Source organism: Microtus pennsylvanicus, chromosome 12 (genome assembly GCF_037038515.1).
Source record: "Microtus pennsylvanicus isolate mMicPen1 chromosome 12, mMicPen1.hap1, whole genome shotgun sequence".
In the NCBI taxonomy this organism is placed as follows: domain Eukaryota; kingdom Metazoa; phylum Chordata; class Mammalia; order Rodentia; family Cricetidae; genus Microtus; species Microtus pennsylvanicus.
In genome coordinates this window covers 45,915,083-46,027,500 of record NC_134590.1, presented here as the reverse complement: position 1 = coordinate 46,027,500, position 112,418 = coordinate 45,915,083, and the positions used below count along the sequence as shown (strand labels likewise).

At 45.1% G+C, this 112,418-nt stretch overlaps 1 protein-coding gene across 1 annotated transcript; it reads right to left on the bottom strand.

Annotated features, from left to right (window-relative positions):
• Window positions 1–59,379: 59,379 nt before the first annotated feature.
• On the bottom strand, window positions 59,380–89,302 carry Sepsecs (Sep (O-phosphoserine) tRNA:Sec (selenocysteine) tRNA synthase). The gene is made up of 11 exons (XM_075943547.1): window positions 89,139–89,302; window positions 88,313–88,467; window positions 85,742–85,860; window positions 85,265–85,423; window positions 83,975–84,128; window positions 79,867–79,969; window positions 75,385–75,514; window positions 75,158–75,249; window positions 68,839–68,932; window positions 67,030–67,120; window positions 59,380–63,719 (listed from the first exon to the last, which is right to left on the bottom strand). The coding sequence occupies exons 1-11, from the start codon at window positions 89,250–89,252 to the stop codon at window positions 63,416–63,418; spliced, it is 1,515 nt and encodes a 504-aa protein (XP_075799662.1). The 5' UTR covers window positions 89,253–89,302; the 3' UTR covers window positions 59,380–63,415.
• Window positions 89,303–112,418: the final 23,116 nt, after the last annotated feature.

The window sequence follows — 112,418 nt, the reverse complement described above, 5'->3', positions numbered from 1 at the left end:
CAATCAATATATGCTAATATTCCTTAAATTTAACTTACAAAAAAGAAATGTGTACCCTCAGCGGTGCCTTCTCTCCTCTCTTGAACAGCATTGCTGGAGCTTTATCTGTCCTGTTGGTTTCCTCTGGGAGCCTTCGTCGATTGATTCCTCTCTGCCCTGGTTTCCCATGCTTTGACTCTACATTAACTCTCTATTCTGTCGGGGATTGCTGTGTTCTTTACGCTTACCTGTTTTCTTTTCCTTATTTTGGAATTCTGCACTTTAAAAAAAAACCATTCCACCAGTTAGAGTCACTTTATCACACAGGTCACCTTACGTGGGACCGACTTCATATTTACCAGCCAGATGTCCGTGATTATGTTTCTAGTTATGCTAACTCCAGTTTGGCTAAAGGGGTTAGAAGCACACCTGTGAGGATATATGCCGAGGGTCTATGGTCACCTAAAACAAGCGCAGTGTTCCGCGTGTAAAGTGTTCGGTCTCAGAGTCACATGACAGCATTATAAGATATCTGCTCTTCTTAGTGAACGTTCTCAGAAGAAATTTTACTTTATTAGAATAAATTATGAAGCAGAGATTTAACTTAGATTTATAATAATGGGCCTTCAAATAGTCTCTAAACTGTTGTCTTATCCTAAATCAAAATGAATCCCGTGCTTTGCATTCTGGTCTTTTATCTTCTCAAGATTCATATTTTTGGAGTGGCCTTTGGTCCCTACTTATTTCTAACCTATGCTAAATCAAATCTGGAACTTAATGACGTTTCTGTTCCACAGCATCTGAGTTATTCTGTGATCACATGCATTTGATCAACTGGCCCGGCCCCCCAACAAAACATGTTTCAAGGGAATCATCTGAAAGGTTCCCACATGAACCCAAAGACTGCCTGCTTATTGGCCTCCCTCATACCATCATTCAAATCTTAGATGTCCCCTAAAGGCTCCTGTTAGGATAACTTGGTCTCCAGTTCGTGGAACTCTTTTGAAAGTCATAGAGCCTTTAGGAGGTGGCGGAAGCAGGTCACTAGGGAACGCACCTTGAAAGGTTGCAAACTGTCCCGCTTCTAGACTACGTCTCTGCTTTCCTGGCCTGCCAAGAGTGAGGAAGCCAGCCACATACGCTATACCATGCCGTAGACGCCATAGATGCAGCTCCTCCGATCTCCACCACAGACGCAGCTGACCCAGCCCCCACCATAGACTGGTCTGCTCCACGGTCAGTCCTTTCCCGCTCGGTGGACTGAGATCCCCTCTGAAGCCAGGGGCCAGAATGAAAGTTTCCTCCTTGGAGATGCTCCTAGCGGGTATTTTGTCACAGAGGCAAGAAAAGTAGCTAATACAGAAAAGGTACCAGGAGTGGGGCCACTGATGTGGTGAATATGACTAGGGGGTGGTAGCCTTTATAAATGGTGTGCAGGACTGTGAAAGTGTTTGGGGATGGAGGCTAGAGAAGCCCTAGAATGTTATGGCAGAGCTCAAGAGGAAAACTGTAAATGTTGAAAATGGTACGTGTTCAAAAGACTAGAATCGCTTGGCAGGAAGAAACGGAGCTCTTCAGTCAAGAGCCGTGGTGAGGATGGCAGAAAGAACACTCCTGAAATCGGAAAAATGGACCCAGTTTTCCACTGATCCCTGTATGCCTAACTGTGTGTGATTTCTCTTGACTTCGCTTATGTGTTATAGGAAGAATTCCTCAAAAGAGATAAGCAAAACTTATTTCTGGTACCCGCCCCCACATCTTCCTTTTCTGAGCATCTCAGAATGTAGTACTATAATTGTAGGAATCAAGGAACACAGAATATGGCTTCAGAGTTCATAATTTGAACCCAGGTTCCACTGTCTCTCTCCAAGACCTTGACTTTCTGTTCTTGGTACTAGGAGGATAAGTAAACTCCTTACGTGTATTACAAGGTAACTAAGCAGCTAGTGAGTTGATCTCTACACGTTTATTAAGACCCATAAATAATCACAGATACAGATACTAAGATGCGAGTTTTATGTCAACTAGATATTAGTTAGAGTCATCTCAGAGGAGGGAACAAATTGCTTCCATAAAATCAGGCTGAAGGTAAGTGCATTGGGCATCCTTTTCTTTATTCAGGGTTGATGTAGAAGAACCTAGTCCATTGTGGGTGGCTATTCCTGGGCTGGTGGTCCTAGGTTCTATAAAAAAGCAGGCTGAGCAAGCCATGAGGAGTAAGTCAATAAATAGCGTTATAGTGTTCCTCCATGGCCTCTGCATCAGCTCCTGCCTCCAGGTTTCTGCACTGCTTGAGGAACTTCCTTCAATAATGAACAGTGATGTGTAAAGTTAAGGCAAATCAACCCTTTCCTCTCCAAGTTGCTTTTGGTCATGGTGCTCATCATGACAACTGTAACCCTAAGACAGTGGTGAATATGTATAGGTTGATATAAATCTAGATACAGATCATTTCCTCCAGTAGCTTCAAATATCCCCAAGAAAGGAAGATGCCTTTGTGTCAGAAAGGCCCTCTGGGATCTGAGAGGTATTTTAGTTCTTCCTCACCTCTTTTTTTCTCCAGCTTCAAGACGGGGAACCTGTGTGTCCAGCTGAAGTACAAGCTTCCTCAGCTCCTTTCTGAGTGGCTCCTACGGGCATGGCCCTTCGCTGGACTCTGAAATCTGCCATAGATGAGGTGACGTCTGCTGCCCTAGGTGTCAATGAATCTAGTGGACGCCTTGAACTTTTCAGTTAACCGCCACCCCACTCTCAGGCAACGGGACTCAAGGAGTTCAGTCAGAGAGGAGGATGGTAGGGGTGCTGATCACCGCTCATCCCACCACTGCCCTCACGCCAGGGCAAAACCAGACTTGCCACTGAACAGAGGTCCATTCCACCTTAAAGGGGCCTGAGCGTCTTTGTTCCCTGTCTTTCAATGACCTTGGAGCTTAGAATTTATGAGGTTACTAAAGACATATAATATGGCAGGAGAGCCAATGACCCCTTCATTTATGGAAGGGCAAGGGTTGTTTCCACTGAGCCCGTACCTGGCATGTAAGAGCAGTCACTTTGAGGAGCAGGTGGTTCTAAATCTCACATTTGTCCTCAGCAGGTCATCTTAGCTCATGTCACGTTGAGGCTCGCTTCTGTTACACAGGAAGTTTTGAGAGTGTCTGTTCAAAGCGCACAGCATTGTTGAGCTATTTCCCTTCTCTACTCACTGTGAAGAAGAGAAATGGCCCTGAAGGGCACGGTGACAGTATCTGACAGTCGCACAGAGTGTTCACAGTATACAGCACCATTTACTCCTCTTATCTCAACGCGGCTTATGATAACCCTGGGAGAGAGAGAGTAACCTAGACGCGGCAAGGAGCCTGTCCAGGAGCAGACAACTAGCGTCCCTGTGTCAAACACTGCTCTGGATGGCGCTCCCCTCCACCAAGAGTGCTGTCGAGGGATGTCTAGGTGAGGGAGAAATGTTCTAACGTGCTCCACACTTCAGAGAAGGCCGAAACCTGCCCATTTCTTCCTCCTCAACCAACTATTTTGAGGGCATCTTTAATGTTAAAATTTGTCCAAGAGTAAGTTGAAATATGATCATTCTTTATGCCCCTCAGAGAGTAAATCTTGACAACTCAGACACATGGGAACTACCAGATGACCATGCCCAAATGTCCCAGGAGGTCCCAGCTGACTGTTGAGGAAATGACAGAGCAAATGTTCTTGATAAATTCTATCCATGTAACTAAGATGAGATCTGGCTCAAAGAAAAAAACACACACACACACAAACCCCAAACAAACAAACAAAAACCAGGAAGCAAGAGGGGGTTGCTGATGATTTGAAGGTTGAAAAGAGCAGAAAGGAGGAGACGTGGTCACTCTTGGAGATCATTCTTGATGGCTCTAGACCAGAAAAAGGCCAGCTGGAATGTTCCCTCAGCTGCCCTCCACAGCCCCCATAATTCTGGTGCAGGTCTCAGCAGCTCCCAAGGGGTGCCATCTCAGACAGCACTATTTATTTTTATTTTTCATCCTTTGAAAGAAATAATAGGATTCATCAATAATGTCTTGGTTTTAGGCTCATTTGGGAAATCCAAAAATGTGTCATGAAAATAGCATACTCTGATCGATTTTACTATAATATTTTGGACAGTGTAATTACAGCTGGATTCCCCAGAAAGATTCTTAGTGTCCTTTCTGGGCTATGGACAGGCCCACTGGGAAAAGCAGCTGACAGCCTTTAGATGGCCAAAAATTGATAACAAAGCTGGATCTGTGGGGGCACTCTTGGTTAGTCTTTCTTTTTTAAAAAATATAATTGTGTATGTGTGTGTGTTGATGTTTTATATTGTATATATGTATGGGGACACTTGTGCCACTGTGTGTGTGTGTGTGTGTGTGTGTGTGTGCGCGCGCGTGTAACTCAGAGGTCAACTTCTTGCAGGAATCAGTTCTTCCACCATGTGGGTTCCAGGGATCAAATTCAGGTCATTCAGCTTGGCAGCAAGCGTCCTTAGCCGCTGAGCCATCTCGCCAGCCCACAGCATGATACCCTGTGTCTTTATCTGCTACATTGTGCAATGGCACAGGAGTTCCATCTGCCCTTGGGTTCGCTGTAGGCTCTCTTGGACCTCTGGCATGCAGCAGGAGATGTCTGACGTTACTTGGAAGGCACAGCCTGATCTGTGATAAGGAAAGGTCCACCGGGGAGGAGAAGATACAGAAGGAGAGGCAGAAGCAATCTGGAACAGGGGAGTCATCTCTGCCAGGCAGGCGTGAGGACAAAGTCTCTGGCAGTCCATCAGAGAGCCGGAGATAGAGCTGTCACTGGGATGGTTCCTACACAGGTCAGGTGGAAGCGGATGGGCCTTGTACCACCACCTTGCTCAGCCAGTCTGGGGTTCCCTGGATGAAGAAGGACCTCAACTAGCGTGCTGAGGAGAATCCCATGAAGCAAGCAGCGGGAGGCTGTCGGCTAAGCCCACGGCTAGTCCCTCTGTGAGGCACCATCTGAAGCACCATTCTCTGTTTCTACTGCAAAGGGCAAGAGACATCTGGGTCGGGCTGGGGGACACACAGAGAGGACCTCAGTGGACATAGTTGCATCTCTAGGCCTTTCTAAGTGACAGAGACATTAGCCACGACTCTTCACAGAACCAGCACACTCTACAGGACTCAGCGATGCTCACTCTTACAGGCTGTTTGTAGACATTTCTGTTAGCTGTTCCATAGGAACTGATAACACAATAAAGATGGAGAAGAAGGCCTGGGATGTCGCTCAGTGTAGACTGCTTTCCAGGCAGAAGGGCAATGGAGACCCACGTTTGCGCAGTTGGAGAAAACATAGGTACCAGGCCCTGGCTGATCACTCACGGAGGCCAGAGACTCACAGTTACTCTACTGTCTTTATCATGTGACAGAGATAAACTGAGGACAGACCTGGTAAAGGCCACCAGTGAAGAAGCTACAGAGGACAGCATCGCCAGTGAAGGAGGCTACGCTGGGTCAAGGAGGCCACGCCCAGTCAAGGAGGCCACGCCCAGTCAGGAAGACCACGCCCCCGTGAGCCTTACCAGAGGAGGAGTCTAAGCCAGTTGCTGGACTTTTGGTAAATGCGCTAAAAGCCAGAGTCTTGGGTCCGCATGGTGGATGACCAGCCCCAGGGAGCCACAGCTGTTAGCCATGCCTGTGGACTCTGGAGGAGGAGGAGGGACAGCAGAACTGGCAGGCCTGTCTGCAGAAGGAGTGTGACAGAGAGCAGCTCCCAGGGCCGCTGGGAGTTGAGTCCAAGAAGGTTGGGACCGTGGAGCCACAAGCTGGCTGGCGCAAGGGCAAGGTGCCTGTTGGGAAGAGTCAGCGCAAGCCCAGACCTGCTTCTCCTGGCCTTAAGTCCCTGCCCTATCCTTCCTTTCCAGTCAAGCGCTGAAAACAGGTGTGCACGGTTCTGGGCACAAACATTTCTGTACCCCACCCGAGTCAAGTGGGCCACACTGGGGTACATGTTTGGCCTGGCTTCTTGTTTCTCCAGGACAGCACATTCTGTCCTGCCTGCTGACACGCTTCCCAGAGCCAGGTGACAGGAACCCTGTGGCCCCGGGAGATAATTAGTTCGTGATCCAGCAGTTTTAGGAAATGAGTCACCCCTCCCCTGACACGTGAAGGACTCTCAGAGACAGGAGGAGTGTGTGTGTGCGTGTGTGTGTGTGTTGGGCTTCCTTTCTGTCACTCAGTGACTATCCCCAGCATGTTCCTATAGTCTCCAAATACAGAGGACATTGAGGGTTCGGAGGTGACTTCATCAGTGGGTGGATGCAGATGCAGGTATGATCCCACCACACTGACAAAGCTCGTGCCCACTCAGTTGTCAGGGACCACGGCTCCTCATGACTCCAGTTCCGCACTCATGGCCTGCCTCTCGCCTTCACTGAGACAGGGCCCCACCCCTTACCTTACTCACTTCATCTCTCAGAAAATTCTCCTGTGTTTAAAGGGGCCTAGTCTGTCCCTGCTGCCTCCTGAAATGTTTATGCCCTCACTTCCATCCACGCACACAGCTTTTTGTTCCTAAGCAGTTTCCGTACTTGGCGTATTTGTTTGCACATTGTTTGCATGTTGTTTGTTTTCTCATAAGAACATGACCTTCCTGGAAGCGGAGTCCTCGCTGTCTTGTTCTCTGCTCAGTCCTGAAGGTCCAGGCTAGCCCATACGTGAGTGAGAGGATGTGTGAACAGCATTGAGGCTGCTCCTGCAGGGGTCCAAGGCAGAGCCCAGTGCAGCCCGAGGTGTATCACTGCCTCAAATATCTATGGAACGAATAAACGAAAGAACAAGGTCAGGACTCACGCTCAGCACAGCAATCCCCAGTGTGACCAAGGAAGGCTTCATGAACAGCTTTGGGACTGCGGACCTTTAAAGAAATGCCAAAGAGGAAGGGCCACACAGCAAGAAGCCAAGGAGAACCATGGCTCTATAGACCTCTGGAGTCATTCAGAAATCTGGTCTAAGAAAGGAAGGAGGAAGGAAGGGATGGGAAGAAAAGGGGAGGGAGGGAGGGAGGGAGGGAGGAAGGGAGGGAGGGAGGGAGGGAGGGAGAAGAAAGGAGAAACTGTACAGCTATCCCTAAGCAGTCCTGAACTACCTACGTCTACGAATCATAAGTTAGACTTACTGTGAACTTACTGTTCTACCTATTCCCCATACGCTGATGGTTTTCTCTGGGTTCTTCTGTACAGTGCTGTAATCATGGTTCTTTACTACAGCGCTCCCCATCAGCCAGGGCTGGGACTGCAGGGAGTCATTCACCCCTTGGATTCCAGATCTCATCCATCAAGCTGACAATTGAGATTAGCCGCCACAGTTGTTATAACTTTGGACAATCTGTGCAGGTGCAGGCTGTACATCCCACGGTCTTAAGAGTATGTACACTTCACCATGGATACATATGAGCTCGTAAATATGTTTTCTTTTTCTGACAGGTCACTTCAAGGCCAGGCATTCTTCCCAGCAGTCCCAGGGCACTCGAAACCCTCTATCCTGCAGATCAGCATCATCTTAATGAGTTACATCGCTGATGCCTCTGTTTCCCTCGCAGCCATACCCCAGGGCTGTGCATTAGACCTCGGACATGTCCATTCTGAGGGGACGCAAGTCAATGCAGGTATTTACAAGATGGTTTTCATCTCATCTTCTGGTCGATATAAAAATATTGAGCCATTTTTTCCATATTAAGTCTTTGAAACATATTGAGCAGTTTTTTTATTCATATTAAGTCTTTGAAACGCAGAGCTGAATTTTGTACCAAGGCGTCATCTTCACTGGTGTGTTTTGCAGCTAACGACAGTTTACTCTCAGAGCACTAAATTTTCTTCAGCTACATTTTATCTGTGCTTGCTATTTAACACATTTCTAGCTGAAAAAGAAGCATATGCCCAAAGTTTTCAAAACATATTTTAAAGTTGTCCAATAACTGAACCGTGTACCTAATGAACCCTCTTCATTTGCTATTCTACATGAGCGCGCACGGTGTTCTTTACCCACACGGACTGCTACCATTAGCCCTTGAGCTTCCCCCAGAACCACAGGCTAGCTCAGCTGCTGGTTTTGGCTACATACCTGGTCTTGGGGATCCTGTTATAACGGCTAATGGTCTAAAGCAGACTTGGAGGGGAGAAAAACTGTTATTTCAGTGCACGGCCCAACAAGCCGGGAGACACTGGCACCTTCCCAGCAGAACCTGGATGGTCTTCCTCATAGATGATCTCACTAGTCCTTACTGCCTTCTCTGTGATAAGGAAGCTGGGGCTCAGAGAGGTTCAACAGCTTACCCAGGTCACACAGCACTCTGGCCTGCTTTAGGAATGCTGGTGGCGGCTCTGCTCTTTACGGTGACATCCTATTTTTTTTTCTATCTCCCCTTGAGCTTCGTTTCATTGTTCTGCTTCCCCTAGGCCTCATATCCCATAGGGAACATAAATGCTGTGGATACAGGCTCTGAGGTGGGTTCGCAGATGGGCGCTGGACCCTAGTATTGCAATGGCTCTCTGGTGTGGAAGGATACTAGCTTCCGGTTTAGTTTTGTTTAGCTCACAGGGTGTCCAGCTGTGCTGGGGGAACTTAAGCACCTTATAGGATCCTGAGAAATCCTTTGTTCTGAACAAGCCTGAGGCTTTGGGGTGTCTAACTTCTGCTCCCCCCTTTAGAGTTGGGTGAACCTGCGTGGATCATTTACCCCGAGGGGGGTCATATTAGCAGTGAGTTTTTTGGTGCCTTTTGCTCTAACGGTTGGAGTTCAACCATGTACAATTTTCAATTAGGAAGTGATAATGGTGTCAAACGGGAAAGTATACTTCTTCAAACTCCAGTCTGGAGAAAGCACCGTGGTGGGGATTCATTCGTTCAACAGGCTTTATTTATTTATTCCAGGCTCCTGATTTATTTATTCCAGGCTCTGTACCAGGCCCTTGGGGTGTAGCAGGGGTGATTAATTTGTTGGTGGTGGAAATCCCCCTCCAGTTTTGGAAACTGACTGGTATAGCCGTGGTGAGAAGTGTCCCGAAGGGCATGTGAGGAGACGGATGACATTTAGGGAGCTGAGTAAGTGCAGGGAAGATTGGAGAACTCATTTCAAATGGAAGGGACAGAAGGCAAAAAAGGCCTTGGGGCAGACAAGGACTTGGTGTGCGCAAGGACAGACAGAAGGCTGGGGCAGCCAGCCCTGACTGTGGACATCAGCAGGTTGACGTCAGAGCAGTCAGAGGGAGCTTGCAGGGCACAGGGAACAGTTTGGAGTGCAGCAGGAGGACCTGAGGGAAGGCAAAAAGATGACAAGGACATGTGACCACCCAAGGGCTTACTGTGCAGGAAACAGACCAAGAGCGAGCGAGGGGAAACAGGTAGGTCGGGTTCTAGAAGGGTCCTGAGGAAAATGTCACACAGGCTTGGGGTAGTCACGGTTGTAAAAGCGTGCAGACTCCCATCTGTACTTCCAAGAGTTTCGCACGACACTTCGCCCCATCATTTAGTAGGCACCAATACTGGAGGTACCTAGCCTGTGGAGAAGGAGAGACTGACATTAGGCTAAGCACTCATAGCAGACGGATAGAAGCATGGGAGCAACTGTAGAGTGGGGTTGAGGGTTCACCGAGTTCATATCAAGGACTGATCCTGCGCTAACTATGTCGTTCCGTTCCATTTGAACGCCAGCTCATCTTTCTCAGGTGTGTGTACTAATGTCCCCATCTCAGCATATGTAGAATGAGATCTTTCTAGGAAGTAATGGATCAGGATGTGGACCCAGACCTATGTGGCTCTCACCTAACATCAGAGAGATGCCCTCCAAAGCTCCCTTTGGGGCTCAGCTTTGTGAGTCTAGGGTGTTTCCCTGTGTTATCCGCACAAGCTGGGTTTCAGGATCTGTGGGAAAGACAGCAAACGCCTCCAAGAGAATGAAGCCTTTTCCTCCCCTGTGACTCCCACGGGAGGCCAGCATCCACTCATGGTGAACTTTAGTAACATCTGTCTAGTGAAGGACAACAGAAAGGAAGGAAGGGAAGAAGGGAGGAAGAAGAAGCCCAAGCCATTCAGTCTTTTCCCACCCAGAAGCTGCTTTGTCTCTTTGCCCACAACACACTGCTCAGGAGCAAAACAAGTGAGTAACTGGCCTGAGAGTATGGGACCTCATAAGCTCATAATGAAATAAATAAACAGCAGTCCACGGCATGCCATGAATAAATTATCATGTGAGATGACAATGGGTCAAACTGTGTTTATTAAAACAACAAAAATAACACTTCAAATACTTAGTTTAAGAGTTTGGCTCAAACCATACCACCTGAGCGAATTTGACCTGCAAAGATGTGGCTTCTTCAGCTTCGAATCTGGCTAACCAGGCTTCTTCAGCAGGGTTTGAGAACCAACTGAAAAGGCCATGTGAACCATGTAAAGCCCCTCTCCCAAGAGAAGTTCCGTGCAGCTAAGTTCATTGCTGTATCCTGATTGTCACAGTAACTAGACAGTTAGCCCTGGATATTAAGGAGTCTAGCTCTCTCTGATTTTCTTCCTTCTTTTGATTTCCTTTTCTCCAGAGTGGAGAAAGAAGGCAGGAATGGGACGTTGGAGCCATGGGACTCTGCCATTAATTGGGCTGTAGAAACTCTTGCACAAACATGAGTTATTATGACAGGAAGTGTCCTTTCCCTTCCCACTTCATTTATCTGAATCAAGTTGGCCGCCTTTCACGAGGACACTCAAGTAATCCGGTAAGACATTTCTCATCCCTACCAAAGGCCACCCCAGTGATGCCAAAGCCATTCGACAGCAAAGTGAGTGCCTACAGGTTCGAAAAAGCTTTTGTCAGAGTGCGGCATGATTACCTGCTGGAGACAGGGGAAATGCTGTTGGGGAGTTAACAGCAAGCTATAACCTCATTAAGGCCAGCTGCTCCCGCAGTTCCATGCTGGAGAACAAGCCACCCAGGGCCCATGTGTGCTAGGCTAGCACCCTACACTGAGACCTGACCCTGGCTCACATCATGGACTAGGGATGGGTGAGAAGCGAAAAAGAAGCCAGGTCGGCTGGGAAAAGTAATGCTGCTGTTTGGCCCTTGTGTTTGAAGTAGGAGAGGTGTTTCCGTGTTTTCTCGCTGCTATGGCACTCCCCACCTCAGAGCGCTAGCTCAGCTTCCCTGTGCTATCTCGCGTCATCCTCCTCTTCTCCCTCCCCTGAAGGCATCTATAGACTCGGTAGGAGAACCTGTGTCTCCTCTGCATATTGAATAGTCTTCCACATCCCTTGGCTGGGAGCCTTTTCTCCTTCTTCAAAGCCCATCATTGTCGTCACTACCTCCTTGGTTTAGATTGGACCTTTCCTTCATAAACTGTGCTCTTCCTGGATCCTGTTTCCAAGAGCTCAGTGACCCACTGAGTCTTCCAAGTGATCCAGATTCATCTGTCCAACTCAGAAGACTTCATTTGCTCTCGCATAGTGTGGTAACATTCTGTTCGTGATCTAACAAATTTTATCTGAAGATCAGAGTGCAGAGCTAAGCCGCCAGTTAGCAGTAGGGGCCAGGCAGTGGTGGTGCACACCTTTAATCCCAACACTCCAGAGGCAGAGGCAAATGGATCTCTGTGAGTTCAAGGCCACCCTGGGCTATATGAAGTTGATTCAGTCTAAAAGAGAAACAGAGCAAAGATGGCGCACACCTTTAATCCCACTACTTGGGAGTCACATGCCTTTAATCCCAGCACTGAGAAGGTGGAAACAGGAAGGGATACGGCTGGGCAGAGAGAGGAATACAAGGTGGGGAGCGGGCAGACTCAGCGCATTCGGTCTAAGAACTCCTAGAGACAGGATGGCCATTCGGTTTGAGAATTCAGTAGAGGTAGAGGGAAGGGGTAGTGACTGGTTGCTCTGCTTCTCTGATTCTTTCCGTATTTACCCCTATATCTGACTAGAGATTTTTATTATTAACATCAATTAGAATTTGTACTACAATATAGAAAGTGCCATGCACCACGTAAGGTAACCTATTCCCAGTTCTAGGGTTTAGGGTACGGGCATGTTGGCCTGTCTGCTTCAGAAAGGGAAAGAGAAGGAGGTTAGTGGGGAAAGGTACCGGAACAATGCCCGGAATGTCTCCCTCCTCTACAATAGCTTTTCCTGAAATGTATCTTAGTGAAGGCTCCAGGTCCTGGTGACTTTGTCCTTAGACCATCCCTTGCCTGCTTCATTATTATTACTTTATTTTGTTTTGCTCTGTTCAAAGTAGTTCAAAGTAGCAGTCTCTGGAACTGCGCTATCAAGTAGCTGTGATAGTGGTTAGCCGGGAAGAGGGACTGGGAGGACAAAGATGATAGAGAACTGGTATTTCCATTCTCCTCCCACCACAGGCTGTGGCCCACTGTTCCCTGAACTCCAGCACACCACCAAATCACACCTACCATGGCCCCAATGTCCTGGAGGGAGCTCTGACCCCTGGACCCTGTAATACCACCTCTGCTCCTGGGGACTGTCATGGATTCTTGCTGCTGCTAACTTCTGGACTTCTCTGTGACCTTTGACTTCTCAGCCCCCAGCACCGGTATGACCATTTGCTTCGTTAAATTTCCTCTCTAAACAAACCTAAAGTGGTTTGTTTTTCTAGCTGGATTCTGATTGATTAAGTTGGTAAGAAATTAAATAAGCTTCAGATAAAAATAGACACTTAATTCACGATACTCTCAGCACTCGAATTAAGTTCTGAAATTCTTCTCTCTCTGAGATTTGTCTCAGCACCAGGCTTTCAAGCCAGACAAAAAGGTTCCCAAGCAGTCAGCAAGCTTTCTAGACTTGTCACAAGTGACCACAATACGGACACTTAAAATCACAGAAACGTATTCTGAGCTCTGAGCTAGATGTCTGGAAAAAAGGCTGCGTGTTTATTGGACCCTAACCCTAACTCTAGCCAATGCCAATCAGGAGAAAAGGGACTGGGGCCTCTCTGTGGAGAGGTGTCATGGTTTTATTTTACCCTTCTTGCCCCATCTCATCAATGACTTCCTCTTCTCAATCTAAATGTATGTTTTCTAGTTTATTCTTAGTAAACGTTAGTCTGCCAAGCCGGAGGTTAGCCATCGGTGCAAACTCCCTCACAGAGTCCTCTGAAGGCTCACACACACTGGTGCCTCTCTGGTTGACAAAAGAGCAAATGGTGACGCAAATGAAGACTTCAGATGGCTTCTCCGAGATTAGACTCCCAGCTACAGGTTCAGAGCAAACAAAAGTTTAGACCGAAATATCGTTACACTGACTAATGCTCACCAAGAATAAACTGGAGAAATCATTCAGAGCAGAAATAGAACAAGTAATTGCCCTAAGTTTTAAAAAGGGGGAAATAATGTGCTTCAAGGATGAGTCAAATTCTACATCATTTTTTACGTAGGATATAAGCAAGTTCCCACATAGAACATCTGTATAAACTCTGGAAGTGGAAGAGAGAAAACCGTGTGCTTTCTCAGCACAGCCTAAGCCAGAAGATCAGGAGTTCAAAGCCAACCTCAGCTACATAGTGGATTCAAGGCTGGCCTGGGCAACCTGAGATACTGAGAAAATTAAAACAAAACAGAGTGCCCTGTGGGCATGTATGAATGGGCCTCTCTTTCACTGTGGCTAGAACTTTTTGGACAGTATCGTACACAGTGTTATGCATACATGTGTTGTGATCTTAAGGAAACAGGTAGACAGGGAAGCTCAACAAGACAGTAATGTCATTGAATACAGGCTCCAAAAAGAACACTCTGCTGTGGTGGTTTGAATGAGTGTGACCCCCATGGGTTCATATGCTTGATTACTTGGTCCCCACTTGGTGGAACTGTTCGGGGTGGATTAGGAGGTGTGGCCTTGTTGGAGGAGGTGTGTCACTGGGCTGAGCTTTGAGGTTTCAAAAGCCCATGCTATTTCCAGTTAGCTCTCTCTGCCACCAGGTACCTGTGAATCAGATGTGAGCTACTGCTCCAATGCCATGCCTACCTGCCTGCTGCCACGCTCCTCACTGTGATGTCAAAGGATTCACCCTCTGAAACCATAGCCCCACCCCCATAAACTCTTTCTTCTATAAGTTGCCTTAATCATGGGGTCTTCATAGCAATAGGAAATTAACTAAGATAGCCTACCTCCATGCAGAAAACAGATTGTCAAAATCCAGGCTTGGTGGCATACACCTGCAATCCCAGTGCTTGGGAGGCTGAGACAGGAAGATGGGACTACATAGTAAGCTCAAGTCTGGGTGACATACAGAAACTTGATCTAAAAAAAGAAAAAGAAAACAATTGGAAAAGAACAATAATAAGGAAAAGAAGGAAGGGTCGGTCATGGGAAGGAAAGCAGCTACGAGTTGGCCAACTCGAACTGTTGCTGTAATGGGGTGATAGGCGAGTATGGGTGCCGGGGTGGAGATGGAGATAGGGGCAGGAGGAAGGGACAGTCAAGAATGCGGAGAGGAGGGGGAGTCCCCTCCAGTCAGTATCACCATCCTCCCCCCCCCCCCCCCCCCCGTTAAAGCTCAGGAGCTGAGGTTTGCAGAAGGAAGAACTTGGGCCAAACAAAACAAAAACACCAAGAGGGCTATTTGCAAAAACATGCAAGGAAGTTAGGAAAAAAAAATAACAGGTACTGGAAAAAACCAGCACCTGCTAAGCCAGCCAGCAAGGCACATCTCCATCAGCAGGAATGTGCACCACCCAAGCCAGGAAAAGTGGTGTTATACTGGGTCATCAGCACATGCTAGGACAGGCTCCAGGGTGTGTGTGTGTGCGTGCACGCTCGTGCATGCGTGCGTGCGTGTGTGCGTGTGTGTGTGCATGTGTGTGTTCTAGAACCAGACTGGGGTCCAGCTCCTTTGTCTGTGGTTCTATTTCTTTCCACTCGTGGGCTGGGACAGCTCCACTCATTGATTCAAGGTGGAGATGGCTCTCATCCTTCCTTGTCTCCCCCGCCCGACTCTGCCTCTGGAGCTCCGCACAGACGTCCCGAGTTCTCCTACCACTCCACACTGCTCCCCAATGATCAGCCTCCTACCTGCAAGGGATTTGGGGGTGACAGACCTTTGGGGCCCTAGGCAGATGTGACGGTGGCTGAGAAGCTGCTGGGCTCACTTCCAAGTCTTGGTAAGGGAAAGTAGAGGTGAATGGTGGCCCTAGGTTCACGTCCACCTATAGTGAGACTGTGTTTATGACTTCACACATGGCCAGTACAATGTGCTTGGCAAAAGCAACTTAAGTAAGAATGACTTATTTGGGAGTCTCGGTATGGGGTTGTAGCTCATCATAATGGGACATCGTGGCCACGGGAGTGTGAGGCAGCTGGTCTCATTTCATCCACGGTCAGGAAGCAGCAAGAAATGAGTGCAGTTCTCAGCGTGATTTATCCGGTTTACTCTTTTCAGGACCTCATTCCACCACTGGGGCCTCCCGCAATTCGAGTGGGTTTTCCCAACCAATGAACCAAATCCAGATAATCCTTCACAGGCATGCCCAGAGATTTGTTTTCCTGGTGATCCTAAATCCCATCAAACTGACAATCAAGTAACCGGCACAGGTGACTTTGTTTAAAAAGGTCTTAAAAGTTTGATGATTAGTTAAGAATCTAGAGATGAAGGCATCCTGAGTCCGGGGTGGGGGTGGGGGGGTCAGAAATTGCATGAAGAAGAGGACACGGGACACAGAAAAGACAAAGACGTGGAGCTCAGGCAAAGGCTGGAGTGTGGCTCTGTAAGCCACAGAAGCCAGAAAAGACAAGGAGGGCGTGTCCTGGGGCTGCAGAGGGAGTTTAATGCTGCCCTTGATTTTGATGGTGGCTCCAGAACCATAGGAAGGTAAACTTGTGCTGCTTTTAGCCACACTTGTGACCTTACAGCAGCTCTGGGAAACCTGTCAGATGGACAGGGCCAGTGTAGACTGGATGTGAAGAATGAAGGGGAGGGAGAATGGGCCCAAACAGAAGGCCCATCCTCTGCTGAAACAGACAGGCAAACGAAACAAGAAAAGCTATACTTGCAATTTGCTGGCTCACTTGGGGTTCTGACATTAAACAATAGCCCCAATCAAAATGTGGGGGGGGCAGTAAAATATCTCATTAAAACTTGCAAATGCTAGCTGGGCAGTTGTGGCACACTGCTTTAATCCCAGCACTTCTGAGGCAAAGGCAAGTGAATCTCTGAGTTCGAGGCCAGCCTGGTCTACAGAGAAAGTTTCAGACAACCAGGGCTACACAGAGAAACTCTGTCTCTAAAACAGAACTTTCAAATGTTGACTGTAAGATTTTAAATATATTGAATAAATATATTAAAAGCAATTACATTATACTTTTTAAAAAACGTTCTTAGATCAGTTTTTTAAATTCATGCTTAATTTATGTGTGTTTTGCCTACGTGTATGTATGTGTACCATGTATGTGCCTGGTACCTTCAGGGGCCAGAAGAGGGCATTGGATCCCTTGGACTGGAGTTGTAGGCAGTTCTAAGCCTCTATATGGGTGCTGGGTATTGAACCTGCCCCTCTAGAAGAGCAGCCATTTCTCTTCACCATTAACCCATCTCTCCAGCTCCTTATTATAGTTCTTTTGGTGACCAAACACTTAAAAAAAATTATAAATGTGTTTCATATGATCTTTCCATTGGACAGTTTCCAAAGGTCGGCAAAAATGGCCTCAGGTCAAATCCAGCTAATTGCCTATATTCTTGAATAAGGTTTTATTGCCACATCGCTATGTCCATTTCTTTACATATCATTTCTGACTCTTTTAATTCTAGATGTGTACAAATGAGGTAGACTCAGTGCAGGTCACATGGCTCACAAAATTTCAAATGCCTGTTACCTGATCCTTTGTATAAAATGTTAGAGGGAGACTCCTTCCAGCATGGACCAAGTCTCTAAACAGCTCTCAGCGGAGGAGAGCTACAAACACAGCCTGGTCCATCCTCCCGTGCCCACAGCATCTTCTGAGTAAGACGTTTATCTTCTAGTCTCATTACAATTGTTTAGTGCTGACTCTAAAGCCTATAAAACATCAATGAGTGGTCCCCAAGAAGGAGTATTTCTGGTGGGAGAGTGGATGGTAACAGTCAAGAAGAGACATGTTGAAACTTTGCTGAGGGCTGTGGCCCAGAGGCTAAGAGGTGGCATAAAACCTCTCTAGGGAAGCCGGGCGGTGGTGGCGCACACCTTTAATTCCAGCACTTGGGAGGCAGAGGCAGGCAGATCTCTGTGAGCTCTGTGAGTTCGAGACCAGCCTGGTCTACAAGAGCTAGTTCCAGGACAGGCTCCAAAGCCACAGAGAAACCCTGTCTCGAAAAACCAAAAAAAAAAAAAAAAAAACAAAAACAAAAAAACAAACAAACAAACAAAAAAAAAAACCTCTCTTAGGTTCCTAAATGCTCACGCACAAAGCATTGTAACCCCTGTGCTAACTGTTTTTGGTTGTCAGCTTGACTATCCATCTATAATGAACTGAAGTCCAAGCCGCTGGGTATACCTGTGAGGGAATTTTTTTTAGCCACACCTTCTGCTGGCAGCCTACATAAAGGACATGGAAAAAAAAGAAAAGAAAGCTTTTCTCTTTGCCTGCTTGCTCTTGCTAGTAAGTCTATTCCTTCACTAGAGTCTGCTTCTTCGGGATTCTGGCGTATACTAAAGACTAGCTAAGACATCTCGCCTTGTGCAAGAAACAACTACTGGATTCTTGGATCTTCCATTGCTAGACATCACTCTTGGACTAGCTGGACCACAGTCTATAAGCCATTCTAATAAATGCCCTTTAGATAGGAGATAGATAGATAGATAGATAGATAGATAGATAGATAGATAGATAGATAGATAGATAGATGCATGCAGGCATGCAGGCAGGCAGACAGACAGACAGACAGATCCATTCTATCAATTCTGTTCCTCCAGAGAACACTGACTAATACAACCCCCCAATCATCACTGGGATGGGTTACTCAAAGCTTCTTAGGAATAACGGCTCTCTTTGGAAACAGACCCCTAAGTGTGTGCCCAGCACTTTCTGCCAGGCATATAACCACAGCTAAGGAGGTAAGCCCTCGGGTGAATGTGACAAATGGGAAGTGTGCAAACACATAAGCCAGATGCTCTCTCCTCGCCCCATCTCCTAGGCCTCGAGCTCCCCTTTGCAGCCTTCTCCCTGTCGAGTTGGACCAGAAGCCTTTCCCCTTCACACCACATTTGCCCGGCCGCTATTTACCTGCATTCTTGGCGACAGCAGGGCTCTAGCCATCAATCATTCTTTCTCCGACATGCCTGAGAAGGCTTGTCTTCAGCCTGTGGGGGAATTCACCCTGATGTGGAGGGCCTTATTACCAGACACAGCGTGCAGCCCACGGGCCAATCCCAGGCCGCTCCTGCTCTCTATGTATGTAAATGATAGTGCCATCAACATATGCAACTGCTTCCTTGAGACAGAGGAGTGTGTGTGTGTGTGTGTGTGTGTGTGTGTGTGTGTCCAAGCAATTCCATTGTCCACCATGATCCAACTGTTTAGGGAAGAGGATAATAGAAACATTAACAGAAAATCTATACTTTGAGCTTGGCCACCCACTGCCCTGTGTCATCTGCACAAGTTCCAAGGTGACATTTCAGAGCCAGGCTAGTAGCAGTGAATGCCAGGTGGTGCCACTGCCCCCTGGGGTGGTCACAATGGATCAGCTTCCGTTCCTAGTGGGTTTATTTTTATGCCAGGAGACTGATAGCAGCTGGGAAGGAATTCTTCTGGACTGGTGCCTTGAATATACCACTTTAATATTGCTTATGGGGTGTGATGTCTGCAACCACTTTGTTCCAAGCTTTTAGGAAGTCCTTCTCTATTCCTTGGCTCAATAAACTTTACCTTCTGGATTTCATGGGTTTGGGGGGCAAGGAGAAAAGAATTAACTTCTCAATTATTTGGGGGGAAAGTGAAGTAAACTGGCATTTATGTTCTCTCCCAACATAATTATCCAGTCATCTTTTCTTTCCTTTCTTATTACATTTCTCCAGGAAAAAAAATCCTCTCCTGAGGTCTTTATTCACTAAGCAGCCTGGGTTGACTAGAGAGGCCAGCCTTTTGGTGTTCTTCTCTGGAGAACCCTGGAGCTGCTCATTATCCCCCCACGCTGTGCCTATAGGATCACCCTCACTACCCAGAAGCCTTTGTGTTTGCACGCTGCTCCCTAAAAGTTCTCCTGAACACTCTGCGCACAGGTTCTGCTGAGAGACCCTCTTCTCGGGGTCACCCTCCATACACTTCATGGGGTCACCCTCCATACCCTTCATTTAGATCTTCTATGAGAACCACTTCACTCTTCAGTGTTCCTGACCATTACTGGACGGCCAGCTCCTTGCCAGGAGTGTCTCTGTATTTTCTATCTCTGTAACGGAGGGTGCTCAGTAGCCTCTGCTCATCTGAATTGAACTAAATATGAATGAAACAGAATCGTGTTGGGTAGTGTACTGGATGGTTTTCTGTGTCAACTTGACACAAGCTAGAGTCATGGGAGAGGAAGGACCCTCAGCTGAGGAAATGCCTCCATGAGATCCAGCTGTAAGGCATTTTCACATTTAGGGATCAATGTGGGAGGGCCCAGCACATGGTGGGTGGTGCCATTTCTGGGCAAGTGGTCCTGGGTTCTATATAAAGGTAGGCTAAGAAAGCCATAGGGAGCAAGTTAGTAAGTAGCTCCACTCCATGGTCTTTGCATCAGCTTCTGCCTCCAGGATCCTGCCTCTAATGGTCTGTCCTGTCCCTTTAAGAGACAAGCCACGCCCACCTCACCCCCACTGCTGAGGTAGGCAGATCTTCCTTCTGCTTCTAGTCTGAGCTCCTTCCTTTCTGTCTCTCTCCCAAACAGGCAGCTTCTGCCTTGCTCCCTTCTCCCCACGCTCCCTTCTCCCCACTTCTCCTCTTCCCCTTCCTCCTCCGCTCTCTCTCTGGTTCTCTCTCTCTCTCTCTCTCTCTCTCTCTCTCTCTTCCTGCCTCTCTCTGCTCTTCCCCCTTCTCCGCTTCTCCCCTTCTCCCCTTTCCCCTTCCCTTCCATAACCCACTAAATAAATATCCAACCTCACTCTGCATGGCATGCCTATCTGTCTCTATCACCTGCCGCATGGCTCCCTGCCTAGGACCCACTGAGACAGACTGTACTACATGGTATACGATACTGCCCAGGTGATGGAAGTACCAAGAGGTTGAGAATGGCTGGAGACTCTCCTGAGGAGAGGCTGGAGGACTGAGTGAGAGTAAGGCTCCCAAGAGCTAGGGCTGTGGCAGTGCTGTTAAAGTCTACGTAGTCAGGAAACTTTGCAGATGAGACCTTGTTGTTGTTGCTTTGTTTTTCAAGACAGGATTTTTCTGTGTAGCCCTGGCTGTCCTGGAACTTGTTTTGTAGACCAGGCTGCCCTCGAACTCAGAGATCTGCCTGCCTCTGCCTCCTGAATGCTGGGATTAAAGGCACGTACGACCATACTTGGCTTGTAGCTGAGAGCTTTTCATACATATATAAGAATGGAAGATAAGTAAAGGAACATTTACTAATAACAAATCATCAAGAACTTTATTTTAACATAATTCATATATATATATATATATATATATATATATATATATATATATATATATATATATATATTCCAACCATTATTACAGACCAAATTTGCAGACTAATGAAATGGATGTTTGTTTTTACAGGAAGAACTAAATCTTGACTTAAGATTTGATGCTTCAGGATGCAGGGCATCCTCAATGTTTTCCAGAGTTAACTGATACTTTGACATTTTAATCATTGGTGCTGCAAATTCTATCGCACACTAATTCATAGCACAGACTGACAGAAGGATGTTTAGAGCTATTTTTAGAAACTGTTGGAAATTCTATCCTAATCCCAAACTAAAATTCATTGAAGTGTGTGTGTGTCTTGTGTGTGCCTATATAATTTTAAAAATCGAGCATTGTAACACAATACAATCCAACCATATGCTAATTAGATGCTTTCATGCTGAGACTTGGTAGTAGGAAAATATTGAAGTCTTTGTTTTCTATAATTGAACCATTTGCTTTCTATAAAAGCAGAAAAGTCTGTATGTACAGTTAAAATACTGGACTTCATAACAGCCAATAGTCTGCAATCCATGTAGAGATGTCTCATGGTTCAGGAAGCACATGACCTATGTGTTCAGAACCAAGGCTGCAATGAGAGTGTGCGGTGCAGGTGCTGCTAGACACACCTCGCCTATATTGTGAGTGCGAGTTAAGTTCCAATAACTGCACAGTCGACTCTTGTGCTCAATATGGAGACAGTGCCCACAGTTTAAGAAGCCAGACCCTGCACGATCAAGGTGGATACAATCGATGCTGAGAGCGCGGCGGCAGAGAAAGGCAAGGAACACTCAGGCAGTGGCCTCCTTTCTGTCCTCCAGTCTCCTACCATTGCTCCCTGAGGCTGAAGCAGCCAAGGCAGGCTGCACAGAGCCCTGCTGGGCAGCCCAACTGGCCAGGAGCATCCTCAGATACAGAGTGGCTCCAGAAAGGAGGTGAGGTCACAAACAGCAAGGACTCTTTTGCGTCTCCTTCTGTAACTTGCCAATACCATTTACCTCTAAATGGAGCACCCAAGGAAATGAGATAGGAAAAGTCAAGAAGTAAAGAAAACCAGCTGAATGGGAAGCAAATGAGCAGTCTTCCGCAGCTCCCAGATGGGTTCCCATCTCCAGAAGCCTGGGGAATCAATGGGGCGGCTTAAGCGCTTTGGGGTTAGTAGGGAGGCGGAAAGGCCACCGTTAAGTCAACCATTGCTGAAACTTCATTCAAGATGGGGGCAGGGAGCAGCATCTGGCCATGGACTTTGTCGATATAAATAAACCCCAAATTGCACCAGACGTGTTTATGCAAAAATTATTTTAAAGGCTCAGATTGAGGGCCAGGGAGATGATTCGGCAGACAAAGGTACTTGCAGCTGAGCCTGAGGACCTGGCTTGAGTCCCTAGGACGCTGCAACTTGTCCTCCGACCGCCACACATCCACATGGTGTGCATACACCTCAGCCCTCATGAAACACATACGTGTAATTTTTAAAAGCATTTAAAGATCCAAATTGAACGGAACATCCTGTGTTTTATGAGCTGACTTGACTTGGGTACTTGTGTGAAATTATCTAACTCCGTATCTTGGGAAATGCACTGTGGAAAATTTTCTGGCATTTTTCCTTCTTACTCTTATTGCTGTTCTCGGCCCAACTTTGCCTTTCTGTTTCTAAGTTCCCAGATTTATGTTCTCTCTGGGCCATTTTTCTCCTGAGCCATGTTCAAAGTTCTCCAGCGGTTCCCCGGGCCTGCTTGCTCTGCATGTTGTAATGCATGCTCTATTGGGAGAGAGCACGGAAAAAGACAGCTGAGATGTCTTTAAAGGATGCAAGCATTCATTCACTAGGAGAGAGGCAAGAATGGCCTGCAGAGAAGAAAGGGCATGTTTCAGGCATGGTCTGGGGACAGCAGTTTTGCTAGGTGACAGCTGTGGAGGCAACCCTCTCTAATGGAGAATGCAAGCATGGTGTGAGGACGTTTGCTGCAGAAGACGTCGGGGTAAAGGCACCAAGACAAACAAGATATCAGAAAAGGGGTCATGGCAGAAACTTCCAGCTGACTGGAGCACCAGAGGCTCCTGGAATTCCTGTGAACCAAAGGCTGAGCAGAAGTTTGTGTTAGTTTTCTGTTAGGGATAACTAAGAACAGACAGAGGGTGGGAGACATTAAAACACTGACTACTTTTACAGAAGCGAGAAGTGTCTAATTTTGTCTTTTAACTATGATTTTAAGTAAATTAATAGTTAGAAAGCGATACAATATGATGACAAGGGAGTATAATGCTGAAGACCCCCAAATCTGCTTCCTCAAGGGCTGAGAGTGTACTCTGGTTCCAGTGACAATTAGCTATATGGCAGTGTGGTAGTTTGAATGTAATTGGCTCCCATAAACTCATAGGCACTATTAGGAGGCGTGGCATTGTTGGAGTGGGTGTGGTCTTGTTGGTGGAAGTGTGTCACCAGAGGTGGGTTTTGAAGTCTCCTTTGCTCAAGCTTCACTCAGTGTGACACAGAGTCAACTTCCTGTTACCCACAAGATGTAGGACTCTCAGCTGCTTCTCCAACACCATGTCTGTCTGCACACCACCATCCTCCTCGCTATAAAGATGGACTGAATCTCTGAAACCGTAAGCAAGTCATCCCAATTAAATGTTTTCATGGTGTCTCTTCACAACAATAGAAACCCCAACAAAGACAGACAGGTAGATTCCTTAACCTCTTTGTATTAGTCCAGGTAGGACAGGCTCAGTTGATAACTAATAAATAAGCCCAACCTCTCAGTTTGTTTTCTCGTGTTCTGGGTTGATACAGATGGAACACAAGTTCTTTCTGGCTCTTTCCAACTCAGAAATGGAAGGTTCTCTCATCTGCTGACAGAGCCACCTTGAACACGTCACCTTTGAGGCTGCTGTGGAAGGAGGAGAGAACAGGCTAGATAATACAGAGAAGGGTGGGGATGGCCAGGCCTGGAATCAATGTATGCGACTTTTCTCCACTGGCTAGATGCAGGTCTGGAACCCTGCATAACCTTAAGAGTGCCCCTGTGTAACTGGAAAAATGGTCTCTGCCACAGATCTGGCCATCAGTATGACCAGGACATGTGGCAGAAGCACTGAGCAGTGGCTGTCACTGACATGGAGTTTCAGTTTACAAGACAGGAACATGCTGGGAATGGGTGGAGGTGAGAGTTCCAAGGCAGAGGGAAGCTGTAGACACGTGATGCCCATGATGCCACAGAGCCGTTACCTAAACATGGCTGGAGTGTACTGCTTGTGTTACCTACGGCTTCACTATTTTAGAGATGAGCTTGTTCTAAAGTTACATCTAGGTTAACTCCCAGGTCTGGGTAAACTGGCTGAGGGACAGGGAGACAGTGGTCAGTTTGATTCGGTTATAAATGACCTGCTCCCATGGTGATTTATCTAGGGATACATGGTATGTAAAGTCTTTAATATCTAACACAGAGTCACTTGTGATGAAAGCTTCAAGACACAAGGCTGTTTCTGGTCCTCCTTCCCTGAGACTCCTCACTCACATAGGCCCTCAGTTCCTCAGTCTCCTGGACTCACCTTAGCCAGGGTCACCCTGGGATTTCTGCTAAGCCGCCAACTAGCAACCCCAGCTGCACAGGAGCTCTACCTGGGGAGCTGTAAGAACAGCTGATGTACAATTCAATTACCCAGGCTCTCCAGGGTGGCTCCAGGCCCCTGTACTGTCTTCAGGGCTCAGTGATGATTCTCCGGTGCAGGCAGGCTGAGAATAGCCGAAACAGATTGTTCTGGTTTCTCATCTGTCTTTCTGCACAACTGTAAAAGGCTGTGTTTCCAAGGGCTGCAGCCTTAAGGCCTACAGCAGTGGCTCCCTGCTGTGTGTCTCAGGCACATTGCTTCACCTCTCTGGTCCTTTCCACCTGCACAATAAGGCAATGAAAGCAGATGAGGAAAGGCATGAGAAAAGGTACCAAGTGCATGCTGTTGATAGAAATATTCCTTCACCATGACTTCCTACAGGTAGGGCATTATTTGGTTTGCTGTTTGTAGCCTGTTCCATGGAAATCTTGACTGCCAAACCTGAGGAAGTAAGGCACTGGGCAGGTGGCTCAATCTGTAAAGTGCTTGTCTTGTATGCATGAGGACCTAAGTTCAGTCCCCCACAGCCCATGTAAATAAAGTCAGGTGTGGTAGCATCCACTGGTAATCTCAGTGCTAGGGAAGCAGAAACAGGCAGATGCCTGGGGCTGGATGGCCAGGCAACCTAGCCTAACCAGTGAGTAGCAAGCCAGGGAGGACAGAAAGAGAGAAAAGAGAGAGAGAGAGAGAGAGAGAGAGAGAGAGAGAGAGAGAGAGAGAGAGAAAGTGATGGTGGTCAGAGAACCTGAGCAACAATACCCAAGGTTTTCCTCTAGCCTGTGCATACATGCACAAACACACACACAAGCTTGCATACACACACATGTACATACACACAGATGAGTCATACATGCACACACATATACACGCACACACATGCATAGACACACATGTACACGCACACAAAGAGACATGCACATATATGCACACACACACGTGAGGGAGGTTCAGCCAGACTCAGTGATAACAATGCCTATAATCTGTTATTGGGAACTTTGATACAAGAAACACAAGAGTTTGAGGCCTGCCTGGCTATGGAGTGAGCTCAAGGACAGCTGGGACAGCTTAGTAAGTCCCTGTCTCAAAAAGTACAAAGCAGAAGGAGCTGGGGATGTATAGCTCAGTGTGGTATCTGAAACCCAGGTTCCACTCTAGATAATGTGGAGAAAGGGGCTCTATTATTCCCCCACAAAGCACTTCCTGTTCCTTGGCTACCCGCTGCTGTCTTAATGCACTTCTTACTCTGAGCAGATCTTAAATGCTATTAAGCAACCCCAAACACCAATATAAATAATCAAATCCAGATGTCTTCCTGCTACACACCTGCCAAGAAGTTTGAGGGGAGTTTCAGTGGGATGGGGATGGCCCTTCACCAGGCTTTCTTGAATGCCTCCAGGCAAGCCTACACGCAAGAGAGCTCGGGTAGGACAGGACGAGCTGGTGCCCGTCTGAGTTAAGCCACGTTCAGTTCTTAATCTCCCCCAAACAAACCCAGTGCAGACAGGCTGAGGCAAGAGATATGCTGGGGCCAGGCCAGGGGAGCTGGTGGGAAAGGCTCAGCTGTGTGGGAATGAACGGGGGGCGCCTAGGTGCAGGAATGTCACATAGCGACAGAGGGGCCTTGAAGCAAGACTGCCAGAACCCCATGCCCCTCAAAACCTTCCTCACACACAATGCCACCCTATTAGCTACAGTAAAAGACAGGTCAGGTCACACACCAGCTGAGTTCTCTGGGATGGTCCCTCGGGTGCTGGGTGGGTTCCAGGTGGAGGATAGCAGAATTTATAGGAAAGGAGAACATGTCCCCAGTTCTCCTGGGACTGTACTTAAGAGCCCAGAACAAAGCAGAACCCAGACCCCAGGTGTGTGACGCAGGGAACCAAGATAATGGTGTCCCTGTGCCAGCCAGGACTCAGGAATAAGGTTCAGGCCCTAACACTTCCTGCTTCTGCTAAACACCGAGAACCCTCCCTCCCAGTCCCTGTCACTTTGAGGTTACCCACCTAACTATTCTGTACCCCAGTTTTCTTATCTTTGAAAAGTTTTCTTTACTAATCCCTAGGGAGAAACAAACCAGGAGATAGTACGAAGACCTCGGCACGGTGCTTGTTATTAAAATGTGCTGGATACAGGCTCATCTTTGTGATGGCACCAGAGCACCTCAGGCCCCAAGCACCAGAAGCCTCCACCGTCCAGCCCTGTCTCCTCAGCTAAGCCCTCTAGGGCTAGGCCTTCCTGAAGGTAAAGGTATTTCCTTTCAAGGTTTTGAGTTCCTCTAGAAGACAGAGAGAGAACAAACAAACAAAAATAAATAGAGAAACATCCTCCTTACTAGTTCACACCATTGCCAGAGCAGACAAAAGACTTTACTACTCCATCACCTTCCTCAGCAGCTGGGAGCCTTGGGAGCACACCATCCCCGCTTCCGTTCATCTTGTGTTAAGGGCCCTCTGTGTACCGGTAAGGCATCCTCCCTCTACTCCCAAGAAGCCCAAGGCCACATGCTGTCTTCACGCTGGCTGTGCTTTGGCATGACCAGAGGCTTTGTCAGAGCGTTACCACATCCAAACTCTTGAAGTCAGAATCTCGGCAGGTTCCCAGCTGGCACCATAGTAGGAAGTTCCCCCAGAGGCATCGGATGTGTGGTCACAGTAAGAACGGCAGATGAGAGGCCTGTGCCACCAGAACAAGGGGGGTTTGTAGCTCTCATCACCCACAGACAGGACAGTGGAGACCCAGGGAGGGGCTGTGTGGCTAAGATGGGGAGTCGGGACAGGGCTCAGTCATGGCACTCTGTGCTTAGATGTCACAGTCACCCCACACCCGCATGCTAAGGAAGTGAGGGGACAGTGGGAATGCTTGTTTCTAAAGCAGCAGGTACCCATGCTATTGACAGTGTATGACACACTGCATAATTAAGTCTGTTAATGAGGATTAATAACATTGGCACATTTTTTCATTTAGATCAACACTTTCCAAGCCTCTGGGAATTCTTACGGTGGTTCTGTGAGAGCATATCGGAAGCCTTGGGACAGGAAACCTGATGTGTGAGCCCCCAGAGACAATCCCATCCCAGAACAGCTCCAACACCGCTCAGATCATGCTAGGGCCTGAGTGGTGTCTCGTCCTATGAGGGTCTGTGCTCCCCAAATGCAGCCAGCTAAAGCCTCTTCCCTCCACTCCCTGCTGTGCCATCCTCTTCTCAAATACTGTTTCTCTTCCTCTGGTACTATAGTCTGGATTCGGAATGTCCACAAAGGCACACATGCTGAAGAATTGATCCCCAGCCTGTGGTACTATTGAGAGGTGGGACCTAATGGGAGGAAACAAAGTTGATGGGGACTTCTCTTGAAGGAAGTGATAGAACTGTTCCCTGAATTTCTTACTTTTCACACTGGGACAAAATACTGAGCAAAGCTACTTAAGGGAGAAAGGTTCATCTGGACTCCTGGTTTCAGAGGGTTACGGTCCCTCATGGTTGGAAGGGCAGAGCAGAGCCCTCTGTTCAGAGCAGTGTGACATGGAGGCCAGCTGCTCCATCGTGGTGAGCCAGGAAGCACAGAGCAGCCAGAAGAGGAGGTAAATACTATCTTCAGAGGGAGCCTTTCTTCCCCCATCAGTGGCCTGCTTCTGCCACTGAGGCTTTCCTTAAGACTCCACATCCTCTCAAAGTGTTGCCAGCTACTAGGGAAACAAGAGCCCAGACACACTCAAGGAAGGGATTTCTGACTTAAACTTCAATACGTCCCAGTCCATGAGGTGAAGAATCCTCTGCTCCATGTGCTCCTTCCATGATGTGCCTGGTCACCCTTGGCCCAAAGCAGCAGGACCAAGTGACCACAGACTGAAACCAATTGTGGTAGTTACTTTTCTATTGCTCAGATAAAACACCATGACAGTCTTGGTCCCCAAAGGGAATGACCCTAAGGGAAGGTGTGGCTTTGATGGAGTAGGTGTGACCTTGTTGAAAGAAGTGTGTCACTGTGGAGATGGGCTTCGAGGTCTCCTTTGCTCAAGCTCCACTCAGTGTGACACTCGGTTCACTTCCTGTTGCCTGCAAGATGTAGTACCCTCAGCTCCTTCTCCAGCACCATGTGTACTTGTAGACCTTCATGCTTCTTGTCCTGAGAATAACAGACTGAACCTCTAAACTGTAAATGGTCCATCCCAATCAAATGTTTTCCTTTATAGGAGTTGCCATAGTCATGGTGTCTCGTCACAGCAATAGAAACCCTAAGACGAGGACCAAGGCAACTTCTAAAAGAAAGGGCTTATTTGTACTTTTGTATAGGGGGAGGGGGCTTGAGTACCAGCCTCAGTACCCACTTAGAGCTCAAAATAGGATGTCTATGGCAAGCGAAGATCTGAGGGGGAAAAAAACTCAAGTACATTACCACTACATGTTCTTTATTCCTTTGCAGGAAGAAGCAGCAAGAAGGAAAAAGGAGAATAAGGGTGATCTCGAGGTTTCTAGTTTTTACAGACACAGTTGGAAAATTCCATAGGCAAGGACAATGATAATATGCACATCAAAATCACAAAAAGGGCAGGTAGAACCTGACAAAGCAAAACTCCAGAACAGGTGACACCTCCCAGGAAAGAGTTGGCAGTCAAGGGCAAACGCCTGACACTGCCATTCCAAACCATTAGATAAGGTGAATCCTGGATTCACCCATCCCCCTCATCCAATCTCTTTCGTGACAACCAGCTTTGGGGACACCCAGGTTTGTTTCTTAGCAAAGGTGGGGCATGCTCCCTTCCTACTCCATGTCTGTCTTCTCTAGAAATTTCTATGTGGTCTGTTAGCAGGTAATTTTGCAGGATTGACTCTATGTAAATTCGACCGTTAGAATGAGTGAGTGTTACGTTCCTAAGGCCTCATGGTGTGAGGGAATGGACCGGTCATTCCATTGAAGTTTACATTGCTGAGGTGTTTTGGGAATGAATCCCACTTTGAAGGGAGAATTGTGGCCTCATAGGGTTTCCAGAGATATGACAGTGACTTTTCCAAAAGACAAGTGTTCCTGTAGCTCTGCAAAGCGGGGTGCCCCGTAAGTTATACACTCATGGGTCTGCCTTTATGTATCTATCAGGTGTGCGTTTGCTGCATAGTTTGTGGGCTCCAACACTTTTGGTTCCAGAAAGATAAGACAAGGTGACAAAAACTGACGTGGTGGTTGCAACAGGAAGCTGAGAGCTCACTGGAAATGCCACAAGGCTTTGAAATCTCGTACCCAGCCCATAGTGACAAACTTCTTCCAGCAAGGCCACGCTTCCTGAACCTACCCAAATAGTGCCACTAACTAGGGACCAGGAATTGGAATATCTAAGTCTATGGGGGAACATTCCCATCTTACCCATCACACCCACAAAAGCATTAACCAGAATAAATCTTTCCTTTTTCTAAACTGACTTGTCACAGTGACAGAAAACTGACCAAGACACCCAGGATTAGACAGGATTGTTTGGACCAGTAGAAAGCTGCAAAAGCAACATTGTGACCTCAGCTCTTTACTGCCCAGATGACCCCAGAGTCGGCTGACAAGCGCCGGGCTGGCTGCTGCCACCCACACAGACATGTGTCGGCCAGACAGCCTCACAACCATTCCTACAACTTGTTCTGGAAGCAAGATCAAGGTCTGCCCCCTCTGTCCTTCCCAGAAGTTGTAGTGCTGTCTGGAAGGAAAGGTTCATGCAAGGCAAGTGTTTCCATGGCACATTTCAGCCCATTAGTGACAGGAGCGTGACATGAAGTTTCCAGGACAGCAAGGTGCCGTGATCATACTGGGAGGATGTCTACAAGACCAAACTAAAGAGTCGTGGGAAGAACAGTACCGAAAAGGAATACAATCAGTCTAACAGCTAATTGAGAACTTCCTTCTGGCGGGCACTCTTCCCAGGAGGGTCATGATTAACTCATTAAGTCCCCAAGGCCACTAGATCAGACCTATGATCCCACTCATCTTACAGAGAGGGAAACAGGCTCGGAGTGATTAAGTAAGTTGCTGGATGTCACATGGTTCAAAATGCCAAGCCCGAGTATGAGCCATTGCAGGGGTTTTCAAATTCCAAGGTTTGTACAGAAGCTGTTAAGACCCCAGCATCCAGGCTCTACTCAACAACACACCAAGCATTGCCCTCTGGTTAGTACCCCACAAAGCGGGTCTCTGGGAACAGAGCAGGTAACTTTTAACTAACAGCCATCTTTGTGAGCACCCAGGCTATGGGGCTCCCTGTTTCTTTAACTCTGGTACTGCAAGGGCAGCACTTTGTGAGACGGTCCAGAGTGGCCTGTATACCCCTTACTTCACCAACGGACAATGATTCCTAGCGTCGCTTTGAGCGCTCACAAAGGTTTGGGTGTCCACACCAAAGTAAGAACCCGAGGACAGATGTGGTAGCGTAGAACTGTAATCCCAAGACCTGGGAGGCTGAGGCAGGAAAACCATTAGTCCCAGGCCAGCCTGAGAGACAGAGTGAGCGAGAGGCCAGCCTGAGCTACATGGGGAGACCTTTGTCTCTAAAATAAATCAAACTCAGACTTCAGACCTGTTGCAAGGGTCTGGCAGAACCCCATGCATATCTGGCCAGAGCACAGGAGATGCTTAGCTTCTAGAAGATGAATAGAAGCTAGCTCTAGGTGCCTGCCTGCCTGTTAACAGCTGATAGGCTGCTTAAGTCACAGGCACCATTGCGCGGGCCTTCCCCCTCTTCTCTTCTGAGGTCAGACAGCACTGGGCGTCCTCTACACCTGCCCCTCTCTTCTCTTATGACGTCATGTCTCTTCTGACACACATGTCCACGTCCCATGTCTTGCCCTGTTATGCTCTGTGCCGCCCTAGGAGTCTGCCATCAAGAAGTCCATCAAGAAAATGCAGCCCTTTGATCTCAGATCAGAACCGTGAGCCCCAAATGACCTCGTTTCTTCACAACTTGTGCAGTCTATGGTACTGTAGATTAGCAGCAACAACAAAAGCCCAAACTAAATCAGCATGAAACCTAAGGTCAGATAGTGTCTCCTGACCACTTGAGGCAGAGCACACACTGTCTCAAGCTCTCTCTGTGTCCCCATCCTGTGGGCTGAGAGCAGGTGAGGACTCTGCCCTACCTTTAAGTCAATGCCCCTTACAGCCCCATGGGCACTGAGAGAACCTGTGGGTCTCTTGGCTTAGAGATAATGGGACTGATTAGCACAGTAAGTACCGGAGAATCAGTACTAAAGTCTCCAAAATCCCACAAGGATGACCCCAGCAGGCCTAGGCGGGTGTTATGCATCACACTCAAGGAACTCTGCTAGGGGAAACAATTGCTTTTATAGGCATCAGTGAGTAAACCTGCCCGAGGCTGACAGAGACAGGGCTTCCTGCTGCAAACAGGCTGAGAAATGGCGCTGGTGAAGGGCAGTCAGACCTGGCTCTCTTGTCCCACATGGCTCTAAAGAGCAGGCTCTCATTTCCGGGGGAGGGAAGAGGACACTACTCCAAAGAGGATGGGAGCCTGCTTTCCATCCCCACTGCCTCTTTTCACTTTCTCTTTGGGGTTGCCCTTTCCAACAGATTACCACTCTACCAGGGAAATTCAGGAGGGGACACACCCCATCCCCTTTTCTTGCTACCCGCACTGGCTCCAACTGAAGGCACTCAGCAAGGTTGACTGGAAAAACTAGTAGACCTGGCCTCAACTTCAGCAAGGACCATAACCTTTTTATCTCCAATCAGGAAGGCCCCCAGTCATCTACAAACAGGCCTCTGAGCTTTAGCTCCCAGAAACCTCTGCCTTAGGCCTCTCCTCCCCTCTACCAAGTCAGCCCGGGCCTCTTACACCCTGCACTGGGTGCTCTCTGAACATCTCCTCCTGCCTCATGGTTCCTCTCATTCCTGCGTTTCCCATGCCTTTTCATCGCTGGAGAACTGCTAGGACTGGCAAGGAGTAAGTGTTCCTGGGTTGGGAAACAAAAGAGACAAGAGACCAGAGTGGCAGGAAAGAGTAGTCTTGACAGCCTTGGGGTGTCTGTGTTACCTGTGAGCTGTGTGACCCACAGGAGGTAGAACCTCTCCGGACCTCAGGTTTTCCATTCGCAAAATGGAAATTGGTATGGTTAATAATGATTGACACCCGGCAGGATTAAAAATCCCCCAGGAGACTAGCCTCTGGGCAGGTCTGTGAGGACGGTACCAGATGAACTGAGGGAGGAAGACCTATCCCTAAGTGTGGGGGAAATGGGTGTCATCCCATCAGCTGTGGTTCTGTAGGAAAAACCGAAAGCGAGCCGAGCTTACTGCTTCCTGACCGAAGAGGCAATGTGACAGATGTCTCCCTTCCTACAGCGGCACCTTTGCCTCCATCCTGTCCCTGCCGTGATGAACCGGAAACCCTCAAGCCGGAAACCCAAACAAATCCACCTTTATGTCACTTCTTGTCCAGTATTTGGTGACAGCAGCAGGAAAAGTGCTAATATGGGGGGGGGGGGTGGCCACACCCACCTCCTGTGGTGGGCAAGGCTTTGTGGCACCTTAATAATCCATGCAGGTGCATCTCTGGGACTCCCCAGTGTCTCCGCCCATTCCAGAGCTATCCCTGGGAAGCAAGTGGAAAGATCTAGTTCTTGTACCTCCCATCATGCATCCCTCCTTCAGCTAGACACACCCCCTGAGTGGAAGCAGAGAGCCTCAATCAGGCTAGAGACAGTCATCCCCTGCTCCCCCCAACCCCCCCCTTGCCTGCCATGGTTTAGATAGGAGGCATAGCAGGCAATCATACACTTGGGTGTTCTAAGACAGGAAGCAAGAACCTCTCCTATCTGCCTGGTGGCCCTGATGCAGACTGTGTCCTTCTGTACCATATACTGAATAGAAGGTCCATGTCCCTAGAAGCTTTCAAAGCATGAGAACGCATACCATCCTCTCTGCAATCCCAGAAGGCGGGTGCCTTCAGCAGCTTCATGATCTGCTCACTTTCCAGAAGAGGAAAACAAGACTCAGCAGTTACAAAGAGTAGAGGTGGGATCTGAAAGATGGCCACCCCAAAGATGCCTGTGCCCCAATCCTTGGCATCTGTTACCTTATGATAACAGGGGATGTGCAGATGTGGCCATCCTAAGGCTCGAGAGACAAAAAGAATCCTGGATGATGGGCGGTGGGTTCAGTCACCTGGTCCACATGAAAGATGAAGGCGGGACACAAAGATCTGTAGGCGCTGCTGATGTAAGAGAAAGAGACCACAAGGCAAGGCATATAAGAAGCTCTTGGAAGCTAAAACAGGCAAAAAAAAAAAAGTGTCCAGCCCTACCAACACCATGGTGTCAACCCGCTTAGTCCCGGTGAGGCTTTCTGACCTCTGAAAGCATGGTCACATGTCTGCTGGGATGAGCCACTGCCTTTCAGTCCTTTGTCCCAGGAGCCATGGAAACTAATACACATCCTCAAAGGGCTACAGGGCACCAGGGTGATTTCAAGAAGGACATTACCCCTCTAGGAGCAGCATGGAGGTAGGCAGAGCCAGAAAGGCTGTTTAGCAAAGGAGCCCTACAGCCCCATAAGGCCCCACTGGGGAATTTGTAGGGCAGAACCTTCCAGAGCTGGCAGTCTGCACCTATGAACCAGGAACCCTGAGACTTGAGCAAGCTACTTGGCCTCCCTTCGCCTCTGTTTCCTTCTCTGTGGATGGGGTATAAATAGTGCGGTCCTCAAGGCTGGGATGATGAATGGTTCTGGGCAAGCAGGGCATGTGCCCTTCGCTGTTGCCTTTAAAGGACTTCAGGTTCCCAGGGAGCTGATTAAAATTTAAATGTGTGGAGGGGAAAAGAAAAGGACAAGGGAGGGACCACTTCTGAGCCCCTGCTGGGGGCCAGGCTCTGTCTTGGGAACCCCAGATGAGCCTCTCTCGACCTGCTCCTGATGCTCCACCCCCACTCCAGAGGAGCCTGAGAGGACCAAATACCCAAAACCATGCTGTAGCAGGCTTTCCTAGACCACCAGCCTCCAAACCATGACACAGAGACTTTTTATTGGTTATGAATGCTCAGCTTTATTGTATGTTTGTCTCGCTAGCTCTTAGAACTGAATTTAACTGGCTTTTCTTCATTTGTTTTGCCTCAGGACTTCTTTCTTTTCTTTCGTTCTGTAAGTCCTCCTCCCCAGCTTCCCCTGTGTCTGGCAGGCAGGCTGGCCCCACGGGTCTCCCTCTCATTCTCCCTTGTTCATTCTCTCTAGCCTAGAGTCCTCCTCCTCCTTATATTCTCTCTGCTCACCAGCCCCGCCTATCTCTCTATTGCCTCACTATTGGCCATCCAACTTTTTGTTAGACCAATCAGGTGCCTTAGGTAGTCAAGATGAAACAGCAACACATTTTTCCATACTTAAACAAACGCAGCACAAACAAATGCAGCACATTGTTACATAGTTAAACAGTTATCCTATTCCACAACTCCACCTATGTGAAAGAAGAGGCAGCACTGAACCCCAACCCTCCTGGATTTGAGTACCCAGCCAGAACAGGCCCTCTGGCCTAAGGCAGGGCAGGGAGAAACTGGAGCAACCCTGTGCTGTCTGCTGATTTTCTGCCCTTCAGTTTTCTCACCTGGACAAGGGAGCAATTAATAACCTCCTGCTAGAATAGTTGGCCGAATCTGGAGTTGCCACACATGAGAGCTCTCTGTGGAACATCCTGTGCTGTTGAAATGAAAGAAGACGAGCATGTAGAAGGTTCCTCTTGGCTGGCTGCAGGGGAATTTGTCCTAGAGCCCTGACAGTATCTGAAACCAGACAGCGCTGAACCCTATATATACTATGTGTTTTCCTGCTCTATGCCTCCACTCCAAAGAACAAACAAGGTCATAGCCACCTTAACAGAGGGCTCACCGTGAGGTGTGCCTGTATAACTATTGCAGTTTGAGGTGTGACTGCAAATGAGGGCCAGATCTCTTTTCCCTTCACAGTTTCTCAGATCAAAGGGAAATTCTTAGCAGAGATCTCAGTGGCCTCTGCGTGCATTTCCCTTATTAAGTAGACAGCATCCATCTTTTCTCTTATTTGGCTTTTCTCTGGCCTATGGGAAGCCCTAATAGTACTCCTCGTGTGATTCGGGGTATCGTTAAATGGAGAAAGACTTCCCTGATACAGCAGTATCATTCTGGGGCTGCCTGCAACTAACGGGAGGGTGGGGTGTGCAAGGAGGATACACCAGACCAAAAAAGAAAAAAAAGACTCACACCCCAGGCAAGATGCCCAAGGGCAGCATGAGATGTTATTATACTGTTCAGTGGGGCAAGTAATTAACACTTTCTTACGGACATGCCTGTGTGCATGTTTATATGTGTTTATGTATGTACGCATGTGGAGGCCAGAGGATAACCCCGGAGGTGATCCTCAGGAACACTGTCCATCTCCCTTGAGACAAGGTCTCTCACTGATCTGGAACTCACCCACGAGGCTAGACTGGCTGGCCGTGAACCCCCAGCGATCACCCGCCTCCAGTCCCCAAACACCCAAATTTTCAAGTGGATCCTGGGGAGTTAACCAGAGTCCTCGTGCTTTGGCCTCAAGCATGTTACCAACTACCAATCCAGCCATCACTCCAGGTGCAAGAACCTTCTATTCCTGGATTTTCCCACTTAATGCTTCCAGACCTCAGCTGCCCACAGATGATGGAAACCTTAGATAGTAAAAGCACAGAGAAAGAGCAGAGCTGTCAGCCTCACTGAGTGTCAGCGGTGACTGTTGAGCTGAAGCGGAGGAGTTGGCAGCTGGCGTGGGAACAAGGACTGAGCCAAAGGCCAGCCCCCATTGGCTTCCCTTGTGTGGTCTGTGCTTGGAGGCTGGATCTGGGCTGGACATCTACTCCTCAGTCCTTGTTGCCTCCACGCTCAGATTCCCAGTCCCCTCCTTCTTGGAGAAGGAAGTGTGACACCTGCAGCTTCTGCAGCCGCTGGTCCATTTCAACAGCTGAGATGCTGGCTCGCCACTTTAGGGGTTGGATTGTCCCGCGGGAAGTAGTCGTTGGACCTGCTAGTGGTAGGGATAGCTGGTGACTACAGCCTGACCCCCACGCAGGTACTGGAGCTGAAGGAGGGTCTTCATGTCACAGGAATGAGGGAAGGATGATCAATGGCCCTGGTGTGGTCAGACCTGGGAAGTTTCCCAGGACAGAAGACCATCAGTGTTACACCCAGGAATGATAAACTGGCCATCCTGTCCTGTCACCCAAACTCCTCTGCGAACTTAGCCCAGTTTTTCCTGCAATGGTATGGTTTGGACCCCTTGTCTAAAGTGGAGACTGGCATTATACCCAAGCCTAACTGGAATACTGTTCCTTCACTTTACAGTTTGCAAATTGGGTTCTCATGCATGGACCTCAAACTTGAATAGATGCTTGTGTTAGAAATGCTTTTGAAGCTGGGCGGTGGGGGCACACATCTTTAATCCCAGCACTCAGGAGGCAGAGGCAGGCGGATCTCAGAATTTGAAGCCAGCCTAGTCTACAGAGTTCCAGGATAGCCAGGGCTACACAAAGAAACCCCATCTTGAAAACCAAGCAAACAAACAAACAAATAAATAAATTCTTTAAAAAAATATTATGAGTATAAGAGACAGGAAATAGAGCAAGGTTAATGTATTTCCCCAAAACACAAGTCCAAACATAGGAGACTTCTAGGCTCTATAACATGATAGTTTCAGCCGGGTAGTGGTGGCGCACACCTTTAATCAGAGCACTCAGGAGGCAGAAGCAGGCAGATCTTTGTGAGTTCGAGGCCAGCCTGGTCTACAAGAGCTAGATCCAGGACAGGCTCCAAAGCTACAGAGAAACCCTATCTCAAAAAAGAAAAACATGAGTATCAAGAAGCAAAGTATCAAGAAAATGGTCAGCCAATTTCCTGGTCTCCCCTCGTGGTGTAAGATGGCTTTCATATATCTAGTTTTCATCCCAGGGAGGAAGAAGAAAGATAGTGTGAAGTTGGTAGCACACAATATTATGTTTACATTTATTGGGCCACTTCCGGCTGCGTAGTCTTCCAAGAAACCAAGTGCTTGGCCTTCTGGTCTTTAGATAAAATAGCAAAAAGCATGAGAAAGATCGGAACAAATCACCCTCACCATCTGCCACAGTGCAGTGTGACCAGAGGATGGCCCTCTGGGACCTGAGTGACTGGGGATATCACAAAGCTCAAATCTCCCCATGTGGCTGCACCATGCACTGCTGATCTGCAAGCTGCGGATGCAAGGCCTGCACCACCGTGGATGCACCAGTGTGTAGGAATCTGTTCTTGGGGCTATGGAGTTCTGGGGGGGGGGGGGCTGGGAGAAGGGGAGTCTTACTGAATCCCAGACCCTTTAAATCTGGCCACACTGAATATGTTGGCTCAGATAGGCCTGATGTGGAAGCAGTAGTGTCCGGGGCTCCCGGGGTACAGCCGGCCAAATGGCCAGATGGCCCCAGTTTCAATCCCTCCTTCCTAACTGGGTGAACAAGTTACTTAATCTCTCTGGGCCTCTCTTCCCCATCTGTCAAGCGAAGATAGCTATGGTTCACCTGTATCTCCAGGGCAGCCGGGAGGACCTGGAGCCCATCTATATAATCTAAGGCTCAGAATGGTACCAGGCCCCGCTGCTTGCCACACCCATTAGCCATCAGCGACCTGGAGCAGAGGGGCTCCTTGGGTACAGTCTTCATGTTAACCCTCTTCCCTGTGTGAAATGGTCATGGTCTCCCAGCCAGGCCAGGCCCCTTTTCAGGCCACTCCATCTGAATGGTTTGCTGGTGGCCAGCCAGCCTACTGGCCCCTTGCTTGGAGGCAGTGGAACCCCAATGAAGGAACACCTCTCCGGGTCTGTTCAGAGTGTCACTGCCACCAGGCCCTTGACAGGGTGCAGCAGCTGCAGAGGGTACAAAGACAAGTGGCAGGCTCTGTGACCTTGAGCAGATCACTGGGTCTCCCTCTACACAGCACCAGGTCTATAAACCGTGACAGAACACCTCTGAAGGGCATTTAATTGCCAAACTGCGGGGCGTTTCTCTAGAAAATCACGATTTCTGACTCAAGATGCCTGCACCTAGACTTCCCGCCAGGTCTCTGACCTCCCCAGGGCTCAAGGGGAGTGCTCTGGGCTCTCAGGTCTGCCTCTTGTTAACCCCTGTCCCGCCATACTCCCCCCCCCCAACCTCTACCCTCCATACTACCACCCCCCACCAGTCTCCAGCCTTCCTCCAGGTTGCGCTAACATGTAAAGAAGGGGCCGTGTTTAGGACGGAGACATTCCCCTGAGGATCAGGGTGGGGAGGTCCAGTGCACCCCTCCAACAGCCCTGCTTCCCAGGGAGAGGCCTTTTCAGAGGCGACAACTTTGAGCAAGGCGCAGCTGCTCCTGGTGCGCTAGAGCCCGGGCGCGCAGACGCGCGGCGGGTGGCAGTCATTAACCGGCTGTCAGGTTCCTCGGCTGATGCAGCTAAAAATAGCGCGCTATAGATAGCAGCCTCCCCCGCGGCTGCAGCCCGCACCTCATCCCCAAATCCGCGCCGCCCGGCACCCCGAGGAGACCGCGCCACCGAGCCTAGCTATTTATAGAACCCACACCTCAGCACTTTCCACCCACCACACAATCATTTCAGCTGCTCCGATGAGAAAAGAGCAGCCTGGGCCGCCACTCGCTCCGGTGTGCAATCACATCTGGGACCAGGGAGTACTGATGTTATAGGAAACCTCCAGGCGGAGTCGGATTAAAGATCAATGGCCACATAAAACCTAAGCAGCCAGCTTCGCGGTAAACAAGTCCTGGTAACACACAATGTTATTTCAATAAACAATAAACTCAAGAGAGATGTGTGGCCCTGATGCTGCTTATCCCCCTGGCGAACCCTGATTGCTTGAAGTGGGGAGGAGGGGCCACAGTGGCGATAGACTTGGGATAGGAGAAGAGAGAGGGAGAGAGGAGAGCAGCAGGAGGAAAGGGGAGAAGAAAAGAATAAGAGATAGAGGATGCAATGAGGAAATACAGAGAAATGGAAAGAGATAAGAAATAGAAGAAGAAAGAGGAGGATGGGGGATGAAGAAATGAAGTCTGCAGGGACGGCACAGCAGCTAAACACACTTGCTGCTGGCCCAGAGGGCCTGGGTTTGATTCCCAGCACCCACATGGTGACTCACAGCCATCCTTACTTGAAAGCCCAGGGGATCTGACGCCCTCTTCTGACATCCACAGGCACTGCACACATGAGTGCGCATACATATATACAGACAAAACTATACCCATAAAATAAATTTTGAAAAGAGATAGGAGGATAGAGATAGGGAAAGACGGAGAGAGATGAAGAGAAGGAAAAGAATAGAGAGAGGGGGATGAGGAAAGATGGAGGTATATTATGGAGAGAGAGGAAGGGGGGAGAGAAACACTGAGATTGCAGACATGACAGTCATGCCTAGTCCCCCTCTTCAGGCCCTCAACCAAATTTCTTTTCCCACACGATGTCTTTACTGGATTCATCAATAAAAGTATACAGAGTTCCAAATTTTGCTGAGTCTGGCAGCTGGACAACTGCTGACATCTGTCAGTGCAGACCCCTAAGACAGGTGGACTTGTGGTCAAGTCCCCCTCTGCCACCCCAGCTTTGAGAGTCTGGAACAAGTGCCTCAGCTTGCTGAAGCTCAGCTTCCTTGGCACACAGTCCTGCCCTCCTTACAGCACTCGGGTGAAGTCCTAGACGCAGGAAACGTGTCCTGAGGCCAGCAGCTGCTCAGTGCTAGGAGTTCTGAGAAGGAAAGATGAACACGGGTGCCCTGGACATCACCTCTGGCGCACAGTCTTCAAGATGCATGGCACTCCCTCGTGTTTTCCCACGTTTCATTGTATCCCCCCATGATCCACTTCTGTGAGCCCCACGGTCCAGAGCAGACAAGTAGGAAGAAGATCTGGGAAACTTGGCAGGCTCTGGCTGATGAGTGGAGACGACCTTAGCCAATTCTGCCGTCTCAACAGCATTGGTTGAACCTGGATCTGTAGACATGGGTGCTGGGTCAGGGAGTGGCTAGGAAACGTTGTACCAAAACATCTGCATCCGGCATGGACTCACAAGCCTCAGAGGTCTCCAGGAGGGATCTTGCCTGAGAAGTTGTGCACCAAGTTTTGTATACTGAAACCGAACTTGCGTGCTTGTGTGGCCTTCCCACCAACAGTTCATAAAGCAGAAGGAAAGCAGGCCTCTAGCTTTGCAGGGCCCATTGTACTATTCCCTGTTTATCTCACTTGCTTTCCCGATCCCACCCCACCCCCCGCCAGGTCTAGACCCCTCATTCTCAAACTGAGATGCCTCTTGTCGCCACACCCCTGAGAAAACTCCCCATCCACCAAACCCTATACTGTCCTTCCACAAGTCTACTTTCTCACAATTTCTTAGATACGGATCAAAGATGATGCGCTAAGGACACAGTCGCAGGGAAGATGAAGGATGGAGGTCCTGTGAGACTTTACAGGAAGGCTCCAGGCACACGGTCTCTGTAAAATGCCAATGTGGAAGTGTTGTGCAGAGAACCACAACAGCCACATGGGGAGAAGGTTGGTGTCTATTTGAGTGAGGAGGACAAACACTCAGAACAGCCACGGGAGCTGAGGATGGTAGCTGCCCGCGGAACCAGGACCCAGAGCAAGCTCTGAAGACACTCTAAACCCCAGGACTCGGCATGTTGGCTGAAACATGAGGGGTTTAATAGTCACACTTATCATATCATGATAGCAAGATGGCCACTCTGTTCTAGACATTATGGCTTCCCTCAAAGGCAAGAAGCAAAACAAGCAGACAGAAACCCAGGGTGCCAGAGGAGGGTGTTTTCTTTTTGTTGATGTTATTATCTGTCTGTTTGTTGGTGCTGGAGACTGAACAAACACACAGGCCTCACATGGACTAGACAACTGTTCTACCACTAAGATGTACCCCTCCCTCAGCCCTGAGAGGTGCCATAGATTAGATCCTGAAAGTCTGCCAAAGCCTGTGGGCCTTGAACTTGGCCCTCGAGGTGGTGCTCTGGGGGGATGGTAGGGACCTCAAATCAAGGGGACTTGTAAGACCTTGGCTCCCTCCTTTTCTTCACTTCCTGGCCGTGAAGTGGACAGTTTGATCAGATATGTGCAGCCCCCATCATTTGCAGCTTCCTCACAGGCCCAAAGGAGCAAGACCAATGGACCCAATGGACCATACCCTGGGAGCTCCGGAACCAGAATAACTATTTCCTCTTTATGCCTGGCTCAGACACTTTGTTGCAGTAACAGTAAGCTACTCAATTAACACTCTCTTCTTACTAACTTTCAGATTCCACACTGTGTGTGTGTGTGTGTGTGTGTGTGTGTGTGTGTGTGTGTGTGTGTGTGTGTTCGTTCCCCACTGACTTTTCCCTAGATATCATTGTACCAAAATATGACCCCTAACTGCAAGGGAACCACGTAAATAAAATATATTGCAAAGGAAGATGGGCTTTCTAGGTCAGGCAAATGTCAATCACCACCCTTCCTCCTCCAGGGCTCCATTTACCACTTGAGGCACTCAGAACGGAGGGAGGGCATCAGAAGCAATGGTTGCTGCCCATACACAGTCCTATGTCCAGGCCCTGGCTTTGAATGCCTTCCTTGCCTGCCACAGAAGAACAGCTTAGGCTTAGCTTCCTCTTGGTCTCCTCATGTGTGACTTCCTGGGTCCTCTGGGCCACCTCAAGCGCATGAGACTGACTCAGCGATGACTCCCCAGCTCCGCCTGCTCTGCATGTGGGCGGTGAGGCCAGCCCCACAGACTGTTTCTCCAGCCTCTTCAGCATGTTCTTCACCCCCGAGGGCCTCGTCAGCCTCCTCCCTGCTCATCTTCAGCAGTTCTCAGGCCCTCTGACTCCTCCAATCGTCTCTGGCTTCCACACTCCTGCCTGAGGACTCTGTTCTGGACAAGCTCAAAGGATCTATCTCCCCCAAGCTCTGGGCCTCAGAGTTCAGGATCTGGGCAGAAAGGTAGATCCGGCTTTCAGAGAATGCAGTCCAATTGGAGACCTGATCCTCCTATCCCCTATTTTTCTGGCTGTTACTTATGTTTAGCATTGATATTAGAGATATTTTTAAAACAAAATATTTCCTCTCTCTAGAATTTTTCCAGTCTGGTCAGAAAAGCCAGAATATTCCAAGCTACAAGCCTGGACAACACCACTCAACATTGTTATCCCGACCTCCCCTATTGTCTTTGCAGATCCAGGGGTGTGGAGAGTGAACTCCTGGGCCTGCAGACACCCCTGAGCATGAGCGCCGGTAGCAAAGGTCCCCGAGTGCCAACGCACTAAGGTCTGCCCAGTTCTGAAGATACCCTCTCAACCTGCAGCCTGCAGGGAACCGACAAAGGCCTCAGATCTCTCAACCCACCTCTCGTGTTTTCTTCTCCTACAGATCTTCAGGGCCGATGGTACTCCCACAATCCTCCACTTCATTGCATCAATACAATTGTTATTGTTGCTGCTGCTGCTGTTCTGAAGCACTGGGGATTGAACCCAGGCCCTTGTACAGGCTAGGTAAGTGCTTCTGCCTCTGAGCTACACCCCCACTCTCCTTTCTAGTTTTGATTTTGAGACACGGTCTCAGAAAGTTGCTCAGGTTGGTCTTGGCCACTCTCTGTAGTTCCTGTAGGGCTCGAACCTGGAATCCTTCTGCTTCAACAGCCTGAGTAAATGGAATATCAGACCAATGCCACATTTCCCTCTTCTTTCCCCTAAGAATGATCCCCTTTGGTCCCTACACCATGCCCAGGGCCTGACTCAGGGTCAGGCATACAGCAAGTGCTCACTAATGCTCTGCAGGGTCACAACAACCTCTGATCCTGGCCCTGGGGTTCCCTAACCATGACCGCACACACACAAACACCACACACACATACACACACACACACACACACACTTCCACTACCCTCTAGACCAGACACATGGGCTATCACTGAGCCCTCCCATGTCTTCCTCAGACCTTTCCCTGAGCATCGTGACCACCCTCTGCTTAGGAAGTACTTTTCTCATCTTTATGTTGGTGTGAGTGTCTATGCTACCTCTTCACACGGATGGGATGGGATGGGGAGGGGTGTAATTATATATTTTGTTCTACACTTATTCCCCATACTTCTTGAATTGCCAGTGGCTAGCACCATGGCGGGCACAGAGATACCTAATGAATACATGTGGGACTGATAATGACTGTTACCGTGTTGTGTATGTGTATGGATCATACCTGCATGACAATGGATCATATAACTGTATGTTTCGTGTTATGTGTATACATACCCATGCATGGGACATGATATCCTTAACAGTTGTAGAAATGTTCCTTCCTCTGCCCCAACACATTCTACATGCTTTGAATATCAACCCCGCCCATTCTCTCAGCAACATGGGGGTCCCCATGGCTATCCAGACAGTGAAGAAAGACCTCACACTCTGTGGTTGGCCTTTGGGGTTTAGTGAGTCTAAGAAGGTTCTCAGAGGTGGAGTGGCTTCTGGGTTGAAGGAGAGACTGGGTGCTTAGTGACCACAGGAAGAGAAGGTTGCTAGGGAGGACATAGCGCCCTCCTCCCACTTCTCTGTCCCTCACCTGAATTTCCAAAAGCAGCTTGAAGGAGAGCCTGCCCTGCCCGGGGCTTAGCTAGCCTCAGAGGGCAAGCCCGGGACAGCTGGCTCCTGTGTCCATGTCACGGTCTGACAGTGCCCATTGCTTTGGGAAGTCCTCATGGCTCTCCAGCTCAGCCACTGTCCAGGAGGCAGGTAGCAGTACGGAGCTTTCTTTAGGGCTCTATTTGAAGCTCATGCCAGAGGCCCAGGAAGATTCCAGAAGCTGCCACTGTCCGTACTTTGTCCCTTACAAGCAAGGGGAAGGTCTTTGAAGACAGACTGGTAGGGGATACTGGGATACTGACTCTTCAGAGAGCAAAACACAAAGAATACATCCTATAGGTTGAGTTCTGTTTGTAGTTAAGAACAAGTTCCTCTTTGTCCGGTATTTGTTTAACTCATATGCACCAGATGTGCTTGATCATACGTAGGCAAGAGGTACATGGGCAGGGAATATGTTAGGATGTATGTTTGCCCCTGATTGGACCTGATGGGAAATAGGGTGGCCTTGTGGGGTTGCCTTTTTAACCTCTGAAAGCCATGACTCATGACCATTTTCAGGGAACCCAGAGATTGACCTGGCCAGGGATCCATCCACCTGACCAGTATTTAACTAAAGTTTGCTTCGAAGTTGGCTTTACATTGTGGTCGTGGCCTTATTCGCCACTGGTGGGATTAACACTAGCCACAAAAGGCTTCCTACGGAGTCATGAACTGGCAGTGTGGGAAGAACAGATCCACCCACACTGGGTCAGTTTTCCTCGTTCCTCAGACAAAGAATGTTCACCCTTGGCAAGGTTCCTGGAGGAGCAGACGGGACAGATGCCTTTGCCCTCAGCCTGTCACCAGAACAATAGGGTTAATAATGGCTGGGTGTGGCGGTAAAGCACAGAGCAGACACACTGGTTGGCTGGTTTTGTGTAAACCTAATCCTGTCTCCCTTTCACTCTGCACCTTCAGGAGGATGTGGCCCCAAGCCAGGGTGTCTGGCTTTGGAGAGTTAAGTGATTTCCTGGGGCAGTTGTTAGGACCTGTCCTGTGCCCGAAGATGTTGGTCGTGGGACCCACGGTTCAGTTTTTGTGTTCGGGTTCTCAGCTGTAGTTTGAGAAATGAGGCCCATCCTCCTTCCTCAAATCCTCCCCTTCAAGGCTGTGGCAAGGGTACCAGTCACAAGATACGGTGGTGATGACTGCGTCACTGGAACAGGTCTCATCCTTAGGGGCCCCTCAAGAGTCAGCAGTGGGCCGAGGAGAGGCTTGGTGGAGCAGAGTGCTTGATGCACAAGCAAGAGGACCCGAGTTCAAAGCCGCCCACTGCATGTAACAATGGCTAGGCTGGAGGTACATGCGTAGAGCCCATCTCTGAGGGTCAGAGTCAGATTCACAACCCACCAGCCTAGCTGAAAGAGTGAGTCTTTTGCTGAGGGACCCTACCTCAGGGGAATGAAGTGGAGAGGATACTCTTCCCTGTAGTAGGATGCTGCTATCCTCCTCTGGTCTTCATGTGTGTATGTGTAGCCTGCGGTACACGTCCCACTATCCAGGGCTTGCAGCCTCAGCAGTTGAGGACCACCAGGAAAGGGTTTCAGGAGCAAGAGTTCCCAGGCCACCTGCTAAAGGGGGACTCCACACTGACCTCCTCCCAATAGCTCAAAGACACTCAAAATGGGCAGCCAGGGTCAGGAGCTATGGAACAGGTCATATGAGATGAAGTTCTTGTAAGCTGCCGGGCACGGTAGCACACACCTCTAACCCCAGCTTTCAGAGGCAGGAGGTTTGAAAGTTCAAGGCTACCCTGGGCTACGCAGCAAGATCCTGTCTCAAAAAAAAAAAGGCAAAAACAAAACAAAATCCTTTGTAAAGTTCTTCTGGCTGCTTGTCTAAAAACCACGTGACCGTGGCCTCCCCAGCTCCCAGCCCCCAGGCAGCCTGTGTTTCAGAAGTGCTGTCGCCCACGACACCTGTCTGCTGGAACCAAGGGCTGATGTGAGGGTGTGGGCTGCAAAACAGAAAAAGCAGGAAGAGCACCTCGTTGCCCTGGGAAGCTCTAAGCCATCAGCTTCTGCACTGTCAGGGACAATCTTCTGTCCACAGACTCACAAGAGCAAATTCCCCCACAATTGGAGGGGACAGTGCACACAGCTACCTCTTCCTCATCCTCACGGCCGTGCACACTGCACAGTGCAGCTCTGGCTAAGATAGGGAACTGGGCATAGCTGGGTTCTAGTGACTGCGGGAGGGAAAGAGGTCCCCCACATAACCCTGACACCTGGCAGAGACTGATCAAATGTCCTCTTCCTTCAGAGTTCCTTCCTGATCATTCTGCCTGTACTGTAATTTGGTCTTTACGGGCTCTCCCCGGAGATTAGCTTTTATTTCAAAAGTGAACTCCAGCACAAAGGAAGGAAGCTTGAAGTCCCTTGGAGGAAGAGGCCAGATCCAGCGGGCTGCAGTTCCAGCGCACCTGCTCTTCCTGCATGATGGGAAAGGCATCCCTGATTCTGCTCAAAATGCAGGCTCTTTCTCATCGGGACTCTAAGCTTCTCGCAGCTAGCTCAGTGCCTGGCATGCGGCTGGCATCATGCAAAGGCATATATATCAAAATGCATGCGTGCATGCATATGTGCCCAAGTAAATACTTATGTATATATGCATATTTGTATTCATAATATATAGACACTTGTACGCTCAAGGAAATACATATGCATATTTGTATGTATTCATACACACACACATATATAAACAAGCGCAGAAAGATTGCCTGTCGGCCAACTAGCTTTCTTCATCAGCAGGACTCCATAAAACCTTCAATATTATGCAAAGCATAAAGTGATTACCAAACTGAATTTTGATGAACTATTTCACCAATGGGGGAAGATTTGAAGGGAAACAAAAAAGCAAATTCAAAACCACCCTCCATTTGTTGTTAGTATTCAAATCTGTGAGTCCAACCAAACTAGGAAGCTTCCCATTCAGAGGGAAGGGGCTTGAAAGAGAATTAGGGAGTATGTTTGTGGGGAAGCAGGGTGGAGCTGCTGAGAAGCCTCTGAATACCTTCTCCACCAGAAGAAAGAGACCCCAACACTCCTGCCGCTTCTAAAGACAAACTGCCCCACTGTGTGTGACCCATTTCTCCTTCCTATCTATCATAAGGGTCTCTGACAAACTCCCACAAGGTCAAAGTTCACCAAACCGTAAGTATTTCCCTAATCCACAGTGTACCCACTCTCAAAAGAGACTTGGTGGGTCTGCCTTGACTTGCTCACAGTGAGTGACCCAAGTGATGTGGGATTCCCTCTGTGTGCTGTGAATATGTTTTATTGCCATTGGTTAATAAAGAAGCTGCTTTGGACCTATGGTAGCACAGAATAGAGCAAGACAGAAATTCCAAGCAGAGATAGAGGAGAAAAGAAGGTGGAGTCAGGGAGACACTGTATAGCCACTGAAGGAGAAAGATACCTGCCCGCCCGCCCACCAGCCTGGAACCTTAACAGTAACCACAGCCTCGCAGTAAATATAAAATAATAGAAATGGGTTGATTTAAGATGCAAGAGCTAGCTAAAAATATGCTTAAGCTATTGGCCAAACAGTATTGCAATTAATATAGTTTCTGTGCAATTATTTTGGGTCTGGGCAGCTGGGAAACGAACAGCCTCCACCTAAACCCATGCATTTACAGGGTTACTCCTCCCTTCTTCTCCAGTGGTCATTGTTTGGCGGACTTTCTCAGGGGTGGAGTCTGGACTGAGGCAACTGGGGAGGAGCTTGGGGTAGAACTTCTACTCGAACACTAACAAGGGCAGAGGTTCTTGGCACCCTCACCCTAGACCACAGCACCCTCACAGAACTGTCCAATCTGTCTATTTCTCTGGGCTTAGCTCAGAAAGCTCTCTGTAATTGGGGCTGAGGAGAAGGTGAATGGTCACTCTTCAGATGCTTTTCTGTGTTGGGTGATTTGTCTTCAAAGCCTTCATAGATGCAGCTGACACCCAAGTCCTCAAGTGACTCACCCTGAGAAAGAATCCTTCCTGAATCTTCTTTTTTTTTTCTTGGTTTTTCGAAACAGGGTTTCTCTGTTGCTTTGGAGCCTTCCTAAAAATAGCTCTTGTAGACCAGGCTGGCCTTGAACTCACAGAGATCTGCCTGCCTCTGCCTCCCGAGTGCTAGGATTAAAGGCATTTGCCACCACCGCCCTTCTTTTCCTAAATCTTTTTAACCCAGAAACCCAAGCAGGCTCACAGACCCCTGGTGTCTACAGAGGCCACAGGCCCTACAAGCTAGTGGACAGCCGAGGTTAAATCATTTCCCACAGCAAAAGGATCTATGAGGGAGTAAATGCTTCTCCCATGGGCACACAGAGGGCCCCAAACCTTAGTACCTCAGAACATGACCTCAGTCTGACAGACTGTGGAGCAGTTAGCTAAGATGAGGCCACACAAGTATGGTGAGCCCCATCCATCATGACTAGCATTCTTACAACAAGGGAACTTTAGACCCAGAAGCACATATAGAAAAATCATAGGAAACTAAAGGCAGGTGTGGTGAGAGCCAGCTACCGGCCCAGGGGTGCCACAGCTGGCCAGTAACCTATGAACAGCAGTGAGGCCTGGAGGAACCAGCCTGGAGCATCTTGTCTTTCTTCCAGAACTTCATGATATCGTGTCTGCTCCCTTCCCCCCACCCAGTCCAAGGCCTTAAAGGAATACATTGTCAGGTTCTAAAGGAAAGAGAAAGCTCAGCGCAAGTGGCATTTGTCCACTTCCCCTTCATTTCCGGGATGGCTGCCCTGGCCCCTGACCAAGGTTGTGTGCAGAGGGCCTGGTGGACAGAGGGAGCAGAAGGAGGAGACTTTGAAGCGGGGTACATTCCATGAACTTGTCTGTTTCGAACCTCTCCTGTCCAGTGTCCTCAGCTCACCAGCACAGTCCCCAGATGGGAATATGGAGAAGCTAGTCTCCAGCCAGGCTGGGTGAATCTCACGTCAGGAACCATGGTCCAGCAACCCCGGACTTCCAGCCTGCCCCAAGGTCCCATAGCACAGCAGATCAAACCACAGTTGACTATGACAAGTCCCGACTTGGTGTTAGCAGGAAGAAAGCAATATGATTGAGTGAGAATTCAATTGCTGCCCAAGGAAAGGAAGCAGGCCAGGCAGGAAAAGCCATTCTCCGTCCCAAAGCCGCTGCCAGAGGGAATGAGTGGCAGACACGGGTGATGCCCAGTGAGGGGAAGCTGGGGCAAGGCTGCCATGACTGCTGACTTTCCCATGTTTTGATGGCCTGTCACCATCCAGCCCCACGGGATGCAGGCTGTCATCTTGCAGCTCTGCATGGTAAGGACGTCAGCAGTCCTCTGGGCAGGTGCAGAATCCTGCTGACCAGAGGAACTTCCGGCTGGGGCAGTGCTCACAGGCTGCTTGGGTCCTGTGGGTGCTGTTCTAGCCCTCAGGTCCGCAGGCCCAGAGGTCTGAGGATGAAGACTCTCCTGAGACAGCTGGGAACCTGGACTCCAGAAGCAGGTGCCACACCATAGCTTATACCTCTCAAGTATGAACAAGGAGGTCAGCTGAGTCCCCATTTTCTGAGTGGAAGGACCCAGAACTCTCCCGGGCCCCTGATCTGGCAGCTTCCTATGCACACAGTCTGGGCCTTCTCTATCCAGCAACGATGGCCTCTGAATTTGACCCTGGTGTGGGACTGAGTTCCCTACGAGCTGGGAGTCGAGATTTCTACAGTTCCCGGCCTCTTTAGTCTTAGGAATGGGAGCTCTGTGTGTGTGTGTGTGCATGTGTGTGTGTGTGTGTGTGTGTGTGTGCATGTGTGTGTGTGTGTGCATATGTGTGTGTGTGTCTGTCTGTCTGTCTCCAAGACAACTCCCCCACCAACTGTCTGTACAGAAGCTGAGAGGAGAGTTGAGGAGCTGGACCCCAAAAGCAGCAGCTCACTTGCTGTGGTAGTATGTCATTGCACCCAGTGCCTCACCTTCCCCTCAGCACCGCACTGTAGAAACTGTCACCATTCCCATCTTACAGATGAGGAAGTCGAGGCATAAAAGGACTTTCTCTTGAGGGTGATACCTGCAGGGAAGCTGATGCTTGCGGGAGGGGAGGAGACACCTCTGGCTGATTGGGCAAGAACACTGCAGATGTGAACTTGGCTCTAGGTTTCTCAGTGACTTCCTTGGCACGTGGGTGTTAGGTATGGTCACTCCTGGAAAGAACTGATGCCTAAATCTTGCTCTCATAGATGAGAACAGTGAGACCAGAGTGTAGAAGCTCCTTCCAAGTCAGCAGGTGCAATGTGCCTCCTCACTGGGGCCTCTCTCGGCCCTCTCGAGTTATTTTTAGAAGCTTGTCTTTGGTTTAGAAAAAGGCAGTCTTCTCTGTGCTGAGCGCATGCTGGAATGTCCCCCTTGCCTTTCCATCAGCACCAGAAGCAGCAAGGCTGAGGTGGCCAGAAGGGCCAAGATGTCCAATCTGTAAATTTGGGGAGGACAAACGTTTCTGAGGAACTAAGTGTGATCCATCCCCTACCAACCCATCTCCCTGGGGTTACATCTGAGTCCCTACCTCTGGTTCTCCTGTCCCAGAAGGCTGCAGCGGTCTGTACTGTGCTCAGTCTTGTAGCTGAGGGCCTCAAGGCTAAACCATGGGACCTGCTTAAGACGGCATGTTGGACCAACGATGGAACCAGCTTAACCCACTAAAAAGATCCAACAAGATACCTATTTCTAGATGGCCCTTGAGCTGAGAACAGACTTGAGAAAACCAGGAGGAGCATTTTGTGATTTGTGAGAATCATGGGAGATTGTCGTGAGAGTCACTTTTCCTGTGAAATGTAACACACACCTACTCACTTCAGACAGATGCAAACATGGCCACCACCACAGTCCAACTCAGTGAACCAAAGAGTTTTATTGGGCTTACAGGAATATGGGTAAGGGGTTATTTATAAGAGCAGAAATGACTCAAAGATGGCTACCTTGCCAAAGCCACCCTAGCATGGGTAACAGTTCACAAAAGCTGGATACCTGGTGCACACTGCTCACACTGCAGGCCGCTCAATAGGCTGGAGCGAGTCCTTTTAGGTGGTTAGTCTTCTGTGCAGCTTGGCTTGTTGGAGTCCAGTGCCTTAAATACTGTTTGATTGCTGTGAAGAGACACCGTACTAAGGCAGCTTATCTTTAAGAAAAGCATTTCATTGAAGGTTTCTTTACAGTTTCAGAGGGTGAGTTCATACCCATCATGACAGGGAGCATGGTAGGAGCGAGGCAGGCATGGCACTGGATCAGTAGCTGAGAGCTCACATCTGACCCACAAGTTGCTGGCAGAGAAAAACTGGGCCTGGAAAGAACTTTTGAAGCCCGTCTGTCCTACCCAGTGACATACCTCCTCCAACAAAGCCACACCTCCTAATTTTTCCTAAACAGCCTACCAACTAGGGATCAGACATTCGAACATGAGCCAATGAAGGCCATTCTCATTTAAACCACCACAGAGAAGGACTAGCAGCAGTCTTTACTGCTTTGGGGGAAAAGGTGGTCTAGTGAATCTAGTTAGTTTCAGGGATTTCCTGAAGCTATTTTGTGTTACTTGCTTCCTATCTTACTAGAGATAGGGCATTTAACCTCCCAGAACATTCTGTTGTTTCATCTTCTTGTAAACACTCTGTCGTAAAATAGCCTATCACATTTAACTTTCCCTTTGCATCCTGTCTTAAGAAGCTTCCTTCCAAGATGGAAGGTTTTAAACTGAGAGGACCCTGCTACATGCAGCCTTATTTCAGCATCTGCACAGAAGGCGTCAGTAAGTTGCCCTGAGCCTCTTCATCTCTAGATTAAGGTTCTCTCAGGTGGGTATAGCAGAATGGTCTCTAATCTGCCAGGGAAAACATCTTCAGACAATACTGTCCCAAAGCACCGGATCCTAATGAGTGTTGTGTGCGGCACTTTCGCAATCTTGAAAAGAAGTATCAGTTGGAGGAGATGAGAAGCACGCTGGCTTGCTTTGTATGATTTGTCAGTAAACAGACTGGGTAGCTAATATTGTCACCTAGACAGGTACACAATCACCTAGTGGACAAATTTCTAGGAATGCCTATGAGAAGTCTCTAGATTAGGTTGAGGTGGGAAGACCTATCCTAATATAGTCCATGGCCTGTGGGTCCCAAACTGAATGAAAAGACAAAAGCTAGCTAACTATATTAGTCACTTTTCTATTGCTGATTTGAAAGGTCATAACCAAGACAACTTATAGAAAGGGAGAGTTCAGCTGGGCTTACCGTTCCAGAGGGTTAGTCATGATGGCGGAGTGAAGGCATGAAGCTGGGAGCTCACATCTTGCACCACAAACATGATGCAAAAAGCAAAAATAGCACAAGTCTTTTTTCTCATTCTTTTTGAGATTGCACAAGTCTTTAAGTTCCCAAAACACATCCCCAGTGACCCAGTGATAGGCTCCCAAACCTAACTAAACAATAACATCAACTGGGGACCAAGTATTCAAATGCTCTAAACAATGAAGGACATCTCATTCAAACCACACTGGCTGAGCAGCAGCGCTCATTCCATTTCCCACCAGGATGGACGGCTTCTTTAACACTAACACTTGGGATCAGTGTCCCTGTCTCCAGCCCTGAAGTGACCTGGAGTGTTCCCAGCCTTGGTCTTCTTCTAGGAGATGGGCTTCCTCTCTCAGACTATTTTTTTAATCAGAGCTGGAATTTATTAAGATATTTAAATATAGATTCAAGTACCAGGTTCTAGATAGAAAGGTGCAAAGGTTGAGGAAAGGGTACAAGACACACCCAAGGATGGCTGTGGGCTTATCAAGGGACAGCTACTCTTGAGGGTCTTAAGGGACTAGGAAGGGTCTCTGACTCTTGAGTCACCCTGCTCCTCCTGCTCCGATTCACAAAATGTCATCCTATTGTTTCAAACCTGGTGAAAGTTACTTCTGCAGTAAGCCCTGACGCCATCGCTTCTAGTAACAGCATGAAGAACACAGTTAGCTGCTAAGGTCCCACAACATGAGCGAAACAACAGACCCCAGCAAGGCAGCAATCTGAGGGACAGGTGGGAAGCAGAATCTGGTGTGGTGGGCACTACCATGTGTCAAGATGTTCAAGATCCTGAAAGAAGCACACCCCAAGTTCCGGGGAGACGTTGAGGTGGGATCATTTTGCGATGTGTGTTGGTTGGGGGGGTGAGGGGTAGCAGAACCTTTGTGTGTCATGGAGACAGGTTTTGATCCTGCAAAGGGGGGGGGTCACAGATGCTGCAGTGAACTCCCCCTCCTCCTCACAGGGGAAGCTTCAGTGCCCCTCCCCTCCTCCCTCAATACAAAGCCAGTCTGGAAGGACAGGGACAGAGGTGCTCTGCTTCTCCACCCCCTCCCCCGCCCCTGGCGCCAAGAATGTCTGATGCTCAGCTGATCATTTAAAAGTGAGACAAAACTGTGCCGAATTGGATGTTTATTCCTACCATCTGCGCGCAATACGAGTTCAGGTTGTGATGGCATCCACTCTCCATCAGTATTAGGGAATCATTTGAACATCCGCAGCCGCTTACTGATTATAAAAACAGTAGGGAAAAAGGCAGCAAGTGGCATGTGGCCCCGCACCTGCCGCCTCCCCACGTCAGTCAATTTCGTGCCTAGGGAGCACTGGGCGCCATGAGGATGGCTCTATAAACAGCGTGGTTGGCTGGGAGCTCTACTTTATTCTCCCTTTTCTCCTCCCGTGGGGACTGGCAGAAACCAGCTTGGCCCAAAGCACGGTGGCTGCAAATAAACGGGAATAAACAGGAATAGACGATGATCAAAAATGCACACCAAACCACGCTGAATGTCCCAGCGTTAAAAGGCCCATTTGCTTGGAGTTAGTAAATAAAAACAGAGGCGTATTTTCACTGGCTGTCGGCAGCAGCAGAAGTCATTGTTCCAAAAGGCTTCTGGCTGACCCTGTCCCGCTGCATCCAGCCCCCAAGAAGAGGTGACTCTCCAGGCAGCGGACAGTGACGAAAATTAAGTGGGCTGGGCAAGTGCAGACAGCAGAAGCTAAAGGAACAGACAGAAAGGGTGCGTTTCAGCAAAAGCTCCATGCGTCTGGAAAGATGTTCCAGGCCAACTTTTATCTTGTGCATTAGGCTGGCCTGGAACTCATAGAGATCCGCCTGCCTCTGCATCCAAGTGATGGGATTGAAAGTTGGTGTGTGCCCCCACCACCTGTCAACTTTTAAACTTGATGGGTTTCTGCACCTTCTCAGGTCCCAGGCATGACCCATGAGTAGCTCTGACCTCCAGGACCAGCCTCTGGGCCCTGCTCCCACACAAGCAGTTCTCCACATCCGGGTTCGTACTTGAAAAATTCCAGCAGGCTGTGTGTGTGTGTGTGTGTGTGTGTGTGTGTGTGTGTGTGTGAGATTGTGTGGACATGAAGGTCAGATGACAACCTTCAGTATCATTCCTCGGTAACTTTGAAATGGGGTGTTTCATTGCACCAGGTACTCCCCAAGTAGACTGACTATACTGGCTGGCCAGCAATCCCTAAAGATCCTCCTTTCTTTGGCTTCCTATTCTAGGATCACATGTACCACCACACCCAGTTTTTTATGTGGGCCTGGAGACTGAACTCCATTCTTTAGGACCCATTAATGGCCTATGACCAAGTTGTTTTTTAAGGGAGAAGAGAATATTCTCACTTCTGGTCTGATTGGAAGCTCCAAGCTTCTCTTTGGGAGTTCTGTTGCTATAGTGTGACCAAGGAGACACAGGAAGGATTCTTCCTCTTTCGTGTTTCCCACGCATGCCTTTCTCCTCTTCTTTCCCTCTGAACAGCTGTTGGAGATGTGCACATGCCACTGCTCACGAAGCCCGCCATAGCTCCATTCACCTTCTACCCGTTTCAGTGTAAAGGTGATCTCTGTAGCTGGAACGCAGCCGCCACCCCACCTTAAAAGCCTAGTTCTACAGGGGTTCTTTTAGGAGAGTTGGCATTGGGATTCTACTACTACCCAGTGGCATGGACCTAATCAAATTCAAGGTCCTTTTGCGGCACAGAATGGGTTCAAGTCCAGCCTGGGCAACTTAGCAAGACCCTGTCTCAAAGTAACAAGAGGGCTGGGGATATCTCAGTAATATCTTGTTCAGCAGCACAAGGCCCTAGGTTCAGTCTCCAGTTTGGAGGGCGTGGGCACTATTCCCTCACCTTGTCTGGGTGGGGCTGTGAGACTCATCCACAAACCAGAGAGGTGAGCTAGTGGGACCAGTAAAACAAAATGGGACTTGTCACATGGTTAGGACATGCTGGTGAGCACTAGACAGCTTGCTGGTAGATTGAAAGTTTGTGCACTAAAGTTTGAGGTTTTTTTTTTTTTTAACTTTAAAAGCCTATTCTTCGGGAACATCTGATAAACTCTCCCCAAGTAGGAAGTCCTTAACTGATAAGGGTAAACAGTTAGCTATTTCCAGAGGCATCTGTGTTTCTAACAGCACAGAAATGCCCTAAGACAAAGAAGCAAATCCAGCAGTGGGAGGGAGGCAAGAGGTGGGAGGAAGGCCAGCTCCGAGACGGGCTCATCTCCCATAGCTGCCGTCTCCGTCTTTATTGGGACAGATAGGACATGATAAATGCCAAGCCAACACAGCTGCACAGCATAAAGCCCATTTCTGATGCTATTTCATTAGAGATCTTTTCCATTGCCGTGTGCTGTGTTAATAACAGCTACTGCTGGACCAGGGGCTATGTATCCATCCTCCCCTAGCTACTTCACATGCGTGAAATTTCTCTGGATGTTTATCTCAATCCCAGGAGGTCTTGTTATCCTTTCAGAGGAGTCAAAAGTTAGCTTTTGGAAGGTCAGGTCGCCCAGTGTTCTAGCTTGCTTTTCTGCTATGGCAATAAAAACACTCTGACCTAAGACCATGTCGAGGAGGAGTTCATTTCATCTTACACTTTCAGACCAGTCTATCATGGTGGGCAGGCAGAGCAAGAACTGAAGAAGAAACGATAGAGGAATGGTGGTTTCTAGCTCAGTCTCTGCTAACTTTCTAATTCAGCCCAGGCCCTTCTGCCTAGGGATGGTGCCCAGTGGCCTGGGCCCTCCAACATCAATCATCTCTCAAGACACTTCTTCAACAAGTGTCTCAGATGGCCACATGCCAATCTGACAGAGGCAATTTTGTAATTAAAGGTGCATCATCAAGTCGACAATAAAACCTAACCAGGCCATTCTGTTATTTGTGGCAGGGTTAGGCTCAAGGTGATCTCTCACTTGGTAGTCATTGTCTGACCATGACGGAAAGCCTTTCTGGAGGGTCGTCATCGGATGCTTTACCTTTCATCCAGGCTCTATGGGTCACTTTATCAAAAGTGTGCTAAATCTGAAGACTTGACAACACAAGTTTTAAAAGAACAATTGGGGTTTTAAAGCCATAACTTACAAGATGAAGCCAGTCTATAGGGGCTGGAAGGAGGCTCGGTGGGGAATGCGGTTGCTGTGCAAGCATGACGACCTTAGTTCAGATCCCCAGAATCCACATAAAAGCAGGGCATGGCAGCTCTGAGGGAGGAGGATAGGCGAGGATACCAAGGACTAGCTGGCCAACCCGTCTAGTCAAAATAGCAAGTTACAGATTCAGTGAGACCCTGCCTCAAAACATAGGCGTGATGGGAAAAGATATCCAAAGTCAATCTCTGACCTGCACACATGCACACAAGTTAGTGCATCCCCCTCACACAAACACAAAACAAAAACATTGTCATATCTGCAAGGGCTACCAAATGAGATTCATTCAGCTAAAGAACTATATAGATTAGCACTATTTGAATTCTATAAGTGGTGTGCCCTAGGGTTGGTTTAGTGCAAAGAAGGGCAAGAAAGAAAGGTGGGCAGGGAATGGAGCCCACAGGACTGAAGGTCAGACCCTATGAGCAGATAAGGCAGCCACGCCTTTAAAAAGGTTTACTGGGAAGCACCTGTCAGAGAGAGAGAGAGAGAGAGAGAGAGCGCAAGCGTAGGCCAAAGCAGAGGAGTCATTGGACTGACATGGTCTTGTCAGCCAGGTGGAAGTCCCCAGGCAAAGTCTGCTGCCTCTTAGAGGAAGCACAGCAGTGGGTAGCCTTGTGGCACTGCCATGTTCAGACACTGGCCAGTGACTGTGACTTTGATTTTGATTTGACGGTTTAAAGCCGACCTTGTAACAGCAAGGAGGCTGCCAGGTGGGGCCATTCTTTGCATTGGCGGGGAGAGGGTGTAAGGCTCCCTTTGCACAAAGAGAGCTGAGCAGGACCCCTGCCACTGCCCCTCAAGGAAAGATTCTGGAATGTATTAGAGATGGAACTATTGGAGAGTTTCAATCAGACATGATGGGATTCACAGCTGCATAAATATTTAATCCTTCTTCAATCTTTCATACAATAAATAGCTGAGTGTCGTGTGGCAGCTGCTGCTTAGAATATGAGTGAAGAGAAGGCTGTTCTGGGAGGGCTGATGGCCTAGCCAGGGGCGTAGAGGAAACCCGCTTTAACAAACCTACGTGCTGTGTTAGATCTCTGCTGCTCAGCATGAGGCATGGCCAACCGCATGAGGCTAGGACCACTCGGACAGCGACACAGAGGTTTGTGTTACACACAGCACAAGCCCCTACTGAATTATAATCTGCCGTACACAGGACACCGATACAGAGTCCACACACCTGAAGATAGGGAGAGAAGACAGCTATCACTCTTAAAAGGTCATGTGAGCAGACCTCTCTGAGAAGTGGATTTAATCAAAACAGGCGGAAAGTGAGTTAACCAGGAGCCTGGGTTGACATTCCCAGGCAGAGAGAGGAGCCGGGGACAAAGCTCGGAGGTAAGGTGTTCTGGGAGTTTGAATAGCAGCAGCAAGCTGACCACGTTTGACTGGACAGTGAGTGGAAAGGACAAAGGGGAAGAGAGTCAGGAAGATGGAGGGGCTGGAGACGGCAGATGTGGTAAGGCCTCTGTGGACAGTGCACACTGCTTACTCTCCGAATGATACAGGGAAATGTAAAAAAGCCAGAGCTGAGGGACACAGTATGCTGCTCCCGGGTCCCACGGCTGCTGTGCTGTGAAGACTGGAGAGCAGAGTCAAAGAAGAGGCCCTTAGGAAGCAGGAAGGAGGTCCTATAACATGAGTGAGGTGAGACAGTCCAAACCCATTACAAGGGGGGACACAGGCTTGATCCAGGGGAATTTTAATATGACTATTACACATTTATTTGACTGACTGGCAAGAGTCCCATCACTTGTTGCCCAGGGCAGTCTTGAACTCACAATCCTCCTGTCTCAGTCTCTGACTGCCAGGATTGTAAGAATGTTCGATACTGCTCAGCTTCACATAACTCTGGAAATACAGAATGTGAGAGTCAAGGTTAGCTCCCAGACTTCTGGCCTACACAGTGGGAAGGAGTGTGAATAACTGAGGTGGGAAGGCTAAGGATGAGCACATTTTCAGGAAAAATCTAAGAATTGCCTTAAAGAACTACTATGTATCCAAAAGATATATACTAGAGGTGGGCGCAGAAAGGCCTGTTCCAGGCCTAAATGTAGGAACCATGACCAACTGTCTTCCACGTGAAGTCATATAGAAACAGGCTGTCGGTACTGCACAAGTCATGCTGGTAAGCCTGCTGCCTCCACCAAACCACATCTCTGCAGAAGTCACTGTGACATGAGCTTGCTCTCAACGACTCCCCTAGGTTATAATATGTAACTTCAGCTGCAAAAAAATAGTCAGTACACCTTAATTTTTTTTTTTAGTTTTCAAATGTAACTGTAAAACCAAATAAAACTCATTAAAAACCAAAATAAGACAACCCTGAAAATAAAAAAAAAAAAGGTCATAAAATCAAATCAGTTTTTGGACTTCCCACTTGAGATTGGGTAAAAAAAAAATCCCTAACAACCCACCTCAGAACACATTTTCACGTAAATCTAGCACAATTCAATATAATAGAGCTCCATGCAGAATGTCAGTACTTACAGTTCATGCTGTTTGGGCCCTAAAACATTTATTAACACTATTTGCATTTATTATCCACTTGCTCCTCAGTCTTTAGGGTGGTCTGCATTCTACATCTGGTGACCAAGACTTGGAGACATTATATTGTGAGTTCATGGGAAGTAACAGACTCAAACTCCCAATTAATGGCAAGTGCCTAATTTTAAAAAGCACAGGTCAACAATCTGAAGTTGATAGGATCTCTTACTTTCGAATAAATTATTCCTTAAAATGTATTAGCTTTATTTTGTATGTGAACATGCACATGGTGTGTATGCGGTCATGACAACTTGCAGGAGTCTGTTCTTTCTTTCCATCATGTGGGTCACTAGAGTTGGAAGGCTGGGTGGCAAGTGCCATCTTGTTGGCCCTTGATTAAATACTCTTAAGTGCCAACCTTCTACAGTCAATAACTATGACACATGATTCCCATCCCAAGCCAGACTTTTCTTGCTGACTTCTGGGCAAGATGATACTGATGACGGAATTAAGAAAGAGGGTAAGAATTGAGTATAGTTATTTGTACTTTCAGATTTATCTTAGCAATGCTTCAGTGAAATAAGGTACTGTCAGTGATTTATTAAAAGTTTATTTCATGTAATAAATTATACAATTTATTTTTAAAGAGTCTATAGCAAAAATATTTTTGGAAGTGTTTCTCCCTTTTGGTACAGGTCTGCATCAAAGTCTCATAGCTCCAATCCCCACAGTTACACAGCTAAAGACAGCCTTCCTTTACCTTTCTCCAAAAGTTCTTGCTGGCACCACTTGATTGAAAAAGAAAAAAGATGGTATAAACACAATCTGGTTTTGTCCATGGCCTTAGCTTGAACTGCCAACTATTAGCAGGTAAATTACAAAGATGTATTCAATCACTATAAAATCATCATCTTGTGTCACACAGAACAACCATGAGGCCAAAATGAAAGTAATATGTAAGGCAATTTACTAAAGGAGGCAGCAAGCCAGATCTGTGCACTAAGGCTATCTAAAGAGTAGAACCAACAGACAGACAAGAAAGCACCATGCACCTGTCTGGATGACCCCCAGTACACACGCGCACACACACACACACACACACACACACACACACACACACACACACATGCATACACGCACATACATGCACACACAATCACACACAGATACACATGCATGCATACACAGATGCACAAACACACATACACTTCTACTATTATTATAGCCAATTGGTTCTTAGCAAATTATTCAGAGATTATGAAATTTCTGAAATTAACCAACTTCTGTGCATATAAAATTGGAAATTTTCAACTCCATATAAGTAAGGTCAGTCTCATCAATGTATAACACAAAACCATTTCTGGTTTGGCAGAAATTAATGCATCTTAGATTTCTAGGCAAAGCAAATCCAATTTTTATAAGTACCAAATGTGTATATATGTAAAACTTTTCTCTGAGAACAATATGAATGGGATTCATCAATGTTTTTCATGGCTGTTTTCAATTGTTGGTCACCTACTTCAGTAAAAAGATATAAAATTGAGTTTGTCAGGATGAAGTCACTAATTCAATATTATCACCAGTTTAAAATGTGAGTACATTTTCATAAGTCCCACTAAAATCTATGGAATCCATTGGCACAGACATATTCTATAGCTACAACCTCAATGACAGTTCTTACTGTCCTGTGGTTAAAGAAACAGAGTCATTATTCAATTCAATGTGCTGGGACAAGGTAGTAGAAAAAAATTAATTTAAATCATATTTAAATTATCATTTGTACATGAAGGGCCCATTGGTGGAACAGAGCTGGATTACATAGCTCATCTTGTGTAACTCAGTTCAACTACTACCATAAGCCAATAAAAAGCTCACAGTTAACACTGGATTACAAGGCTGCTGTCATGTCTTCCCGACAGTGAGAACGCAACAGCAGTGTGTGTAAGCTGCATTAGTGATCAAACATTACAGGATTCAGTTTTCTTCTCTAAGCAGACTACTCCAGCCCACTGACTTTAAAAACCAACCTCCAAAATCTACCTTACAGCCTTATTCATAAGAGGAGTTGGTCCACGAAGATAATAGTAGTGTCTCAGGCAGTGCCTGGAATGTTCTCCACTGCCACAGTCTGAGAGCAGAAAAGCATCCAAGCAGTAAGTGCTTCACAGCAGACACTTGGGTATAGTTCTATGAACACATATATGTGAACATGAGGGAGCTAGGTAAAGGCTGGGGAAAAAGAAAAGCCTATGACAAAGAAATATTTTATTCTTTTAAAAACAAAACAAAACAAAACTGAGCAACCTTAGGGTCAAACTGGAGACAGGAGGAAGAACTGGAATTGAAAACCGCTTAAAAGGGAAAGGGTTAATAACCAAAACTGCAAGAGATTTTATGTGCCAGGAATAAATGTTATACCATAGCTATCTTTCACATGTGGGCTCATGTAATTTATCTTCAATTAGAATTATTATCCATTCAGCAGCTGAAGCCCAAGAACTGCTGATACTCGGCAGATGAGGAAGCATCTTCAGTCTCTGGACTCTGGCCTTTCTTAAGCAAAATGATGATCACACAATATAGATCACTTGTTCTAGAAAATCATTTCGGCCTGATGCATAGGAAGCTGCACTGCCAGCATTTCCATTGGCAGCAGCATCTGACCCTCCTGGGCTCCATGGAGACTAGGCTTCTGTAGCTTCATCGGGTCTACAGGGCAGTCCCGAATCCAGCAAGAAAACAGCACACGCCTTTTCAGTCCAGGATTTACTCCCATGTAACGAGTTACTGTAGCTATCAAGAGCCATTTCAGTGTCTGGTCCACTGAGTGCAGAATGTATTTAGGAACCACCTAGATATCTTCAAGGGAGTTCTTTATCTCCAGCCAGCAAACCTTCACTTCCATGGATATCAGTGGCTCACATAGCCCAACTTACACACTCAGCATCTGGCTAAACTCAACTTTATAAACCCTCTATGAAAGATCCCTTTTCATACACAGCTCAGTGCCAACTAATACAAGCAACAGAATCCAGAGGCCAACACATTTGGCCCATTGTGTTGGAAGACACATAATGTTGAGGAGACATTATGAGTGTTTCACTTCGGAGAACTGGCTCCTCTTTAGAAAAGCAGGTCAACCTTTACTAAAGGAATCCTCTTATAGCATTTAATATACTATGAGCAAATTTACAAAGCCATTTTCCCAAATTATTTCTCCATAGACCCTTTTCCCCATGAGTATGTCTTGGGTAGAATGACACTCCATAGAGCAGGTCTGAGAAATATAGCTTTGGCATAGTGGTCTAATTCCCCAGTCTGTTTTTTGTTTTAAATTAACAAAAATCACTGTTAGAGCTATTGAGACACACACACACACACACACACACACACACACACACACACACACACACAGTACTACAAACCTAAATATTCTTTCTGCCTATATAAAACATATGTTTGCAGTACTGTATAATTTTGACCTCCTTAGCAAGAACATGTTCAAAGCCAGTCCTGATGGTGGCTGTGCACAATACCTGAGTGAACTACTCAGTTCACAAAGGCCACTTAAAGCCAAGACAGTATGGGAAATAGTTTTCAGTTGCCCAAATGGAAAAATGAGCAGACTTATAAAAAACCATTTATAGCAACTTGTTTAGAACAAATGGTGCTGGCTGTTAAGAGTTTCTGTGCAGTAAACTTGGTAACAATCACAGAGCAGTCCTTTTTGATATGCAGTTACATGTCACTGATATGGTCTAAAAATGTATAATTTGCTGATTTTATACGTATGTGAACAGTACAACTCATAACTAACAAACCAAGAGAGCCATCTCATCACTAGGTGTTGTACCTCATGGGACCACAGACTTCCATGCAGCCCACCACAAACAGCAATGCCATCAGGCAGCGCAGGAGCAAGCTGCCACACAAAGAGACTTTACTGAGGGGCTCGCTTCCATGACTCACATCACTACTGACATTTGGAGAATTCTTTTGTGGAAACCATGTGCTGGACAGTAAGTAAGATATTGAGCAGAACCACTGGCTTCTACCATTTAATGTCACTAACACCCACTTTGGGTCTTAGATATGTTGCTTATATAATCAAGACAGTCTAGTTGAGAATAACTGCCCTTAGGTTTACATTAAACTATTTCTTGCCTCTGCTCCCTTGAGGACTCCCTCTTACAGGCACAGACAGCTAAACAAGCACCTAGTATTTAGCAACACTGGGAACATCTTTCTCAATTCTGTGTGATCAGAAACAAACAAACAAAAAAAAATCTTTGAATGCCGGAGAACAACTAAGAAGAAGCACTCTGTATTTCAATAAGAATTACATGTAACTTTACAGTTTATATTAGTAAGAATCATCTGAATTGTGTTGTTTAACTAATATAACAATCAGATAATGTTCATTGTGACTGCATGTTATAACCTGTTAAGAATCATAAGGACTGAGGTATTCTAAGGATAAAAAAACAGCAATCACCAACAGCTACCCTCAGACCAGTCTCTTCCTTGACAGAACATTCTCTATAAAATTCTCAATTCAAAACTTTAAATATATCCTTTAAAGTGCTTGTATGAACCGTAGCAAAGAGAAACCTGTGTCATGAAGGTTGTTGGTCCTTGTCACCAAGCACACAATCGAGTTTCAAAGCCATTTCCTCAATATCCACATCTCCAGCTCTGTTACCGTCATCAGCTACAGACACAGCACTTGCTCTATTTTGTTCTCTTCTTAAGGTGTTTAAGCACTTCTCAAGTCTCTTTATGAACAAGTCCACATCCTGCATCTTCATCCCGATGGCTGCCGCCGCATTGAGGTAAGCACAAGGGTAATTATCTGTATGGGACATGAAGCCTTGAAAAGTGTGGCCACTCACAGTTTGCACAGACCCAAGAGGCACAGCCCTGAAAGGAAAAAGATTCATCAGCCTGATGATGCTAATAGATGCCGCCCAGAAACAAGGCACCTGTCTCACTAGTCACATAACCACAGGCTAAGACGCTAAGAAACGGCATAAATCATGACCTCTGCAAACAAACTGCTTAAAATGAAATTGTAAAATACAATTAAAGAGTCCTGCCTAGCGACGACCATTTACTCACCTTCTATAACAGAGAACAGGAACCTTAAGGAATCCCACCATTTTCACATCTTCTTCAAGAAGCAATAAGAAATTTAGTTTTGTGTCAAATCTAGACTCTGACTTCAACTGTGTAAGCCAAACTGCTTTGGTTTACTGTTACCTCACCATCAACAAAAGAGAATTCTAATCATGCACTCCGCATGGTTGCTCACAGTGAGCTCTAAGACCTATGTAACTGTTTCAGTGGGTGGAGGTCACCAGACAGCAAAAACCACCTTTAAGGTTGACTTCCACAGCATTCTTAGACATAGGCAGATTTCTAATCTTTTACTGTGTAAGAAACCAATTATAGCCCGGGAAGTGGCAGCACTTACCTTTAAGCCAGTACTCAGGAGGCACAGGCAAGGGGATCTCTGTGAGTTGGAGGCCAACCTAGTCTACAGAGTGAGTTCAGTACAGTCAATGCTATTTTGCAGAAACCTTGTCTCGAAAATCCAAAAAAAAAAAAAAAAACAACAAAAGCAAGCAAGCGAGCAATTAAGATCAACCCATTCATAGAGACAAATAGTGGCCTCTTACAAAACCATTTTAAAAGCATCAAAACTATGCAGCATATAGACAGTTTCACAAGTAAAAGGCTAAACTGACCAGCCAGGCCTGGTGACACATGCTTTTAATCCCAGCACTCAAAAGGCAGAGGCAGGCTGTTCTCTGTGAGTTCGAGGCCAACCTGGTCTACAAGGCAACTTAAACAAGTTCCAGGACAGCTGGGTCTAGGCCTGTTACACAGAGAAAATCTGTCGAAAAAAACAAAACAAAACAAAACAAAACAACAAAGAAACAAACAAAGAAAAACCCAAATAAACAAAAAGCTGAACTGACCTACATTTGTGTTTTCTTTGAACAAGCTGTCACTCCAGCTGTGGTTAACACTGGAAGGGACAGGAGGATCCAGAGGTTCATCAGAGTACATAGCTAGACACTACTAGCTCAAAACAAAAGAAAACAATGGAGCCAGAGGGATGGCTCAGTGGTTAAGAGCTCACATTCTTCTTGCAGAAGACCCAGAGGATCCAAATTCCGTTAGCACCACCCACATCAGCTAGTTCATAACATGCCTATGACTCCAGCTCCACAAAGATCTAATCAAAGTACAAATAAAAACCAAGTCCTTTAACACAGGCATTTTATTCTCTGCAAGTGTGGAGATGTGAATAAGAATGGTCTCCATAGGCTCATATATTTGAATGCCTGTCATCAGAGTGACAATACTTAGAAGGATCAGGAAGTGTTGTCTTGTTGGAGTAGGCATGGTTTGTAGGAGGAAGTATGTCACTAGGGATGGAGTTTCGAGGCTTCAGAAGCCCAAGCCAGACTCAGTGGCTCTCTCTCTCCCTTTCTGTTGCCTACAGATCAGATGTAGAATTTTGGCCACTTCTGCCTGCCTGTCACCATGCTCTCTGCCATGATGAAAATAGACTAAACCTCTGAAACTGTAGGCAAGTCCAAATTAAATGCTTTCCTTTCTAAGAATTGTCACAGTCATAGTGTCTCTTCACAGCAATAGAAACTGACTAAGACTGCTAGTCAGAGTAAAATGCTTTCATAGAGATGCGATGCAAAGCACTTAGAGCAAGATCCATCACTTTTCTCTAATGTAAAATACCTGATTTTCACGCCCATGTACAAGTATGCTTCCAAGATAGTACTTGGTGAGGAAAAGCATAACTCTTTTAGTTTTTATTGTCAACCTAACACAACCTAAAGTCAATTAGAAGAGGGAACCTCAGACCAGATTGGCCTCTGGGCTTCTCAATGGGATATTAATATGACTGCTAGTTAATGTAGGTGGGCCCAGCTCACTGAGGGCAATATTATCCCTAGGCAGGGGGTCTGGGCTATTTAAGAAAGCTAGCTGAATGAACAAGTTAATGAACAAGTCAGAAAGCATCTTTCCTCAACGGTTTCTACTGCAGCTCCTGCTTGAGATGCCACCCTGACTCCCCTCAATGATGGACTATGACCTGGAGTACAAGCTAAAGAAACACCCTCCTTCCCAATGTGCTTTTGGTTAGAGTGTTTTAATCACAGCAACAGAAATATAACTAGAAAAGTTAGAAAACAGTTATTTCCTTAGCAACTTTCCCACTTGAAACTGACTTCTTTCTAGTCTACTATTATAATGTGACAGTACAGCTAAGAAAGAATTAGACAAAAATCTACATAGAAGCTGGGCCTTGCAAGACAGGAGTCTTGCAAGGTCTAGGCCTAACTGGGCCAAATAGTAAGTTCAAGTTGAACCTGGACAGCTTAGTGAGAACCTGTCTGAAAATAGAAAGAGAGCTGGAGATGTATCTGTAGTCAGGTGCTTACCATGCATGCCCTGGGCCCTAGGTTCAATCCCTAGAGTTGCAGGAGCAGCAGCAGCAATTGTAACAACTCCTCATCCAGAGAGGTAGTAAAACAAACAAGACTCCTGTCTTCCTGTAGTTTGACCAGAGTCTAGAGGTGGGTGTTAACAGTCTCACAGGTTTATTACCTAATTGTTCTTTGGCCACAGTGAAGCCTCAGGCATGGCTCAGTATACAGTGAAGGACTACTGAAGAGAAGTCCTTGATTAAACTTACTTTTCTTTTGAAAGAAAAGTCAACATACTTTTATTGCATAGAACCTGAAACCCTTATGTGGTGTAAGGTGGGGTTAAGGAGTCAGACAAAAGAATATTTATCTCACCAAATCACCATGCAGGACAGAAAAGGACAAGAAGAGTTGAAGAAGGAAAAGTCAAGAAACTGGAATCAGTAGAAAGCCAAGCACCAAACCCAGGAGGTACCAAGGTCAAAATGGCAGCACCTTTGCCTCAGACAGCACTTGTATCACCAGGCTTTCACTTGTTGGTATGCATATAAACTGTTCCTTCCATCTGAACATTCAAGTTCTTAAAATGCAGAAAGTGGAGCTTTGAAGTTACTAAGATTACAAAAGCCTTGAAAATCCATTAGTAAAACCATAGGATGAAACCAAAACAGGTCAAAAAAGCTACACAAGTCCCTGCTGGCTGAGGGGCAGACACATATCATGCCTAGAGGTGACAACAAAAGCAAATAAACTCATCTCTTAAAGCTACTCACCTGGCTCCAGAAACTTGTCTGGTAAAAAGCATTGAACCAAGCTGGGTGACAGCTTTGTCATGCTGTTCATCTACTGTCCTGAGTGTCATAGCTAGGAGAGAACAAAAACAAGGACAATTCAACAAGCTTTTGGATTACAAAAACCACCCAAGACAAATAATGATAAAGAAACTACTTTCATTCATCGTTCCATAGCATAAGAGCACTTTCTACACTTGATAAATTATAGCAAGGATTGTTTCCATATCAGACAAGCACAATTTAAGCAAACAAGTTCACAAACCATGGACAAAATTTCCGTATTACCATGATCAATGGAGCTGCTAACTGAATCCAACCAAGTTGGAAGGACTTAAGCAATATGTATGCATATTATCTCAGTAGGACTAACTCCTACATACACAAACATACAAGTGTCATTCTGAGACCTCATGGTAAACTGCGTCCTTGGCTCCCACCACTGCCATGATCATTACTTATTGAAGACTGGCTTGCCAAGCTAGACACTTTACAAACCTTGTTGTATTGGCTGGTTTTATGTGCCAACTTGACACAAGCTAGAGTCATCAAAGAGGAAGGAGCCTTACTTGAGGAAATGTCTCCATGAGATCCAGGTGTAAAGCATTTCTCATTTAGGAATCAATGGAGGAGGGTCCAGCCCATGGTGGGTGGTGCCATCCCATAGCAGGTGGTCCTGGGTTCTATAAAGTGGGCTGAGCAACCAAAAAGCAGCTCCTCTCCATGGTCTCTGCATCAGTTCTTGCCTCCAGGATCTTACCCTGTTTGAGTTCCTGTCCTGACTTCCTTTAGTGATGAACAGCAATGCAGAAGTGTAAGCCAAATAAATCCTTTTCTCCCCAACTTCCTTTATGGCCATGGTATTTTTATTGCAGCAATAGAAATCCTAAAACAATGGTCTCAACCATTCCTAAGCAATCTTGCATGATAGATTATTTATTATCTCTATCTTAGAGATAGGGAAAAGGGACTGGCAAATAAAACATGGCAGAACTGATATTCCCAACACCACCTGCTATGTGGACAAAAGATTAGGGGCTTTGTTACTAGGTGTTGGTACCCATATGGTTCTCTATGAATGCACATTCCAAAATGGCTTCACAGTTATACTTGATTCGCTTTTCTGAACTGGATGAGAAATATAAAACATATTCACAAACTAATTATGAAGCTTTTAAATACTTAGGTATGTAAAAGTCAATTATTGACTTTTTAAAAATGCTTTTTATTTATGTGTTTGTTTTGGGGCATGTACAAGAGGATGTTAGATTCCCTAGAGCTGGAGTTAAAGGCAGTTGTGAGCTGACCTTGACAGAGCTGGAAACCGAACTCAAATCCTCTGGAAGAGCAGCATCTTAGCCACTGGAAACCCCTCTAGCTCACTAGTCTCTTCAATAGTCCCTGAACTGCATAACAGAAACATTAGTTCTTATATCAGCAGATCAATTGATGACAGCAGAGGCTGAGGAAAAGAAGCAAAGGCACTGATAATGCTATGCTGGATGCTGGAGCTTTGTTAACTGAACAGATTTTCATTATAAGAGGCAAGCCCCAAATTACTATCTGTATATTCGTTATATTTACTATTAACTCTGATTCCTTCACTAAACAGGCTTTACCTTAGAGAAATTAAAGCATTTCTAAAGGCTAAGTACATTTTAAGTTATCACTTAATATTGGGATGGATTTAGAAATATCAGCATAATCAAAACAAGTTCATTATTTCTATAAATGACAACTTCCTCCTAAGATATTTCAGACATACTTTCTTTTATTAAGGAAGAAAATTACCTAAAGATATAGGGTTGTGAGGTGTCTGTAGCAGTCTTTCATTGTAGGCCTCAGCCAACTTCTTCAGTTGGGTGGACAAATAGACAAACATTTCCTGAAATAAAAATACCACAAATAAATACAACTCAACCTTAATACAAAACCTGACTGGTATGAAATGTATGCTATCTACCATCTCCCATGTCTCTCCTATGCCACAATACAGTGAGATTCAGAACCACTGCAAACAGCAGACTGGAGGAAAGACAGCCCAGCCCACTGCTGGTCTTGGGCTATAATATATCACATCTCTGCAGAACTTTCAGAGTTGATACTTCAGAATTCTTTTAATGGGAAGACCAGCATATTGCAGTGTTGCCCAGGCTAGAGGTAAACTTCTGATCCTCCAGTCTCAGCTTTCTAAGTAGCTGGGTTAAGTATATACGACACATCTGGCAAGAGCAAGCACTCTACCCAAACAGCCATCTATTTCTGCACACGCTACCAGCACAACTCTTCATCCCTCTGCACTGTTCTACAGAGTCTTTCCACACCATTAATTCCTATTCTTCTCAGATGACTTCCTCCTGTTACTACTAAGAAAATCTCTCCAATGCTAACATGGATCCATTTACTACGCAAGTTACATAGTAAGTGGAAGTTTAAAAAGTGTACTGCCTGTGTGTTTGCATGCATGTGTGTGTCCCCAGGTCAAACTAGAGATCTTGTGTGTGCTAAGTAAGTGCTCTACCTCTTTGCTATATCCCCAGCCACAAATCTATTCTGTTCAAGGTACACATAGCTAAAATGAACAATTCTCTTATCTCAAGGACTACAATAACCAAAACTAAAACTTACTCTATTTTGCCCATAGCAAAAAGTGTAATAAATGTTTCTAAGTCTAAAATGTCACCCACACAGACAAAGCAGTATAGCTGAGTCAGCAGCTATTTAAACTGAAAAGTTATTTTCTTCTGCTTCTGCTTTTGAAAAGGTGCAAAAATGAAAACCTACCCAAATCCATCTGCAGTTGGATGAGTCTACTTTACTGACCTCCATCCACAGTTAGACATAAATTCTAAAGAGACTCCAAGGCTAACAGCGGAAATGACACTTCTTGAGTTCAAAGGCCACAAAAGCTGCTTCTGCTTTCTCCCTAAGGTAGCTCTCTCAGCAGCTTTTCGGGTCTAAAGTCCACAGATGAGCAACTCTATCTGGTAACAGATAAAAACTAAGAGAGGAGGGAGAATGCTGTCCAGTTTTATGAATTACCAGTTCCTTACAGGTACAAAGGCCTTACCTTGCTGACAATATGTTCTCACCTAAAATGTTATACGAATCACCATTCTTAAATTTATAAGAACATTTCTTAACATGTCAGAATCATAAAATATTAGATCACTAAATTAGTTCTTTTTATAAAAAAATTGCTATTGGTATCTGATAGATGTGGTAAGACATCCTCTTGTCATAAGTATATAATAAAATGTATATAAAATATATTATATATTTATACATATATTTATTTTATATTTATAAATATATTTTATATATTATCATAATCATGAGCTATTGAAAATATACATCATTTCCCATTATTTTTTAAAATATGGGTGTTTTGTCTGCATGTATACCTGTGTGCCCGGTGCCTGTGGAGGCCAGAGGAGGCTGTTAAAAGCCCCTGAAACTGAAGTTTCAGAGGGTTGTGAGATGCCATGTGGGTACTGGGAATCGAACCCAGGTCCTCTGGAAGAGAATCTCTTCAGTCCTTATTTTCAGGTCTTTCTATTCATTACTTTACTTTCAACAGCACCTACATTTTCAGAGTTATGTTCAGCAGTAATTCATTTAGTAACTAATATTTTTTAATGAATTATTTTTTTCTGAGCACATTTATTAACATTCAATGTTTGCCTGTATTTCCAAATACATCCCTTTGTGCAAGCTACACTTGATAACGACAGCAACAATTATCACATAAAACTCCCATAAATCTACCTCATATTGAAAGATCAGTATTCTACTTTATACAAGTAGCCAAAAAGTTTATGGAAAAAAAAATGTTTCTGCTTACTTATTTTTTCCTGTATAATTTATAACTTCATTAAACTATAATTAAACATAATCTGAGAAACATTAAAGACAACTGTGGTCATTTTCACAAATGGGACAAAGTTATGTGAAAAAGGTATCTTTTCTTGGACATTTTGTATATTTTACTGGATTATCCTCAAATCAATATTCTAATACTCCTTCAAAACGTAGCACACGTAAGAATTAAATGGAAGTAAAAATACCAAGAACTGTATGGCAACTAGAAGAATTCACAATCTCTTACCGCGGCATCAGTCCCTAAAAGTAGAATTCATGGGTTCTGGGTGTGTCTTTTCATCTACTACAAAGTACAAAGTTGCTAATTTTAAATGCTCTGCATTAAAAAAAAACAGTCCCTTATTTCCACATAGATAAGAGATGATAATGTCTCTTTATCCATAAAATCCTAACTTTTATCAGTATGTCTAACACTCAATAGCTGCCAAGAATTGCCCTTTATGTATCCCTATGTCCCCCTAGCAACAAGGCTACCTTCGTCTTTGATTTACTGTTAAAGAAACAAAGTTTTGGTTTATGTACTTCAGTGCAGAAGCCCAGTTTAAAATAATCTCCAATCTAGTGTGGCTGTCACATCCGTAGAGTGGACCCTAACAAGAACTTAATTTGTACCTGAGCTAACTTTTCCTGAAGTTACCTAGAGGGTACCTGCAAATGTAACCATGCACATAAAACACTGATAGAAAACTGAATTTGTGCATGTTCATTTCTAATCCACTAATAAAGTACTTTCAATCAGTTCTATCAATCACCGGCTAGTCAGAGGTTCAGAGTTATCTGTTGAGATCTGGTCTCGCCATGAAGCCTAGACTACCTTACCCTTCCGAGTGCTGGGATTACAGGTACATGTCTCCACCCCTAGCCAGAAATCAGCTTTTACTGTAACTAACATAAGGAGAGAAATCTTTACTATAAAGATAATCATAAGGTAACTAAGTCCCATATATCATTAGTGTTTAACTCAATTTTCAAAACCTATCTTCGAATGAAGCTCATGCTCAACAACAAATATTTACAGTCTTTACTGCATGCAGAGGCTGTAGGAGGTCAGCCAACCTCAACTGCAGCAGACTGAACTGCACACAGGCCACAGAGCAGGGTCCTAATGTCCTATTAATATCACCACACTTTAAAATATCTTTCAGGATATCATATGGCGATCCTACACTAACACTGAGCTAAGCAGTTTTACCTGATGCATGAAGGTGCTACAGAGCTTGTACTATTTTCTGCTACCGTTAAATCTATAACTGACATTTATTATAAAATACTTCTGTAACAGGAGAGATTTATAAGCAGCACAAGCAAATGTGTATAGAAAGATCTTACTTTCAAGAAATGAAATAATATTGATTTTCTATGTCCCTTGCGCTGTATTTAACTTAATTTTAAAAGACTCTCACTACAGATAAACGGAACTGTATACCTGAATGCTAATGTCAGCTATGTTTCTAGAATATAAACACAAAACCTTATACTTTTCATGAAAAAGGAACTGAATTATATTACACATTATCTTTTGTAAGGGCTTTGAACCGCAGGCTGAAACCCAACATCCAGACTATCCCTCACTAGAATCCAGATGTGCATAGTTCATCAAACTCCCAAGAAAATGTCTGTGCAACACGCTACATCACGTGATGGGGTAGCAGAAAATGGTGTTCCACGCCTGTCTCAGAAGGTGAGGAGCCATGCGTGGACAGAGGGACAACAGCATGCACACCCACACACAGAGATCCACAGCTGAAAGAGTTGATGCTAAATATTGTGCTTTCCACTGTGGCTGCCACCAAGGACAGACACATGTTCAACAACGCTTGCCTCAGTGGCAAAAACACTGCCAGGCCCCAAATCAGACATTGACAAGAGATTCAAGAATTCCACTTTCAGGGCACAAACAAACTCCTTCTTCCAAATTTAGCTCTGGTTAAGCCACTGCTGTTACAATCTAGTGTTCTAGAACATGGTTTATCCTCTAAGCGTCAGCTCACAAGTTCTAGCCCCAGAACAGCCATTCTACTACACCCCTCTTCTGAACTTGCCCAATTCAGCAGATACTTGCAACAATAAATGACGGTCTGCCACCCTGGTCAGCAAAGTATTTTTCTATAAGGAGAGCTGGGCAGATAATGGGCTTCTTTGGAAGCAAGGCAGAAGTGGACAAACTTCTAAGGCTGATCTGTCTTTTTGCATAAGAAAACTCAAAGAAACAGTCGCTTGTATTTTAACCTCTTTTCTTCGAGGCCTCTTCGTTAAACTCCTGGTCATTCCTCCCTCTATGAAGTAGATGCACTGATCAGGAAGGGGCTAAGGGCAAAGAGGCTCAATTCACACACAAAGTTCCACTCTCTGATCCTTTCACCCTTCAAAAAGGAAAGCTTGAGGAAAGGAATGGCTTCCAGCTGAGCTCCTGTCTGCTCAATGTGACAAAGGTAAAGCCTTTCCTGAAGAGATATAGCTGGAAGAAATAACCTCTAAAAATACCATTGTGGGGAATAAGGGCACAGAATAAAAAGAAATCCCAAGTTTTCCTTTAACACCCCTCTTTTAGTTCACAGAGCAGCAGTAACATAAAAAGGCGCTCTCAGTGATGGTTTATAAATAGCTCGGGCTGGCGCAAAATAGCTTTGCCTCGGCTTCTCCACAGCTGAGCCAATAAACTACCATGATGAAATGTTCACAGCAGAGAGAGTCCATTTAGACAAAAAAAGCTACATTTCTGCACCAAATCCAATATAAAAAAAACAATATTTATGCTACATTTACGCAGTTGTACTTATGGAGGACATACACATTTTCTGCAGGAAGACCTACTATGTGGAGACATTAAAGAACAATTATTTTTTCATGCAGTGTCAGAGTTCTCAGATCAGTATTTTAGTATTCTGGAAATTACTCCATTAGACAGGCTTTGTTCTAAGTAATTCTATACAAAGAATTTTAAATAAAATCAATTAGTGCATTTGAGAGCCTCTGGGGTTTAAATACCTCCTCTAGATAGAATGGGAGGGTCACAAGATCAATCATCATCTTTATGGCTCAAATGCCTAGGAAGAAGGATCGATCACTCCCTCGGTGCTGTAGAAGTAACTGCAAACATGAGAAGACAGTGGTTCAGACACAGGGGCATGAGCAGCACCCAGACTCAGTCTTCACCAACAGTTCTGGGACTTGAAAGTGGCCAGTCAATCTTTCTGCAAGCTCATCTTCCCAGATCACAATTTCATATGCAAAATGGAGACAATCCCTACAAATGAACTTGATGCACACCAAAGAATGGATACAATGAACCTAGCAGGGGACCAGTGGCATGGCTGAGTCGGCTGTGCAAGCTCGACAACCTGAGCTCAGTCCCTGGTACTCACAGTGGAAGGTGAGAACTGTTACGAATGAAGCGTCTGTTAGTTTCTTTTAAAAGACTGGCTCTCACTATGATGACCAAAAATTCCTGGGCTCCAGTGATCTTCCTTCTTAGCCTCCTCAGTAGCTGGAACCACAAGGCTCATCACTTTTCTTTTCAAGGCCAGCATAAGTCCAGCATTTCAGCAATGATGGAGGGATTTATTATTTTAGAATAAGGAGGTGGCTGACTCCTACTGGCTCTTCCACCGAGGACTAGTCCTTCATACCATAACAAGCCTTCAGGCTTCCAAATCACTCAAAAGAAAACTTTCCATTACTTTTTCAAGAGCCTCTATGCCAGAAGTGGCGACAGATGCCTGTAGCCCCACTACTCAGGAAGCAGAGGCTGGAGGATTGCCCACTGTATGAGGCCTGCTTTGTCTACATAAGGCAAGCTCCAGTCAGTCAGGGCTGGTAAGCCTGCAAAGCAGGTAAAAGGCAAGGCGACTCCTTCTGCTCCTGATGACCTGAGTTCAATCTCTGTACCCACAGACTGACCCTGACCCCCACATATGTGCCATGGCACATGCACGTGAGCACACAAATAAATGCAAAAGAAAATTATTTAATAAAAATGAGTAACAAAAAAGGAGAGCCCCTCTACCTTTAGGTGATAAATGAACAAATAATTCCCAATACAGATGTTTCTAAATAACAAATACTAATAGTAAAATAATGCATCTGAACTATTTCTCAGCATATCTGGACAGAAGGGATGATTAGCTTCTACAGGACAAATAAGAGATGGAAAAAAACCAACAGTGGCTCCTATATAAGTGAGATATACAGGCTAGAACACCGGCATTCAACAAGGAGCAAACCTCACCTTTCTTTCCTTTAACAGTTTCTTGTAGCCATTGCAGCCCAGTGACAACAAGGTGATGAGGACGTCTAAGGATGGAGAAGCTGAAGCTCTTCCTGAAAACAGAGGAACAGGGCATATGCAGGAGGACTGATGGGGCGGCTCGAGAAATCAACTCATCTCAGCGGACTATATGCACATATATTTTTGTTTATTAGTTAATTTTTCCAAAAAACAAGTTATCTATTTACCTGGATACATCTTGCTAATTTCCTGAATGAAGGATTCATTAAAGCCAGCAATTATAGCACCACCTACTGGAACCATAAAATTTTTGTCCAAGCTCTGAACGAAAGCATCGATTCTACCAACCCGAGCCCCCTAGAATCAAACAACATATGGGTCACATGTCAGTCACTAGGACAGACAACAACTTCTATTAACGAGCAAAGGCCACAAAAAAATGTCATACAAAATGATACATACAATTTAATTTCATTCCCACATTTACAAAGGCTAATTTTACCTTAATTAAAAAGTAAAAATGAGAAACAGTGCATAGACATTTGTTTAAAGGCAGGTGAAGGGATGAAATTTTCTCTGTGGCAGTGCAAGTCCAGGGTTTACAGACTGAACTCCAGCTTGGGTGGCGCTCATTATACGCACAACACCCAGCACACTGCAGTGGGCATTGGCTTTCACAGATTTATCACTAAACTCAGCCTGCATAAAGCCGGTGGGGTGCAAGAGGGAATTCCTCTGCAACAGCTTTTTACCTTAAAACTGAGTATGAGACAAAGCATTTCTCCCATGCCCCACACCTATGACTTTTATAAGGTCTATGGTGATTAAGTAGTTTTAAATACCTAGCATCAGAATCTAATAAACTACAGCTGCCCAAAGTGCCAACCAAGCAGCTAGAAAATTAAATGTCTCTCTCTCATACTTGGGAAAATCTACTAACGTTTTTTATCTTTTGGGTTTGTCTGTTTGTGTTACAGTGCAGGAGATTAACCCCAGGGGCTTCATACAGACCAGGCATAAAGCTCAAGCCCAGCCTTTAAACAAGCTCTACTTTCATGACGGCTCTGATCACAAAAGAGAAAAGCCAAATTTTATGTTTATCATCAACCATGGCAATTTCATCTGTATATTCCTGGAAGTTCCAAAATCAGTGTTTCTCCATAACTTGTGATCCTTAACATGTGATTTTAGATGGTCTCATTCCAAGGCAAATGAACTTCAAATGGAAGTCTAATATCCCAGCACAGAGCTGAACACAGACCTACAGAAATGTGGAGCCAAGTTCTGTCCCATTTGACACAGCTATGACCTTCTGTCTAATGTGCTGCAATTTCCTCCTCTTAAAAATGGAGATACCATCTAAATTTCAACTCACAGAGTTTTTTTCTTTATCTGCAGCCACAGATTTTCAATCTGTATTCACAATCTACATTCCTATTAATATTATAACCACATTTGACCTTCGTTTTCACACTTCTTCCCCATTTCTGTATCTCAGGGAGAATGGAAATCGCAGATAGCTGGTCTAATCTGAGAGACCAGATTCAGGCAACAGGTAGAGGCAGTAGAAGCCACGGAGGGGAACAGACAGTCAGAGACCATTGCTGGCTGTCTCAGCCTTACTCTTGCCGGGACTCTATTTCCTAGCAGACTATGAACAGAAGAAACCCATCTCAGAAGGAGGGGACAGCATAAACAACAGAATAAGTGAAGAGAAAGCACAGCAAGTGGTGCCAGGTTGAGAGTGTCCAGAAATACTGTCTAGGCTTTCTGAGAGGAGCATGAGCCTGACCTGGGAGTGGCGGACTGAGAAAGGGGAAGCAGACTCCAGACTGCTACACCCATCCTTTCACCATAAAGACTGCACACTCCTTCACAAAAAAACACTCAGAAATGGCCACTAAGGAAGAAAATGAAAAACCTAGCAGGACAGAGGCTGCTGGGAAATAGGCTGCAACGCTGTGTCCCCAGCACATTCTGTGGTAGCTCACATACTAATGGGAAGTCAGAAAATCTACTGAATGAAATAACAATCAGGTGTGTGGGTAAGTAGCGGTAACACCTACTTTGCACCAATTCTTAACAAGTGAAGTCGCTGCTTCCCACACTTTGGAACTTCACCTTCCATTCTAAACAGTCAATCCCACACACATTTCTATAGCTCTACTATGTGCCCTCTATTAATCTGTCCTAACATCTCAGATTAGACATTTCAGCAAATAGAACCAGAAGTGTACTTCCTTGAGATTACACATACCTAACAGAGAATCTTATCTGCTCAGAACCAAGTCATTCTGGGACATCTTATAAAAGTGCTAAGACATTTCAGGTATAACAGTTTTCTTTACTAATTACATGGTTACTGTGATACTGCTTTCTTGGGGCTTTGTTCTGTTTTAGGGAAACTGGGGGCCCTGGTGGCAGACTGCTATACAACTTCCTCAGCAGCTGTGAGACTCAGGTCAAACGCTTAAACCACTGAGCATATTTCCTCATATATAAACAGGAACAGTGAAAATACACCTTAACTTAATAGGATTAGTTTTAAAACATTAACAGCCTGACCGGATGCCTACCACACATGGTAGGTCTTTGGTAAGCTGTCTGCATTATGGCAGTTTTGAGTGAAAGTTAACTCTACTTAGAATGTCACAACATAGCAGTCAGAACTCAACAAGACTTACATATTTATGTTGTAAACTAACTATGCTATGCCCTCTCCTCATGTAGGGCAATCTGCAGAAATGTTTATTTACTACTTAAAGACAAGTCCATTTTAGAAAGTAATACCTATGAGACAGCATCTGCATTTGAGAAACATCACACACATACATGCACGCGCACACGACAAAATGGTGTGCCAGGAAGAGCAGCCCCAAGGATACCTTTCCCATCAGCTCCACAACTGCTCCCCTTAGTTTGGCCCTCCATTAGTATACCACTATCACTCCACTTCAAAGTGTTCAAAAGTATTGTGAGCCCCAGAACCCTGAGCAATTCTCAATCAGGGAATAACATCTGAGTAAGTCACTTATCTCAGGCTGTAGAGATAGCTCAGCAGTTAGAGCACAGCTGCTCTAGTGGGAAGAGCAGAACTCCGACCCCAGCACCCACCTGTGCAGCTCACAAACACCTTAAACTCCAGTTTCAGTTTCAAGGGATGCAATGCCTCTCCTGGCCTCCTCAGGCCATCTCTCTCCCACATATAAATAAATAAATCTTTAAAATGATGTGTGTGAAAACAAATATAGGCATGTGGAAAGCATAAACATACAATTAACAAGGCTTAAAGTCTTTTGTTAAATATACACAGTATCTAAAACTATGTGAAAACAGTACATTCATGGAAACAGAAAAATGTTCATTACAAATGACTAGCAGTACTTATAAGATAGCTATGATTAAAAATAAAGATAGCTATGATCACCTGCTCCTTCCTTTTATAAACTTTTAGAGATGCTAATGCTTTTGAACTTTGAAAGCGTTAAAGATACAAAGGGGGGAGGAGCAGTGAGATGACTCTGTGGTTAAAGGTACTCACCACCAACCCTGACAGCCCTGGTTCTAGCTCTGGAACCATATGGTTGAGGAAAGAACTGACTCCAACAAGTGTCCTCTGACCTCCTTATGCATATTACGGCACACATGTGTGAGCATGAATACACACACAAATAAATGTAGTAATTTTCTTAAGTACTAGAAGAAGAGGAAAGGAAGGGCAATTCAATAAAAGTGAGTCACCCATGTAAAGTGTTCTCACCAGTTCCAGCACGGAACACTGTATCCCTTTCTTCTGCTCCATTCGCACCAAACACGGTCCACCTAGACCTGTGAGGCCACGCTGAAAAGTTAAGGAATGATGAAAAGACACCAAAGGAAAGGTAAGAGTGAATGAGTAAAGGTCATAGAGCAGCAGCTACTAAAAGAGTCTTTAGATCCTGGAAAATTTTTAAATGTTTTGTATTTTTTTTAAGATTTGAAAATATGTTTATGTGTTTACAAGGTTCACTCTTACTCTTCCTGTTTTCTTTTTCTTCTATATAAAATATAATCATCAATAATGTAATTCAATACATTAAAAAAATGAGCATCCAGGGTTTAAAAAAATCTCAGAAAGTTAAGAATGCTACTGAAATCTTTCTGTGTTGATTCAGGACCATCAAAGCTATTTCCAGGGGCAGGAGAAATGAATGCTCATCCAGGAAGAACACTTGTGCAACATGAGGATCAGAGTTTGAAGCCCAGAACCCATGTAACGGGTCAGGCATTTCACGCACACCTAAAACTCTAGCTCCAAAAGGGGTGAAGACAGGAGGACCACTGGGGCTTGCTGACTTCCGGCCTGCTTGAGAAAATTCAACCTATATGTTCAGAGCGACTCCGCCTTGATGAAGTAGGAGAACAATAGAATGATACTCAACACCCTCTTCTTGTCCCCAACTACACAAACAAGCACACACACACAGAGACATATAGGTATGCATACGCTTACACATACAGACACGTGTATACACACAAAATAGATGCATAAACAAATCTTTAAAAGTTACTATTCAATTACCATTAGACTACCAAGGAACAATGACTTTTACCAAGAGAGTACTGGTAATGCTCCCCAAAGTAGAGAAAGTTAAATAACTTTCACTGTATTAGACTGTAGAAAAAAAAGTCATAATCCTATAGTATATAATATTAATATAATAAATCACCTGCTGAATGAGATGCATGCACTTGGAAGACTGTAATCCATAAGCGTTGTTGACTACATGCGGAATGTCATAATTAGCACAAATCACAGCCAGTTCTTCTAATCTATAAACATAAACATTTACAGAGAGACATACTCATACTGTGCTTTATAATAATTATGGAAAGTTTTTATCAATAGTGTTAAAGTATAGTAGGGAAAGAGAGAAGGGGAATGACAAACTGAATTCCCTCTGTAGTATCTTTGCTTGTAATTCATCAGCCTGGAAATACACAGCAAGCACTTTAGAAAACCTTAGAAAGCCTTTCAATGTTACTAATAAATGAAGGAAAAACATATTTTGAAAAGCTTATGACTTGATACGCGGAGGCACTGTGAGTGTGAGGTCAGCCTAGTCTACACAGCAAGTTCCAGGCCAGCCAGGCTACATAGTGAGACCCTGTCTCAAAGAAAAACAAAACAAAACGAAAGTTTACAATGGGAACTTTTCAATAATTTCCAAATTTCTTACAAAGCACAGAGATTAGATGATGCTTCACAAAGGGCTGAGATTCCCCTTCTTACTGCTTTGACTACTCACAATACTGAAGCTAGTACTGAGAAAATAAATAAGCATATCTGGAAGCCTTAAGAAATCTCACAAAATTTAAAAAAATACACTTTCAAGTAGACCTTAATTTTAAAAAGACAAAAGGGGGGGGGGTGAGGGAACTACAACCTTCCTGTACCAAAACTCACTGATATTGTCTAACAACTTGGATACATCCTTTAAAATACTGTTGGCTTAAAATCTACCCTTTTTTACTCTTTCATTTGACACCTCTCATAAAGACATTTAAAAGTCTAATTTATGTTAAATATGGTAATGAACCACAATGCAGCAGAGGTTCCTTCTCAAAACCCAATACTACTTATGACTAAAGTCACCTATAAAACGACATCAGTACACTTCAAAACTATAACTGTAATGCAACAAAATTGATTTCTAAAAAGAAGCTTGGTTTCACAAAGAGAATTTGGAAGCAAAGCATTTCTATGCTTCTTTCTAAAAGGAGGTATTTAAAATACGTGGCACAGGGAAGCAGAAGAGAATGGGTCTCTGTGAACTTGAGGCCAGCTAATTCTATACAGTAAATTCCAGACCAGAGATACATAGCAAGACCCTGCCTCAAGTAAGTAAATAAAGGAGTGGTATGCATGAGATATCTTTTTTCCTAGATGTGAACAAGTATGTTTTAAAACTATAAATGGGAATAAGATCATGTTCATTGCCAGAAACTTTCAATTTGCTTCCTTTAAGTATTATGAACTGTTGTTTGGATGATAATGGGCCCACAGACTCATAAATTTGAATGCTTAGTCATCAGGGAATAGCATTACTTGAGAAGGAATAGGAGGTGTAGCCTTGTTGGAGATGTGTCACTGGGGATGGGCTCTGAGGTTTCAGAAGCACAAGCCAGGCCAGTGTCTCTTCTTGCTGCCTGCGAATCTGGATATAGAATTCTCAGTTACTGCTCCAGCACCAGGTCTAGAGCTGCATGTCACCATGCTCCCTTTCATGATGATAATGGACTAAACCTCTAAAACTGTAAGACAGACCCCAATTAAATGTTTTCCTTTATAAGAGTTGCTGTGGTCATGGTGTCTCTTCACAGCAATAGAACACTAAGACATGAATAAAACAATCTTTAGGGATGGAGACATGGATCAATCAGTCAGTAAAGTGCTTGCCTTGCAAGCATGAGGACCTGAGTTCAATTCCCCAGAACCCACATTAAGAAGTCAGGCAAGGCAGTGTGTGCCTATAATCCCAGCACCAGGCAGGCAGAGATAGGATGATTGCTGGGGCTCAAGTGCTAGCCACTGGAACTGAAACAGGGAGCTGCAGGTTCAGTGAGAGACCCTGTCTCAAAGAATAAAGTGCAGAGTAATAGAGGAAGATGCCTAAAATCAATCATTGGGGCATACACACAAATACACACACACCTGTCTCACAATCAATACCAAGATTTCTTCTGTTACTAACAAAATAGAATTGGAATACTAATGTGGAAGGGTCTTCTGTTTTGTGTTGATTTCATTGGTTAATAAAGAAACTGCCTTGGCCCTTTGATAGGACAGAAAATTAGGTAGGAGGAATAAACAGAACAGAATGCTGGGAGGAAGTGAGGCAATCGCCATGCCTCTCCTCTCTGGTCAGAAGCAATGGAGCCAGCCGCCAGGTCAGACATGCTGAATCTTTCCCGGGAAGCCACTACCTTGTGATGCTACACAGATTATTAGAAATGGGTTAATCAAGATGTGAGAGTTAGCCAGTAAGAGTCTTGATATAATGGGCCAGGCAGTGTTTAAAAGAATACAGTTTCCGTGTTATTATTTTCGGGTGTAAAGCTAGCCGTGCAGGAGCTGGGCAGGACGAAAAGCAGGCCTGCCTGCACCTCCTACTACACACACATAAATATATTCTTCAGAAGATAAAAGGCATGTTTTTCATGTGTGCTCTAGTGAAAGGATAACTTTCTTGAAAATAAGGTAGCATAACATTAAAGTTATCTAAAATACGACAAACCTGTAAGTAGCTTTTAAATGATCTACATTAATCAGATGTGTTAATAGGACATAAAAGGGGTATTAAATGAAAGGCAAAGAAAAGCAGGAAACAGATTTTCCATGTGGATTCCACTGTATTCTAAATCAGAAGCTAATTTTAATAGCTATCAAAAGTGACATTCTTTTAATATTTCTTTTACATGGATTTCAGACTCAATACTTTTTGATAATTGACCAATAAAACAAAATAAATGCTATACCACTAAAAATAAGATTATAAAATCATAAGATCAAATACACTAACTTTATACTGCCATTTTCATAACCTCACTAATCAAAAGCAATCATTACATCATACAACAAAAAGCAACAAGTGACAACTTGCCAACTACTAAATTCTCTGGAATCTTTTCTATCAGGTATATGTGTAAAACAATACAGTGCCACACACTGAAAATATGACTCAAAATGAAGCAAAACTCCACAGAGAAAAATAATTCAGCTAATACAAACATCCACATGCTTGCTGCTTAGAAATTTAAAGTGAGGCCTGGAGAGATGGCGCAGAGGTTAAGAGCACTGGTTGTCCTTCTGGAGGTCCTGAGTTCAATTCCCAGCAACCACATGGTGGCTCACAACCATCTGTAATGAGATCTGGTGCCCTCTTCTGGCCTGCAGGCGTACATGCAGAACACTGTGTATGAATAAATAAAGCTTTAAAAAAATTTAAAATGATTGGTCATTAATAAACTACTACAGAATATGCAATATAATTGGCTCATAAATGACCCAAGGCAAATTTTCAAGAGTATGGTTTCAATATGATCTTTCAAAATTTGCCTGTAAAATAATAAAAAGTTAACATGTGGCTATCACTGCCAAACCATGAGTCCACAAACACAAAAGCTTAGCAACCAGAGTCCAAAGTCAACACAATTCTTATTAATTATTAGCACTTCTGTTAAAGATGTTGAAATGAGAACCAGAGCTTCTGGCAAAAAACAGAAATTCCTGTCAATAAACTTAAGCCCTATGACATTTTCAAAAAAAAAAAAACTGTGGCTATCCTTTAGAAAAATGAACATCTGCCACCCCCATGGTTTTAAATTTTCTAATTTATATTATCATCAACCACTTTACATATCTAGCTTAATCTCCCAATCAAAAACATGTAAATAATCCTAAAATACTTTATTTATAGTGACGTTCGTTCCTACTTAGTAAATGAATTGCAAAGCCAAAGAAATAGTGATGGGGAAAACTACTAAACCAGCAACTCACTTGGAAAGGCTGAAGCAGTGAGGACAACAACAGTGAGAGACTTAAAGCAGCAAGAACAAGAAAGCAGACAAGTAAGGTGTACTAAGATTTGGATACGGGGATCTCCACCTTCACATCAGCTGTTTTTCCTTCAGCATCAAAGTTCTCCAAATTGACTTATTCTCTCAGGCCAGTACATTCACTACTCACTACCAAGTGTTAACTCGTCGTGCTTGGGAATTAGTGGACAAAGTTTATCCAAAAGAGCATCTAAAGACCAATATTCACAAGTCAGTTACCTATCAGGCACCCTTGGAGCAAAACAGGATGTAGTAGAATGAATGCACAGAATATGATCAGGCCCGAGTTCCTGGACTTTAGCCTCCACGGCATTCAGGTCAGTACGCAGCTCGTCGCCTTCCAAAACATTTTCAATCACCACTGGTTCAAAACCTAACCAAGTCAACGAGAAATCTAAACATTAGTGTCAATTAAATGCAAGATGATTCTAGAATTCTAAGAAGCAAGGCAATTGCACAAAAGAACTCTAAATATTTATTTCACTGACAAGCTTTTCCTCTAGTAATAAAGATGGCTCAGTATAATGGTTTGAATGTAATTGGCCCCCATAAGCTCATAAGTAGTGGCACTATTAGGAGGTGTAGGTACGGCCTTGTTGGAGGAAGTGTGTCACTGTGGGTGGGCTTTGAGGTCTTATTTATGCTCAAGCCTCACACTGTATCTCAGACCACTTCCTGTTACTTGGGCGTCTCAGCTACTTTTCAGCACCATGTCTGTCTGCATGCCACCATGCTGCAGCATGACAATGGACTAAACCTCTGAAATGTAAGCCACCCCAACTAAATGTTTTCCTTTGTAAAAGTTTCTGTGGTCATGATGTCTCTTCACAGCAAAGGAAACTCTAAGACAATCAGAAACAAGTCAAAAGGGTGTGAAGAACAACCAGCAACCAGACTGGATCTTTAGCACCGTGAAACGAAAAGGAATGGAGTCTACAATATAAGGAAAACACATGTAAACCAGAAGCCTAAAGAAGTTAATTGCTCAGGTGTTGATAACCAAAAAGACTACTAGTCCAGTTAAGTTCTGTTAAAAAAAAAAAAAAAGAACGAAGCCTACTCATTCTCTGCGAACATTTCAATTTCACTTGAGTTTACGTTTTTCAGAGATAGACATAAATGATGATAAAATTCAAATGCTAAAATAAATCATACCCATAAACTTTGTGTTTTACTGCTAAAGAAAACTATAAATTTCAGTCACCTGGAGATCACTGACCCATCTCATGGCCCAAGAGTCCTTCAGATTTTTAACTGAAGTATTGCACTTAACTAGCATATCATTAAAGATGACCCCACAAATAATTATGCAAACTTTAATGGTAAATGTAAGTATACATAAGCTTACAAATTGCTAAAACAAAATACATGCTAAATTTTATGAATACTTTACTAAAATTTCTTTAAAGCATATGGAGTACATTTAATTTTTCATTTACCTATCTCTATATAAAAATCTGAGTTTCCCACTGGATGTTTAAAACATTAGATATGCTGCATGTCTTTTACCTGCAGTGACCATGGATTTATAGCAGGACTTCTGGTCTATCCGCGGCCATATGATATACTTGGCCTTAGGTCTTTTGTGTCGCAATGTTAAGAAACACAAGGTTAAACTCATACCAGTTGCCATAGGAACTACAAAGCAACTGGCCACAGAATGAACACCTACAAATAAGAAATAAAGCAATTTATTATCTCATAAACAAAACAAAACAATGAAAAGCCAACATTCTTCTGGAAGAAATGATAAATTTGGTTCATAAAATAACATGGACTGTAACCCTGGTGTTTCTCTTTCTTATTTGCTCTCATGAAAGTCATGGTTAAAAGTCATCCCTGGGGTTGTTTTCTGTCTTGTCTGAAACAGGCTTACATGTGTGCACTTTTAAAAATGCAAATTCATGTTGCTTTGAAGAGACATAAATACAAGAAACTAATGTGCTGTCTACTCACAAGTCACATTATGATTGACATGATACATACCGGCCAGCTTGATGACATTAAGCACCAAAGAATTGGCAATTTTGTTCAAGAGGCTAGAGCCTGCAGCTTTTGGTTGCACAGCAGAAATATCACCAGACCGCCCAATTCCATGGATGAACCTAAGCAAAAAATGGACCAAAAACTGTACAAATACATTCAGTGTTCAAGTAATTAATACACATATTTACAACTAAATAACCAAAAGCTAGCAGAGGCAGTCTTCCACTATTGCACGCACACTTCATAAATGACTACTGTGGAGTAATCCCCAAGGACCACCATATCAATTTCTGTTTTCCTGTTGGTCCACACCAACAGACAGTCTAATCTGTCTAAATCTGTATGTGGGGTGTCCGTACTGACTCAGAAGTTACTGTCTGGAGCCTCTAAGTTCTAGACGGTCATAAGAAGCACTAAAGTCTTCATCAGACTTCTTGAGGAGTTTGCTAGTGTGTACTGCCTCTCAAAATCCTCACGGGAAGAGACAAGCTGAACCCTCAGTCATGTAACCAAGTCATCTTTAGTAGAGTGCTGACTCTAACCTTCCACAAAACTACACTCTTAGCTGACATCTGACAACTACACCAGAAACCCAAAACACTGAGCTGCTGAGCTCAGTTAACACACAGAACTGAAGAAATAGTCATCATTTTAAGTCATTAACCTTTGGAGTAATCTGCTTAAAACCATGGTACAGGGAACATCCTATTTCCTCTTCCCTTCCTCCACCACAGCGGGACAGATTCTGACCTGAATGAGATGCTTCAGAAACTGCCCTGATTTGCTGCTGGTGGTGACAGCGGCCTTTTGAGACGGGATCCCACTATGTAGCACTGGCCACCCTATATTTTAGACCCTCCCCATTTCTGCTAAGTGCTGGGATTACAGGCAGTACCACCACCCTTGGCAAAAACTGTTCTAATTTTTTTAATTATGTTTCTTGAAAATGAGTGTACAAATCTACTTGTCTTAGATGGCCCTATACACACACTGACAGATGCCTTTGAATGTTCTTTAAAATAAAGAAATAATTCTTCTGTAAACTCATACAGTCAAGTAGATCAGAAACTGTATAAAAGGAGCCTATCACAGAGCACTAGTGCTGTACCTCCCTATGAGCACACTTTATGTGTGAGTCTTCTACATATATTATATATGAACCAAGTTACCAGGGCAGTTAGACAGGAAACTTACATCCATACTCATTATCATAGTTTATGTTAAAATCAAATTTTAGTATGCCTCTAAAACTGCACTTTGATTTAAAAATCAAAAAAAAATGTCTTTAAGAGTTCATATTTCTCACAGAAAGGGTAGAAGATGGAAATAAGCAATCATATCCAAAAGCACTATCAATTAATAATAAAAGTTAATTTTTTGCAGGAGGTGGTGGCTCATGCCTTAAATTCTGGCACTCAGGATGAAGAGGCAGGTCTGGAAGAAAAATTAAACCACTTTTCAGGATGGGTTAAAAAAAACTTTCAAAACTAATGCAAATAATGTAATCATCTAATACACCCATTCCTCCATCGATTGCAACAAAAAGAAGCACTTATAAAGTGGGATTCAGATACTGATAAACTATGCTCTCAAGTTCATTACTCTCCAATAAAACCTGCAAGTTAAGAAGGAAATATGACTGGGTATGGGGGCACATGTCTTTAATCCTGCCATTCAGGAGGTAGCGGCAGGTAGAGTTCTATAAATCCAAGGCCAGCATGATCTACAGAGAGAGTTCCCAAACAGCCACAGTGACACAGTGAGACTCTTGTCTTTGAAAATCAAAGAGAGAATTAGGCTATCTTGTCAAAAGAAAGACAACTATGATTTATGTCAACTGAAATAAAAAAAAAAAGTCTTACCCGCATTAAACATTCTATGATTCTATGTCTTAACTTCTATGATTGGGGTAAGCTGGCAAGGTGCAGATTCAGAACCAAAATGTCTCCCCTGTGTGGGGGCTGTCACCTCCATGACTAGTAGGGAAATCCTTCTGGAACGTTCAGAGACCCTGGAGTGGATTCCACCTACCCAGAGGCTATCTGATACTTACACTAGGAATGCCTTGCTTTCCTGTAACTGGCCTACCTCCATATTTCTACCAGTGTGTTTTAAAAGTCTTGGTCTATGATTTAGTATTTTCTTTGCTCTGTGACTATTTCATTATAAAAAGTTCATAAAACTGTTACACCACAACATGGTATTTGGTGTCACCTGTCACTTGCTAGTATCTCGAGAGGAACTCGGTGTTTTTTGTATTGACAATATTAAGCTTTTAGAACCAAGCAGATTTCCTAGTTTAAATATTTATCAGAACACAGCACTGTTGACCATAGAGTGTCCGAAAGGGAAACCATCACATATTAGAACTTCAACTCTGGCATGAGAAGCACCTGCTTGGAGTGTTCCCATCTCCTGGTTTCCCTTGGTTCCCATGTCCATTTGAAGAGGGGAGAAACTGTGAGTGGAAACTTTCAAATTTACTATGAATACCATAACCATTTTTAAGTTCCTCCCACTCCACCTGGGGGAGGGGCCCAAAGGCTCTCACAACTGGCATAAGAAACATACCTGTAATGACGACGAGCAACCAAAGCAGAGGCCACTCTCCCTTCCCTTTCTCCCACCCCACAATTACCCAAGAAATTGTTGCTATCCATGACTGCAAGCTCATGCAGAAAAAGCTCAAGTGTGCTTTCATCCCAGCCATCCTCTGGACACTTGCCCTTAAAAATAAAATGGTGAAGATATTTATATTCAGGAATATTATCATTTCCTAAAACCCCACACCGATGGACTGGAATTTTTTTATGTGTTTTGTGTTATGCCCCTTGACTCCCCAAATCAAAAATAGACTCAGCAACTATGAAGACACTGCCAGCTGACCGAACGTTCGTATTCTATTTGACTACAAGCTAAAGACTGAGAATAGATGGAATCCAGACACTTAGGTTTGCTAGGATTCTTAAATCCCAGTTAAACTAGGGAACGGTCAAGGCGATGCCCTCAGTGAGGAGTTTTCAAACTAGAGGCTGTCAAACTAGAGACTGAGAATAGAAGGAATACGGGCACTTAGGTTTGCTGGGATTCTTAAATCCCAGTTAAGTTACGGAACGGTCAAGGCGATGCCCTCAGTGAGGAGTTTTCAAACTTCGGGGACACTGAAGTTCAGCACTGCGGCCAGGAGCGAGGCCCGCCTGAGAGGTCGGGGCGGAAAGCTGCCGGCTGGAGTGCGTGTACCAACACACCGTGCCTTCCCGGCCTGCCTTCCCCAACCGGCCCAGGCTGGCGAAGACCCGGACTTTGGCAGTTCCGTGGACACCGAGGAGCGCGCCGCCCCGCCCCTCCCCTCTCCTCCCCGGAGACGCAGAACCACGGCACCGAGGCAGGGGAATACCTGCTCTAGAAGCAGCTGGATGAGGTGCTCGTGCGCGCGCCGAGCCTCGCGGCCCTGCCTCACGTATGCCGGCGAAACTCGCCGCTCGCCCGCCGCGAAGCTCTCGGGGTTCATGACAGCTCCCACAAACTACACGCCGAGGCCCAGGATGCAACGCGCCGCCCGAACGGTACGGGGCGGCCGTGGACCCAAAATACTCCAGGCCGCCGGACTCGGCTTCCGCGCACGTGCAAAGTCGGCTACCCGTGCACTTGCCTTCCCGTCCCAAACACACACACCTCGCAAACTCCACACACACTCCCACCACCATCACCCAGGAAGTTGGAGACCTTGAGCATTCCTAAGGGAGTTGGTAAGTTTAGCGGGTTTCAGGCCGGAGGAAAGGAGCGTTGACTTGGGCTAGGTAAACGCTCTCAGAGGCAGGAGCACTGCTAGGTCTTTGAGAGAGGGCAGAGAAAGCTGAAGTGTCGTTGTGTGGGATCCTTAAGAAATCAAGATTTCTGATCCGCTCCAGTCATGTTGTTTCAGTCTTCCCCAGACTGTGTCAGAGTCCAGAAACTTACATCCATGCCTTGATATGTGTCAACATTTACTGCTGCCTGACAACCTTATGAAGTGATAGATCTCTATCTACTTCTATGGTGAATTTATCTCGTACTTTTTTCATTTCAAATTATGTGATAATCTGCAGTAATAGAATCCATCACCCTACTATTGGAAGAAGAGCCTCAGGAGTGTCTTCCCTGAGTTCTGAAGCTTTCTGTACTTCATTTAGATCTACAGAATTCCTTTGAGAACCTTGTACTAACACTACTCACTCATAAGGGTATCTTTAGAATGTAGTACTCTACACAATGGAAGAATTCACCAATGGCAGAACATATGTATCAGGTGTCAGCAAGACAGCAAACATGGCCTATGAATTCCCCATGACTCTGAGATGTTTGATGGGAGAAAAGTTTCTCATCTCTGTTGGAACCCACAACCAAAATGGACAAGAAGTTCAGGGATTCTGTGATGCACTCCTGTTTCTTAGGTTGACAGCCAGACAAAAATAAAGGCCCATTTGAAAAGAAGGGATATGTGGCAAATAACGAAAATGTTCTGAGAGGTCTCGGTGCCAAACCAGAATCTTTACCCATTAATAATCCTTGACCATATAAAGGTCACAGCTCTTCTGCCATTCAAAGACTCCATTGTACAGTACCAGTGTTTCATCCCTTGCCTTTGAAAAGAAAAAATAGGGGAAGTGTAGTTGGACCTTTTACTGAGTTAATCCACGGGCCTCCAAGGACAGTTGCTTGGGGCTATCAGATATCTTCAAAGGATATCACGTGTCTCTATGAAGTCACTCATTGTAACATAGACAAACTGGTCCCTCTCCCAAGTCAACATTAGTTGTGAAGCTGTACAAATATCACTGAGGTCAACTGAGGATCATGTGTAACCTGCCTACAACATAGTCTAGGAAAAATCTAAATAGTGGGCTGAACTGTGACCTCACTAGCCTTTATACCATTTTTAGATTGACTTTTAAAATATCTTCTAGCTATTGTATGTCGCTTTCAGGGTCGTCTACCGTATTTCCTTGCCAAAAGCAACAACCTTGACAGTCACTGAAAGTTATCTGATTTTGTTTTAACCTGGGTGGAAGGAAGGAAGGAAGGAAGGAAGGAAGGAAGGAAGGAAGGAAGGAAGGAAGGAAGGAAAAGAAAAAAATCCTGCTAGGCAGTGATGGCCCACACTTTTAATCCCAGTACTCAGGAGGGCAGAGGCAGGCAGATCTCTGTGAGTTTGAGGCCAGCCTGGTCTACAAAGTGAGTTCCAGGACAGCCATGGCTGCACACAGAGAAACCCTGTCTTGAAAATTAAAAAAAAAAATCTCAGTAGTGACCAAGACACATACATCATGCAATTCTACTGTAAGGTATTATCCCTTACTCAGTTGCAATTCTGAAGACTGTGTAATCTTTACAGAAACTTCACTGCCCTTGAAACTCTTTTTCATGAGTGAATAATATCCTCACATTTAAATCAGCAAAACTTTAAGACATTCTTAAACTTTCTAGACCAAAGGTAAGCACCACTTCCATAGATCTATATGACTGTGTACTTCATTACTCTAAAGATACATGGGTTATTTCCTATGAATCATTGGCTGGAAGTCTCATAATTAGAGATTTCACCTCTAGTAATAGAATCTGCCCTACCACACATAGATATAATGAAATTGCACAAAATTTGTGTTCAATACGTAGCCATATTGCCAGACCACTGTCCTAGTATTCCCGCATCTTCCCAAGCAGCCTCTTTCTTCATCGTGATCTTCAACAAAGAAAGCTCATGTCTTGGGAGGATATAGGAATATTGTTGTTGGGCCTCACTGGAATGAATTTTATTAGGTACAGTCCACATCAAATACAAGAGAGAAATTTCAGAGTCAGTCTTTGGGCTCTTTCACAATCAGAGAAGCAATATGGAGCAACTACTACAGATGTCAACAGAAAGATTTCTCAAAACATTAAAAATAAAAGCTGAGCCAAGGAGCATGTGTCTTTGATTCCCAGCCTTTGAAGGCATAGAGACAGATCTCTGTGAGTTTGAAGCTAGCCCAGTCTATGTAGTAAAGTCCAGACCAGCCAGAGCTATGTGGTAAAACCCTGTCTCCAAAAGCAAAGAAAGCCTTAGAAGTAGTACCATAGGGCTGCCACCCAGATACTTGTACATATGTAGCTGCACCAGTCATAATATTTAGGAAATTAAAAACCAGATTATATGTCCATCAGGAAATAAATGAATAAATATATTTGGCGTATATATACCTAGTGGAATTTTATCCAGGCATAAAGAAAAGCTAAATCATAACATTTTTATAAAGATGGATAAAATTGAAAACTATTATTCAAGGGGAAAAAGCCAGATTCAGAAAGATAAATATGGCATATTCTTCATATTTGATCATAGATTTTAATACATACATATATATATATATGGAGGTGGTAGGTACAGAACAAAGAAAGGGGTCGTGAAACTGAGAAAAAGAAATCTTAAGGGGGAGCTGTAATGGGGAGACCACTCAAGAAGACCACTCAGATACAGTACAGTCAATTAAAAGTCTTTATTCCGACTGTCTGGGACTACACTCAGGTATGTGAGACCCAAGGGTAGCCCCAAGTTTATAGAACAAACAGCTTTAAAAGGCAAAAACCAACTTGTGTTATTTTACTTGACAGTTGCAGTGGGAGGTTTTGTGCAAGCAAGCAGTTTAATAGAAGCTAAGACAAGAGGTTAGCTGAAGTGGGAGGTTTTACACAAGCAGGCAGCTTAACAGAAGCCTGGGACATCTTGGCCTCAAGTACCTAAAATAGACTCAGATAATTTTCCATCGGATTTTCCATCAGGGAGATCAAATTCCAGTCAAGCCTGAAATGCCTCAGCAAGAGCAGGAGATGAGTGAACCTGCACCCTGTCTTGCCCTGTCACGGAGGTGGAGAGAGGCTAACAGAATGCGTGCAACGTGAAGCAAGCAAGCTCTTGGGGGGAAGGAAAGGAACACTGAGAGGGAGGCAAGAGATGGAGGGAAGGAGAGAGAAAGGGGCTCAAGAACAAAGTATGTATGGAAATACCAGAATGAAACTCTCTTCTTTGTGTACTGACATCTTTTAAGAGCTCAATTAAGAAAGCAGATCAGAATCCTGTCAGAATAAAAAGTTAACCTGACAAGATACTCCAAACAAGATCTTAAAGAGATCTCTCAGAAACAGCCCATCTTCTAAAGCTGTATACTACACAGGACCTTCACAACAAGCCAGGGACCTCAAAGTAGACAGTTCCCTTTCCAGGCATTAAACCAGGTCACCGTCTACTTGTTTTGCTATTAAGTCTGCTCACATCCTTCTCATTTAAATAGACCCTGACTTTTGGCCTGTTTTCTTTTTGTTCTTGCATCGGTATAGGCCAGGACATAGTTATTCGAACGCCATTCACTTCTCTCAGTCACAGTGAATGCTACATGGACCATCTATCACTAGCCCCAATGATTAAAACACCTAAGCAATTTCAACCTTATGAAAAAAGACCAGAGGGAATCGTAACCACCGGTGTTCCCACTCGCAGCTATGAGAACAAGCGATCATAAGCGATTCGGCACAATCACTTGGCTTGCATCCATCCCTTCCTGAAAAAAAGCAATGATCCTGACAATTTTGATCAGACCAAGGGTGCTTCTGAATTTGAATTCAACAATCTTAATAGGGTAAAGGGCCAAAGCCTTGCCACCTAGAAGTGAATAGTTGGGATTCAAATATGTATCCCCGCTAATATAAAGCCTTGGTTCCAGTCTTGTGTCAGGAGTGACCACTTCCCCCATCCCTGTATCTCCCTGTGTCCCAATCTGAATCCACCTTCCTTTTGGAGAGGTCACTGAAGGGTTCTAGCACACCCAAGCATGGCAAACATGGCTCTGGTAGGCTTTGACCTCCCCTAGTTCCTCTTTCTTGCTGAACTGTTAGAACACATTCTAAAGCTAGCCACCAAGGTCTATTCATTTTTTTTTTTAATGGAAACAGAGGAGTGGATGGGGGTGGGGGAGGGAATGACAGGACTGGAGGGAGGGGAAACTGTTCTCTTCCCCATTGGCTGGGTGCTTGCCCAGCATGTAGTGTAGCCCCACCCCAAACAGCCCCTCCTCCTGGGGCTTGAGATCCCCTCCCCTCTCTCAGACACGTAGTAGGCTCAGTCACAGAGGATGTATTTTTTTTTAATATTTATTTTTATTTGTGTCTGTGTAAATGCATGGCATGTATTTATAGGTGCCCCCAGAGGTCAGAAGAATGCATTGAATCTGGGGGGTGACAGAAATTGGGAACATACCATATTGGGTGCTGGGAACCAAAATAGGTTTCTCTACAAAAACAATGAGCCCTCTTTACCTCTGAGCCCTTCTCGACCTGAGCTAATCTAAAAGTGCGGGGAGGGCAGGCATCAGCTAGGGGAGGGGCCAGGGACGAGGGGCCTCTGGCTTGGTTGCGATGTATTAAACTCAAGTCTATTAGGGCACTTTTGATACTGGAAATTGCCCACTTCTGTTTTATTTCTTACATCAATTATTAGCCCTCTGTTTTCTTTTTGAGCCCTTTGCAATGTCAGTTGTAGAGATTCAATTCAGCTGAGCCTGCGGGTCTCTAAGGTACCCAAGGAAAATCTGTGACTCTGTTCCCTGACAATTGGAAAATCACTTCAGTCCTCCGGTGAAGTGGCTTAAGATTAAAGGCACCTGCCCTAGAGCACCTTCCCGTACAAAATGTCAGGGAAACTAGAAGATTAAGGAAACCAAAACTGGGGGGAAAATGATAGCATACCATAGGAGAAAGGACAAGCTTGTGAGCTGGGGAAGGACAAAGAAGGAGCCACCCTAAAAAATTAGAAGAAAAAAATAATAAGGAGAAAGAGCTACCTTGAGCCTTTGCCCACTGAGGCATTTATTAAAACTAAAACTGTACAGTGGATAATGGCAAAAGTTATGTCCAGGCCTCTCCAATCAACCAAGGAAGAAAAATTTAACTACATTCTATTCTTGCTGCAGACAGCTAAAGGTTGTTCCCTGTGGCTCCAAACTAAGGTTGGTATTTGAGATAAGAGAGCTATGCACTTCACCTTCTAGCTTCAGTGCCCTTGACCAGCAAGGCACTTGTATTTGCTGTCACCAGTTTCTCTTAGTTCCACAGCTACCTTAAACTCTTAAGCTGTGTCTTTTTACTTTTGTGGTTGTTTTGTTTGTTATTAGTTTGTTGTTGTTGTTGTTGGGTGTGTGTGTGTGTGGTCTCTTTCTTTTTTAGATATGGTCTCACTTTGTACTCTTGCCTGGCTTGGAATTCACTATATAGACCAGGCTGTCCTGGGACTAATACATACACCTGCCTCTTCCTCCTGAGTGCCGAGATTAAAGATGTGTCCCATCCAGCCCAAGCTGCTTGTTTTTTAACTACGCAGTGACACGCAGTTTGAAAACTGCTTGCTAATGTGTTAGTATTTAAAAGCATTCAGCTGGCTTTTTGAGAATCTGCTCCCCTTTCCCAATTCCCTAACTTCTTGCTTTACCCTAATTACACTAAGAATCTAAATCCAAAATCTGAGGTTGAGGTGGGAATTCACTAACCCTCAATTGTTTTCTACTCTCATAAAGCCTGACCAGCAGTCAAAACAGACAAAAGCACACCCCTTGTCAGTTCTTAGTTAGCTGCATGAGGCTTATTCAAAAGCAATTATTTTCATTCAAGTCAATGCCTAAGTGAAACAGCCAGGCTCTAGATCAAAAGATAGGGGTGCAAAGCTTGCCCTGATGTCCTAGCTTCGTGATCCTGGGTAGTGACGTCACGTCTCTGTGCTTCAGTTCCCTGTCCTTTAAAGGAATCAGTGGGAAAACCTCCTTTATGTGGCAGCTAAACGTACATAAAATAACAGGCCTAAATAAATAGTAGGAATTAGTTCTTGACTAATTTAACAGTGTCAGGTTTGGGTTCCATCTTGTGGAATGGGCCTTAAATCCAAGTAAAAAGTGTTTGGTTACTGTTATGGGGTTTGTAACCCCTGGGGAAAGAGCATAGAATCGACCCAATTATAATTAGATGATTTTTTTTTGATTAGCTGCTAGCAGAATGAATAATCTCTGAGCCAAATTTGAGATTGCTGTAAAAAGAGGGATAAGGGGAAGATTTTTAAAGGGCAAACCACAAGAAGACATTCGATGTCTGTGCAAGCAAGCAAAAACTGGCCTGTTCTGCCAAATTAAGAGACTCAAAACAATCTTTGGCTATCTGTGTAAGCAAGTTACAGAAGTCAAAAACAGCAGTTAATCATATCATAAAGAGTAGATAGTCACGGCTGGAAATTTTTGGATGGGGGACACTGAGTCAGAGACAAATGCCTAGTGGGTACCAAAATGGACGCTTAGAATAAAATGGGGTTGGGGTTTCTTTAGCCATCACCGTTAAGCCCATGACATTTGTGCACTGTTGTACCAAGTACATCTTACAGGCAAGTCACTGGTATAGGTCACAGGTTTTGAAGCTAGGTGACACTGATGATTACATGCCTCCTCTGGTAGCATGAAGAGTAGCTTCCAGCCAGCACCACGAACATTAGTCAGCAGGAGTGAAGAGTCTACAGGACATAAGTAAGTGTTGTCTTCAGCAACAGGACCTTACCATCAAGCCAAGACAACAGCGTGACTGTACAATTATGAACTCCCAGCACCGGAGTCGACATGCACACGGCCTGCAGAGGTCCACGGAGTCCCACCCCTAAGCAAGAACTGTTTGCAATTGATATCTGCCAGCCAAGAGCAAATCCATTTTCTTCTATGGAGCCTCACAGGGCATATGAAGCACATTCCAGGAGAGGCCCCATGCTCAGGAGTGGGGCCAACACAAATGAGCTGCAGAGTGGTTTTGTTTTTATTTGTTGTTGTTTTGTGCACTTTCCGCTTTCTTTTTGCTATTCCTTCTTACTGGTATTTTTGTTTGTTTGTTTGTTTGTTTGTTTTGATTTTTCCTCTGGGGTTCTTGGTGTTTTGTTTTGATTTGATTTAATTTTTTTTCTGAGACAAGCTTTCTCTGTATAGCTTTGTTCCAGACTAGTCTCAACCTCAAAGATCCAACTTCCCCTGCCTCCCAAGCAGTGGGATTAAAGCTATGCACCACCACACCTGGTTGTGGGTTTCTTTTTGCCATTTTTTGTTGTTGTTGTTATTAGTTTGTCTTTTTTTTTTTTTTTTTAATGAAAGAGCTAGGCGGGTGTTGGTGCATGCCTTTAATCCTAGCACACAGGAGGCAGAGGGAAGCAAATCTGTGAGTTGGAGTCCAATCTGGTCTATAGAACTCCAGGACAACCAGAGCTGTTACACAGAGAAACACTATCTCAAAAACAAAACAAAAAGGTAGAAAGAAGGAAGAAAGGAAGGAAGGAAGGAAGGAAGGAAGGAAGGATAAACAAAGACAGGCAGAAGGATAGAAAGAGCTAGAAGACAAAGTTGGGTGGATAAAGAGGTGAGGTTCTGGGAGGAGTTAAAGAAATGAAAAAACTGTTCAAAATATATTATATCAAAAAATAAAAATAAAACAGTAGCAATTAGTATTTGCTTGGCCTTATAAGTATGCAAAAATGAGCAAGTCCCTTGAGAAAGAGGGTGTCCTGGAGAAGAATAAAGGCAGGTAGCTCACAAGGCCTGAGTAAAGACTTGTGGCACATGGCTAAATGTTCTCACATAGTATAGAGGAAGCATTTCAAAATACACTAGAGTTCGGGACAAAGACATGGAAAAAGAAAGTTCCAGGAAGAGGGAAGTGAAAGAGCCATTGTGTGTGATAAAAACAAGCTTGGTAGACCTTTCTGGGCCAGCTTCAAAGGCCAGCGTGGACTTCTGTAGTCAGATTTCAAAAGCACCAGCCTATGCTTCCTGCTTGCAGCATCGGCATCCTTAGGCAATTCTGTTCCCTGTCCCCACCCTGACCCTGGCATTGGCCATGCCATTGTGTCTGACCAACAGGATGAAAGCGGACTTGAACAAAGAGCTTGCCCACGAGGGCTGACACTGCCCTTCCGCTTGGAATCTTTCTGCCACCACGGGAACAGCCCTGCTCTAGATGGCTGAATGATAAGAAACATGTGACCCTGACTTCTGTTATGACTCAGTCAACAGCCAGCACCCACAGTCACAGCAACCTAGTTTGAACCTGGTCAGGAGCAATAAAGCTGCTCAACTGAGCCCAAGTAAGAACTGTGACCAAAATTAATGGTGGTCATTTTAAGCCACTGTATTTTAGGGTACCTAAAGGTTGAAAGGTTGCTAAGGGGTGTTGGGTGATGGCTCAAATCAGTCAAGTGCTCGCCATGCAGGCTTGAGGGCCTAGATTCATACCTCTATCTGCAAAGCCGGGTGCGGTGACAGCCTCTATAATCTCAGGGCTGTGGAGCTGGAGGCTGGCCTCCCTGGGGCTTGCTGGCCAGAGGTAGTCTAGATGAGTTCATGGAAAAGTCGCAGGTTCTCAAAACAAATATAAGGAAGCAGTGATTGGGGAAGAAGCCCAAATTTGACCCCTGACCTTTACATACCTACATACACAGTGCACCCACACATGAATATTTTTTTGTACACACACATACCTCAGACACACTCACACATTCACCCATAAAGCTTGCCAATTACAGGGAACTGTGAAAAGGTGTGGGCAGGGGAGCAACAGGAGTGAGTGGGAAATGCTATCCAGGTGTCTGCGGACGTAGGAAACTTGAGGCAGATCATATTAGATTCATTAAAAATAATTGTCAATGTAAATTTGCTTTAAAATGAACAAGTTGGCACGTGATTGCTGAGGATAATTGGCAGGAATTCATGCTAGCCCAGCCTTCTACTCAAGCTATCTGCATTACAAAGAACTTACGGAGGAGCTGGGCCCCATTCCAGATCAGCCGATCCTCACTATCTATATTAAATGTTTATTTGATATTCACACGGGCATATAATATGTTTGGATCCATCCCACCCTGCATTCCCTACCTTTCAGTTCCTCCCTTATTCTTCCCCATACTTTCCCTCCCAAGTTCATGTGTTCTCTGCATTTTCGTATGTACATGGGTGTGGCCTTTATCCTGAAGAAACTGACTCTCTCTTTCTCCTAGCAGTCATCAACTGTCAATGGTTGCTCAGTTGGGGGTAGGATTTCATGAGCCTTCGCCCATCTACACTGGGATTTTGGCTGGCTTGACCTCGTGCATGCAGTTTGTGAGTTCACATGTGCAACTGTGCTGTTATATGTTCAGCAAATACTGTTTCACCTCAGACATCCACGCTTGAAAACAGACACTTCCTGACCCAACTGCCTGTTCCAAATAATAGGCAGCTGCTTCCCAAATTACCACACAGAGGCTTACATTAATTATAAATGATTGATTGATAGCTCAGGCTTATTACTAACTAGCTCTTACAACTTAAATTAACCCATTTTTCTTAATTTATGTATTGCCAAGTGACTCATGGCTTTACCTGTCCTCTAGCATGTCTTGCTTCCTGGGCAGCTGGCTAGCATCTCTCCTGACTCTACCCTCTTTCTTCCCATCATTCTGTTTGACTTTCCTGCCTAACTTCCTGCCCACCTACTGGCCTGTCAGCTTTTTATTAGCCAATGAGAGCAATACATATTCATAGTGTAGAAAAGGATTGTTCCACAACACACTCTTACAATCTTTCCACCCCCCCCCTTCTGTGATGATCTCATGAATTTCTTTGCCCTTATTACAGCTTGACAAGCAATATTTAATCTCTAAAATACCATCAGCACCATATTGAGAACTCACCTCATCCTTTTTCTCATGAGACATCTCTGCTTCGATGCCTAGGTAGCCCCTTCTCCCTTGCTCCCTACCATAATTTTAATTTTAAAAAAAAAGCAAAAAGTAAACAAAAAAGTTGCAGATAGCAGTAGACACCTTTAATACCAGCATGCAGGAGGAAGAGATAGGAGGATCTCTGTGAGTTCAAGGCCAGCCTGGTCTACATAGAGAGCTTCAGGACAGCCAGAGCTGCACAGAGCAACTCTGCCTCAAACAAACAAAGAAACAAAACAGTTACCTTTTCTTTGAAAAAGTACCTGTGTGTTTCTTAAGAACTTTTAATGAAAATCAAAAAGTAAAATTACTTTCCCTGTGCAGGATTTTAACAATTAAAAAAAATAATCACATTATTTGTGGGGGTAAGGGTGGGAGGTGCACTTGCCACAAGAGCACATAGTCAGAGGGCAGCTCTGTGGAGTCAGCTTTAGGTCAATTCTGGGGATCGAACTGTGGTTGTCAGGCTTGCTCCATCCTCAGACAGCATTTTTACCCCACAAGCCACCTCACCAACCCTAAGCCTTTTGTTGTTGTTGTTATTGTTGTTTTTGTTTTTCGAGGCATGATTTTACAGTGTCGCCCTGGCTATCCTGGAACTCACTCTGTAAACCAGGCTAGCCTCAGATTCACAGAGATCCACCTGCCTCTGCATCCTGAGTGCTGGGATGAAAGGCATGCGCCGCCGCCACCCAGCTAGAAACACTCTTTAATGAAGATTCATCATGCGAAGTTCTGCTGAAATGAAAACTGCAGATTGTCGTCATCTGTGAGGTTGTCAAAGTAATGGTAGAGTCTAGGATGAAAGCTAATGATAACTGCTGCGCTCTAAATGCCTCCACCATCGCTCATATTGAAATTGCAATCCCTAATGCTAGGTATTAAGACATGGACCCATTAAGAGAGGATTAGGTTGGAAGGGCTCTGCCCATCAATAGATTAATCCATTTAAAGATTAATGGATTAATGGGTTAAGGGGTCATCTGTGTGGAGGTCTGTTTTAACACCAACTCAGCTATATCGCTTGTATGCATTCCACTGCCCATGTGATACTGTTTGCCATGTCTGGACTTCACAGTGCATCAACATCAGTCCCTACTATGCATGGCTTCGCAGCCTCCAGAGTCACGAGCAAAAATAAACCTCATTCCATATATGGCACCCTGTCTCTGATACTCTGTTAATGTAACAAAAATGGTCTAATGGTCTATATCCGTAGTAAAGAGCAGGTCTGGAAGTTTATGAACAAGAATTGTAGTTTAAAACAAATGCTTGCCATGACTGGTCACAGTGGTGCACCCCTAAAAATCCAGCCCATAGGAGATGGAAGCAGGATAATGAGTTCAAGGCCAGCCCCAGCCACACAACAAGTGTGACATTAGATCCTGACTTAAAAAAAAGACAAAATGCTTACTAAACATTTTCCTTCCACTCTTGTGAGTAAAAGCTAAACTTCTATTATTCCAGCTGCTATGCAAATATTTCTCCCGTGACACAGAATTGCTATTGCAGAAAACCACACACTCAGCAAAATCATACATTAAAAAGAACACTTTTAGGAAATTAGGATTATAGTTTGACCACTAAAATTTTATGCAACTTTGTAACTAGAGTGTTAACCAAAACAGTAATTGGTGTCTTGAGAGATGCTTGGATGGTCCAGGCGGGCAGCGCTGCTTGGTTGGAGTTTGCCTCAAGGCTATTAAAATGCTATTAAAATGATTGTGTGAAGTTACAGGGATGGAAAATAGATTATCATTGCTAGGGCTAAGCATAGGGGTGGGAAAGGATGGGCATGACTATGAAGGAGACCTTTTAGTGGATCTCCTGACCCACACCTGCGATAAAATGCACATCAAAGAACACACCAGCCATACCCCCAGTGCACACAAAACTGATAAACACTCATAAGCGCTGTGGATCATTCTAATGACCAGTATCTGTTTCCCAATCTAATATTATACTATAGTCACACCAATTTCTATTGAGGAAGATGGATGCAGGGTATATGAACTCTCTCTAAACACTATTGCTTTTGTTGTTTAGAGATTGCCTGCAAATCTATAATTATTCAAAATCAGAAGATAGAAAGAGCATCTGAGGGTGCTAGAATGGTAGCTCAGTCAGAACAGTGCTTACTTTGCAAGCATGAGGACCTAGTTCAGTCCCTCGGAATTTATGTAAAAAGTCACCCATGGTAGCACAGGCGTAAAACTCCAACACTGGGGAGGCATGGACAGGCAAAGATGTAGGGCTTGCTAGGCAGCCAAGAGAGGCTGTCCCCCCCCCAAAAAAAAGAATATATCTGGAGATTGTCAAGATTGTCATCCCAATTCTACATGTATGTGTACACACACACACACATACACACACACACACACACACTGGTTGAACAGAATTATGGCTGGGAGTGGTACTCTAAGCCAGCAGGATGGTATCTAAAAAAAACTGGAGGGCAGAGCAATGTGCCCTGGCTGGACCTGTAACTGACTTGTCTCAGAAGGAAGATCCCAGTGGGTCATTGTTTGTGTTTTCTTAATATATACTAGAAAGGGTGCCATCTATCAGTCAGATTGGAGGCTTTTTCTCTGACTGCTGATGATTACATGTAATTCAGCTTCCACTATTCAAACTCGTCTTCTTCCAGAATACATTTACATTATGAATCTGGTCGTTTTCTTTGTTCAGGGGCTGCCTAGTCATTTAGGAAGACGTTATTTAACTGTACAGGATGTCACTGAAAGGGTTTGGAAGGAAATGCACAGATGAATGTGCCTCCCCGTGGAGACACTCTGCAAACTAGCTTCTGAAGATTGTTGATGACCCACGTGTAAACAAAGACACACGAGTCAACTCAGCTAAGTATGGGTGCCGCGTGTGGAGCCCCTCAGGTCCAACGTCAAATCCATCAGCGAAGAGGGGGTCGCCGTGAGATGGCGTTTAAAATGCAGCCCTATTGGTCTATTGGTCTGATGATGAGGTACAGGAATTTGCAGATGCACTGGGAACCCCAGGGGATGTTGATGCCATCTCTCTGAGAAACACTTTGAAAAGCACAAGCTGAAATCTTCAACAAGAAAAAGACTGTCCCACGAGCTTTTAAGTATTTAGCTGACTTCCTGCTGAAATCGTGCAATTTGGCTGAACGCCGAGCTGTGGAAGAGACAACCCAGCGATGCTTCAAAGACACGCTGAGCAAACTAAAGCGTGGTGACATTGCTTCCAAAGCTGGGGACTGACAGCAGCTGACAGTTGTGCTGGTACCAGTGTCACCTTCGAACACAAAGAACACTGGGTATTTTGACTTATTTCAGCAGGCATAAAACGTTCGGAGGAAAACATTCCCCCAGCAGCTTCCTCCTCTGAAGCAGCTCTACGGAATAACAGTGTCGGACTCATGAATCGGCTTTCCAGTCACTCACGGATCACAGGAGAGATCTTTAAGTCATCTGCCCTTAGGCAAACCGTGAGGCTCATGAAATTTCTTCAGCATTGGAAAGTGTACTTTTGGAAACTGCATTCTAAGTTCTTTACAGCTTAGAAACATCTCTCGATGTTCAGGGGAGTGGAGTTGATGTGCAGAGGCCATGGATGTGGCAGGAGCTCATAGGTCAGTGATACACATCAAAGAGAGTTCCAAGCCCATGGGGAACTGTGTTGCATTTGGGGTTTTTTTAACTTTTTTTTTTTTACATCAGAATGGAGCGTATTTATAGGTACGGTGTCCCCAGGAAAACATTATATAACATCTGTATCAGGGCAAGTCTTTCTAGCCCTTCCAATATATTGCCCTTGGAGAGAGGGCATAGCAGATAAGAACTGGAAGGTTGCTTGACCTTAGCTGAAAGGAGAGGAAGCAATTGTGTTTGGGTTTAAAACTCCTAAGACCTGGGGCTAAAGAGATGGCTTCATGGTTAAGAGCACTTGCTGTTCTTGCAGAAGACCAGGGAGTTCAATTCCAACACCCACAAGGAGGCTTACGACCAGTTTCAGAGGATCTGATGCCTTTCTCTGAGCTCCACAAGCAGGCAGGTGGTATACATACCCACAGACATAGAGGCAAAACAGTCATTTATGAAAAATATTTTTTTTTAATCATGAGAGCTAGACAATGGTGCCCCAACACCCAATGAAGAACAGCTCTTGTCCAAGAGACTTTGAGGTCTGTCTGGTCCATTTTTAGAATTAGAATTTGGAATTTCTTTGAGTCTTAAGGACACCAGTCCCTTGTTTTTAACATTCTAGGTTAAGCATATTATCCAATGTGTAGATGATATTCAGTAACACCAAGACAAGGCAAGTCTCTTCTGGAACACACTAACCAAGGGGCATCTAGAATGAGAAGGAAAAAGGAAAGGGTGTCTTTAGAACCCCTTCCTTCTTTTGGCTTTGAAAATCCAGGGACTTGGAAATTATTCATCAGATGTGAAGAGTTACCGAAGCTAGATGAGGACAGAAAAAAAATGACAGACTGTAAGAACCAGCAGTCCCATGGCCACCTCAGAGTTGGAGATCTCCAACAGATAAGACCAAGTGCCAAGCATCCTGCTATAATTAGACGTGTGGATCGGACAGAATTTAAAGCTGGTAATAACGCCACAACTACTATTATAAGAGACCCTTTATTTGAATTAGTGCCTTCTACTCACACAATAATAAAAGGGGGGATTAATAACTGGAAGGGATCATGGTCCTGCTGGCTAGCCATTGTATTCCCAACTGCTATCACCCAGAAGAGGAACAAATAACAGTGTTGCAATACTTGAAGGAACTTGAGAGTCCCCACTCTGAGGCTCAAGGACGAAAAGGAGCTGTAGCTGAACAGTGCTTTGTGTTGCTGTAAGTGCTGGTCGGTGTCACAGGCTCCAGTTTATTTTATGCGCTGCTGTCTTTTTCTACAGAGTCGCCTCTAGGTGCTGCCATGTGGGACTCTTAGCAACCAGTAGGTGGTGTCTAAGGTGTATTTAATATTTATAATACATCCTTCCCAACTGGTGGCCCTTTCCAAAGTGAAGAACAGCACTCTCAAGAATGTCAGGTAGTTCTTCACAGTTAAGGGAAAATAAGAAGCCAAAGGGTCATCATCCCAGCGGCCTCGACAAAAGTATAATATTCAAAATGAATACTGTTTTCCAGGTGTGGTGGCACACACCTGCAACTCTAGCACCTGTGAAGTAGAAAGATGTTGTGCCCTGTTTTACTCCTTTAGCTTTTTGGGAGAGCCGCCCCCCAGCTCCCACGTAAACCACACATGGAAGCTTATTCTTAGTTATGAATGCCTGACCTTAGCTTACCTTGGTTCTTGTCAGCTTTTCTTATCTTAAATTATCAATTTTTCTTATCTTAAATTATTCTCTTTACCTTTTGCCTCTGGGCTTTTCCCTTTTCTTCATCTGTACCTCTTACTTTCACTCTTACTCCGTGGCTGGCTGGGCAGCTGGGTGACTGGGTGACTGGGCGGCTGGGCAGCTGGGTGACTGGGCGGCTGGGCGGCTGGATGGCTGGGCGGCTGGCTGCCTATCCTTGCTCCTGCCTCGCTATTAGCCATTCAGCTCTTTATTAGACCATCAGGTGTTTTAGACAAAGAATCACAGCTTCCCAGAGTTAAACAAATGCAGCATAAACAAAAGTCATACACCTTCCAATATTTCCCAACAGAAAGAGGAGGGTCAGCAGCTAAAGTCATCCTCAAATTCACAGGAGTTCAAGGTCAGCCTGGGCTACGAACCACGTCTCAAAAAATAAAAACACACACAAAATGACTAGTGTTGGTAGAATGATGGATTGTGGCCCTCAAAATATGTTCACATGCTAATTCCTCTCAGTGTGACCTTTGCAGGTGTAATTGTCAAGTGTCAAGTGTCCCTGTAAAAGCAGAAGAGAAGGTTCTGTAGAGACAGAATCAGATACTGGGGTGATACAGTCATAGGCCAAAGGCTGCCTGAAGCCACCAAGACAGGAAGAGGCAATGGAAATTACTCTCTAGGGTCCTTCATGGGAAAAGACAGAGTGCCAGCCCTTGATGTACTGGGTCTCTGGCCTCCAGAATTGTGAAAGAATAGTTTGTCTACTTGTTGGTTTATTTGTTTTTGTTTGTGCACATGTATGTGTTAGTATCTGCTATGTGTGGGTGGGCACCCCATAGACCAGAGGGTGTTAGATTCATTTGAGCGGGAGCTGCAGATGATTATGAACGGCTCCACATGAGTGTTGGGACCTGCACTCAGATCTAAAGGAACAACAAACACTCTTGATTTACAAGCCATCTCTGCAGCCTCAAACAGCCTCAAAGAAGAGGTTTGTAACTTACCAAATTTGTGGTTTTTCATTTGTTTGTTTGTCGTTTTGTATTTTGAGGCAGGGTTTTTTTGTGTAATAGCTCTGGCTGTCCTGGAACTCACTCTGTAGACCAAGCTGGCCTCGAACTAACAGAGATCCGCCTGCCTCTGCCTCCTGAGTGCTGGGATTAAAGGCGTGTGCCACCACCGCCCAGCTCTTTTTTAAAATTTATTTATTTTTATTTTATGTGCGTTGGCATTATCTTGCATGTATGTGTGAGGTTGAGTTACAGGCAGTTTATGAGCTGCCACCTGGGTGCTGGGAATTGAACCCGGGTCCTCCAGAAGAGCCGTTAGTGTTCTTAACCACTAAGCCACTAAGCCATCTTTTCAGCCCCTGGCATTTTTTTTTTTATAGAAGACCCTGGAAACTGATACACAATCTGTTAAGTAAAGCTTAGTAAAAATAAGACAGATTGTTTAGTAAAAATCACAAAGTTTTGAAATCAAGCACACATGTAAATAGTCTACCTGCTCGGACATGGACCTTCTCTACATGTGCCATTGGAGCCTGTGTTCATGTCACGGAGAGGCAGCGTTATACTTCCTCACAGATGATAAACCTTGTCTCCTTTCTGAGAACAAACCACTCCCATCCATCAGTCAGGAACAATGAGGTATCCAATTGACCATGACAGTTTTTCTAAGTGCAGTATTAGAAGCAGAGCAGAGATTACGCAGAGATAAATGCACATTACCGTTGTCCCTGAATAAGCCTTTCTTGTCTTATTTATGATGACCTTGCAGAAGCACTCATTCAAGTCCAGTCAGCAAACACTGTGCGTCTAGCAGGTGCCCAGGCTCTACCAGATGCTGAGTGGGCAAAGAGAAATCAGAGTTCTTACAGCTCCGGGACAGTTATGGTTGACTGAGAGATAAGTAGGAGTCAGGGGGAGTGCATGTGGTAGAGGAGAAAGCACAGGTAGGAGACACCTTTGCCTGGGATGCAGTAGGAGGAGATTAGGGTGGGATGGGGGGTGCCTTCAAAGCTTGGCTAGCAGCAGGAGGGTTGACGGTACATGGTAGGGGGAGCAGCTGCTTGGAACATAGAGGTCTGGTGTGGTATTAGTTTCCATTGTCAACCCCGTGAGATCTGGAATCACCTGGGAGATGGGCCTCCAGATATGCCTGTGGGGGGTTATCTTGATTAGATTTATTGAAACGAGATTCGCTCACTGCCATTGTGGGCGGATCCATTCTCTGGGCTGTGTACAGCAGAGGTGAGCTGAGTGTAAGTGTTCCTTGCTCTCTGCTTCTTGACGACACGCTGCTGTCTGAAGTTCCTGCGACTGCAACTGACCTCCTGTGAGCCAGAATAGACTCTCCCTTAAGTTGTTTCGGTCAGGGTGTTTATCACAGTGATGGGAACAGCAGCAAAGGCATCTGGAAAGCAGCTAGAAGATGTCTGGATTAGAGAATTCCACTATGGGAAGTCTGGGGGAGCCAACAGGAGCAAGGAAGGGAAACAGCCTTGGTAAAGAGCTTGAGTTTCTTCCTTTAAACAAGAGGGAGCCAGAGAAAGACTTGCTGCCAGTTACAGTGACAGGATCATATTGCTTTTAGGGAAAGAGAACTTGCTGGTGTTCTCTTCTAGATAAGAATGGGACAGGAAAGTCTGGGATGCAGCTCATTGGTAGAGTGTATACCCAGTGTGTACAGGTGCTGGCCTCATCCCCAGGGAGGATAGCAGGTGAGAGGCAGAGGCAATCATCCTCCAGGCGCCAGGGAAGAGGCACCTGCCAGGGAATGAGGAAGCTCTGGAGGGTGCATGAAGGGTTGCTTCTTAGGATTGGCTGGGAGCAAAGCAAGGACAAGCAGAACAAGAGACTTCTCACCAGTTTTGAACCCCTGAAAGATCAGCCCCAGTCTTTCTATCCATCCCTGTGCCAGCCCAGCCACTTGTATAAAATAAGCCCTCAATTTATTAGCAGTTGAATCAAATTTCCCAGGTTCCTATTAGAGACCGGGGTTCTGGGTACTTTCCACACACTCCTGGAATACCCTTCACTTTCAAGTATATAAAGGTGCTGGGAGAGGTGATTGACAGCTCTCAGAGGGCCCTCCTGTTTTTCTTCGTCTGCCCATTTAGTGCCTTCTTACTGGATTAATGGTCTGGTCCATGAATCACAGTGACTGTCAGAGCAGAATGAAGTGCTGACCGGAGGTTTGTTTCTGCTCCCTCCTGACTCCGTCACCGTCCTGAGCTGCAGGCAAAGGGCAGCTACCAGGAAAGCAACGCATCCCACATCCCCTGCCCCCAGCTCGTTCACAGGCATCTGTAGCATACATATTTATACTCAGTCCAACAGAAAAGCCACTGTTCATTCTCTCTTGATACAACCTCGAGAGAAATCCTGATCGCTCTACTGATTGAAGCCTTGTTAAATCATCTTTTGACTGAGTGGCTCAGCAAATGAAGCATTGTGCTCTTGAAGGGCTGGATGGAGTTCACCAGCAGACTGGCTTCCTGAGGCCAGAGTGCCTGCAATGTTCCTTGACGACAGGCTTTTACACAACAAAGAGAAGGAAGGCATGGTGAAGGGAGGGCCATCTACAGAGAGGTGACTTGGGGCTGGGGCACAAAGCCTGGCAGAGGAGGTGAGCTGAAATGGGTCTAGACATAATCCAGATTCAGTCAGCATTTTGGAGGGAGAACTCTTGGCACCCAGGCCTGGAGGATTTATCCTGAGGGTCTTGCGTGAAGTTTTTAGCCTTGTTGAGTCTTGACCACCAAGTACCTGTTGGTACAAACCACCCCTCTCCTCCACCCATGCAATTTTCAAACACCCCTGGAGGACTGTATTTCACTGGGTGTGAATCATGAGTGGACAGCAATGGGGGAATGTGGGAAATGATGTGATGGAGGAGCTAAAGGCATCAGGGAGGGACCTGAGGCTCAGCACAGCACTGACGAGCATCACTCTCCAGGTAGAGGTAGGCACACATGGGCATGAGCAAAGGACTCTGAAAGTCCAGGTTAAATGTCAAGGCCAAATATGAAATTAAGAAAGAATGTGAGCACTAAACTTGGTCTAACTTGGAACCAAGTCTCCATACGTTCTGGATACCCTCTTGCACAAATTAGTCCTATACTCTCGTGGAGCTTTACCTTAACAGTATTGACTCTACTGCCTCTAAGAGCTGGTACAGAGTACACTAAGAGCCATCCTGGTACTCAGAGGGCAGCTTGAGGATTTGTCTTACTCTTAGTTGGTGGTCTTGCCTAGTGATGGGAACGTGAGAAAAAAATTGGGCAGGAGGATGATTTTGAAGCAGTTTTCCTGAGATGCACAAAAATAAAAAATGATCTTGATTGAACTGCTTACTATGTGACAAATTCCACTGACTTATCTAACTCCATGTTTGCTCTCAGAGGCAGACGTTTGATACTTTGCAGACATGTGAAACATAAACATTAACTAAGTTGTTTGGTATAGGTTAGAATTAACCACTCCAATTCCTACTTCACGTTATTTACTAACAGTAATTGGAGATGAATCATTCACCCAAACATAAGAACTAGAATTATAAAACTTTTAGAAAATAAGATAGGACAACTTTCTAACTTTGGGGTAGGCAAAATTTCTAAGCAAAAACATGAAAGCATTGACCTTAAAAGAAAAAAAAATTATACCTTAGACTCCATCAAAATTGACACTCCTATTACCAAGTGCTTTTGAGAAAGTAACCTACCTACTTTAGGGGCTTAAGAAGCGGTTCAAAAGTTCTTGCTGCTCTTTCCAGAAGGCCTGAATTCAGGAAAGAAGGTGGAGTCAGGAGATGCCATGGAGCCACCAGAGGGGAAAGACACAGAGCTGCCAACTGGAACCTTGCCAGTAGGCCACGAGTCTCATGGTAAAATATAAAATAATGGAAATCAGTTAAATTAAGATGAAGAGCTAGCCAATAAGAAATTAGACCTAATAGGTAAAGCAGTGATTTAATTAATACAGTTTCTGTGTGGTTATTACGAGTGTGGGCAGCCCAAAACCAACAAGCAGCCATCCTACAACACAAACCCACAAGGCAGAAAAAAAGAACCTATTCTTCTGACCTCCATGCACACACACACATTTTTAGCAATACTTTAACAAAAATCAAAAATGGGAAGAGACTTTGCTCATATCCACACCTACATGGATCTAGACAGTCCCTCAAAGGTCCATGTATTCAATGCTTGGTCCTCAGCTATTGGAAGATGCTAGGACCGGTGCTGGGAACAAGTTCAGGGCACAGGAATAAGAGTATTTACTAGACCAGCACTGAGAGAAAAGATTTAAAAAGTAATAGACACTATGGACATAAACGAAGGAGGAGAATACTGAGGGAGTAAAAGGGAGAGAGAGAGAGAGAGAGAGAGAGAGAGAGAGAGAGAGAGAGAGAGATCCCTGCCTGAAGGGAATGGGGTCCTTTCTATAGCAGTTAAATGAAGTTACCTGTCATTGACTTCTGGGCTTTTTACTTGAACAGGGAAGATGTGGGCAGTTCTCTATCTTGTCAGGTAGTAAATTTTATGACTCCATTTGTCTTTCCAGAGACTGGCCATTCTGGGTGAGGCACTAGGGACAATTGGAAGCTGGGCTGTAATTGATCATATAGGGAGGGCATCACAAGTCACTGGGGTCAGGCTCGAGCTGTTAAAGCCTGATTAAGGTCAGAGACTGGATGGTTTTGCTTCTTACTTTTGGCCTTTTACTTTCTTCAGAACCTTTAAAATATAAAACCAAGTAAAAGGTTTTAGGTCATTGGAGGAGTGCTCTCGAAGGGAATTGTGGGATACCTGTCACTTCATCTTCTGTTATCTTTCTCATTGCCCAGCCATAGCCAATGGGGCTGGTTGAACATGGACTGAACTCATCAATACTGTGAGCCGTGTGTTTGCTCTTGATAAGTTAATTTATTTCAGGCACCTGTTATACAAATCCGACTAGAATATATTTAATCCTCTCACTTTGGCTGTGGACAGCCACTGATCTACTTTTTGTTATTATAAGATTTTTATTGCTTATTTTCAGGCTTAATTTGAGACAGGGTCTTTTGTAGCCCAGGTAGCCCTCAGACACGACGAAGCTGAGTGTCTTCTCTACTTGTCCATTCTACTGTATAGCGATATTGTGGATTTGAGTTGTCGTTTTCCTGTTAAGTAATAGAATTGGGCACCTCTTCCTATCAATTACTCAGCACGCAAAGTGCCAAAATAGTCGATAAAACATGATTTGTCAATAGGGAAACTTGAACTTTATCCTGGTGACATAGCCCAGTAATACAGTACTTACCGTAAATGCTCAAGGCATCATCCAAAAGTAAAAATAAAGTAAATAAGCCCAGACTTACCCACCATGAGTGCAGGAAATACCGAACAAATTAACTGACAACTCTTCAGCTGATGCATATAATAAGGCTGCTATCATGGCTCAGCTTCAAGGATGAATCGTTGACTTAAGCGCCTATTTCCAATTGAATAAATGTGTGTTCTGAAATGGACTGGAGTGAAATGGAGGAGGCATATAGTTACATGAGATTATACACAGAGACAGTTTCATCTCGGAGATAACTTGTTGGAGAAAGGTATTCAGAAAGAAAAAGAGATCATTTGTGACAATGACCAGCTGTCTGATTTCCACATTTCATCAGACAAACGCTGAAGAAAGAGAATATCTTTGTGCTGGTGCCCTGTGTCCTAGAATGACTGTAACAAAATGTCACAGCCCAGCTGGCTTTGACAACAGAAATACACAATTCTCCAGGCTTGGGAGCCAAGGACAAGATATCAGCCTGTCTGATGTCCTCCCTCCTTGCTTATAGATGTCTGTCTTATCCTCATGGGCTCCAGTGACTTTTGTTTCACATGAAGACACTTTGGGTCTTTGTGCCTATCTGAACTTCTTATAGAAGAACTTGTCAGATTGGATGCAGTGTTGTTCTAATGAGCTAACAGCTCTTTAAAAGTCTGTCTCCTGAGCTGGAGAGATGGTTCACAGTTAAGAGTATTTGCTAGTCAGGCATGGTAGTACATGCCTTTAATCCAAGCAATCGACAGGCAGAGACAGGTATATTCCCTGAGTTCCAGGCCAGCCTGGTCTATACATAGAAAACAAACAAACAAGCAAAATAGCATTTGCTGCTTTTCTAGAAGACTCATTGGGAAAACTCTAGCTTTTGGGGAGATTCATTTCCCCTTCTGTTCTCTGTGGGTCTGCAGGTTCCTGCACACATGTGGCACACACACACTACATATATATAAATATGTATATATATAGTGCCCATAACAATTCAACAGGCAAAGCAGGCTTAGGAAGCCCCTTGACTTCTACATAACACAGGACACCAGCACAAGCACCTAGCTAGGTCAACTGGGACAGGAAACAAACACTGTTGCCCTGCTATCTGGGATAACCTTTGTGCTGTATGACTTACCTGTGTCATGAATAACCTACTACCAGGCTCCAAAGTCCATCTCTTGAGACTGACATTTCTGGATATTTTCAAATCAGCACTAAAGAGAGTTTGTTTCATCTGTTTATAAAAGTAATATATGCCTGTTGCTGAAAAATCAAAT

Coding starts and splice junctions, on each gene's coding strand:
- Sepsecs (XM_075943547.1), bottom strand. CDS start 89,252: ATGAACCCCGAGAGCTTCGCGGCGGGCGAGCGGCGAGTTTCGCCGGCA. Junction 79,970..83,974: donor GCTCCAAGGGTGCCTGATAG/GTAACTGACTTG, acceptor TTATGTTTATAG/ATTAGAAGAACTGGCTGTGA. Junction 63,720..67,029: donor AGACAAGTTTCTGGAGCCAG/GTGAGTAGCTTT, acceptor TTTTCCTTTCAG/GGCTGTGCCTCTTGGGTCTG.